Source organism: Dermacentor albipictus, chromosome 1, assembly GCF_038994185.2.
Source record: "Dermacentor albipictus isolate Rhodes 1998 colony chromosome 1, USDA_Dalb.pri_finalv2, whole genome shotgun sequence".
NCBI lineage: Eukaryota > Metazoa > Arthropoda > Arachnida > Ixodida > Ixodidae > Dermacentor > Dermacentor albipictus.
In genome coordinates this window covers 256,139,342-256,283,520 of record NC_091821.1, presented here as the reverse complement: position 1 = coordinate 256,283,520, position 144,179 = coordinate 256,139,342, and the positions used below count along the sequence as shown (strand labels likewise).

General features: G+C 45.5%; 1 long non-coding RNA gene across 1 annotated transcript; it reads right to left on the bottom strand.

Annotated features, from left to right (window-relative positions):
• Nucleotides 1-62,258: 62,258 nt before the first annotated feature.
• On the bottom strand, nucleotides 62,259-142,275 carry LOC135900244 (uncharacterized). The gene is made up of 4 exons (XR_010563836.2): nucleotides 142,114-142,275; nucleotides 96,069-96,150; nucleotides 65,106-65,154; nucleotides 62,259-63,094 (listed from the first exon to the last, which is right to left on the bottom strand). It is a non-coding gene; the product is annotated as an uncharacterized lncRNA (long non-coding RNA).
• Between the last annotated feature and the right edge of the window lie 1,904 nt (nucleotides 142,276-144,179).

Below are 144,179 nucleotides of genomic sequence, written 5' to 3'. Positions count from 1 at the left end.
AGGTCCATTGTTTCACACCATTGACTGATTTCACAATAAAGTAACTGTTGACGACTTTTGTTGCCGGTTTTCGCAATATTTGTAATTGTCGTTTCGTATACGCCATCGTTTTATGCCATTGTTTGTTGCTGTTTGGATGTACACTCGTGTGGAAATTGAACCAATTGTTTTGTGGCCCCCACTATACATTGCTAACCTATTGAAGCGTTCATATGGGTGTGTACAAAGCGTAATTATCGCACCCGGAGCATAATCTCTCCAGCTAACTCGAGGACATTGCGGGGCCCATTCCCAGAGTTAGGTTTCTTATTGCGTTATCAATGCGAACGACCACAGTGCAGAGACATGCTTCCAAGCACGAGTAAATGCTGTCCCAGGGCCAGGGAGACAGGGGGCTCCTGTTCGACGATAATAAATTATATTGTTGGGACTCTTGATGGAGTATGACGAGCAGTACGAATAGGACAAAATCGTCGCGTGGAATTGTCTGCGGATGGCCGCTGTATGCGCCATAGGCAGGACAGACAATTGCCAGGAGGCTGACGGCGTTCTAGTTTTCACACGCACGTCCAGAAAATCCATTCTGTACCTTTGAATATACTGACTGCAAAGACGTCGCAATAATCTACGTTTAAGTGCAACTAGTGCGATTACAGACAACGCTTCCTTTCTGTGCGCAACGCTGGTTGCCACTGCAAAAAAAAAAGTAAAAAGTCTCTAAAGAGAAACGTGTAACCAGTTGGGCTGATAATACATACAAGATACGTAGTTTCGTTAATGTTCTGGTCATATCTGATTATAAGTTTTTTTTAAATATCACGCCGAAAGCACTGCGCTGGTGCGTCAGTGTGACGTCACAGATTTCAAACTGCTTTTTGTAATTGGGCTCCTGTGGCAGAATAAAAGAAAATTGGAAACTCGCTAAGTTCAACCTCTGGCTTTTTAGAATACAATGTAGCTCCTCTTTGGCGATAACAAATGAACTAGGCCCAGGCAGACACCACCGAAATTTATGATGGCACGCCGAGCTGGTGTGGGAACTTGAAGGCAGCGTCGCCACCCCTTTTTTTCCTTTTATATTCTTTTTGGAGGAGAGATCTTGGCAGGATTCATGGAAAGAAATCTATCCCGGATAATGAATACGTTGTTCAGGAGGAGTATCGACAGGAAGTGGATCTCGAACAGTTCTATTTGGGAAGCAAGCAATGAAATAGATTTCATACTGTGCTATAACCCAGCACAGAGCACGATGTAGACGTCCTAGGTAGGCTAAAGGGCATTGATCATAGGTAAGTGAGGTCTAGGATTTCTCTCAATTTGAAGAGAGCAAGAGCAAAATTGGTCAAGAAAAAACAGGTCAACCTAGACGCAGTCAGAGTAAAAGTAGACGAATTCAGGCTGGTGCTCGCAAACAAATGAGTAGCTTTTGAACATGAAGATGATGGTAACACAAATGTAATGAATGAAACTGTAACTAGGCTGATTTCAGAAGCAGCAATCGAGATGGGAGGTAAGGCAACAAGGCCGTAAGTAGGTAAGCTCTCCCAAGACATACAGGAACGAGAAAGCATGACAGTGTCTAACTCAAGAGATCGGACAGAATTCGCTGAACTGTCAACGATGATGAACAAGAAAAAAGAAAGTTATATTCGACTTTATCGCACCGGAAAGATTGAGCAAGCAATAAAAAATGGGCGTAGCGAGAAAGCTGGGACAATAAAACTTGGCGTAGGACAGGACAATATGTATGCAGTAAAAGTTAAGCAAGGTAAGGCCATGAGCAATTTGGATGATACAGTAAAGGGAACATAAGACTTCTATACTGAGCTGTACAGTACCAAGAACAGCTACGCTACCTCCATTCGAAGTAGTAATGAACAAGATACAGAGGCTTCTTCTATAATTAGCGACGAAGTCAGAAGTGTTTTGCAAGACATGTCGCGGAAAAGAGCGGCAGGAGAAGATGGAATAACCGTTGATTTAATCAAATATTGGGGGTACATTATGCTTGAAAAGCTTGCGGCGCTTTATACGCAATGCCTCACGACTTCAACCGTACCAGAGCGGTGAGAATACCAACATTATGCTAATCCATAAGAAGGGAGGCGTTAAATAATTACATAATTATGGGCCCATTAGCTTTCTTTCAGTATTTTATAAAATATCCACCAAGGTAACTTACAGTAGAATGAGGGTAGCAATTGACTTTAATCAGCCAAGCGAACAGACTGGCGTCAGGAAGAAATATTCTACAGTGCGTCACATCCATGTCATCAATACGGTAATCGAGAAATCTGCAGAGTACAATCAACCTCTCTACATGGCTTCCATAGATTGTGAATATGAATTTGATTCAGTAGAGGTATCATCAGTCATGGAGGCATTGCTTAATAAGGGGTACAGGAAGACTACATCAATGTCATGGCAAATGTCTACAAAGACAATACATCTACATCAATACTCCACAAGTGAAAAAATACTACTTGGGCCTTTTGGTATGCCATAAGTATGTATAGTGTTGCGCATGAAGGATACGGACACAAGAAAGAACGATGGTACACACAAGGTGCCTTATGTGTCCCATCCTTTCCTGTGTCCATGTCCTCCTTGCGCATCACTATACATACTTAACTGCGAAAAATGTGTCAGTCAAGGAGACAATCTCTCTAATGATATTAATATCAATACTTGGAAGAAGTATTCAAATTATCAGACTTCAGACTAGGAAATAATAGGAGTGAGGACTAATGTCGTATTTCTCAACAACCTTCGGTTTACAAATGACATTGTTCTGCACATTGTACAGTACACTGCTCTTCGTAAAGGAGGTCCCATTGCAGTCTTTGACTTCGGGACCTCCTTCTGTATATTAACATTTTGTAATCTTTCTAATCATCTCAATAAAAACTGATTCTGATTCTGTTCAGCCACGCTGGGGACGAATTGCAACAAATGGTTGAACACCGCATGAGCTCCAACCTATTTTATTCTTCTGTATGTTTCGTTCTCATGACCATGTTTTCGTGTAATTATTTGACTTAAAAAATTATGGGGTTTTACGTGCCAAAACCACTTTCTGATTATGAGGCCCGCCGTAGTGGAGGACTCCGGAAGTTTCGACCACCTGGGGTTCTTCAACGTGCGCCTAAATCTAAGTACACGGGTGTTTTCGCACTTCACCCCCATCGAAATGAATTAATTGACTTCGATAAACATACTACTGCATATATTTTAGAGGCTGACTGTCGATCATCAATTCTTGTTTCTTTGCTAGGCTGCCAACCCTACTAAGCCTTTGTCTTCAGCATATTATATTTCAATCCCTATTGCTAGTAGGGTTGAAGTATAATATGCTGAAGACAGAAGCAGTGTTCAAAAGCCTGGCAAAAAAACAAGAGTTGATGATCGAGAGTCAGCCTCTAAAATTTGCGCAGTAGTATGTTTATCGAAGTCAATAAATTAGACGAAACCATGGTCATGAGAACGAAACATACAGAAGAATAAAATAGATTGGAGCTCATGCGGCAGGCATTGCCAAATCATGACCGGCAGTTTGCGGCTGTCGTTATAAAGAAAAAATTAACATGTTTGCATTATGCCGTGTTGTGCCACACTGCATGCCTATCATTGAGGCAACGGGCGCTGCCCCCTCCCCACCTCGTTTTTCGGAAATGGTTGCCGTTTCGCTGAGCTTCAAACATCCACTGACAACCTTGACATTGTCGTGTAACGCCAACTTGCCCAACTATGTGTACGAGCCTCCAAAGTTTCACGAAACTGCCGACACCTTTATGTGGGTCGAACTGAGGAATATGGTGGCGCGCTGCACCAAGACTGCTGCCGCGACCAAAGAGGAATGTGACGCGGGTGACGTCAGCACCCGCCCAGCCTCGTTCCTGCCGACGATGGATCGCCAAAGAGAGTTAAGCCAGGATTGTGAAGGAACAATCGCTACCAGCCGCCCCACCAATCTGGTGCGCTCTTACTGCTACTTGTATGCTATCACCTGCTATATCTGTGCATACTGTGTAAAGCTTTTCGTCTCCTCTTCGGCTGCTCCAAAAATGTTTCTCGTCCTTGACCCCGAGTCGCAATTACCGGTACTAACATATGGGGCAGAAACTTGGAGGTTAACAAAAAAGCTTGAGAACAAGTTAATTACCGCGCAAAGAGCAATGTAATGGAAAATGTTAGACGCAACGTTAAAAGACAGGAAGAAAGCTTTGTGAATAAGAGAGCGAACGGGGTTAGCCTATATTTTAGCCGATATCAAGAGCAAAAAATGGAACTGGGCAAGCCATGTAACGGCGTAGGCCATACAACCGCTGGACCATTCGAGTTACAGAATGGGTGCCAAGGGAACTGAAGCAGAGTAAAGGATGGCGTAAAGTTAGGTGGGGGGGGGGGGGTTAAATGAGGAAATTCGCCTCACAGCTCGGAAACCCCTAGCGCCAGGAAGGGGTAAATGGCGATTGCTGGGTCTAAGCCTTCATGCTGCAGTGGCCATAAGAATACAGTGATGATGATGCTGATGATTCTTTATAGCATTACAAGCATCCTTTCATGGTAAGAGTGGCGTTTTCAGTATTGCCGAAGGGGAATTTAATAATGCATCTCCACCTTTTTTTTTGTTTAGTGTCCTCTCTCGCAACTTGAGCCAAACTCCAAATGCGTTGTCGCAGAATTATAGTTTGGGGTAACAAAAGCTCGTCTTCTGTTGTACCTCAACGCACGCAATAGACGCGCAAATGCGGCTTGCCATGGCACGTCGCGCTCCTTTCTGCCTTCGTCAGAGCCGCTTCTCCAGCTGGAATGGCCAGACTTCGGTTTTGGCGGCATGTCAAGCACCCACGATGAATAATTCATTTCCTGCATGCAGCCGGCAGTCGTGCTTTAATTTGGGATCATGTCTCTCGTTCCAGAGAGAAGCAGTGACTAGCACACGTAGGACAGCCGATTCTCGCACGTTTTATTTATTTACGGTTATTAACTGTGCGGAATTTACCAGGTCGGTTTTGCGTTCTCCTATAACTTAATCTCAATTCAAAAGACACAATAAATCACAAGTTTCCGCGAACGTGTTCTCGCCTGACGCTGCGCCTGTTCAATTTCCGTGGAAGGGCTATTCAGAAGCTCGCAGGTGGACGACGAGTTGAGCAGATTCTAATAACGCCGGTTTATAACATCGCAGATCCCGCGTGTGTTTATATTTCGGAACGGTAACAGCAGGCATAGCGGCCGCCATGAACTTCGAAAGTGCTCCTAACGCTGCAATCAGAAACGGCCTTAAGCTCGCCCTGGTTCTCGTCTATAGTTTCGCAAGCGGAATTTTGTGAGTGCAATATGGATCGCCTCGTCTTATTGTTTTCCGACAAATGCTTGGAAGTCTGAATGTTAGCCTCGGGAGTCAATATCCACCGCAGTGGTTGGAGTGAGCACGTGCGCTCCTCTAAATTACGCTTAACTTGACCGATATTGCCATCCAGTCGTCTAAACTCGCCCAAGAAATATTTATTCGGCGAAACCGCGCGACGAACACAAGCTAGTCTTCCCTGACATTTATACCCCCCCCACTTGTCCTGCGTATTCGGCCTTCAGGAAAGGATCCGAACTGCCAGCCGCCATGGCCACACGAATGCGCGGAATGCTGCTGCGAAACGGCTCGCACAAGCGTGAATCGAAACCTGCCAAGGGGAAGGGAAACTCAGTTTAAGCGCTCATAAATGGTGTCCTGAAGCCAGTTGAATTTCTTCAGGTTGCTGGCCCAAAACACGATAGCCTTAGAACACGACCGCCTTTCTAAGCGACGACCGTCTCTGCTCAACCAAATGCACTCCCACGGTATTGGTCTGCTTGGTGTGGAATGCTGCCCGGATGGCTTTAAAGCGTAAATCCAGATTTCACAAAGGAGGAAGGATGCGCATTTGTTTTTGAATGTTAATTCTAGCCTTGGAACTTTAAAATCATCGGCACATCAACCGCTCAGAGCAGACTGACCCGCCACTTGTGCTACCCATGCGTACTTAAATTGCTATTGTCGAGGCAGTAGAGAGCAGCCTCCAAAGTCGAAACAACCCACGCTCGTGGAGGTAATAGTGGAAATATACAAATTGCAGGACTCGTTGGTAATTTGTTATTTGAGCCCCAGGTGTATTACAGCGAAGCTGTTAGCCTCTAGTTGGTCGGGATATTTCGTGTACGTCAGAAAAAGAATAATAAAAAATGAACAAAAAAAGTGCATATCTCTCTTGGAATCACACATACAACATAAGGCTCAGCATTCATTCCAATAAAGACAAGCTCAAAAGAAACGTCAAAACTGCATGATGGATGATAAGGCGCCTGTGAACAATACGAGGCACGTACCTTCTCCCAGCGCGTGTTTCCCCGTAAAGATAACAGTTGTAAAAGCTGCTCCAGTGGGAAAGGGGCGACAGCAGCATACGAATCAGCGAGTGACGTTACCAAACTTCATATATAAAAGGGAGACCTGCTTAGCAACTGATTCAGTTCATTGAAAGGCCGCTATGGGTAGACCACGCAAAGACTCCCGGAGAGCAGCGTGAATACGTTGAGCGTCGAAGAGTGAAAACTCGTAATGCTCAACAACGGTGTCGTGCTAAGACTAGGCAGGAACAATAAAACATGTCATCATATCTCCATCGACCGCTTTTGAGTGGTTTTCTAACAGCTTCGCTGGCCAACCACTTTAGCACGGTCGGATGGCGAGCCATTTCTTTTTCTTTTATCTTATAGAACCTTTTTTAAAAGAAATCACCTGTGGCACGTAGCACAATACTACTACTTGAGCTCCTCAAGCATGATCTCCTTAGTGAGAGATTTCTGGTGAATGTGCAAAGCTTCTTTGGCTTCTCAACATTCTGCTCGCCACACACTCACCTTTTGTGTTTCACACGTGCATCACAGCGGTCACTGTATAACGTGAAGCTCTGGCAATAACACTCACGCCTAAGATGTCCGCAGCAATTGAGTGTGCATGCCCGCACATAACGAGCACCTCAAGCGATAACGCTCATGCCTGCAGCAGCAGCAGGAGGCCGGAAGAGCGCTTCGAGGATCGTCCTAAACAGCTCCTGTCGCTATTTCCTTTATTTATCCTCGCTAACTCGTGCGGCTGCGTATCGCGGTTGCGTGTTAACGGGTGTTCGTTACTGCTCTCTTACACGATGTTTGTTCCTTGTTCGGCCTGCATGAGCCATGCACTGAAGCATACTCTCCCTTAACTCTTTGGAATACTTGCAAACTATCTTTCGATAAGCATGGGAAATTTGAGGCGAACAGAAGCATAATTCTTTCAAGCGGAAACTTTTCAACGTATTTTCTCGCCATTAGCTCGTCCTGCGTGACACACGTGTACTGCTCCGAACGTATTCAGCAAGCAGTCCACCATGAAATAAAGTTTGTAAGCTTTTTCACTTACTTTTTTTCATTCTTTTCTTTATTGCAGATGCGCGTGCTCTGTCTTATAACCCAAAAGAGAGTTAACTATAGTGGTGAGACTTCATATTTGAGATCGCAGCAGAGAAAACATGAGGCAACAAAAGTTTGGAAAGATAGTGAAGGATGCGAGCGGCGTAAGCGGATGCGAGGTCGTTTCAGAGAAGTCTTGCAGGAAAAATAAATTCACAGGGCCTCTCACGTTATCCCTAAGACGACTTGAAGGTGAAAGCCCAAGTTCCGATGCGTTAAAAACGGACACATGACGTACACGGCCCCTTTAATTCGCGTAGTCTATGCATCGCTTAGTCATCCACTTAATTCACTTACTCATCCTCTTAATTCGCCTAGTAACGACCCTTAATTCGCCTAGTCATTCGTGTTAATTCCGAAGGTCCAAGGTTCAACTCCCACCCAAGACCATGGATTAGAGTGCCTTAATTACCTCTATCTTAATTACCTGCTTCTTAACTTGCATCTTAATCTATTATGTCTTACACACCCATTGAATGGCATTGAGTAAGGGGATAACAGTTTGCCCAGAAAAGAAAAAAAATGTAGCGTAAAAAAATGTAGCATAAAAAAAGGGAAGCAACAAAACAAAGGTTACAAATAGTACACTGGAACATCATTATGCAGTGTTATCAAAGAGCGTATTCAGGTTATCACGAAAAGTTTCGCAGTCAGACGTGGATGCACAGTGGTGCGGAATACTGTTTCAATATGCAATAGCGCGAGGCAGTGATGATCAGGTGTAAGGTGGACGCCTAGATATTGGTACGATGGGGTATTACAAATTATGGTATTATTAATCGAATAGGGAAACACCGTGTTAGTGCGTTTGCGGCTAAACGAAATTACCTTCCATTTAGTGGCGTTACGGGACATGTGCCATGTTTTGCACCAGCTATAAATACGGTCAAGGTTATTTTTTGAAAGTGGAATGATAATCGAAACAACGGTAGATGATGCAGTTGTCAGCGAACAACCTAACTTGAAGATTATAGGTTGGAGGGCAAGTCATTAATGCATATTAAAACAAGTAACGGACCGAGGACACTACCTTAAGAGACACCGGACGTGACATTGCGAATCTTTGATGAAAAATTATTCACCTCTGCGAATTGCTGACGCATAGACAGGAAGTTACGTAGGCAAGATGGTGTTAATGAGTCCAAACAAGTTGCAGAAAACTTGAAAATGAAACGGGAATGAGGTACAGTATCGAAAGCTTTAGCGAAATCAAGAAAGAAGCAGTCAGTCTGCTCATTAGAGTTCATGTTAAAGTGAAAGTTAGTCTTGAATTCCAATAAGTGCGACTCACATGAGTAGCTTCGTCTGTAACCATGCTGATTAAAGAAGAAAAAGCTATTGGATTCAAGGTGAGAGTACACGTGAGAAGCAATAACACGTTCAAATAGTTTGGAGCACATTCATGTTGGTGAAACAGGTCGATAAAACCAGTTTATTGCCAGTCACCAGATTTAAAAGTGTAATGGCTTTAGCTATCTTCCAGTCCTTACGTATTTCACCAGATGATAACGATTGGTTAAGAATTAGGCATCGGATGCGAATTGAAATATCTGTAGTGATCTTAAGTATTTTTGAGTTTATGCTATCAATACCAGATGAAGCAGAAACTTTAAGATTGGTAATGATGTTAGCGGTTTCTTCGCGAGTGACGATGATTGGTGCCATGAAGGCGAATTTTCGCTCTGGAACTAACGGCACATTGGTGGAATCTTTCTTTGTAAAAATGGATGAGAAATGCGCATTGAAAGCAACTGGACACACTTTATCAGAAACAGGAGTTTGCTCCGCATCGGGTATTACAATGTGTTTAATAGAAATATTTGGGCAAATTAATTTCCAAAACATTTTAGGATTACTGCTAATAAGTGAGGGCAAGCATTAGGAGTAATATTTCTCTTTGCCTGCACCTAATTTTTTACAGTAGGCTTGTAGGCATTCATTATATTTCTCCCAATAACAAACCGTTATATCATGTCTCGCGGTATTGTACAAGTGTTTCTTTTTATTTCGTAGTGATCGAAGTTGTTCAGTAAACCAAGTATTAGTTTTATCTTTTCTTACAGAGAAGATTGGCACATACCTGTCAACTAACGGCAATATTTTGCGTTTAAAATGTGTCCAATTTTCATGCACGCACCGTGAAGCAAACAGTGGTAGAAGTTCATTGAAAAAAAAAACTTATAATTCGGTGTTTATTTCTTTGTAATTGGCTGGGATATAATGCCGGATAGTTTTAGTCGTTACACCAGAAAATATTAACGGTAGCTAAATTGCGAAGTTAAGAAGTTTATGGCATCTACAGCCTTCTATGTAAGAAAGTGGTCCAGCAGTGTCCGGTGCAGTCGTTAAAACTAAGTCCAATATGTTAGTACCACTAGGGCTTTAATCAACAACTTTTTCTAATCTGTCGTGATACAATAAATAGAAAAGTTTTAGAGCGCAGCTCTTAGGCGCCCGTTCATGCGTTGACCGTCGGCGTCCTTCGTCGTAACCGAACGAACGACCGCAGCAATGGATGACAGAGCGAACGTGGAGCCCAGCGGGGGATGAAAGATGCCGAGAGCGCGAAAAGGAAAGCGGAGAAGGAGAGTGTGGTGAAAGAGTGGGGCCGTGAAAGAGGGAGTGCCGCACGAGATGTGCTCCACGGCGGCGACCATCGCATGCGGCAAGCGCGTCAACCGATACCATATATGGAAAGAAAGCGCTGGCGTGGGCTTCGGACCCGCTGTGCATGTGATACTTCACCCGCGCCGCCGCCGCCGCCAGAGAATGCGCTCGGCGCGAGCCACGCTTTCCCGTGCTTACATTTTCGTTCTGAACAATGAGCGACGCAACCGGTGGAAATGCGTCTTCGGCCGCTGCTGCTAAACGAGCTGCCCGAGCAGAGGCTCAGCGCCGCCGCCGAGAGGACCATGTCGTCGTTGAGAATCAAATTATTTGCCACAGTATATCGTGAATTGAAAACACCTAAGCACCTGCGCTCAAAATTCGCATTAGAGAATATCGTAATCGTCGGTGAATTTCCTTTTGAATAGCGCGATGCCGCCGCCTTGTCTCCAAAATCTAAGTTGGCTGTCTCAAAAATGGCTGTAGGTGGCTCCAGCTATACGCGTTATAAATAAATCTGATTGATTTTCTCTGCACTTCCTCAAGTTTTTGCATATTGGCTTTTGTATGAGGGCTCCAAACTACTTCTCCCTATTCGAGGATGGGTCTTACATAAGCTTTATAGACCAAGTTTAATTTCTGTCGTTCATTTGCATACAGTTCAGCGTAAGCATCCTATCTGTTTCATAGTTTTCGTCTCTGTATATTAGGTGTTCATTCCGTCGAAGATCATGAGTAATTAGTACCCCAGGTACTTATAGCTCGATGCTTCAGAAAGGCTGTTACCACTAAACATGTAAGTGAACGTAAAAGGCTGAACCTTACGTTTTACTTGCATTGCCACTGTTTTATTGCTCGTAATCCTCATTTGTCGTGTCGAACACCAGGTGCGTACTTAATTTGATGAGTTGTTTAATAGTGCCTGATCCCCCGGACTACTGGTTTCTTAGTATATAACACAATCATCGGCCAAAAGCCGTGCTTTAACAGGAAAATCTTTAACCAATTAATCTACAAAAAAATACAAAAATTACAAAAGGCCCTAAAACAGAACCCTGTGGGATTCCCAATTCTACAGGGGCAGAGTTGAAATCTATACTGCCAACGACCGCTATTTGGCGCCTGCGTGACAAGTAGGTTGCAAAAAATTGAATTGGTGAATCCTCCTTAAGGATTGGTCTCAATTTAAGGAGCAGTTCGGAAAGCTTTCGTTAAATCTAAATATATGATGCCAATGTGACAGCGCTTATCATCTGCTTTATAAGAATGGGAGTAATCATATCTTGTTTCCAGTCATGGGGTAGTTCAGTGCTGTCAAGTGATTTATAAAATAGCAGGCATAGGCATTCTGAACACCATTCAGCGTTTCGGAAGAAAATATTGTTAGGAATAGCATCAACACGTGCCAAGCGACGTTCTTGTGTCTAAGTAAAAGCGAGCAGACTTCGCCCACGTGAACGCCGTCGATGGGTGGCTTGTCAAAACCAGGGAAGCAAGGAACGCTGTTGTCGTCACTGGTAAAACCCGACCAAAGGTAATCATTGAACGCATCAGCAATGTGCGCCGGGTCGCCCACTGCGGTTCCATTCAAAAGAAGACTGATGTCTTTCTCTTGTTTGGTGATAAATAACGCCAGAACTTGTGCGGCGGTGAAGAAAGAAATCCTTTTAGGAGAACAGTCTGGTAGTGGTCTTCCGCCTTTCTGATGGCGTCTTTCAAATTTGCATGTAACTGAGACAGCCTATCAGCGGCAGACGGCGAAGGGCGTAGCTGATGCTGTTTACGCACTTCCTTAACCCTATCCCCTAGACGAACAACTTCTTGTGTCATCCAGGTATTAGATTGACGTTTCAAGTAGCGTTTTATGAGAACCAAGTTAGTTCTGGCCTGACTTTTGAAGAGATTCCACGAGACGCGCATGGAAGCTTTATTAGTTTTATGCTTAGAAACAAACCGGCAGAAAGAACTGTCCAGGGCATCTAAAATACCAACATCACTGGCGCGTGCAAACAAAGGTACGAGCCTTTCCTCGCGATTTTTTTAAAAAAGCGGAATGCAGTTTCATGACGCAAGTGTCAGGTATTCTATGAGCGGAAAGTTACACACACACACACACACACACACACACACACACACACACACACACATATATATATATATATATATATATATATATATATATATATATATATATATATATGTGTGTGTGTGTGTGTGTGTGTGTGTGTGTGTGTGTCAACTATCATGAACCAAGGCTTAAGAAAAAGAGCGATGGCGCTATTCCAAGAAAACCTACCGCATGCTCTTTCAAGTGCAGTGGAGTAGCCGCCAGTAACTTTTTTGTTAGTGAGATTTAATTAGGTGATTATAATTATTTATCTTACTCCAGAAGTACTGTCGTAATTATCAGTAGTCGATTAGCCATTTGTAGGCACTCCAAAATGACATCTCACTGCGGTGTTTTCAGCGACGGACTAGGTGCGTACAATTTTTTCTGACTGGTAAAGAAACCCCACGAAAAATGAGAAATACCACGTGTCTGCGCTCCCACTCGCATCATAAAGCAGCGCCCTCAAATAAGCTGGTTGAAAGCAACTGCTTTGCATGTCGCAAACCCGAAGAGACAGCGCTTCACCTTGATAATAGTAAGGAAGGAGCACCAACAGCAGGTTTCAAGGCTTCGCAGCTATTCCTTCCTCTCATTTCTAAGTCACACTTATTACCCGCCTCTCAAGGCTAACTGATCACTTTCATAACAAAAGCCCCTTGACAACGCGACCGAAGCGCTGCTCTGACCACGCATGTAAACGCGAAAGGCAATGGAATAGGCATAGAATGTTTCAAAAATCCCGGCTTGGCTTGCACCGCATCGAAAGAGTACGCGCGCAGCTGTATCTCGTGGCAGAAACTTGTTTCGGACCAAAGCCAAACTAAAATGACGGTTTTATTTTTCATGAGAGTGTATACCTGCTGCAAGAACAGGTTCGTGGCAAAAAATAAAAGCAAAATAAACGGACCGGGAAGCGATTCGGGTGTAGACAAAAGGCAAAGCCGATGCGTTCAAGAAAGAAAATGTACCCTAGTAGGTGAGCTGAATTGGCAATTGGGACGGCGCATCTACACAAAAAAAAAGAAAGAAAAAAATCCACGCAGAATCTTCTTTGGGATTTATCTGAATGATGCGTAAACTTTTCGTAGCACTGACGTGGTGTTTTGTGGTAGTATGCTAGTATTGAAAGTTCGGCGGCAAACGGGACGTCAATAGGTTTCCCGCGCGACGTGTACAAACAATGTCTAACTGATCGCAGGCAGAAGCTTACGCGGTAGCTTAAGAGAGGCGTCGTATCAGCGCTTTCCAACCATAAAGCAGGGCCACTTCCAAGGTCGCCTATATTACGCGCTGTTACGACATCCAACCGGTGCCGCCACTGTTACGACATCCAACCGGTGCCGCCACTGTTACGACTTTGCACCGCTGCACCACGATTACGACTTTGTGGTCCCGTAGCGCTCGTCACCCGTTTCGTGACAGAGCGTTGGTAGCGAAGACTCCGAGCCGGGCGTCGATGAGAATAACGAAAGGAATTTTATACATTATATACAGGTCATTGTACAGGACAAGATCGGATCGGCACTGGGGCCGAGAGCTCACACAAACGCGACTGTTCCCGCACGACGACGTCCGGCGAAAACGCGTGACACATCTCACCCCAGTCGGGAGCGACACTGTCTCCCGGTGGGTCGGCGGATCCCTTTTTTTCAGGCAGCGCGTCGCTGCTTTTATAATCCCCGAGGAACCATTGTCACTCAAACGGCCCAATACAAAGTCAGCACACGACAGTCGTCCGAGGGGTCCAACCAGCGACCGCGCTGGCCACCCGGTTCAAAGTTCGCGCGCGCGGAGACCTCCATGCAAAAGGAGGTGCGGCGCCGGGCTGTCTGGCACACGCTGACACGTCTAAACACGTCGCCTGCCGATGCTTCTCCCGCAGGACACCGCTGCCTGACGGCTCAGCATCTTGACTTGTGAAGGGAGAATTAGGGCGCTCGCAGGATAGATTCTGCATCTTGCAGATTCGGAATCCGGGCTTGTGGTAATGGCACAACAGCATCCCCGCCCTCAGATAAGGCGCCGGGAAGACGAGCTGCCTCCACGTGGCTCGGATGCCGGGCGCGCACGTTCGTCAGGCTCGTCCAAGTTCACGTCCAGTGTCGGGACGCCAGGTAACTTCACGTGCCCAGGTCCGACTCGCCAGGACAGGAGCTCTGCTCACCGCGTCGTCGCCAAGGCACCTTGACCAGCTCCGCTCGGGTCGTTCCTAAGACCTTGCTTCTCGCCACTGGTCCCGCTTGGTCGTTCTGCAGCTTGCAAAACCGACCGGCAAAAGGCAACACCCAACACGAACAAGTGCCCTCTGTCTCCCGTCAAACACCAGACAAGGCCATAATCCAAATCAACCTAACTAAATCGCTATCCCCTTTTGCTCCCGCTGCAACAAGAGGCAGGTGTACGATCTAGCACACAAGGCTCAAACAACCAGTTTTCAAATTAACAACGCAACAAAATAGAAACAATTATTAATCAGCAATAATAATTACAAATAGAATGGTCCCCTTGAAATCACTTGGACCGAAAACATACTTCTGAGGAAGCAAATGAGGTCATTCATTTTTCCCGGCGATATTTTCGCGGAATCCGAAGCTGCTTATATTTGCGACCCTGCTTATCCGTGTAGCGGCGGTACAATAAGCCAGATTCCTTGCCAAATGAAACCCTCCTTTTTTTCACTCCCCGTTTGACGCTCTTCCTCAGATCGGCTAGTGAACAATCTTCCTGTTGCTCGCGAATCCGAGTTTCCCTTTCAACTGCAGCCTGCTCCTGCCAGCTGGCGGAAACCGGAGCGAGTGTGGAGCCCGCGTCGCCTAATTGCGGCGTCGCGTCTATATCGCGGCTAGCACTGCACGCGTCACTCCCACTTACCTCCAGGACCCGCTCGCCTAGGCCAGCCTCCGAACTCTGCCTCTCCCGTGACTGCTCGCCACTCAAGTTACCCTGATCGGTCCCTATACCGCACAGCTGTTCGCTCACCGACGCTAAGTCAAGTTCCCTCGACAGCGGGCGCGCTTTGGATCGCGTGGGGGCCATGTACGCCACGTCGGCAAAGAATGATTTGCCGTGATCCCTCAGCAGCTGCTCCGAGTTATTTGAGAAGAGGTAGGAAAATTGCTCCGGGAGGGCGGCTGACACAGCGGCTTCGGTGTTAAGTTTCCCAAATTCTCCTTCAATGATAACCGTTGCGATCGGTAAACAGACACTCTCCTTCTCGGCCACTTGCCGTATCCTAACGCACTCTCCCGTAAAATCACTCGAGGAGACGAAAGACGGGTGAACAACGTCCATAGTTGCTGCAGAGTCCCGCAGTGCTCGGCACTTCTTGCCGTTTACCTTAATTTCCTGCACATAGGGCTCCAATAGACGTATGTTTTTGTGAGTTTCCTGTATCGTTGCAAAAGCAATTCTCTCTGGGCAGCTTGCAGCGATGTGCCCTTGCTTTTTGCAATTGTAGCAGGTTAACGGTTTCCGTTTTTCAAAAGAACGCGTCATTTCGTTTCGCTGTTTCGGACCATCGTCATCATTCTGAGATGCATTCTGTCCTTCCCTTACAGTTTCTTTGGTAAGGGATTCGTCGTCCCGAAACTCGCGACGCGTGATTTGCTTCCGTTCGTCGGGCTTCCCGGAAAACCAATCTCTCCTATCAGCTTTTTCTACGCGCACTGCCTTGCTGTGCAAGCTGCGGCGTGTGTAATACTCTTCCGCTAACTCTGCTGCCTTGTTTAGCTTAACATCCTTTAGCCTATCTTGCAGCCAGAGCCGGACATCCTCATCAATGCAACGGTAGAACTGCTCCAACGCGATGCATTCGACAATTTTGTCGCGGTCGTCGTAAACCTCTTCGCCCTTCAGCCATTCCACCAGGTCGGCTTTTAGACGAAACGCGAAGTCAACATTCGACTCCTTACCCTTTTTTGCATACCGGAACCTCTGCCGGAAAGCTTCGGGCGACAATTTGTACTTCCGCAGTAGCGCTTCCTTCACATCACTGTAGCTCTCAAACGCCTCTTTCGATAAGCAAGTTATTACGTCTGATGCCTCCCCAGGAAGCAACGCTAACAGATTCTGTGCCCAAAGGGATCGCTCAATGCTATTCCGTTCGCACACGTGCTCAAATTTCACGAGGTATTTGGCCATATCCTCTCCGACGACAAAGGGTGGAAGTTGATCGCGTATTCTTGGAACATTAGAAGTGAGACTAGGCGCCGGCGAGTTATTTCGGATCTCCAACTCTTTCATTTTAAGCTCGTGCTCACGTCGCTCCCTCTCTCTCCTTTCCTCCTTTTCCTCCTCGCGAAGTTCCTTTTCTCTCCTTTCCTGCTCGCAACGTTCCTTCTCCTCCCTTTCCCGACGTTCATTGATATCCGCCCAGGCCTCAGCGGCTTCCTCAGCCGTTACGTCCCCAGTCCTCATGACCTCAAGGATCGCATTCTTTCTTTTGGTTGAGCCCAACTCAATGCCCAACTCCTCACAAATTTCGAGAAGTTCCTTCACCTTGTACTTCTCCATCGTTCACACTGTCCTCCTGCTGTTTACTCTTTTTGAATATACCTGCCGTACGCTACTATAACACTACTAGTAAGACATATGCAAGTATTTCACACACTGCCCTGTTTACCCCCTCAGCATCCCCTGGTTTTCAAAACACTCTTACTAGGCTTGAAACACACAAGGTTATCACAATGCAACACCAAATCCTTCCCTAAGCTACTATAACCTGTGTCAGAGAAAGTCTGGTGTTTGAGGTAAACTTCAGGCACTCACCCCGCCGAGGTAGCTGATGCCGGTCAATCCCGTAGCTGCCATCCAGTGTTACGACATCCAACCGGTGCCGCCACTGTTACGACATCCAACCGGTGCCGCCACTGTTACGACTTTGCACCGCTGCACCACGATTACGACTTTGTGGTCCCGTAGCGCTCGTCACCCGTTTCGTGACAGAGCGTTGGTAGCGAAGACTCCGAGCCGGGCGTCGATGAGAATAACGAAAGGGATTTTATACATTATATACAGGTCATTGTACAGGACAAGATCGGATCGGCACTGGGGCCGAGAGCTCACACAAACGCGACTGTTCCCGCACGACGACGTCCGGCGAAAACGCGTGACACATTTCACCCCAGTCGGGAGCGACACTGTCTCCCGGTGGGTCGGCGGATCCCTTTTTTTCAGGCAGCGCGTCGCTGCTTTTATAATCCCCGAGGAACCATTGTCACTCAAACGGCCCAATACAAAGTCAGCACACGACGGTCGTCCGAGGGGTCCAACCAGCGACCGCGCTGGCCACCCGGTTCAAAGTTCGCGCGCGCGGAGACCTCCATGCAAAAGGAGGTGCGGCGCCGGGCTGTCTGGCACACGCTGACACGTCTAAACACGTCGCCTGCCGATGCTTCTCCCGCAGGACACCGCTGCCTGACGGCTCAGCATCTTGACTTGTGAAGGGAGAATTAAGGCGCTCGCAGGATAGATTCTGCATCTTGCAGATTCGGAATCCGGGCTTGTGGTAATGGCACAACAGCGCGGCTCAGAACTATTGTTTGGCGGCCCGTCTCGCCGCTCAGGATTTGCCTTTGAGCGAAAGTCTCTGTGAATGCAGCCGCCTCACATCCTACGTCTCAGCCCTGCGCGGCGCATCGGTACCAGTTCCATCTCGTTCGGAAAGATTTATCCGATGCATGAGACATACAGCCGAGACCGTGAACTGTTTGATATACCTCCCTCCAGGCGCGACTAGTGAATTTGCGCTATAAGCGCTGAAAGTTTTTTCATTTTTTTCTTTTTTTTGTCACACTACTGTTAAGTGCTGTTCAATTCCGCCGAAAATATATCGAGCCGCATTCATGGCCGCTTGCGTAAGGGAAACTCCGAAACCACGATGTTAGAACCATTGCGAAATAATATGGCGTGCCACCTGCCGCGATCATAAAAACCCGTACACCGCGGATAATACAAGCATGTTTTCAGGCATTTCCGATATACTGACTATACCGACATGCCTCGCGCTGACTTTCTAATGAGAGCCTCCCCCCCTCCCAAAAACGAAAAAAAAAGCAGCGCTAAAGGAAGAGACAAAGTGATGAGAAGGTTTGCAGTAGCACGCAAACAATAAGAAATAAATAACGTAACGTCAACAGTTGCAAAGTTCATATACAAATTTTCATCAAAAAAAAGTCGTAGTTTGCGTCCAGTTATTTCTTCTACACTGGCCTTTCCGTTTGTACTCCTGTATGTCACGAGTATGTATTCGCAACTGTGAATGGTCATCGGTACGCCTGTAGGGTTTGCCTAGCCGAGTTCACGGCCGTCTGCGCACGTGAGATTCCGAAACTATGAGGCCAGAACCGTTTAAAAATCATTTTATATTTAGTTACCCATCTATCGCGGATAAATCAGAGGAGTTTTCAGGCATGTAGGGCCCTCTGGGCCGTACTTACCGGCAATAAGGTAGCCTCGCCGCCTATGGCATTGTCTAACGGAGCTATGTCGAATGCTCCGTTGCCGTAGTCGGAAGTTTGAATCCCTCTATAAGTTCTTTTCTTTTACGATGGTGAGTTGGAAATTCACCTCCTCCAGTGCACAACATCTGCGGGCTTGGAGTGACGCCTATCACCGGCAAAAGATGCCGAGAGCGAGTGGGGCTTATTAGATTCGTCGGACGATCCTACCGCTGTCAAGCAGATATAGGACTCGTCGGACTACCTCGCCGCTGCCACCATTTGAAGGAGTCGAAGGTCGTAGAGATGAATTCGGTGAAAAAGGATTTATTTACAGGTTAACATATTTTAAAACAAGACATACATCGGCAGTCTAGCGCGACTCCCATATGGAGCCCACAAGATTAACATTCAGCAAACAGCATTCGAGCACACAGCTCATTACTACATATTCAGCATAACAACGAGCACTCAGCTCCCAACGACGAGCACGACACGAGCACGCTCTAGCAGCCGGAAAACGCTGCTTATAAGCCTCCGCTTGACGTCATCGTTTGGCGTGGACGGAGCACGAGTGGTCGGGAATGTTCGTCCAATCATTGTAAACTTGCCAGCGCCCCGCCGTTTGGCCCACACACAAAGGCTCCGGAGTCGACGTCAGAGGGCTTTGTAGAACTCTCGGTACAGCATAGCCCGCGGTGTCGTCGACCGAGGGCCTCGTAGAACTGTACGCCGTCCCGGGTGGCACGGCGGCGCACCACATTCCAGAGCTGACCGCGCGCCACGTGGCCGGTCATCCGTAGTTCTCAGAAGGCGCCTCGTCTGGGGGGCTTGGAACACGCGCAGCGCGCTGAAAGCTGGCACGTTGCCACCCCGTACGGCCATTCCTAACAGGCTTTTCTAATCCAGGTACAACCAAATTAGGAAGGCCCTTTAAGCTTCAACAAGACACTCCCTCACCAGAACAGGATTTGGCCTCCCTGGTGCAGTATTCGGCCCCTCACTCCCAAATGAATCACTCAATTACCCAATGACCCTCCGTCCCCAGCAGCTGCGGAGCACCTGACCAAGGCGGCGGTCAGACCTGTAATGCAGCAGAGGGTGCTAAGAATCTCTGGGTCCGGACAGGCCGCCAGGGGAAACTGACCCTTGCAACGTTTAACACCCGAACCCTCTTGAGTGAGGCCAGCTTAGCAGGACTCTTTGATGAACTATCAGGGATTGTTTGGGATATCATCGGCATTAGTGAGATTAGAAGAACTGGTGAGGCTTATACAGTGCTGAATAACGGACGTGTCCTCTGCTATAGAGGTCTCCCAGATAAGAAGCAATACGGGGTAGGATTCCTAATCCTTAAGGACATAACAGGCAACATTGACGAATTACACAGCATTAATGAGAGGGTAGCTGTGGTCATAATCAAATTTAATAAGAGGTATAGATTAAAGGTTGTATAAGCCTACGCTCCAACATCCAGTCATGATGATGAGGAAGTAGATCAGTTTTATGAAGGTGTTGGATTAGCCATGACAAAAGTGCAAACGTGGTATACAGTAGTAATGGGGGACTTCAATGCAAAAGTGGGGAAAAAGCAGGCGGGTGAACAGGCAATTCGTAACTACGGTGTCGATTCTAGAAACGCTAGAGGAGAGATGCTGGTTGAATTCGCAGAAAGGAATAAGCTTCGAATAATGAACACCTTTTCCAGGAAACGCAGCAACAGTAAGTGGACCTGGAAAAGCCCTAATGGTAAACCAAGAATTGAAATTGACGTCATACTTTCTGCTGATTCAGCATAGTGCAGGATGTAGAAGTGCTTGGTAGGGTAAAGTGCAGCGATCATAGGTTAGTGAGGGCTCGGATTCATCTCCATTTGAAGAGAGAAAGAGCAAGATTGGTCAAGAAGAAACAGGTCAACGTAGAGGTAGTAACGGTAAAAGCAGACAAATTCAGGCTGGTACTTGCAGACAAATACGCAGCCTTGGAACAGAGAGATGATGATGACATAGAGTTAAGGAATAAAACCGTCACGAGCCTGGCTTCAGAGGCAGCAATTGAAGTGGGAGGCAAGGCACCAAGGTAACCAGTAGGTAAGCTCTCTTAAGTAATAAAGTACCTAATAAAGAAGTGACAAAGACTGAAAGTGTCTAACTCAAGAAATAATATAGAATTCGCAGAACTGTCAAAACTGATCAACAAGGCGAAAATAAGTGATATTCGAAACTATAACGTGAGAAAGACTGAAGAAGCAGAAAAAAATGTACGCAGCCTGAAAGCAGTGAGAAAGAAACTTGGCATAGGACAAACCAAGATATATGCACTGAAAGATACGCAGGGTAATATCATCAGCAATCTAATAGTAAAAGAAGCGGAATAATTCTATACTGACATGTACGATACCCAGAGGAGTCAGGATACCTCCATTGGAAACAGTAATGGAGAGGAAACAAACACCTTCTACAACTAGCGAGGAGGTCAGAAGGGCCTTGCAAGCCATGAAACGAGGAAGAGCGGCAGGAGAAGATGGAATAACAATCGATTTAATCAAAGATGGAGGAGACATAGTGCTTGGGAAACTGGCGGCTTTTTATACCAAGTGTCTATCGACTGTAAGGGTCCCAGAAGACTGGAAAAATGCAAACATTATACTAATCCACAAAAAGGGAGACGTTAAACAATTGAGAAATTAAAGTCCCATTAGCTTACTCCCAATATCATATAAAATATTTACCAAAATTTTCTCCAGTAGAATAAGAGCAACACTGGACTTTAGCAAACCAAGGGAACAGGCTGGCTTCAGGAAGGGATGCTCTACAATGGGTGACATCCATGTCATTAATCATGTCATCAAAATATCCCCAGAGTACAATGAGCCTCTGAATATGGCTTTCATAGATTACGCAAAAACGTTTGATTTAGTAGAGATACCAGCAGTCATAGGGGCATTACGTAATCAACGAGTAAAGAGTGCTTACGTAAATATCTTGGAAAATATCTACGGATATTTATATCTACGGAGCAAAATATCTACGGAGGTTCTACAGCTATCTTAATTCTAAACAAGAAAAGCCGGAACATACCTATAACGAAAGGGGTCAGACAGGGAGACACAATCTCTCCAATGCTATTCACAGCGTGCTTGGAAGAAGTATTCAAGCTATTAAACTGGGAAGGCTTAGGAGTAAGGATCGACGGCGCACATCTCAGCAACCTTCGGTTTGCCGATGACATTGTTCTATTCAGCAACACTGGAGACCAGTTACAACAAATGATTGAGGGCCTTAACAGAGAGAGTGTAAGAGTGGGGTTGAATATTAATATGCAGAAGACAAAGATAACGATGAATAGCCGGCAAAGGAACAATAGTTCAGGATCGCCAGTCAACCTCTACAATCTGTGAAGGAATACGTCTACCTAGGTTAAATAATCACAGGGAACCCTGATGATGAGAAGGAAATTCATAAAAGAATAAAAATGGGTTGGATCGCATACGGCACACATTATCAGCTCCTGACTGGAAGCTTACGATTATCATTGAAAAGGAAGGTGTGCAATCAGTGCATTTTACCAGTGCTGACATATGGGGCAGAGTCTTAGAGACTCACAAAGAAGGTTGAGAAGAAGTTAAGGACCACGCAAAGAGCGATGGAATGAAGATTGCTAGGCATAACGTGAAGAGACAGAAAGCGGTTTGGAATCGGAGAGCAAACGGCTATACAGACGATATTCTAATTGACATCAAGAGAAAAAAAATGGAGCTGGGCAAGTCATGTAATCCACCGCCTAGATAACCGTTGGACCATTAGGCTTATAGAATGGATACCAAGAGAAGGGAAACGCCGTCGAGGACGGCAGAAGACTAGGTGGAGCGATGAAATTAGGAAATTCGCGGGCGCTAGTTGGAATCGGTTGGCGCAGGACAGAGGTAATTGGAGATCGCAGGGAGAAGCCTCAGTCCTCCAGTGGACATAAAACAGGCTGACGATGATGGTGATGCTAGTGTGTTTCGCATAATTGCGAGAACGACTGCGAAAAAAAAAAAAACAGTGAAACGGAGAAGAGCGTTTGCAACACCGAACTGGTAATTGAAACCTGCGCGAGACGACGTAGAATAGGCGAGTAGAAGCAATGTTCACTGGCATTATAGATTGCCCTCAGCGGATGTGGACGTGGGATAAAAGTACCAGCAAATGAAGGAAATATATGCAACATTTATTAGGTACACTGAACCATTATGAACCGTCATCAGCTGTGCTCTGGCGGCGGCTGCGTATGGCTCGGCGGCGCGGCCCGTATCTTGAAAGCAATCTGCGAAAGCGGCAAAGTGTGGCATGTGCTGAGAGCTCCGCGAGCGCTGTGTGCTCGCCGCTTCGCTGGCGTTGAAGTGATAGGCAGCAGGCATGTGAATTCGCTTGCTGCTGCAGGCGCAATGTTCACAGCGATCGTCTTACGGGACGGATGGCAGGACGGTTTTTCCATTTGCTAAGGATTGAAATGCTTGCGTACTTAAAACCTTCAGATTTCAGTGTGTCCTTATTATCTATGAATTTGTAAGCTCCGTTGAACACCACCTCATGCCCAGAGGACGTGTTAGAATAGGTGTTTTTTGCAGCCACGCAGTACTGTGTCCGTTTGATCCCATCTTCAGTGGCTTTCTTGTTGATCGACACCGGAATTCTACGGCCGACATCCCTTATCCTTGCCTTGAACTAATCTGAAGTCAGTCTCGATTATGTAACCACGATCTTTCACATAATTCCAAAGAAAGAAATCGAGCGGAGAGAGGTCAGGTGACCTAGCCGGCCGATCTGTAGGCACCTCCCTCCAATCTATTGCGCATGAAAAGTCGCATCCCCCCAGTTTTGTGCTCGGCTGCTGCTGTGTGCGGGTGCCCCCTCTTGTTGATACCACAGAAGTGGAAGACGTGACATCAGGACTTCGCTGAGAAACTCATCCACCACTCCTTGAAGAATTTCGTCCACGTAACGCTGTCCTGTCAGTGTGAGATCGAAGAAGATTATAACACTGACGTAAATTTCGAACCACACATTGAACTGCCACTGGCACTGATGCCGAGTTCACTTTACCCGGTGTAGATTGGAGTCCCTCCAATAATGCGCATTATGCAAATTTAGCTGGATGTTTCTGCAAAAATTGGCTTCATCTCTGCACATGATGTTGCTTAAGAAGTCCGGTGACTCATCGGCTTTTGTGAGGACCCAATTCGAGAAATCTAGACGATTCTGCAGGTGCCTATCTTCCAAGCATTGGTGCAGGTTAAGGTAGTACGGGCGAAAGGCCGATTCATTCAGAATCCTACAAATTGGTGACTTGGAAATTGGTAGCTTTGCGGCCACGTCCCGCACGCTAGCATGAGGGTTTGAGGCCGTAAATGCTGGAATATCCGTGAGTAGGCTTGGACTCTCAGATGCAGTCGTCCGCTGTTTTTTGAAGTATCCGGTTTGTCTCAGGCTTTCATAATTTCTGATGATAGTCGATGCATTTGGTCTATCGCCACACTTCCATGACTAACATAGATTTGCGGCCATCCTCTTGTTGGCATTTGCAGCTCTCAAAGAAAGGATCATGTTAACCTTCTGCTCGTTGAAGAAAGACATGGCGACTGGGACAAAACAAAACGAACTTTTACGCATTTGCACTGACGTTGTCAATTCGCTTTTGGGTCAAAAAAACAAAGACAGAAAAAAAAAGATCCATGCACTCTATCTACGCTAAGACAACAGCTATCACATCTAGTTAGGCCAAATGCGACGCGTTACTTCAGCCAGGGCGTGGCATTTAAGGCACTATCTTGATCATGATGTTTTTCTTTATTTCCTTTATTTCGTTCTGGCTAACTCAGAGGGAGCTTGTTCGCGGGCGTTGCTTTATGATGCGTGTAGAAGCGCAGTCGCGTGGTATTTTTCATATCTCGCAGGGTATTTTATCAGTCGGAAAAAATTAGTACGCAATTAGTACGTCACTCAAAATACCGCATTTATATGTCCCTTGGCTCTGCCTACAAATTCCTCATTGACAATTTGATAATTAGGATAGTATGTCTCGAGTTAGACAATGAATTGCAATTACCCAATTACATCTCAGTAATGAAAAAATTAGTGGTAGCTACTACGTTGTACCGGAAACAATACGCACTAGGTTTTCTTCGAGTAACGCAATTGCTTTTTCTCTTTCTTTTTAAATCTGGGTGCATGAGAGTTAATTAGAACACCCAGTATTTATGTATGAACTATGCCATGTTTCCATCCTTAATAAGTATTGCAAATTATTAGAAGAGTTTTTGTTTCATGAGTCGTTAGCACTGCTTAGTGAAAAGAGAAGCAATACTGAGACACGTATCGTTAACGTGCATTTCACTTGCCGTTGATAAAAGACTCTGCCGAAGGTCTCACCGAAGTCTGCAGGTTTTTTTTCAGGGTCAGAAAAGCCCGCGAAGCAATTAGAAGTGAGGTGAACATACAGCAACATATTCATTCTCTAAGCATCTATTCATACCTTTAGAAATAATTGTTAATTGGCAACCTACTTCTTTTTCAAAAATATAATAAACTTTACCCTGTGTGTATATTTATATCGTGTGCGTGCATGATGTTTACTACGGAAATTTAAAAGAATGTTGAACTGAGGAAACACGGATGAGGCAGCCACCGTTGGTGCTTCTAATGCGCTTGTCCTCCTATTGTCAAGGCTTGCAGAAATATAAATTAAAAGCCGTGCACGTCAGCGCCAACAATAATGCAGTAAGGTCCTTTAATCCGCTGTTAAATAAAAATTTTGATTATGGGGTTTTAAGTGCCAAAACCACTTTCTGATTATGAGGCACGCCGTAGTGGAGGACTCCGGAAATTTTGACCACCTGGGGTTCTTTAACATGCACCTAAATCTAAGTACACTGGTGCTTTCGCATTTCGCCCCCATCGAAATGCGGCCGCCGTGGCCGGGATTCGATCCCGCGACCTCGTGCTCAGCAGCCTGACACCATAGCCACTGAGCAACCATGGCGGGTTTAATCCGCTGTTGCGCTGTATAATACTACACCATGGATTACCAACTAACCCCGGCCCAATCGCTTCGCGGCTGCTGGGCCGGGACTGCTGGCGCCCGCTGAATACTATGGCTTCAACTGGTGGGGTGAGTTGGGAGACATATAATCACGTGATCAAGATCATTATTAGTTAATTTACATATAGCAGACATTGTCGACTCGTAATTATGAAAGTAAGGTGGGAAGTCTGCGCACTCAGCGCTCTCCGGGTGTTTTCGAATGCTGTCGACGACCACAGCTGTCTTTTTGTGTTTAACATTTCTCTCTTGTTTATAGCCGGTAGCTGTTTACACAGAACTATTTGGTATTTTTTGAATGTGTAAACATTTCCATGCGTACCCAATGAGGAAGCGTGTCTGTCCGTCCGTCACATCAGACGAATCGCTATGAAGAAATTGATATATCAAACAAAATAAATTCGACAGGAGAAGCGTTGGCGGTGGCGACTTTCGAACTTACGACGACGCTTCCAGAGGGGGAATATATTTGAACAATATGAATGTGTTATACAGGCTGTACAAAGCAGATGCCAGAGGAGTACAGTTTCTACTAAGGCTTTCTTAAATTATTTGGTGATAGTGGAGCAAAATCCATCTATAGGGCTACATTTAGGGTTGGTTTGGAGCATTGTAGACATTGGGAGAATTCCTATCTTGCGAAAAGGAATTTTGGAGCCGCCAAACGCGCGACATCCCCGATGCGTTTCGGTGGCGGCGGGATGTACCTTCCGCTGGGGCGTTCCTTACCCGATCGAAATGCCACCGATCTGTGAGGGTTTATGCGCTTCAAGTCGCGCAACACAGACAGATAATCAGTCAATGAGCTAATAAGGAGTGATGTGGTGTTATATGGGTCTTATCACCACTGATAACAGTTCGGTGCAGAAGAATTAGGTACTAAATAGCGATAAGGGCTTATAATGGTCGGAGCTATATGTTAACGCTGACAAGTACCGATAAGGATCGGATCAAATCTGATAAGATTGATAAGTACCAATAAGAGTTGATAAGGGTTGGATCATATGTTATATGGTTGATAAGTACATATAAGGGTTTATAAGGCTCGGATCGAGTCCGGTAAGACTGAAAACAACCGATAAGAAATAATAATGGTCTGATCTACTCCAATAAGGTTGATAACGACCGATAAGGCTTGATAAGGGTTTATACTGGTCAGATCAAGTTTCAAGACATCGAGAATTATACCGGGCTACGTGGAGGTGAGCAAGTGGCACAATGCTTACGCATACTTAGACAACTCCCCGCAAAGTTGTTTGCATGAATTCCTTCTTTCTTTTTTTTTTGCAATGTGACTGAACGCATGATATCGGTCACACGTTGAAGAAAAATATCTCACGGCGCGCAGTACTCGGCGTTGGGTACGCCGCAAGGGGCAGGGGCATTTTACCGCTCGAAGTTAATCTAGCGTTTAGTAAGGAGCAAGGCGAATCGGTATATGTAAACAAATAAATCATTGAATAAGTGAATAAATAGTCCACTAAATAAATAAATAAATATGTAAACACATAACACAATCTGCGCAATCGAATGCAAAAGTGAGGGGAAGAGATGAATACGGGCTGTGGGTGTAAAAACAGATGTAACATCACGCACTCTAAATCGCTGCAAGCCTTCCTTCGGAAATGCGTCTCGCTGGTATTTGCTGGCTAATATTAGTATCTTGTATGCCGACACTGAATACATATTCTATGTAACCAAAAGGCTGCTGGTGTACTTGTGACCAAAAATTCAATTTACGATGTTTATGAGGCGCACCTCTTTTGAAACCGCAGCTAAACAACCGATCCAAAACCTATCGAGGTCAAAAAAGCACGACTGCTTGCTTGTCCGTTTTCACTCCTCTGCAGTGTGGAATAGTTACAATAAAGCTTTCGTGGTTGTATAACTATGAGGTGGCGTTTGTAAAATCCGACGTTAGCTGTGCAGGCGCCAGCGCTTTTCAGAAAGCTTCGCTTTGTCGCGAACGTCGGCGGTGTTAAGAAGGCAACAAACCCGAAAACGGTCTCGCCTAGCACACTGAGAAGCACTGGCGCCAGCGCATCGAACGCTGCCTTTTTCAGGTCTGGCGGCATTGAACCGAGCCGTCGGCTAAGATGGGATTCTAAGCTATACCAGAGTAACGGCAGATTGGCGGTGGGGGCGGGGGGGGGGGGGGAGGTGCGAGGCTGAGTAAACAAGTCTGGTGCTTTTTCAGACGACGGATTCCGTGTGGGTGAGCCTATGCCGCTCAGCCACCGGTCCTCCCTTCTGTTTACGTCTTGTGCGCGGGCCGATTTCCATGTTACGCTTTACGGTTATATCTGGCCTCTGTAGTCAGCTATTCATCATTGCCGAAAAAATGAACAGCTATAACATGGATCCTTCTTGCAAAACTTTTCACATGCTCAAAACACGCACAGACTTCGTGGGATGAACGCTGGACTAAGGACTCAGGCTGGTCCTTCATTCGTGTTGTACGGAGTTTTTTTATTGCGATAGATAGACATTCCAGGCGCATTTCTGTTGTCGCCGTCGCCGTGAGGTTACGTATAAAGTCCAAGGGCGATAAAATCATCAGCGCGGCCGTACGCTGTATGTGCGAGGGAAAACGCACGAGTGTAAGCCGGCGATCCGCTGCTCAATCTCACGCAGGCAAGCGAGAAAAGCGGGGAGGAAGCGCACAGTCTTCCGTCGCGTGCAAGATTACAAGGGGCGGGGAGAGGAGGGGGAGGGGGCGTTCTACTCTGGACGGCCCAGGCGGCCGCGCGCCCCGAACAGGCTGCTGCATATCGTGAAAGCGATCTGCGACAGGCACACAGTAGGCCGCGCGCTGTGTTTTCGCGGCTTAGTTCATGTTGATGCGAGAGGCAGCGCGAAGGTCAATTCGCTTGCTGCTGCTGCCGCGATTCCTCACTCCAGCGTTTTGACATCCGAGTTTCCGCGCTCATCAAGTGAGGTGTGTTGATGTTTGCTTCTGCGCGTGCGACACCATGCTTGTAAATTTAGTTACGATACCTATGTTTAAATGTGTACACAGCTGATAAGGCTCCCATGCTTACTTCATATAGCTCTCCACTAATTTGCGATTGCAATCGACGTTTGGCCTTTCGGGCGAAACTGGGACTTTCTTTACAGCGGAGATGTTATACGCTAGGTTCTGGCGGTTCGCGTGCGTAGGCAAAAAAAGATGGCGGCCACCTCAGAGCTAAAATAGCTAAAGCATAAAGCAAAAGCGTATCGCCGGGTACGCCCCAGCTGCGTTTAATCGCGAGAAGTGTCAAAACGTATTGTGGTAAAAAAAATGTAGTAATTAAAAAATTAAAACTGGAGTAGACACTTTCTAGTATGGATTGCGGATTGACATCATCACGGGCTCTGTAGGCAAACCGCGTAATATTATCTCAGTTCCCTTCCAGCCGTGCAATGGGTAGGCCGCGTGCGGCGAGGACTGCGGAAAAACAGCGCGCCTTAGAAGAACACCGTCAGGAACAGAAGCGGGCATATGCGCCGCGACGGCAGGCGGCACATAAGGACGAAGATCGTGCCGCAAACGCCAAGCGTATGCACGTTTGGTCGCATCTCCCGTTACGACTCCGCTCCCATTGTAATTGTGGGTAGTTTCAACATAGATGTGCCTCGGCCAGACAGAAATTGATTCGCGGTGTTTCTCTTGGAAAGGTTCGGCATTCAACGTTACACAAACATCAGTGTGTCCACGACGTGTCATCAGTCGTGTATATACCTCACATTGGCCAAGAACCTTTCCAGTGTCGCCACAGAGCCACTGGCCGTATATCAGAGCGATCACAAAGCGATAGACACCTTGTTGACCAAGTAATACATCTAAATAAGCAAACAAAAGAAGGTTTAACATAAAAAAAAAGCATTGAGTATGCAATTTAATAAATCAACCACAAAAATCGTGAGAAAACGAAATAAATTGTGGTATGTGTCTTTTGATTTTCAAGCAACATACTTACTCTCATCAAATTTATCACCTGGTATACAGCTCCGCTGGTCATCCGCCTTCACAGAGTGGAATAGCTTTGAATTCTTTTTTTTTCCTGCTCTACATCCTTCTGTTTTTACGATGTACCAAGAGGCAAAAGATTCCGCTTTCATGTAATGGCATTCGGCTTGAATTGTGATTTTTTTGATCGTTGAAAAGTTCATTAGAAATGACATATTACCGTTCTGGTAGGCAGAAAAAATCTCTTTGACGATTGATATTTTAAGTGATTGGTTACGGCTAGTTATATGTAAGTGGTTTCTCTTCTTTGTCAAGGCGGTATACGGCAAGGTCGTTGTCTATGAATACTGTACGAGGCACGCTGCGCAATAATTTCTGACTGTGTTGTATTGGCGCGAAGGCAGATGGTTTGTTTCAAAAGTATGGAAAAGATGGGGAAATACATTTTTGTGGCAAACAAGAATCCTGCGGGTCAGAACGCCGGCGTTTCGAGCTAACAGTCACATCATCAATGCAACTCGCGAAATAGATATCAAATATTTAATGATAAAGTTTCCGAGCAAATCCACCCGGAAAACGGCGCGAAGAACCTGTCCGTGCGTATTTGAGCGGCACGTTTATTTTCGTGGGCATGAAATTTTACCTTGCCGGAGGAAAATTCTTGTGTATAAAATAGCTGCAGGCTAAATCCCAAAACTGACGGCAGTGTATTCACCAATTTTAACGATTGTCAAAGCTGAGGAGGGGGTTAGATTAAGTTTAGATTTTATTTATGCTTGAGAATGAGGTAAGGAGGTTCAAAACATGTTACTTCCTGCTATTCCACTTCACTTCTATGTCGGATGACTCGCTCCTGTTGTATATTTTTTCTTAAGTTGATGCTTGTTATTTCATACATAGAGTTCATATATCTAATTAACGTGAAAAACGGTTTCCGCCCCCGCTTAAGGCCACCAGAATCTTTATTGTTATGTAATAAGGAAACCAACCTAAATGGAGCTATGAAAGATGAAGATACACGATAGCAGATACTGCTAGTAATGGGGGAAAATGAAAAAGAAAACAAATTGTGGAGGACGTAATGTCGAAGTTAAACGTTGTTGAATAAAGAGAATAAACTTCAAGTGCATGCTCACGGTCACCATGTTGAGGCTAGGTTGCATGAAACAAAAAAGATTGCAGAAGATCCAACGCACTTGTTAGAATGAACGTTAAGCAGAGATTGAAACATTGATTGAAACCTTATTTCAATTAAGTGCCATGCAGAAACACACATGATGTGGGTAATTTTTTGTTACTTCCAAGTACCTGCAAGGAACGGGGCCCGTATTCATCTAGTTCTTCATACGGAAGTGACCTTTTCTATTGGCCGGCCGCCTTCGCTTATCATCTGTATGATTGGCTGGAATACATGCACCTGGTATATATATGTACTTTCTTGCCGTCCCCCCCCCCCCCTAATATCCCTTACCAGAGGGTTGACAGAATAAATAAATAAATAAATAAATAAATAATTACATTTGCTCTTACGAACAGTTGTAGTGTTCGTGTTTTGCATCGCGTTTTGCAAACAGTTGTAGTGTATAGCGACTAGAAGAGTGTAAAGGGTGAACCTTAATGAAAGGGAACACGCAAGCCCGTGTCCTGTGCAATGTGGAGGCTGCTTGGAGCGCCAGTTCCAGAAAGTAGCAGCAAGGGGCCGCACGTCCGCTTGTGGCGTCTCTAGTGGCTGCCAGAATAACCAGACATGGCTGATAGGCAAGAGCCTGCTGAACTGCCTCCCACGCCAGATAGATGCGCAATGGTCGGGGCCTACAGCGCCGCGTCTGATGCTAACAAACCACGCTCGGTACGCTAGCGAACGGGAAACGTTGAAGTGTGTTACGACATCCAACCGGTGCCAGCAGTGTTACGAACTTTCACCGCTGCACCACGATTACGGCTTTGTGGTCCCGTAGCGCTCGTCACCCGTTTCGTGACAGAGCGTTGGTAGCGAAGACTCCGAGCCTGGCGTCGATGAGAATAACCAAAGGGACTTTATACATTATATACAGGTTATCATACAGGACATGAACGGGTCGGCACTGGGGCCGAGAGCTCACACAAACGCGACTGTTCTCGCACGACGACGTCCGGCGAAAACGCGTGACACATCTCCCCCCAGTCGGGAGCGACACTGTCTCCCGGTGGGTCGGCGGATCCTGTTTTCGAGGCGGCCTCCTCGCCGCTTTATAATCCCCGAGAACCATTGTCACTCAAACGGCCCAATACAAAGTCAGCACACGACGGTCGTCCGAGGGGTCCAACCAGCGACCGCGCTGGCCACCCGGTTCAAAGTTCGCGCGCGCGGTGACCTCCAGGCAAAGGGAGGTGCGGCGCCGGGCTGTCTGGCACACGCTGACACGTCCAAATATGCGGCTCGCCGAGGCTTCTCCCGCAGGACCCCGCTGCCTGACGGCTCAGCATCTTGACTTTTCAAGGGAGAATTTGGGCGCTCGCAGGGTAGATTCTGCATCTTGCAGATTCGGAATCCGGGCTTGTGGTAATGGCACAACAGCATCCCCGCCCTCAGATAAGGCGCCGGGAAGACGAGCTGCCTCCACGTGGCTCGGATGCCGGGCGCGCACGTTCGTCAGGCTCGTCCAAGTTCACGTCCAGTGTCGGGACGCCAGGTAACTTCACGTGCCCAGGTCCGACTCGCCAGGACAGGAGCTCTGCTCACCGCGTCGTCGCCAAGGCACCTTGACCAGCTCCGCTCGGGTCGTTCCTAAGACCTTGCTTCTCGCCACTGGTCCCGCTTGGTCGTTCTGCAGCTTGCAAAACCGACCGGCAAAAGGCAACACCCAACACGAACAAGTGCCCTCTGTCTCCCGTCAAACACCAGACAAGGCCATAATTCAAATCAACCTAACTAAATTGCTATCCCCCTTTTGCTCCCGCTGCAACAGGAGGCAGGTGTACGATCTAGTACACAAGGCTCAAACAACCAGTTTTCAAATTAACAACACAACAAAATAGAAACAATTATTAATCAGCAATAATAATTACAAATAGAATGGTCCCCTTGAAATCACTTGGACCGAAAACATACCACTGAGGAAGCAAATGAGGTCATTCATTTTTCCCGGCGATATTTTCGCGGAATCCGAAGCTGCTTATATTTGCGACCCTGCTTATCCGTGTAGCGGCGGTACAATAAGCCAGATTCCTTGCCAAATGAAACCCTCCTTTTTTCCACTCCCCGTTTGACGCTCTTCCTCAGATCGGCTAGTGAACAATCTTCCTGTTGCTCGCGAATCCGTGTTCCCCTTTCAACTGCAGCCTGCTCCTGCCAGCTGGCGGAAACCGGAGCGAGTGTGGAGCCCGCGTCGCCTAATTGCGGCGTCGCGTCTCTATCGCGGCTAGCACTGCACGCGTCACTCCCACTCACCTCCAGGACCCGCTCGCCTAGGCCAGCCTCCGAGCTCTGCCTCTCCCGTGACTGCTCGCCACTCAAGTTACCGTGATCGGTCCGTGTGCCGCACCGCCTTTCGCTCACCGACGCTAAGTCAAGTTCCCTCGACAGCGGGCGCGCTTTGGATCGCGTGGGGGCCATGTACGCCACGTCGGCAAAGAATGATTTGCCCTGATCCCTCAGCAGCTGCTCCGAGTTATTTGAGAAGAGGTAGGAAAATTGCTCCGGGAGGGCGGCTGACACAGCGGCTTCGGTGTTAAGTTTCCCAAACTCTCCTTCAATGATAACCGTTGCGATCGGTAAACAGACACTCTCCTTCTCGGCCACTTGCCGTATCCTAACGCACTCTCCAGTAAAATCACTCGAGGAGACGAAAGACGGGTGAACAACGTCCATAGTTGCTGCAGAGTCCCGCAGTGCTCGGCACTTCTTGCCGTTTACCTTAATTTCCTGCACATAGGGCTCCAATAGACGTATGTTTTTGTGAGTTTCCTGTATCGTTGCAAAAGCAATTCTCTCTGGGCAGCTTGCAGCGATGTGCCCTTGCTTTTTGCAATTGTAGCAGGTTAACGGTTTCCGTTTTTCAAAAGAACGCGTCATTTCGTTTCGCTGTTTCGGACCATCGTCATCATTCTGAGATGCATTCTGTCCTTCCCTTACAGTTTCTCTGGTAAGGGATTCGTCGTCCCGAAACTCGCGACGCGTGATTTGCTTCCGTTCGTCGGGCTTCCCGGAAAACCAATCTCTCCTATCAGCTTTTTCTACGCGCACTGCCTTGCTGTGCAAGCTGCGGCGTGTGTAATACTCTTCCGCTAACTCTGCTGCCTTGTTTAGCTTAACATCCTTTAGCCTATCTTGCAGCCAGAGCCGGACATCCTCATCAATGCAACGGTAGAACTGTTCCAACGCGATGCATTCGACAATTTTGTCGCGGTCGTCGTAAACCTCTTCGCCCTTCAGCCATTCCACCAAGTCGGCTTTTAGACGAAACGCGAAGTCAACATTCGACTCCTTACCCTTTTTTGCATACCGGAACCTCTGCCGGAAAGCTTCGGGCGACAATTTGTACTTCCGCAGTAGCGCTTCCTTCACATCACTGTAGCTCTCAAACGCCTCTTTCGATAAGCAAGTTATTACGTCTGATGCCTCCCCAGGAAGCAACGCTAACAGATTCTGTGCCCAAAGGGATCGCTCAATGCTATTCCGTTCGCACACGTGCTCAAATTTCACGAGGTATTTGGCCATATCCTCTCCGACGACAAAGGGTGGAAGTTGATCGCGTATTCTTGGAACATTAGAAGTGAGACTAGGCGCCGGCGAGTTATTTCGGATCTCCAACTCTTTCATTTTAAGCTCGTGCTCACGAATCTCTCTCCTTTCCTCCTTTTCCCCTTCGCGACGTTCCTTTTCTCTCCTTTCCTCCCTTTCCCGACGTTCATTTTCTTTCCTCTCCTGCTCGCAACGTTCCTTCTCCTTTTCCTCCCTTTCCCGACGTTCATTGATACCCGCCAAGGCCTCTGCGGCTTCCTCAGCCGTTACGTCCCCAGTCCTAATCACCTCAAGGATCGCATTCTTTCTTTTGGTTGAGCCCAACTCAATGCCCAACTCCTCACAAATTTCGAGAAGTTCCTTCACCTTGTACTTCTCCATCGTTCACACTGTCCTCCTGCTGTTTACCCTTTTTGAATATACCTGCCGTACGCTACTATAACACTACTAGTAAGACATATGCAAGTATATCACACACTGCCCTGTTTACCCGCTCAGCATCCCCTGGTTTTCAAAACACTCTTACTAGGCTTGAAACACACAAGGTTATCACAATGCAACACCAAATCCTTCCTTAAGCTACTATAACCTGTGTCAAAGAAAGTCTGGTGTTTGAGGTAAACTTCAGGCACTCACCGCGCCGAGGTAGCTGATGCCGGTCAATCCCGTAGCTGCCATCCAGTGTTACGACATCCAACCGGTGCCAGCAGTGTTACGAACTTTCACCGCTGCACCACGATTACGGCTTTGTGGTCCCGTAGCGCTCGTCACCCGTTTCGTGACAGAGCGTTGGTAGCGAAGACTCCGAGCCTGGCGTCGATGAGAATAACCAAAGGGACTTTATACATTATATACAGGTTATCATACAGGACATGAACGGGTCGGCACTGGGGCCGAGAGCTCACACAAACGCGACTGTTCTCGCACGACGACGTCCGGCGAAAACGCGTGACACATCTCCCCCCAGTCGGGAGCGACACTGTCTCCCGGTGGGTCGGCGGATCCTGTTTTCAAGGCGGCCTCCTCGCCGCTTTATAATCCCCGAGAACCATTGTCACTCAAACGGCCCAATACAAAGTCAGCACACGACGGTCGTCCGAGGGGTCCAACCAGCGACCGCGCTGGCCACCCGGTTCAAAGTTCGCGCGCGCGGTGACCTCCAGGCAAAGGGAGGTGCGGCGCCGGGCTGTCTGGCACACGCTGACACGTCCAAATATGCGGCTCGCCGAGGCTTCTCCCGCAGGACCCCGCTGCCTGACGGCTCAGCATCTTGACTTTTCAAGGGAGAATTTGGGCGCTCGCAGGATAGATTCTGCATCTTGCAGATTCGGAATCCGGGCTTGTGGTAATGGCACAACAAGTGCCGTTATATGCCCGCTAGTTTATAGGTACTACATGCGTACTTCAATGCGTAAGCAATCTTTGGCGAGTGCTGCAGCAAGATCCGATTTACGCGAAAAGTGTAATGCCTTGTATCGGCACAAAAGTGCGTAATTTGAGAAGTTACATTTAATCATTATAGTAATGCAACTGTAGACGATTGGTAGCTTTATAACCGATAAGGAACAAATAAAACAAAACAAAAATATATCAGAGAGAATACCAATAAGGGTACCTACGGCTCCATAGAAAGTGCATTGGCAAGGGGTGGGTCAACTGAAATTTGAGGATGTGCTTACTCGTATGCATACTTAGATAACTCCAGTGGATTGTTTCTGCATACGTTTTTGCAGTACGCTGCTCTGGCTCCCCACTTCCCCGCATAGCGTGAATAAACGTCACCTGATTCGGAACAATTTAGTAGAGAGCTATGCACTCAGCTCGAATTTGGCGTAGGTAATTAAACCTAATGAACTTGTTAAGCAAATAATTAGACTTGTTTATATTTATAATGACGACGTTTGCGTAATTAGTCACTTACTTTTGATTAATTAAATTTATGATGGAAATGTTTGTATGAGTAATCAATGTATCAGGAGTCGCCGAGAGAGATCGCGACAAGACCGCCTTCATCACGCAAGACGGCCTCTATGATTTCAAGGTTATGCCATTTGGACTGTGCTCGGTGCCTGCAACGTTCAAGCGCGTGATGGACACAATTTTAGCAGCGTTGAAGTGGCAGACCTGTCTTGTTTACTTGGATGACGTCGTCGTCTTCACCGGAAATTTCGATGATCACCTTAGGCTGCTTACGACAGTACTAGAGGCCATCAAGTCATCAGGGCCTACTCTCAAGCCGGAAAAGTGCCGTTTTGCTTACGATGAACGTCTGTTTCAGGGCCACGTCATCAGTATATCTGCAGTCCGCCCCGACCCGCAAAATACACTTGTCATAGTAAAGTACCCGCAGCCCACTGGCAATTGAAGGCAATGCGTAGATTCCTTGGCATGTGTGCCTACTACAGGCGCTTTGTCAAGGACTTTTCACGCATTGCTGCAACCAACGCCGACGAGGATTTAGCGAGAAGCTTTTACGCCGCTATTTCGGACCCTACAAGATCATCCGACGCATTGGCGCACTCGACTATCAGGCCGTACCAGACAGCATTTCGCTAGCACAGTGGCGCCACTCAAAACCTGAAATAATAATAATAATAATAATAATAATAATAATAATAATAATAATAATAATAATAATAATAATAATAATAATAATAATAATAATAATAATAATAATAATAATAATACCTTTAGCGACGTCAGATGTAGGGTACACGACACTGGAGGCCAGCAGTAAAAGCTGTCATAAGTGACAAAGCCGCAGGCTTCCATGTACTTGACAGCAGTACAGCGGCATTGCTTACATCAGAAAAAAGGAACGAACACAATACACAGTACAGTACACAATACACCTTCATAAATGAACTCCATTTTCCGGGAATGGATAGAAATAAAATTATCGGGATATAAGGCAGAAAGCCATGACAAAACAAATACCTTGAACCAATTAGGACGAATGTTTAGACGAAGTTGTAGACTACTAAGGTGAGAAAAAAGACGATTCACTACAATTCTAATTACAATTGAACATACAATACAATTCAAAAGTACAAGTCACAAAAACTAATTCACCCATCAGGTGGAAACAGCACCCATACATATACAATAAAAATGGGTAATGGAAACAAGGTCACTCGAAATAAGGAGAAATGACTTCATTGAAACAGAAGTAGGTTGAAAACAAGAATAACGGAATAAGGATAAAAAAAGGAGTAGCGTAATTTCAGATTGTCCACCTTGCAAAAAGTCCGTGTTGTGCCACTTGAGCCGTTCTACCAGTGCTAATGAACTTTGGGACTTTGCGTAGCTGACCTTTGGACTTTATTTTTTTGAACTGTGTTACTTTGGACTTTGTTTCTTTGCTAAGTTTCCTTTTATGTTTCGCTCCCCTGTTTGTAGCATCGGGACGGTGCTTTCTTGAGACGGGGAATTGACACGAGGACGGAGGAAATTATGGCAGGTCAAAAAAGAACCGACTGCTTCGTTTGAGGTGAAAAAAACAACTAAACTTCATTTCGATAGGAATGCCCGTTGCCGAGCGAGTCCGGAGGAGTACAGGGTTGCCCGTTGACAAAAAGAATGCAACTAAAGTTGGCAGTTTCTTCATAGGTTTCCCGGAATGAGCTTCAGGTTGTTCGTCCACGCATTCCATGGGGTACAACAGTTGAATCGGTCTTCTCAATATGGTGCCATCAGGCATGCGCACAATGCAAGCTCTGATTCTTCCATCTAGTCTGAGAGGAACTTCTGCCACTGGTCCAGTTTTCCGGAGTTGCCTCGGTAGATGGACTAAAACGAGAGTTCCCTTCTTCGGTGCACTTGACGAATTTGACACAAGCGAAATGTGCTGATCGAAGACTCGTCAGATGCTCCTGTTGCCAGCGACGCCAAAATTGATCGACCATCCTTTGTCGGTAGTTCCAGTGACGAGTGAGTTGACCAGGGGGCGGAGCCACCTCTGTAGCGGAACCACTGTCAGGAAGAGTGGTCAGTCGCTTTCGCACTTGAAAGTGCGATGGTGCCAGAGCTTCGGGTTCGCTTGCCTCTGTGTAGACGTAAGTCAAGGGTCTAGAGTTGATGACAGCTGCTATTTCAATTAGGATTGTCATGAGCTCTTCGAAGTTGCAGTAGCTGTTTCCCAAGACCTTCTTCAACGATGTCTTCATGGACCGAACCATTATTTCTCAGAATCCTCCCCACCAAGCAGCTTCTTCAACTATAAATTTCCAGCGGATCTAGTGGCTTGTGAAGAAGTTGTGAATTTCTTCTCTTTTTGTTGTCCATAGTCGCCTTAGGTCCTTAGAAGTGCGCTGGAAACCCGCCGTGGTTGCTCAGTGGCTATGGTGTTGGGCTGCTGAGCACGATGTTGCGGGATCGAATCCCGACCACGGCGTCCGCATTTCGATAGGAGCGAAATGCGAAAACACCCGTGTACTTAGATTTAGGTGCAGGTTAAAGAACCCCAGGTGGTCGAAATTTCCGGAGTCCTCCACTACGGCGTGCCTCATAATCAGAAAGCAGTTTCGGCACGTAAAACCCCCTAATTTAAATAAATAAAGCTCGCTGGAATGCGATGCAGTATTTCGACGCTGCTGTAGGCTAATCCCTAAGCCCGAGTTTGTAGACGCCGCGAATTTCTATACGAGGTGGAGGCGTGCTATTACGGGAACTTCAGCACGACCTCGCTGCCCTGCTGGGGTGCGTCCTGGCGTTGTCAGAAAAGATCACTCGACAATCTCCTCTTCTCGAGATAAAATTTCAGAACGCCATCAGGAAGTTTCAGGTGGACATGTTGGTCACCAATTCAAAGTGTATTGCGCGAGTCACTGCACACGTGAAAATAACGATGTAAGACTGCCAGTTATTTCCTTGGTCTTTTGTGATCAGTGGGCCAGCAAAATTACACCGGTAACATAAAAGGGTGGAGCTTGTGTCACCCTCTCACGAGGAAGAGGCGCGACTGGCTCAGTAGCAGCTCAGCTGTTGAAACAGCTGAGCTGCTGAGCTAAGCTGAACAGCTGAGCTGAGCAGCTGAGCCTTAAACAGTTGCAAGTCACACACTTCTTAAGCACCTTTTTCACCATTTGCCTTCCCCGCACGATCCATTACAGTTCCCTCAGTTCGGTAAGAGTCTCCATTGCGCCGGCATGCAGGAGACGGCGGTGGGCTGCGCTAATCGTTAGCTCTGTGAAGGGATTTCTCGACGGTGGGATGACAGGATGTTTCACGCTGTAGGACAACTCGGCTGCACAGAGCCTTCCTCCCACTCTCAGCACTCCATCGTCGTCGTAGATGACGCTGAGATCACGTATCGGGGAATCGCTTGGTATGCGTCTCGAGCGGCGAAGACACTCGAGTTCCTCTTGGAAGGCCTCGAATTGTACTTGAAGAATCAAACAAGTATGTGCCTTTTAAACTTCCTCTGTCGTAATAGGTCCCTCGTATTTCTGGCCGGGGTGCCTGGCGTTCTAGAAAAATCGTAAAACCCAGGCTTTCACTCGACCCAGGCTAGAGAGGTAGTTATATTTTTGCAGGGGCAGGGACATATTTGTTTGCAGTCACGCCGTGAACGCGAAGGGTTCTTATTTCCTCCTCTGCGATGATTATGTCAGCGATGCCTTCATGCCTTGGCCAGCAAGTAGATGGCTGCGAAAGCCAAGCAGGCCCATTCCACGGAAGTGAGGTCGATTTGAGTGCCTGAGGTGTGACTCCCCTTGTCAATAGGTCGGCGGGATTTTCGATCTCAGAACAGTGATGGCAGATGTCTGAATCCGTTCGCCTCTGAATTTCCAACACTCTGTTGGCGACAGAGGGTTTCCATTGTTGTGCGGGACCTTGAACATAATGCAGCGTGATAGATAAATCAGTCCACACATACCATTTGACTATAGGAAGGCTCAGTGACCGCTCCAAATATTCCCTCAGTCGAGCACCTATCACCATGCCCATCGATTCCAGTCTGGGAAGAGAAATTCTCTTAATTGGTGCTACCCGGGACTTTGATAGGACGAGAGTAACCTTTGCTTCATTGACCCCGCAGATGCGCAAATATACAACTGTGCCGTAAGCTTTGGGGCTGGAATTTGTGAAGACAAGTACTTCCATCCAGCTATCGGTGGGTAAGCTACCATATCGTCTTGGCACTGTTACGTCCGTTAAATGGTGTAGCTGGGTGTGCCACTGCGTCCAAGCTGCTTTGATTTCTTCAGGCCAGAGGGGTGTCCCACTCAATACCCAATTCCCATAGTCACAATGACAACCATCAACTTGGTTGTCATTGTGACCGGAGGAATGAGACCAAGTGGATCATATATATGCGAGCCGATGCCTGAAGGATGCATTATTTTGTGTTGCTGTTTCGGTCTAGGAAATTTAGGATGGCCTCCATGGAAAATGCTAGGTGATCTCTGCCCTGATCCCACACAAGTCCGAGGAGCCGTGAAACACTGGTTGTTGGACACTCCATGTAGCCAAGGGCGCATCCGGTTCCTTCGTCGTTGAACAGCTGTTGCAGCTTCTCGGAATTTGAGTTCCACTTGCGCAGTGTCATGCTTGCTCGATTCATGACATCTAGTGCTATCGGTAGAAACCTGTAGCCTCCTCCGCTGTGTTCGCTCCTGTTATGAGGTCGTCCATGTAAAGGTTCTCGCTGATGGTTTTTCTTATTTCTGGATAATCTGCTGTCGTGGACAGATGGTGGCGCACGGTGGCTACTAAGAGGAATGGACTACTTGTCACGCCAAAAGAGAAAGGTGTCATTCTCCAGACCTCAACATGAGGCTCTGGGCCTTCATTCGTTGGAAGATGTCCATACCAGAGAAATCGGAGGGCATCGCGATCCACCGGTTGCACTAAAATTTGCAGAACTGTCTTTTCAATGTCTGCACTTAATCCAATACGATGAATTCTGAAGTTCAGAAACACTTTAGGCAAATTTGGATCCAAGTTTAGTCCTAGGGCTTCGTTCAGAGATATACAACCCGCATCGTGAGCAGATGCGTCAAAGACGACTCTAATCTTGGTCGAAAGGCTGTCAGGTCTAAAAACTGCATGATGAGGCATGTAGTATAATCTGCTTACATCGTTGTTGGTTTCTTGCGATGGAAGTCGTTCTGCGAACCCTTGTTCAAGGTACTGACGGATAGCCTCATCATACTTGATCAGTATCGTCTCATCTTTCATTAAGTTCTTCGTGAGGCGAATCAAGCGTTTCTTTGCAACAATTTTGTCGTCGGCGAGTTGCATGTTCAGGGGTTTGCAGGGCTCATAGCGCTTGTCCATTTTCTCTACCAATGCCGAATGTGCTCCTGACTACTTTGCTTTCTTCGTTTGTTTGGGCCCAAGGGTCGATAATTTGAATTCTCTCAAGTTTCCAGAACGATTTAAGCTCCTTGGACAAGCTGGTTGTGTCGGCGAACACTCCGGCACGAAGCACTGTCACGGTTGGGCAGCAGGCAGCTCAGCTACTGCTGGGAATCGCTCCTTGCAGAGTCCAACCAAATTCAGTCTTTACCACAACTAGTGGGCCTTGCAGTTTCTTGACTTCACGACACACCAAAGTCCAGTAATAGTCAGCACCGATAACAATGTCGATTCCGCTTCCCATCAGATGGGCTGTTGCAACAGTCACATGTGCCAGTTCATCCATGTCCGCTTGCACCTTTTCTAGGATGTCCTCTGAAACATGAAGCCGATCAGAGCAGATCTCCGGTATTCGCAGAGCTGCGATAGAGTGCTATTTATGGCAGTATTGACTTCTTAGCCAAATTCTTACTCTTCTGCGCTTCTCTTTGTTAATGTTTCCTGCTCCTCCGAATGAGTAGATTGTGCTGCCCTCTTCACCTACGACCTCCAGTTGCAGTTCACGTGAAGGGTTTTCAGTGACAAAGCATCGTTGGCTACCTCCGTCAAAGAGGAGATGAGTGAGCGCTCTTCTTCGTCCCTCTGCCCATACTTGAGCGGTTTGGACCAGACCAGTTGGTACCTTTTCAAATTTCTTTTATGTCCAAGAGTGCAAATCTGGGGCTTTGTTCTCGGGTGGCTTCCATGTCGGGTCACAAATCTGAGTCAGATGTCTTCTGCCACATTCGTTGCATTTTATACTTTTGTTGCGGCATTCCTTTGAAGTGTGCCCTTTTATGCAGTATCGGAAGCACCGGCCAGCTGCAGTCAGCCTTTTCTTCTTTTCATCCAATGAGATCTTCGCCTGAAAATCGTGAGTCGCATGATATTTTGCAGCACAGAATGCACACGGATCAGTCTGCTTCGAAGCACCTGCAGAAAAAATAGAAGCTGCTGACCCTTTCTGAGGTTTGCTCTTTTCTTTGTCTCGATGTTTTGCTTCTCTGGCTTCGCAATTACCAGGTTGCAGTGCCTTTTCCTGGCTCTCTACTCCTGTTATTAGAAAAGCTTGCAAACTCTTGATGCTGATCCCGTCATCTTTGCTTGCAGCGGAAAGTCCTTTATGGTATCCGACAAGATGGGTTGGCAGCATTCGCAGGAGTGCGTAGGAGAGCAGGGCGCCATAACTCTCTGTTTTGACTCCGAGCACCGTGAGACCAGCGTTATTGCGTTTCAGGTGGTCATAGAGTCGACGTAGGCCGATGTGCTCCTTTTCGTTCTGTACTGGTAGCAAGTCGAGTAACTGAGTCAGGTGTTCTTGAGTCAGCATATCTCGTCAACCGAAGCGCTCATTTAGAAGTTCGCGATGACAGTGGTGTAATTTGCCCCAGTCACCTGAATGCCAGCAATGGCTGCTGCGGCTTTGCCTGAAAGCACCGATCGCAAGTACAGAAACTTCTCGGGGTTGAAGAGGCCGTCGTTTCCGTGCACCGCTTGCTCGAACTGGTCCCAGAAGGACTGCCACACCGTGGCGGCGCCGCTAAATCCTTGTAACTCGAGCTTCGGCAGTTTCACTCTGGACGTCGGTCTGCGCGCGCGTCGCCGCCATTTCTGCTTGTTTTGTTCGCAGGTCTTTTTCTGCTTTCTGGCGGAGTTTTGCCATGTGTGCGACGATACGGTCATTGTATTGTATGGTCCGTACATAATTTTGCCATGAGTTTTAGTCTTGCACTAAAGACTCTATGGCTGCGTCCGCCTCGTTTAGCTGTGTTTGGAGGGCGCTAAGCCTCGCAGACAATACATTAAGAGCTCCTTCGTCTGCATGACTCTCCAAGAATAAGTGAGCTTCAGAAATCAGTTTAGTCACTTGAGTTCTCAGTGCACGTCTTTTCAGTTTGAGCCGTTCCATCGTGGCTTCAACGTTTACAGTTCGCTTACCGCGATGGGGCTTCAGTCGTGGTGTCAGTGTCGATTGGGTGTGGCCTCCCTAGGCCTTGTTGAAGGCACCCCTCGTCGACCGTTTTCTGCCCGAGGATCGTCGCTGGTTTTCCTCGAGCTCGTTGTGCTGTCGACGTCTGCTGACTTCGTTGCCTCAATGGTAAGTTCGATCGTTTCTCCCGGGTTTCGGCACCAAGCATCGAGGAAATTATGGCAGGCCAAAAAGAGCCGACTGCTTCGTTTGAGGTGAACAAAATAACTTTATTTCGATAGTGATGCTCGTTTCTGAGCGAGTTCGGAGGAGTACAGGGTTAACCCGTTGACGAAAAGAAAGAGGCTAAAGTTGGCAGTTTCTTCAAGAACTTTTGCGGTGAGCGCTTTTCGCCGTCTAACAAATGTTATCGCTCAGTGCGGCACATGCCTGCATATATCGGAAATTTCTCGAATGTTATCGATGGTTCTATCCACTGTCTGTTTTTATTGAACCTTCTGTAATCTGATTGCATGTTTGCGCGACGCGAATGGTGTAGAACTTTCTGGAAGACACATGGGCACGAGCGATTACTCTGGAACATTCGATGGGCTTGTGTACAAAAGCCAACGCACTTGACCGCCAGATCAGATTTTCGACGATCACCGACTGTGTTGGCCGCTTTCGTTGAGCTTTGAGCGTAGCCTGTTTTCCTGGACACAGGTTCGTCCCATAAAGTTAGTTTCGCCATTCACAGTTTTGTTGCTGTGTCCTCGACCGTCACTACCTAGTGACAATATAGTATCGATTTACTTCCAAATCGATAGGAGACCGAAGGCTCTTTGGGACTTAGTCTTTCTTGTCTCTAATCTTGCCACAAATGATTACATTTGTGAAGTGGTAGAGGGCATTTGTGATTGTAAGGCTGTTTTTGTTTCCCTTCCGTGCACTGTTCCTAAACCATCCTTCATTCTCACATTTCGCGATTTCAATCGTGCTGAAGACACCTCTATTATAGATACATTGGCTGGAGCTTCGAAACTTTTGAACCACTCGGTATATCAAGTGATGTGAACGTTCTCGTGGCATATTTTGGAAGTATTATCACGTAGTGTAATGAAAACTTCATTCCAATCAAAGTAAAAAAGTAAATTACTTACATCCCTTGGATGAACAGAGATATATTACATGTTTCAGTCATGTTCGCAGGTTTAGACGATTGAAGGGCTCCCATAACCTCGTACGCATTGCTAGGGTTACTAAGGCGAAGGAGGAACTCCGTACAAAAAGCAAATCAGCTAAGGGCTTTTTTACAGCGTACAGCTGTCGCTTTTGTTCTGCGTAAGTCCTAAGATGCCACGTTGCCTCGTGGCAGCTCTTGTACGTATTTTTGTGCGAACACTGAACGACTAGTGATTCATTTGTAATCTTCAACACCTTCAACGCGTACTTTCAGTCAGTTTTTACTTGGGATAATCATATTGTTCCTTCTTTTTCAAATATTTATCCAACTTGCTCCATTAATGACCTCTTAGTTTGCACAGAAGGAGTCTTAAGCATCATGCTAAATCTTGATACAAAGTGAAGGGCCTGATGAAATCCCGAATATGTTTCTTGTTCGATATGCCTTATGGACATCACACTATCTTACTCTTATCTTCAATAAATCACTAACTTACGGCATAGTACCTTCATCATGGAAGATGGCTAAGGTGCTTCCGTTACATAAGTCACGTAGTAAGCAACATCTTTATAATGACCGGCCAATATGTCTAACTCTACATTCATGCAAAATACTACGGCATATAATATACAAACAGATTCTGGAATTTCTTGAATCAAATAACATTCAAGTGTACATAATGGATTCAGGCGCTGATTTATCACAATAGCACAACTTGTCGAGTTAACGCATGACATAGCTTCTAACCTGGGTAAGAGATTTCAGATTGACGCTATATTCATAGATTTTTCCAAACCATTGAATACCGTACTTTATTCAAAACTACTGTGCAATCTAAATGCCATTCTTAACAAACATCGTTTTGTGAACTGGATAGAGTGTTTTTTTGTCACACCGCTTTGAATTCGTAAGCTTTAACTCGATCAATTTCTCGACGGGCGATGTGTCATCAGGCGTCCCTCAAGAATCGGTCCTCTTCTTAATATACAGGGTGTTCCAGCTGAATATAGCCAGAGTTTAAAAATAGGTGAATACCACGTAGCTAGACAGAAACAAGGTAATGTTGTCTGTTGTCGCTTGGAGATACTCAGATCATTTTTTTTCGTTCAGCCTAATTAGATAATTAGTCATAATTAATTAACAAATTTCTCAAATATTACAATTAGACGAAAAACGTCAATCAGAAAATTGTAGAGCGACACGAAAAACTCCTGACAAGCTTTCTGTTACTCAATACATGCTAGATAAAAGTGTTTTTCCGAGTGTGAAAGAAGCCTGCGAATACAAGCAAAGTGCCTCGAGTAGCCAGTTGCGCGGCAGTTTTGCATGCATTTGCGGGCTTCTTTCACCCTAGGAAAATCATTTTTATGTAGCCCTCATTGAGCAACAGAGAGCTGTATCGGAAGTTTTTCCTGCCGCTCAACAATTTTCTCATTGACACTTCTAATCTAATTATTTGAGGAGTTGATTTAAAAATTAGGACTCGTTATTTAATTAGGTTAAATGCAAAAAATAATCTGAGTATCTCCAAGCCATGACACATGACATTACCTTGGTTCTGTCCAGTTACGTTGCATTCGCATATTTTTTAAACTCCGGCTAAAGTTAGCCGGGGCACCCTGTATATTAATGATTCACCGTGTGAGATATCATTTAAAATCCGAATGTATGCAGACGACAGCATGTTATATGACATGATTTCCCCTCCCCTTGATCATGTTCGCCTTTATGACTCATTCATCAGATTTTCCAAACGGTGTGAAACATGGCAAATGGATATTGACTTCCGTAAGATTGTCGTTATGCCCTTCTGTAATAAAGCTTGCCCGTTCTTTTTCAGCAACGAATTTAATGATAAGTCGATTCAACACGTTTCCGAATATAAACATCTTGGTCTTACTTTCACTACTGACCTGTCCTGGCCAAATCACATTGATTTCATTACGACTAAAGCTCTACAAAAACTCGACTATTTACGTCGTACGCTGTTTAATTCACAGCGCGACACTAAACCATTGTCCGCCCTATATTTAGGTATGGTAGGATCGGTCGAAATCCCTTCAAGCAATAAGAAATAGACAGAGTTGACGCCGTCCAAAGGAAAGCCATTACATTTATCTGCCATCGTTATGACCAGCAGGTCTGACCGTCGTTAGCCATGTCCTCACTTTAATCTAACATCTCTCGCCGAACAGCGATACATTAATTCATTAAAAATTTTCACGGCTTTATTCATTCGTCCTGTCATCTCTACAGTAACGAATAAGTCACCTTTGCTAAACTCTCTTCTAGTAGGAGACATCCTTCGCTTAACATCACGCCCTTTTATGCTCGCACTATAATACTTTCAAGTATAGCTTTTTCCCTCAAACAAGTGAAACTTGGAATTCACTACCAGGTACCGATAATTCTCTCCCATTAAATGAAGTCTTGTCTGTCCTTCCTTAACACTGCACTTTACTCTTGTTGCTATATTTCTTTGTTGCTTGCTGTAGGTATTTTTATTGTATTGTATTATCCACTCTTGCTAATTTTATGTATTTTCCACATTGCACTATCCACTCTTACCAGGGGCTGCAGTGCGTGAAAATAAAATAACAAAATAAATATAAAACGTAATAATTTGTGGAATGGTGTTGCTCTTTGCTGTTGGTATGACCCTGTACACCATGCAGGTTTTAGCCCCGATCAAAAAGAGGAAGCCTACCTGGTAATAAAGAGGTGGGAAAGAGAGGCAGGGATGCCAACCACTTGGAGGCTGCTACTCTACAGAGGCCTAGCTTAAGATACGGTACTTTTCCGATATATGCCGTTCTTTTTTTTGCTATTTGTGGATAAATTGTCGCTGATTCAGCTAGCTTGGCACGCCCACTGAGATGTTAACACAACAGTACTTGCTCTTTCGCTCAGCTAGGTAGGTGCATGTACTCCCAAAAGCACATTTTTCTCCGCCTTTATCGCCTGCTTTCACTAGCGGTATTATCTTAGAGTATACTTTATTTAAATCAGTTCGTTGAACTTTCATAGAACTGAACATTCCACAAGTTTTGAGCGAGAGCATATGGCTTGTAACATTTATTTATCGTTTAAGGCACCATCGACACACGGCGCTTTCCGCAGAACTTGGCACTCCGCTAGTCCCATTAAATTTTTTGCATTTGAATGAGCAGTTTAATGAATTCTCCCGATCTGATGCTGCAAGACAGGCTGGCAAAGAATTGTTTAGGGGTTTTGGATAGTCAGCCACTCAACTTTAGAAGGATACTACACTCATACATGGACGCAATCAAGTTACTGCCCCTAGAACATGGGGCACAGCGTGAACGTAAAGCGTGGGCCTGGACATATGAACCTAAAGTGTTTCACCGCTGTTCATATGGCCTATATTTCACAACATTCACTGATCACCAGCTATTGCTCGTCACTCCTGAACCAGCGTTATTAGCAGCACGCATGCAACGCTGGGCAATGACATGGGTAGCACACAGGTACGGTCTCAGGTACCACAAGGGAAAAACATGGATGTAGCGGACGCGCTGTTCCGATTGCCACAAGTACCTAGGGCAGAAGAACCGGCTGAATGTCTCTGGGTATTCCAATGTATTGGGCTGAAACCTAAGAAAATTGCCAAAGCGTCCATATGAAGACTGACGTCAAGTCGTGTAGCTGATTTTACTCTCAGCGGTAGGCCTAGTTAATTGCTGTTTAGAAAAATAGACGAAGTATTACGTGCACCGAGGTGAGTTGTCACTGGAGCAGGGCTGCGTGACGTGGGGAGTCCGGACTGTTATTACGTAAGTGCTCAGGGATCTCCTGCTTGATCTGTTGCACAATGCACACCCTGACGCTATGCTTTGCATGAAAATGCTAGCCAGCAGTCACGTGTGGACCACCTGGAATTGTGCTAGCCACAGCACTATATGCAAAAGTGTCAAAACATATGCCAGACGGTGCTTGCCACAGCCAAGCCACTTCGTCCATGGTGTTATCGGGCTAGATGGTGGTCACGCGTGCACGTAAATGTTTCGCAATATACAGGTTGATCATTTTTAAGTTTTATGAATTTTTAAAAGATCGCCTGTGGCAGATGGCATAATCCTTGTCTTTGAGCTGGATTTTTCGAAGAGGTGGACATTACTAACGCGAAAAATCGAAGCACATATTCAACTAATGAACAACATGGACGAATGAACTTCTTAATTACTACCTTTACGGCAAATATTGCAATTTACCAATTGTATCCACTGAGCTTGCACGACGTATCCAGTTGAAATTAATTTTCAGGATGACACCAGTTGCGAGATATTCTTTCCCAAAGTGTGGAACGAAATACATAAGCGTTCCAGTTACTTTTACGCTTCAATGCATAAAACAGCGTTTTGTTAAATAATAACTGAAACAACCGTGCATTTTTACGGTAAGTTATACGGCACATATCTCCAAACTGGCGTCAATGTGGACATTGATTCCAAGAGAATACGCCTTGCACACTCACTGGCTACAATTCTTAAATTACAGTACGTACCGTAAATAATTCATTCAAATGCTAATCGTAGATTTTTGTTAATTAGTTGAATATGTGTTTCGACTTCTTGATGAAGTAATGTCCGTCTCTCTGAATAATCCAGTTCAATTGCTAGAATTATTTTGTCTGCAACAAGCTGTTTTAAAGTTTTCATAAAGCTTAACGATATCACCCTGTAGTGTAAATACGTTTCTCGTATTTGACGCGTTTTCTAAGTTGATCGAGGTATGTCCACTTTCCTCCACTTCAACTGTAAAGACAATGGAGAGGGTCCTGATGTTCTGGCAGTTTAAGGCTTTCCGGTAACATTGGTAAGCGATAACGGGCCGCAATTTACTGCGGCCGAGTTTGCAAACTTCATGACTAGCAACGACGTGAAACACATTCGCATTCTCCCTTATCATGAAGCTTAAAGCGGCGTTTATGAACAAACCGCGCAGATTGTAAAACGTGCTTTGATTAAGCAAGTGCAAGGAAGCGAATTATCAGGTACGCTGTATTCCCTACAGCAATGCCTTGACCGCTACCATCACAACCAGCAGCACAACCACCCAGTAGAGTGACAAGAAAGACACCACCTGACCTTATTCTCAAGCGCCAAGCACGCACGGAACTTGCATTCTTTAAAGCAGACTTTTCGGATCAGTAGGTAATTAAGACACGTTGTCTACTTGCACTCGGCGAATTTATCTTGTTTTACAACGAATAATGGCAACACTCTCTAAATGCGTAAAGCTGAGCTTGTCGGGAACCTATTACTCTCACTTGAAGGAACTGGCCTATCCTTCGACGGCAGGTAAGTTCGGTATTGCCATTTGTGACCTCCTTATTTGTGTCATATTGGACCCCGCAAATTCCTAACTGTTCTGCTTAAATGCTGAACTCCGTTGAAGTACTCTCACCTTTTTCGTTAAGCCTTCGTTAACTTCAAACTCCTACTCCCCTTTCCCCTCTATCCTTATATATGGCAACAAATGGGAGAAAACTAGTCTCAACGGACAATGTTCATTGATAAGCAATGGTCATGTTTTTTCTTATCTTTCTTTTTGTTTTCTACGGGTGCCATTTTAGAGACAGCGTATCAAAATAACCGATAATGGAAAATTTTCCAAAGGAATATTCAAACGGCTTGCGGAAGCAGCCAGCGTCGTCTGCGCACTCAGCGTATGCTACCCTCCGCCCCTTTCTGGCTCCACATTCTGCTCAAGTCGCAATAGGGGGTGAGTGAAATATCCCGTTTGGAAACAGCTCAGATATGTTCGCTTCCTTTTCTCGCACTCAGCGCGTTCCTTCTCAATCTGGAAAAATACTTACGCCGTCCCCAACTTTTATTTTCTCTTATATTTTTGTCGCTGTGGTACATCGTGTGGCATTATTCCTCGAACAGACATGAACGTTCCATGGCAACCGTGAGCGAAAAAAATATTACGACTAGGTTTAAAGCGTTTGTCATTGTGGCCGATGACTTCACGGATTTTCTTGTAACCCTTCGTGCTTCGAATAACATGCTCCGGCCCGCACACTTTCGCAGTCGCTGGTTTTGACAGGCAAAAATTGACTCCGAAGTTCCGATGTTGAGTTCGCACAGGCCTCTCTCAAACCCTTCATTTTGACTGTCAAATAAACCTGACTCAGTTGCAGATAAGCATTGGCAATGGTTGTGTTGGTCTGATGTAACGTTAGTCATAAGCGGGTTACCTACTACCGTAGAGAAAACTTGGCAGAGACGTAAGAAAGACGCACTTTCCTCACAGAAGAACACCATCAACTTGGATTCATGATAGGTGCCTGTTTCGTTTCTTCTTAGTTCAAATGAAGCATATAACGCAATGACGCCTGTTCAGATGGAAAACCTGAACACTATTTGAGCGAAAAATCGTAATGTTCAGATAGCTAACTAATACATCCACTAAAAATTTTTTAGTTATTCACTTTCGGGCGAACGTGGCAAACGATATTGAAGCCGAGCGGTAGTGAAATGATGTCTGCTTAGCAGAAATCCTCAGGGTAGCATCTATTTTAACCTATTACACCCCAGAATCTGCTAAAAGATTAATCAGTTTTCCAGTTAAGGTCTTCCTTAGCTGCTAAAGGGGGCTTTGTATTTTATTCACTTATTTTGTTAATATATTCAATACATACAGCGGAGTACACGTCCAAGCCGGTTGGGCGTCATGTTGGAACAGATAAGACAATGTAAGTGAATAAAGGATAAACAGTAACTTTAGGGACACGTCAGCGGTAAGCAATTCCAGTCATTGCACGTAGGTGACATATAATGGGGTGAAATAAAGCTAAATCACGGGCATCCTACCGAGGTAACCTAGTAGCAACTACTGCCGGAGCAAAACATTAATAAGGAGAACATAAATAGTATTGAATCTGTTCAGGTTACAAACAGGCTTGCTAATGATGAACTCGGTAGTTGCATCAAATCACTTGAAGCAAAGCTGAAGCGAAGCTAAATAACGTTGATGAAATGAAATCGCCTGGCGCAGAATGCGTCAAGCAGTGCGAGAATCAAGTTCAGGGGCTGGAAGCTTGAATGTCAAAGGTTACCGCCCTTGCGAATCGCAGTAGAAGGAGCAATCTAGTTCTACATCGCACATCCGCTGCATGGGCTCCCGAGACAAATGCCGACTCTGAGAAAGACATTTTGGATGTTCCTCGAAGTTTGGGATTACTACTGTTATAATAGAAAGGGCTCACACGTTAGGACGCTTTCAACCTGGCAAAAATAGGCCTATAATTGCAAAATTTAAATTAATACGGGGCTCTTTTCATCAATTACAATTAATCAATTTCATTTTTCAATTATACGATGCAAGAAAACTGCAGGGTACCGCCAATGGTATTTCCGAAGGCTTTCTTGAAAGCAGTACGAAAAAAAGCAAGTTTTTATGGAAGTGTGCAAAGGAACAAAAGCAGGACAGAAATAAAGTTAACCTAAGCGGTCACTGCCTTCTTCTGAATGGGCAGAAGTTTGTTTACGATTACGAAACAATGCGAGTTGTTTTGCGCAAGTCACCATGAGAATCTAACTCTGTCAACCTTTCTGTTCGTCTACTAGACTGTAGGAGTATAAAAAAAAAACAAGAATTTTCTTTACTGATACCTACATTTACGCCTTGCTTACATCCGAACATCGATGATGAGGAGACAATTCCCACATTGCTACAGAAGGGGCAGAAATGCTCACGATGGAGGTGTTTTTGTTCTAGTATACCGCAATTTTGCATATTCTCCCATTCAGGTTGACATTGTCGTAAGTGAAGCCATGTTGTGCCGACTAGAACTTCAGAACCGTATGGTCAAAGCAATATGTAGCTTTTATTACCCCTAAGATGCTGAACTGGACGCTTTCACTCATTTTCGAAGTGTATTTTGAAGTGCACACAGATACCATAACTTGGGGGGACTTCAATTTGCCGGTTATAAAATGGGATAAATGAGATAATGTCCGAGTCACGGGATGCTGCAATACGGAAATTAGGAATATACTGAATATGTGTGCACTGCACCAAGTGGAATGGCATCATTGGAATCAGACATATGCTGGCGGGGTGTCCCGCGACTCTCCCCAACCTCGTTGAAGAATGGACACAGTGGGAGAAAAGGATTCAAAGCCCATTGTTTTAGGACCAACTAAGGGTAGTCCAGAGGGCCCATGATGTCGCTGAAAGGCTTGGCCTGACAGTGCCAACGTGGGAGCGGCCCGCCTTGGCTTGAGAAGTCGAGCCTCCGGACCTCATTACAACAAAAGTTTTCACACACACACACACCAAGTTGTCCTCACACGGACACGTCGAAAGAATATTTTAGACTAGCTCTTAAACGAATCGCCCTGACGCTCAACACTTGGGATTCCTGGCATAAGTGATCACCAAGTTGTCGTGCCGACGATGTCACGATACTCGCGGAGAACTTTCTGTGGCTATGAAGGGAAAGCTACGGGCGCGTGGCTGCTGCACATGTGTTACCGCGCCAAGTAGTCCGGCAGCGTTTGACTGTGCGGTTGGTGCTCAGAACAGACGCTGAGTCTACGCAGCTTCCACATGCGACGGTTTCGCTTTTCCCCAGACACGGAAAGGAAAAGCCGCAAAATAAGTAAACCTTTACCATCCGAAGAGTACGCATTTGGGCTGGTTGGTTCATGATTACCAGCCGTAAAACAGCGCTAAACAACAGGATAAGGAGAGGGACACAGACAACAGCGCTGTTCAACCAAGTGTCTTTATTCTTTCAGTCAGCATATATATACTCCGCCGCCATCTGAAAGCACAGAATCTACAGAATTCAGCATGCGCTGGGGAGAAAAATGCAATTAATGCGACAGGAAAGCAATCTCCTTCGGAAGGAAAGAAATAGAGGGAAGGCTTACACATGCTTCGCCGCTAACATGAATGTGGAAAGTGGCAACGATATCGTAGCCGAGCGGTAGTGAAATGATGTTTGCTTAGCAGAAATCCTCAGGCTAGCATCTATTTTGACCTATTATTCCCCGAAATCGAAATCTGCTAAAAGATTAATCAGTTTTCCAGTTAAGTCCTTCCTTATCTGCTCAAGGGCGGCTTTGTATTTTATTTAGTTATTTCGTTTATATATTCAATACATAAAGCGGAGTACAGGTCTGGTGTCTGTGTCCCTCTCGTCGTCCTGTAGTTTAGCGCTGTTTTACTGCCCTTTACACTCAGTGGTGTATTCTGTCTTATTTAACTATTGCTAATAAGATGTTTACATTTTGTCTTCCTAAGCCTAAACTGACCTGGATTACAACACGGGACTCTTTTCAGAAGCACTATCATTTGTGCGTGCATTGCGTCCGTAGCGTTCCCTTTATAGCCATAGAAAGTAGTGCGCGACGTAGCCTACGTTGAAACCGCAATCCATGTCAATAGAAGAATGCAAGACTACCAAATAGTCCTCCAGGTAAAATGAATGAAATGTTAGAGACGTACTTTGCCGTGTAAAGAGCGGAAGCAGAATGTAGGGAAGTACAAGAACTGTCATCGCCATCCTCCTCCTCATCATCATCATCACCATCATCATCATCATCATCATCATCATCATCAGCCTTTCTACACCCACTGCAGGGCAAAGGCCTCCCCCATACTTCTCCAACAACCTTGGTCATGTGCTAATTGTGGCCACGTTGTCCCTGCAAACTTCTTAATCTCATCCGCCCACCTTATTTTCTGCCGCCCCTTGCTACGCTTCCCTTCTCTTGGAATCCAGTCAGTAACCCTTAATGACCATCGGTTATCTTCCTTACTCATTACATGTTCTTCCTATGCCCATTTCTTTTTCTTGATTTCAACTAAGATGTCATTCAGTCGCGTTTGTTCCCTCACCCAATCTGCTCTCTTCTTATCGCCACCCCATTAACGTTACACCCATCATTCTTTCCATAGCTCGTTGCGTCGTCCTCAGTTTAAGTAGAACCCTTTTCGTAAGCCTCCAGGTTTCTGCCCCGTAGGGGAGTACTCGTAAGACACATATGTTATACACTTTTCTCTTGAGGGATAATGGCAACCTGTGGTTCATGATCTGAGATTGCCTGCCAAACGCACCGCAGCCCATTCTTATTCTTCTGATTATCTTAGTCTCGTGATCCGGATCCGCTGTCACTACCTGCCCTAAGTAAATGTATTCCCTTACCGCTTCCAGTGCCTCGCTACCTATCATAAACTGCTGTTCTCTTCCGAGACTGTCAAACATTTTAAAAAAAGTAAAAGAACTGTGGCTGTTGTTTAAACAATAAATATTCGGATTACGCGAGCGATTTGTCCCATCGTGTATGCTGACGGCATGACAAGGCAAAAGCAAACCCTGGTTTATGAGAAGCTTGCTCCAACTCGCGTCTTTTGCAACAAACCATCAAAGGAACGAGAGATAACACTAAGAAGGATAAGTCGAGAAGTTAGAAAAGCAACCCATAATGCCAAAGACAGCTATTCTGAAGCCATTCAGTCACGATCAAAAAGAAAACTGAAAGAGTTTTGGAAACAAGATATACCGGCATATCTGTAGTAAACATTCCCCCATTCATGTCCGGGGACGTCACTGTTCGTGATGATGGAAAGAAAGGAGACGGCTTTAATATCTACTTCTGTTTAGTTTTGACTCGATCCATATCGTCTTCTCCTGATGAACAGAAGCTATTCGAAGTTACCGGTGATATGGCGATACGTGATTACCGGCGAAAAGACTTGCCTTGGCTCCATTTGTCTGTTGGCTTTATGTGGTAATGGTGATAATAATGACATTTTAATCAGCGCGCGTGGCATGAAATCGTTGTTTAGAGGGCTCGACCCTTCTAAAACTTGCGGCCCGGATGACTTACCCACCTTTCTGTTCAACTCATGCACAGTATCGCTATCCGAGCACTAGAAATTCTTTTTGATAATTTGCTACTGTAGGTTTCCCCTTCGTGATTATTGGAAAGTAAGAATTGTTTCCCTATTCATAAGTCTGGCAGGCGAAGAGAAATTTCAAAATTTAGACCAGTTTATTTGACTCCTGTTGCATGCAAAATTCTTGAGTATATTCTGTTCACCAGCAATGTAGCAAACTTGAATTCGTAGTAAAGAGCTAGCGTTAGGATTGTCAAAGTGCAAAAAGTGTCTGCATGTGAAGCGTGGGAAGGTGGTCACGTGGTAAATGTATATATTATATACACAGAGTGTCCCACCTAACTAGCCAGAGTTTAAAAATACGCAAATGCCACGGAGCTGGACAGAATAAAGGTAATGTTGTTTGCTGTCACTTGGAGGTACTCAAACTATTTTTTCTCATACCGCTTAATTAGATAACAAGTATTAATTAATGAATCAACTTCTCAAATACTCTAATTAGATGAAAAGTGTCAAAGAGAAAATTGCAGAGCGACATGAAAAACTCCCGATACAGATTTCTGTTGCTCAATACGTGCTACATAAAAGTGTTTTTCCGAGCGTGAGAGAAGCCCGCGACTGCACGCTAAGTGGCTTTCGCGGCCTGTCGCGCGGCAATTTCGCGTGCATTTGCGGGCTTCTTCGCATTGAATTTGCGGGCTTCTGCCAAGCTCGTACTGTAAATATTTCTATCATTAAAATTTTAAATATAACCTTTCTTAAGTAACAAAGTACCCAATAAAGAAATGAGAGAGCATGAAAGTTTTCAACTCAAGAGATCAGATACAATTTGCTAAACTGTCAAACCTGATAAAAAAAAAATTATAACGTGGGAAAGATTGAGGAAGCAGTAAACAAGGGCCGCAGTACAAAATCAGTGCATAAAAATCTTGACACAGGACAGGGAATGATGTATGCAGCGAAATGTAAGCAGCGTAATGTCATCGATATCGGTTATATAGTAATAGCAGCAGAGAAAGACAGAGAGAGAGAGAGAGCACTTTATTTGCACCCGTCAGAGAGTATGAGTGATCGTGGTGAGACGCGGCTCCCCCTTTCACCGTCTACCTCCCCCCTAGACGTCGGCCAGAATCAGTTGGCTTCCAGCAGCGGCAGAATTATAGTATGCAGAGCTGTACTGTACTCAGAGCACTGACGCAATGTTAATTGCAAGCAGGCATTGTCAGGATACTGAGGCTCCTTGTACAATTAGCGATGAAATTAGATGGGCCTTGCAAGACATGTTCCGGAGAAAAACGACTCGTGAAGATGGAATAGGAATCGATTTAATCAAAGGTGCCCTCAAAAGGAGAGTGTATAACAGCTGTGTGTTACCAGTACTCACATATGGGGCAGAAACCTGGAGGCTTACGAAAAGGGTTCTGCTGAAATTGAGGACGACGCAACGAGCTATGGAAAGAAGAATGATGGGTGTAACGTTAAGGGATAAGAAAAGAGCAGATTGGGTGAGGCAACAAACGCGGGTAAACGACATCTTAGTTGAAATCAAGAAAAAGAAATGGGCATGGGCCGGACATGTAATGAGGAGGGAAGATAACCGATGGTCACTAAGGGTTACGGACTGGATTCCAAGGGAAGGGAAGCGTAGCAGGGGGCGGCAGAAAGTTAGGTGGGCGGATGGCATTAAGACGTTTGCAGGGACAACATGGCCACAATTAGTACATGACCGGGGTAGTTGGAGAAGTATGGGAGAGGCCTTTGCCCTGCAGTGGGCGTAACTAGGCTGATGATGATGATGATGAGAAGATATCTTGCTTGAATAGCTTGCGGCCCTTTATACGCGATGCCTCACGGCTTCAAGTCTACCAGCGAGCTGGAAAATACCAACATTATAGTAATACATAAGGGAGCCGTAAAAGAATTGAAAAAACATAGGCCCATCAGCTTGCTTTTCGTATTGTATAAAATATTCACCAATATAATTTCCGATAGAACCGGGGCAAGACTGGACTCCATTCAACCAAGAGAACAGACTGGCTTCAGGAAGGGATATTCTACCGTGGATCACGTCCATGTCAATAATTAGGTAATTGAGAATTATTAAGAGTGCAATCGACTTCTCGTTATGCTTTTCATAGAATATGAAAAGGTGTTTTATTCAGTAGAGATACCAGCATCCATGGAGGCATTGCGCAATGAAGGAGTACAGGAGGCATACGTGAACATCTTGGGAAATATCTACAAAGGTTCTGCAGATAACTTGATTCTCCACTTGAAAAGCAGAAAATCACCTGTCAATAAAGGGGCCTAGCAAGGAGAAACAATATATCCAATGCTATTCACCTTAAGCATAGAAGAAGTATTCATGCTATTAGACTGGGAAGACTAGTACTGAGACCAACGGCGAATATCTCAGCCAGCTGTAATTTGCAAATGACATTGTCCTGTTCAGAAACGCTGGGAATGAGTTGTAACAGGTCATTGACGACCTTAACCAAGAAAGTGCAAGAGTGGGGTTTAAGATTAATATGCAGCAGGACAGAGGTAATATTGAATAGCCTGTCAAGCGAACAAGAATTCATGATCAGCTGTCAGCCTCTGGAATCAGCGTAGGAGTATGTTTATCTAGGCCACTTACTAACAGGGGACCCTGATCATGAGAAGGGCATTACAGAACTTCATTTTCTTTGCCCTACGTACTGGAAAATGACAACAGATACCAAACGAATGCTGGTTGTGGAGAGGACGCGAAGTTGCACAGAGGGGCGCAATCACGCTCCCGCGTGCCACTTCATGTATCTTTCACAACCAGCTTTTGTTTCGTCCCTGTTAGTGTACTCTATAGGACAAAGAGCAAGGAAAATGAATGCGCACAAGTTAGCCCAAGTAATTGCTCCATTACACGTTACAGAATAATAAAAATGGGTTGAAGCGCACACGGCATGCATTACTGAATCAAGATCAGTCCCTTACCGCTCTCAGTGAAAAGTGTAAACTTAAGTACTGTCTGTGCACGTCTCTATGCCCTCTCTCTCTCCCTTCTATCTCCTCCCCTTCTCTCTTGCCACAGCGTAAATAGCCAATTCCAGACTCTTGAATGGATAACGTCTCTGCTTTCCTTATATCCCTTCCTCTCTCTCTCTCTCTTGGCCGTAGGACTGGCCTTCGTCAGAAATTCACTCCGACGGAGGCCGGCCCTCCGACCCAAACGTCAGTGAAAGCATATGCCGTAACGTTTTTCTTTTTTTTCTTTTTTGAATAGTATACTTCCGGGTCTGGCGTGAATCCTTTCAATGTGTGTGTGTGTTTGTGTGTTTGTTTGTGTGTGTGTGTGTTTGTGTGTGTGTGTTTGTGTGTTTGTGTGTGTGTGTGCGTGCGTGCGTGCGTGTGTGTGTGTGTGTGTGTGCGCGTGCGTGTGTGTGTGTGTGCGTGTGTGTGTGTGTGCGTGCGTGTGTGTGCGTGTGTGCGTGTGTGTGTGCGTGTGTGCGTGTGTGTGTGCGTGTGTGTGTGCGTGCGTGTGTGCGTGCGTGTGTGCGTGTGTGTGTGCGTGTGTACGCGCGCGGACGCTGCTCACCAAGAAGCAAAATGCACGAGCTGTTTTGATGTTTGTGTTTGCCTTCTACGCGATTATCGTAGGCTGATTTTATGTCCACTGCAAGACTCCCAGCAATCTCCATTACCCCATTCTTGCGTGAGCCGACGCCATTCATGCACGCTTGGTGGTTTTCCAATCATACTAACATATCATATGCTTCCACTGACTGTGTTTCTCCTCCTTTGCCAACCATTGTGTTGCAGTAATAAACCACCGGTAACCTACTCTGCGCATTACATGGCCTGTCTCGATAGATAGATTATGGCATTGCGCTGCTGAGCACGAGGTCACTGGTTTGATCCCGGCCGTGGTGGCCGCATTCCGATGAGAATAAACGTGGAATCAGATTACACGTTGGGTAAAAATGAAAATAACAAAAATACGCGCATCGCATTTTGTTATATACTACTTAACTGACCACTTCATGATAGCTACACTTAACATAGATTCCAACGTGTGCTTTGCATGCGCATTATTTCTTCCGTATATTGAGGCGCGACTTTATGCCTGAAAATAGTAGCGGCCTAGACGAGGCTTCCAAATTTAGACCTTGAGCATAGCAACTCGATTCTCTACCTCTACACCATGCCACCACCCAAAGGAAGGTATAAAGTAACGAAGCTCGGAATTAGGGAGCTAAATGGTATTCAGTTTTATCTTGGTTCAGTCATATTGTTTTTGAGATAGACGGTACTGTTCCTTTGCTTCTGACGTCGTCGTGACGGTTGATCTCCAGCATCATGTAGGAAAAATGAAGTTCCTTTTAAGAAGAGTGACACATTGTTAGAACGATAGCACCGGCAAGTCAGGCCATTACTACAGGAAGTTAACCAAGTTAACTAAATCCCGTCAATATACAGTATTGCATTTTTTTACGCGTACATGCTACAGTCAAAATATTTCGGTCATTGTGCATTACAATTACGTAAGAAATCGTAGTGCGACAAGATAAAAACAGAGGCAAACGCGCTTCTCTAAAGCAAAAGGCGAACTTGTACAAAACGTGCTTAGTGTGCATTTGTCATACTGGCAAAGTGCCAGTAAAATCACATCCGTCGTACGCTATCTCTCAGATCCTATACTGACGTAACTGAAAGGGAAGCAACTACCTTTGTATTTCTCGAAAAAAAAAAACTTGCACACCGTAAAAACCTGCGGGCGCTATGCGGTTCGATCACAAGTGTATATGGCGAAATCAAGGATGGTATACGAGCGTCCATCTCAAGCTGCAACAGAAAGGTTTCTGAATTTAAAGTGTTAAGGCAAACAAAAAGCAGAATGATGTATTAGGAGAGTTGAAGGAAAATTTAATCTGAAGGAGGTGGTGATTAATACAACAGAGAGACTGCCATGCGGAAACCAATATCTGGAGCCAGGCCTACCAGTTATACGCACGTTATATATGTCATACACATCGGTTGTGCCTGCTATTTTAATTTGAACTCAGCGAGAAATTGTGATACCTAAACACAGATAAAAAAAAGTACAGCACAAGGCTTGCAATCGATCACGCCAACATGACTGAACGCAGCATCCCTCCCAGAAATCTTCAATAAATGGCAAGTGGCTCCATGTGTCAGAAAAGTGAACTGCTGGGCTAGTTGGGTATCCGACATAATGAGCGAGTTTTGCGCCAAAAGCACACACATAAGAAAGGAGACAACACGGGTGCTTGTGTTGTCTCCTTTCTTGTGGGTGTCTGGTTTTGGCGCAAAACTCGTTAACTATGGCTCCATGGGGCTTCTCCAAATTTCTTCGCCTGGCACTTCCTTTCTTTCTGGATTATTTTGTTTTCTTTACTTTTCCGTAATATTCATTGAATTGTAAGGTAAAGTAGAAAGTAACTTATCCCAGTACGCAGGGTATGTAAAAAAACGAAATAAAGATAAAACAAGAAATTATAATGTGTTTCCTTTGATTATGCTAATCTTTTTAATACCGGCAATAGGATTGTCGCAGAGAAAATATCTTAAGGTTACACAATCAAAGATTACTTCGGTGCTTCGGTTAATGCAATCCTCTTCAATTTAAAACATTACTTCGGTTAATGCAATCCTTCTCAATTTTAGCCTCATACGTTCTCAGGCAGGTGCGCGTGCCCTAAATGTTTACAAAGGATGAAAGCAGGAACAGTGGATGAAATGAAACGTGCCGAGAAAGTGAATTAACTTGGTGAGAATTCACTCGGGGCCCCAGAAGCCAGGGGCGGTTTGCGCGAACATTTAATACCGAACATAATAACGAATTTAAGAACGCCTTCTAGCGCGGACTAGGAGTTCACTCAAGCCGCCCCAGATTGCTGCAGTTCCGTCCACGTGCCCCGGCCAACACGTGGCGCGCAATCAGCGAAAATATGAAACGTGTTCACCATGGCACCGGGCCACTTGCAAAGTACTCGTTACTCCGATGGAATTTTGGCACACAAACAGTCCCACAAAGAATTTTGGATATATTACATGGCAAAGCAGCCTAATTATGCTCATTAATACCGATGGCCCAGAAATCGCGCTTGTGCGAGGCGACCGGTTGATTGCTGTTCCGATCGCATAATATTTTCGACGCTCTGCGCATCGCTCAACTTTCAATAGCCACGACGCTGTGAATGTCGGAAAGTGTGGCCTAGCGAGGTAGTAGAAGTGCTGACAACCGCGTTTTTGCATGGCGCATTCCTTGCATGGCGCGTTTAATATGGTCGTTGGTAAATCACATATTGAACCATTCATAGCGCCGATATTGAATCGCTTGCCTTTGTCTTATTGAGCCGCTTATACGCGATACCGCAAATCGAATTGCTTCGTAAATTGCAGCGAAGATACTCGGACCGTGGCTACACCCGTCACTGTCAGAAAAAGCAATTCGTGTACGAGTAATGTACTTGAAGTGCACCGGTGTAAGAGACCGCTTATAGTGTTCCTTTGCAAGTGGGCGGTAAGCATGAACTAGATGGTATTTCAGAGCTCAACCAGGTCTTTGTTAAGGCAATGATGGTGAAACAAGATGAACTGACGTTGGAGAAAAATTCGTTCGCCTTTGTGTGTAATCCATGAACATTCTGATAGAAAAGTCTCACATCACTGATGCTTCTTTTCATCTCGCTGAACGTTTTTCAGTATGATGGTATTAAAGTTCACCTCTGAAGGGCTTGTAGAAGCAAAAGCGCGGCCACAGTGAAGGATTCCTTATACTCTGATAGCAGTTCTCATTAACAGACACATGAAATGACGCGTAGGAATCGTGCTTGATTTTTAGTCGAGTGTAGCACAGGGGTTTTGCGCAAACTGCTGATAGGCAAGCGATGGGTGTCAAGCGCAAGCTTTGTCACAAAGATAGCCCGAGGGCGCACAGAGCGAGAAGCACAAATAATACCAGCGGTGTCAGAGCAGCGAGCCCTCAGTGTTAATTTCACTTCAACGTTGGCTGAGTGGCAGGTGACAGGTCCACTGAAGCAGGTAGGCACAGCAACTGGTCAGCAGCGGGGGCCTTCGACGAAGCAGGCCGATCCAGTGCAGGAGGTATGCGCGGCAGTTGTCTTCGGCGAAGCCGTCCGCACAGCATTCGTTGTTGCCCTGGTTACGGGTGTGCCGACGGCCCAGCAGCAAAAGTGGGCGATGAGGGCTTGCGCTCTTTGGCACGCTTGTCTCGTAGAACGCGCACCTCGGCTCGAAGAGCACCCGTAGCTTCGGCTTGCTGCGCGGATGCCGGCGCGCTTTCTCTGTGCAACCGTGCGTTACCATTCCGCAGCTGCACCACCGCATCGCTGAGGTATATGATATTCCCTCAAGCGCCTGAAGGAGAAGGCCGCGAAGGGTAGTCAGGTCAACGACAGCATCGGAATTTGTCGCGACGCGAGACGCGGCCACCGATGGAGAGGCTAGCGTGTTGACGCCGCTAAGCCTAAACAGCAGAATTGGCGGCCTTCTGGCACAAGTTGAAAGTGAATGACTTACTCGACTTAATTATTATATTATTATTATTATTATTATTATCATTATTATTATTCACAGCTGATAACAAGCGATATGAAGAAAAAGAAGGCTTCGTTTGAATTTAGGCTTGGACAAAACTAAGAAAAGGAGCTGAATTTTCTATGACTTCTTTCTTTAAGACGTGATCTAATTGATGCGTGAAGTGAATTACTAAACTGCTTTCAAGTGCGTCTGTTAACCCTTTGTGATGAAACACTTGCTAGTACATGGGCAGTCTGCTACATTTAGTAGGAAATATTTCTGCAGAGAAAATCATTGGACCAATTCTAGAATGTATTTTATCATTTAACAATGTCATTAGAAGTCTACGAAAAAATAACTTCGACATTTACTAAACATATTGATTTTACCACCAAGCGTGGGAAAAATTGGGTCTAGACTTGACGGAAATCCGCAAATATGGTAATAGTGATGATAATGGGGCGCTGGTATTCAAGTGGCAGCATGGCGATAAATGTGTCTTCGAAAGCTTTCGCTACAAAAAAACAAAACAAAACAAAAAGAAATTTTTGTTAGAGCCAGATCAAGACCCTTCCAAAAGAAAAAGAAAGGAGAGAGGGAGAGACAACAACACAGGAACATGAAAGTGCGTGGTCGCTTTCTTCGCAAAGCTCCACAATAAGCGAACGCAACGCTATGCAGATGAAGTTTCCAAATGGTTAATACCTCACCAGAGACACTGTCAGCACAACGAGTTTTATGCAAAACATGACAAAGCAATGCGCCTTCTGAGGAGGCGTGCACGAGCGTGCACGCTATGGCTCATGCGTGGTCCCGCTAGGTCGGCGGTAACGAATTGCGAGACTTGGGCAGCAAACCGCACTTTCACATTCGTGGACAGGAACGGCAGAAGTCCAAAATAATGCGACTCGGTTTACGCGCGCAACTTGTCAGACTTCCTTGACAGTGCTTCGTACTGCTCGAGCGCACCACCATGCATTTACAACATCGGTGCTTCCCACAGCCAACGGACACTGCAGACTGCAAGGACAAATTGCTTACCATATTTTAACACCGCCAAGACCGGTCGCCACGAGAAAAGTTACACTTAAGGAATATTGCGAAAACAACGCAGCCACCGGTGGAAGGCCATAATTACGCTTCGCAGAGCGAGTGACGGTTTGGGAAGAGTGTCTTGTCAAGTGCAGTAACATGCATGTGCGTGTCAACTGTCCAGATAGCTTTCTTTTCGTGAAGGACAAATGTGTAAAAAAAGATGCCTGCCGTAGTTTGTAGGGATCTTTATTGCTTCAGGATTGAGCGTACCTTGTAAAAACAGTGCATCATGTAAGCATAAAATATAAGCCAGATTAGGTAGAGATTCGTCGCCTCGTTTTACAGGCCTTCCTCGACGCCGTAAGACTATTTAAAATCAATGGCATAAAAGCTAGCAAGGCCATTCTTCAGCTTTCGTGGGAGAATCATAAATGATGGGTATACATGAAGCACAATATTGCGTCTAGGGATGTATTAAGAAAAATGGGCCGCATTTAATATAACCCGGACCTAGACATCTACGCGTGCAGTATAAACACTTGTTCATGACGCATAAATACATAACATTAAAATACATAATAAGGAAAAGTGCCTGAACTGTACCTCAACTGCTCATTAATAATTATAACTACTGAAAACTCTGGATTAATGTTCAGACAATAAATATCGCAGCTCTAAAAATGTGTGAACATTGGCTAACAATGTTCGAACATTTCGATCCTCAGGAGATATAAGTGCGAAAAATTATTTTGGTATATCCACAGTTAAACAATATAAACACCGGGATGCATGCATCGACGCAGAAAAGACTTACTCAAATCTCCACCAAGAAAATTCGAAGATGACGGGGAAGCGGAATGCATCTATAATGAAACACAGAGCACGTTGAGACTACGATAAAAATGAGGTGGCGCGAGAAATTAGGAAAACAGTAATGGTGCCAGCGCTAATGCTCGAAGCGTTAACAGGTAAGCGGTCGAGATAAGCAAGATGTGTTCAGTTATTGGTGCAAAAAAAATTAAAATTAAAACTTGGGGGAAAGATGGAGCAGGAGTCGTTACTGGCGGCACTTTAGAATATAGAGGTAGATGTTTTAATGATAAAAAAAATATCCGATAGCGATAAAGAAAATGATAGACTGCAACAGATGTATTAAAACTTGATAAGCTCAAGCAAGATAGCTAGGTAGTTATTTGTCACCGCCCCGTTTCAAAGGAGATGCCATCAGCGTATGCCTCCCCTGTGTTTGCCGTGGCTGGGGTGGTGCTCACCCCGATGGCTTGGCACAAGTTGTAGCCCAATAAAAAGTTGCGCTTGTGATGTGGGTTTTCGAACCCAGGTCCACAGCACATAATGTTCTGCCCATTGGGCGCCAGGCTCATGCACACTTCTCTCGTGCCAATCACCTCGTGCCCACGATGCACACTTCCCTCCTGTTTTGAGAAGGTTAGCGCGTGTGTTACGCCGCACAGCAACGATTTGCTTAATAAACGGGCACGTGCGCGTGTGCCAGATGCCATTAGGTCACAAACGTAGGAATAGAACGTGCTACTAATTATCAGCCTTACAATTGACGCCCTCGCGGGCGTCAATTTACATAACAACATGTTAGTTATCAAAGCACCCACGTGAGAGGCGTCTACGCATCCGGGGTGATCGGCGTTTACGCGCGTGTTTGGCGTCTACGCGCGACAGGCAACTACGCGAGGTCGCGGCATTGAATCCCGGCCATGGCGGTCGCATTTCGATGGGGGCGAAATACGAAAACACCCATGTACTTAGATTTAGGTGCACATTAAAGAACCCCATGGTCGAAATTTCTGGAGTCCTCCACTACGGCGTGCCTCATAATCATAAGGTGGTTTAGCGTGTAAATCCCTATAATTTTTTTTTCGTTATCAAAGCCAGGGCGCGTTAGTTTCTCTCATCTATCTCTCGTGGTAGCTAGTGCTTTGAGACGCCAAGTGACACTGCACCGGCTTAGTGATCAGCTCCATGACATTCTTCCATCTTCAGGACCGGTCCAGTTTGTAATGCAACAGGATATAGCCTTTCTTCGCCGGAGGTATCCATTGTCGTCATACTGTCATCGTCTCCGTCGTGACCATCTCGCTGCTGTCGTCCCATATCGTTTTACACAGATATGTTGATCTATCTGATAACCCTTTACAAAACCCCAAACGATGCTGGATGGTCAACTCCCTGCCACATGCTTCTCATAACATCTATTTACTAATCGGCGCCCTGCAGCAGCTGCTTCCCGATCGAATACGCCTGAGGCGAGAACAGCTGTGGAAATCATGCGTGCCATTTACGGTCTCCTGGCTACACTGCAGTAGCCTCGGCTCATCTCCGCCTAGGTCGATATGCCGTGCAGTGTCCACGTGCGTGTTGCACGCACGCACGCACGCACGCACGCACATGCGCACGCACATGCGCACACACATGCGCACACACACGCACGCACATGTCGTCGGCGACTCGAGTTGTCTAATAATTAGCTTCGAATTAGCTTCGAAAATTAAAGCTTCGAATAATTAATCGACAATTGTGCTTAGAGCTGTCGATTAATAATTACTTCTCCCTCACGCTACGATCTGCTAGCCTCCTGCTTAGATAGTAGGGCGACCGCCCCAGAAAGGAGTTGGTCTCGAGCTCGAATCCTGGACCAGGACGAATTTTTAGTGAACTGCGAAGCTTTCTTTCGGAGAAACTCATACGGGTTTCTTTTGTATCTTGGCGCTGCATAACACCACAATTAGACCACAACACCATAATTAGCGACCTTCCTTCTTTGACAAGTCACAGCACCGTAACCACTTCCTACGGTCCAGCCTGCAAGATGGACGAGGCAGATTTGACTCTTGAGGAGCTGCGACACGCGCTGCGCCTCTCCAAACGCCACACTGCTCCAGGCGCAGATGGTGTGACGTACCAAGCATTGCGGAACGTCGATAAGAGTTTCCATGACCGTATATTGGACGAGTGTTATGAAGTATGGAGAACCGGTGTAATCCCTGCTGAGTGGAAATCGTCCGTGGTAATACCAATTTTAAAGCCCGGGCGTCCTGCAAGGCACCTCAAGTCCTACCGACCAATATCCCTAGCGTCAAACATCATCAAGTTAATGGAGCGAACGGTCTTGTTTCGCTTAGATGTCAGGCTAGAGGAGCTGAATTTTTTCCTGATGTCACGAGTCGCTTTCGTCGCCGCTGTTCAGCTCTGGACAGCATATCAGACCTTGTCTCAGCACTCAAATTTGCTAAAGAAAACAAGCACTCCGCCTACATGCACTTCCTAGACATACAGCAAGCTTTCGATTCAGTTCCGCATAAGGCGATGATTTTCGCTCTTGCAACCGCGGGAATTTCGTGTCGTCTGCTCCAATTTGTGCATAATTTTCTATCGTAGCGCCGGATGAAAGTGCGTGTCAGAGGAGTAACTAGTGAATACCGAAATGTGAAGTGCGGTGTTCCACAGGGCAGCGTATTATCGCCGCTTTTGTTTAACGCGATACTCGCCGCGCTTCCAAGTCGTTTGCCTCGAGACACTGACTTCCCTGTGAGCATAGCTGTCTACGCAGATGACATTGCTCTGTGGATAAGCGGCCCTTCGCACCTTGGTCCGCGGCTTCGTGCAAGCTTGCAAAGAGCTCTCAACGCTACTTCGGAGTACTTGGGTGAAGTTGGCCTGCTCATATCACCTCCTAAGTCGGCTGCAATAGCATATCACCCTAAACAACGCGCTCGTAGAACAATGAGCCGACTGTATCTTGACGAAACGCCTATAAACTGGGTGAGACAACACCGTTATTTGGGGTAATTGTGGATGATCGAATCTCTTGGCGTCCTGCCTTTAAATCTGTACGACGCAAATCACACTCCGTCCTTAAGTATGTGGCCGCCTTGAATGCTCGAGGTGCTGGTTGCGACCAAACGGCTCTTCAGGTGTACCAGTCATCTGTACTCTCACGCATGCTGTACGCATTACCAATTTTGAACATACCACCTAGTTTGATGGCCCAACTGGAGCGAGATCATCGCCTTGCACTTCGACTAATGCTTGGATTACCTCGTGAGGCGCAATCTATTGCATTACTTACTGAAGCGCATCAGTTACCCCTGAGGCTGCAAGCAGATCAGAGGCCTTTGTATCATATTGAGCGTCAGCACCGCGCATAGGATGGTCAATCGCTCCTTGATCGTCTGATTCACCGCCCGTTATCTCGCATTGGAAAAATGGCGGCATTATTTATGGATATAACTAGCATTTCTGAACATGCTGCTTCCGATACATCTCCGCCTCCGAAAGGTATCAAGAAACACGTATTCCCCATTTACCTCACAATCCCTGACATGCACAAAAAGTCTGATATGGCTGTTTCGGCAATATTCCAATTGACCCAGTCTCACTTGTTCGAAAAGTTTTCAGATTATCTTCAAGTTTTCACAGATGCATCTGTACACAACGATGGTCAAGGAGCCTCTGCAGCTTTTTACTGTCCTTCAACTCAAGTACGACGTATCTTTCAAATACCTCATCCAACTTCGTCAACAACTGCGGAACTAGCAGCGATTAATGTCGCACTGAAATACGTGCAAGAGGAATTAATTACATCGAAGGTTGTCACCTTTACGGACACCCGTGCTGCTTTTAGCAGGTTACAACGCAGTGAGCTTGATTGTCTACTTGTGCGCAGCATTACTGACTCTGCGAGCAAAATTACATCAAGTAGGGTATCTCTCGTTGCTAAGTGGATACCTTCACACGTAGGAATTGCCGGAAATGAATAGGCTGATCGGCTCGCTTCAAGTTGTGTTCAGAACAACTGTGACTGCCCAGAAATTTTGTGCAAGCTTGATGACGCTCGTCTGCTGATTCGTCGCCACCTACTCAAGCAGCATCCAGATCAGCTCGTCACAAATGGAATGTTCCCGCCCCATGTTCGTGGTCGAGGCTTGCCTCGTCGCGCTAGAGCACAACTGCTCAAGCTGAGGGTTGGTTGCGTGAACGTGCACGAACGTTTATACAGACAAGGGCATGTGCAAAGTCCATTGTGTACGTCTTGTGGCTGCTACGAGACACTTGAGCACATTATATTTGAGTGTCCCGCTTTCAGTGCGCAGCGCATGTCGCTAGTGAGAAACTATCATCTTGGCCTGCGGTGTGCGACACTCGAGGAATGTTTATACCCCAGTGGTTGTGCATCTAAACGTGATCAGGCCCATCGCGCCCTACTAACCTTTATAGAGTTAACTAACTTAGGTTCACGTTTGTAGCATGAGCATTCAACATTTTATAGTAGCGTGACCTTCAGTACCCGGCCCTACTGTGTGTGATAAGTACTGTGCCCTAACGCTCCTTCCTTCTAAGATGGGAGGTGGCCGGTTCAAATACTTTGTAGTGTATATTGTGAGCCGACTACCGGTGAAATGGTGATTACGTGCAGCTATACTTGGCGCCTCGTCGTGGAGAACCCAATTAGCCGCATAGCCAACTGGCCATGGATGTGGTTGATAATTGGGGAGGCTGTTCAGCGCGGCGTCACTTTAATTCCGGCTGCAAAGTTCTACTTTAGTCTTTAGATTTGTCCTGTGACAGCGTTCTACTTTTGTCTTCAGATCTGTCCTGTTGCTCTTCCTGTCCTCGACTCCTTCCTATCTTCCATTTCTGTGTTGCCGTCACCTCCCTTCAGAAGAGTAGGCAGGCGTTGCGCTCCTTCCGGTGGCAGTTCCAGCCTGCTCCTCACTTTCCCTTTTCTGTTAACTGTGTATATGTGTATATGTGTTCAAGACAAATAATAATAATAATAATTCAGGTGGATCACAATTTTACCCTTTCATGAACCTTTTCCATTTGTCGGGATTCCGCAGAACCGATTGGCACATGCAACGTCATACATCTTTGTGCACACACTTTTCATCACCATCCTTCAATCTATAAGGGAGAGAGAGAGTGTGGGTGTGTGAGGAGGGAAAGGCAGGGAGGTCACCCAGAATCGAGTTTCCGGCTTGCTACCCTGCACTGGCGTGGAGGATATATAGGCTGTAAAAACGACAAAGAGCGAGAGGAAAAAAAACGAACAACAACAACAACATCAAAAAGAAAAACAGGCACCAGAAAAGGGGTTCCAATCACAGGCGATCACACAGGCCGGTTGACCCTAAGAAGCGCGGTAGAGCTTGCACGGTCTTCTGATGCGATGTTAAGGTTGCGTCGATGTTTGAAAATTCTTTATTCCGACAGAGGCTGTCGTCCAACTGGTGCAGCACGACGGAAAGCGATAGTCTCTGCACACTTTACATCGCCTTCACCCTCCTTTCCTAGCTCCACGAACATGCAGAGCCTTGCTGTTTTTGCTCAATTAAGCAAAGAGTAAGTGAATATGTCTAAAATTGCTAAGCCAGCACCGAGGCATGTGACACTCTCTATATATGTTAACCTTGCTTACACTTGTTCGGAGTGAAATTGCGTTTATACAATGTATTTGCGTAAAAAAAATGACCACTTCTATGACCAACTTCGGCTGGGTTCAGGACTTAAGCTGTTAACCAATCAGTAGATGTTATAACGCACATTCCCGACAGGACAATAAGTGAAATCACTTGTTCTGTTTATTAATCATCCTTTGCATATTTAACTTTTCTTATAACGTCCCTTTTCCCCGAAGAAAAAAGGACCAAAATACTTTTTTTCTGCAGCAGGTGAAATTCCCCCCCCCCCCCCCCTCGGATATGTTGTAATGGGATAGAAAACAAATTTATTCAATTTGTTAACTCGTCGGCATCAGGTTGAATAAACGAAGTGCGCATTAGCAGAAATGCAGGTATTGCCGGGATGCACAATAATAATTTTTTTTTTAAACCTGCACGTCGAAACTGTTTTATAGTTCAGTGTAGCTATCGGTTTCAGTTGCATTCGATTTTTTATAGGAATGTTACAAAGAAACAGCACTATGCAGTAGACATGTAGAATATTTCTTTACATGTCGAAATGTAGACATTCGAATGCAACGGCCGGAATAATGCGGTAACTTCCAACCGGCATCTTAAACACATTTCTATCTTAAACATCTTAAACAAATCTTATCTTGCTTAAACAAATTTCTATCTTGCTACAAGTTGCATCTCTCGCGTTGATGCCGCTTTCGGATATATCGCCGATTCTACCTGCAACTACAGTGCTCAACGACCCTCAAGCCGTGATTCCGACGTTCCGAGGTCGTTGCTTATTCGCGTTGCGCGTAATTGCGCTTTTGAAGGAGAAGTTTCGGAATCGCACGTTGCGCTGACTTGTGACGACACGCATCCGCAGACGCCTGGAGAGCAAGGTCGTGCACTTTTGTTTGTATTGTGTCGCTTCACCGCTCCCCGGGCTGCTTGACATGATTCTATGCTCGAGACAGGCAAAAGAATTGAAAAAGACAACACAAAATCTCAAACGAAGCTAAAAATCTTTATTCCCATTTAAATGGCGCGCCGATCTCGCCGGCAAGAAACATCGGCGACGGCGGCGCAGCGAAAAGAGTCGGCGTTGGTGGGCCGATGTCCCGGCGCACACTTTTGCCCGAGCACTAAGGTTCAAGGGCGTTTTGATGGCGAGCTAGTGTTCCTGTACAGGGACACTGTGGTGAGCGGGCTCGTCGCGGCATCTAGCGGAGGCCGCGAGAAGCCGGAGTGCACGGATTTCAATTCCGAAACATTATCGGTGTAAAGTTCTCAAGCTATTGATGCGAAAGATACATAGACAATTCCAAAGTCGTGCTTTAGATTTTCATTTCCGGAACTTTGTGGGTTTAATGGTCTTATTAGAGCGTACTATAATACGCTTGAGGGGGACCATCGGCTGGGGCAGCGTATGCTTTGCAGTGAGACGCGCGACGACGAAAACTACTGTGGCGGCGCTGCGATTGAAGTGGATTGGGCCGCATCAAGGTCAGTCATTAGAAACTGCTGGCGATACTTCTCGGAAGGGCCATTCGTACTACTTCGCGCGCTGATGTATGTGTTCAGACCGTCAAACGGTGTTTATGATAGGATTTGACATGTATTTATGCCTTAGAAATGCATGCCTTTCTTTCTCTTCTTTAATTCATTTTTCCTGGCCCGTAAGCCGCGTGAAATTTTTTGTCTGGTCTGTGCTGCAAACAAGGTCGCCGAATTCTATGGGAATGAAATGGAAAAACACTCGTGTAATTCTATTTAGGTGCACGTTAATGAACCCCGGGTGGTGAGAACTGAACAGGGTGCTTTATAATCATATCGCCAGAAGTAAAACATCAGAATTTGTTTAATTAAGAAAAGCAAAAAAAAAAGAAGGTAGCATATCCAGCTTTTCTGGACACGTACCAACTAGCGCCCCAAGCAGCCCCGGCACGAAGCTAGCACGTTTTCAATGAACGAGCGGATTTTTCGCGAACAAGAGCTGCAGCTCGATTATTGAATAAGGCAGGTGACAGACATGTTCTGCAATGCAATACACACGAGCCAAATGCAGTGATCACGCTGTGGCAAGCAATAATTTTGTTCCCAGAGTGGTTAAAGATTCAGAAATGGAAGCCTATAGAAACGACGAAAATTTGTACTCGATTTTCGAGACGAAAACGGTAGCTGTGATAAAACTACGGCGTCTGCCGTTATAGCCGCTGCAGCGTGCGTAGTCCGGAGGCTCAGCTTTTGAGTGATGCCTACGTCAACTCTCTACACCATGGCGTAATACTGTTCCCAAAAGCGATCTTTGAAACACAGTCGTGAAAGTTCGCGTGGTATATATAAAACCCACGCGTATCCAGAGGATACGCGTGGGTTTGTAGGTGGATCCACGCGTATCCAGAGGATACGCGTGGGTTTGTGGATTTGTAGCCTTTCGCGTGAATCTGAGGTTATCCGGATACACGCGAAAGGCTACAAATCCAGAGGATCGATTAACATTGTGGTGGAGGGCCAATCAGTCCGAGAGGTACCCACGATGCGAGTCCTGGGTTTGTGGCTTCAGAGCGACGGGAGAGCACTACAGACACTCAAGACCCTCAAATCCACAGCCAACAACATAGCCCAAATGATACGTCGCGTGACGTATCGAAAAGCGGGAATGCGAGAAGACGACACCCTAAGGCTGGTACAGGCCTTAGTGGTTAGTCGAATAACGTATGGCTTACCGTACCAAATCCTGAACAGGAAGGAGGAAAAGCAGGCTGACACAATAATCCGAACCGCTTTCAAAGCTGCTCTGGGCCTGCCTAAATGTACTTCAACGGAGCGCATGTTAGCTTTGGGAGTGCACAATACTTTCGACGAACTAAGGCAAGCCACCCTGATGCGACAGAGGGAGCGCCTCAGCTTCACAAAAACTGGTAGGGCAATATTGGCTAGACTCAATATCCCAGCATACCCCATTTATCTCACAGAGCAGGCCGTACCTCTCCCTCCTTCTATGAGATCCAAAATTACAGTAGCCCCAATTCCAAAGAATATGCATCCAGAGTACAACAAAGAAAGGCGCAAAGCACGTGCACAACACATTCAATCAGCCTACTCTAATAACCATAGGTACAACACGTACTACACGGACGCAGCTCTGTATGCAGAGACGACCGGGCAGCGCTACCAAAGGAGGTACGCCCTCGCAGTCGTGAACGCTATCAGCCAACAGCATATTACCGCGTCGGCCACGGCGGGATCCCCAACCTCGGCCGAAATGTTAGCAGTGGCGATCGCACTCGCTCACGCGGAGCGTTCGCAAAGGGACTCGGTCGTGGTCACGGACTCCCAGGAGACATGTCGCATGTTTCTCAAGGGGCACGTGACTGCGGCTAGCCTCGCGATAATCCACAGATCCTTCAACCACCATCATCGCCTACTCTGGTGCCCGGGCCACGCGGGGGTACAGGGGAACGAAAAGGCTAACGCGTTAGCTCGAGAGTTGACTAACCGAGCGACGGCGTCCTCTTCTAACCCCACCCACCCGCACTACCCCTCACAAAATTCCACCAATTTAAATGCCAAAGACATCCTTGCTCATCAGCGTGGAGTCCGAAGAAAATACCCGCCGCCTCACCCACAACTTAACGGGGAAGAGGCCGCCGATTGGCGTAAAATACAGACCGGGGTGTTCCCCCATTTAAAATTGCTGAACGCCATGTATCCCACTCGTTATAGGGCCAACTGTCCTTGGTGCGGTGGCATACCTACCCTAATGCACATAACCTGGGAGTGCACTAAGCACCCTCATAGGCCAAACACCAGTAGGACAATGGAGCAGTGGGAGGCACAGCTCGCCCGCTCGGACCTGGCAGGACAAAAGTCCTTAATTAGCCAGGTCAGGCAGGCGGCAGAGGCCAGTGGGGCCCTGGACTGAGAGGCTCCGACCACCCCTCCTTCAAATCTTTATAATTACAATAAAGTTTCTCTCTCTCTCTCTCTCACGCGTATCACTTGCAGCAGCGTTTGAAGGCGTGGCCGAGTCGTTCAATCGCTCGCACCTATCGTTTCAGCGTCATGCTGGCAGCGATTCGATGCCGTGCTGCATCACGCCTTTTTTTTAACACCACGTAGGACTGAGTTCGACAGTCTTCCACCGGAAGCCGACACACAAAACTCAAGATTTGGTTTCAGTTTTGCTTTTTTCAAGAGGGCTAATGAAATGTAATATTTTATATTTTTGCTTCCTAAAACGTAGCAATGGGGTGCTTATTAAGTCATCGCTTTTAATATCAAATTTTATTGCTTGGAGAACATAGAAACAACCATGCGCATGCCTTTCTGTTACAATGAAAAAAAAAATACTATCGTGCCTTGTAGCATGGACAGACTTAGAAATTATGGACATTGCACCTTCTCCATCCTGTGGTACGTTACAGCAAAATTTACGGCAAAATTACGGCAAATGGGCGAAATTTCAAACTATTTTATTTCTATATAATAGCCGACTATCAACAAGTTTCAACTGTCTGCGCCGAAAGGGTAGTCCGCTGTAACAACATATGAATTTATAACACTTAGTCAGAACATTGGTGGTGCGTTAAGGCCGTGTTTTGGTCGGGGATGGCCGGTTATGTCACACGACAGCAGCAAATGGTTTTGCACCCTCTCGTCAGAGCGCGCATTAACTTGAAGATGCACAAAATTAAAACCCTAAAGTGATTTACTACAGCTGGAGTTTCGAATGGTAATTCCAGAGCGAGTGTCATTCAGTCTGTTTGCACGCGCATGTTTTTGTGAGGCAACAGGGAAGGAGAGGGAATATGTATGGGGGCGCATACCTTGTACGTGCCTGTATTCACCACCTCGGGCTTCCTGATCGGCCACTACTTCGCTTCCATCTCTACGACCCTCTACCTTTCTCCCTCCTACCCTCTCTCTCTCTTTTAACCCCACCCCCTCCACCCTGCTGGCGCTGAGCCGTGCTCCCGCATGGGTTCCAGAAAATCGCGCTAGCCTTTTCTCCTTCCCCTCAAGAACCACTTCTCTTTGCCTGTGTACTTGTTCTGCGCGTGCGACCGTGGTTGTGTCTCAGTATTTGAATATGCGTGCGCAGGAGTGCGTGTATGCGTGTGCAACCATGCGCGTGTTTCTGTGTGCTTGCAGTTATGTGTGCGCGTGTGCGTACATTTTTGTGCGTGTGTGCATGCGTGGGCGCGTGTAATTGTGAATGCGGGCGAGCATGTTTCGTATCTCTGTGTGTTTGCGTTGGTATGAGTGTGTAAGAGAGCGAACGAGCGAGCATTTCGCCGCTTACATCTACTCTTGAGGATGAATGGGATATATAATTTATTTAATCCCATATTTAAATCTACGAGACAAGAACGAATGACATTGCATTTATAGCATTACGTCTTTCTAAAAGCGAAATCAATGCAAAAATGGCTGTGGCTTAGCTAAGGTTAAGCCCAGGATGCGAAGCATACTAGCCTTTATTTTAACGCGACAGCGTTAAGGAGCTCGTGTCGCAGAAAAGCCGGTGTCGTCGGCGTCGGCTCAGGCGTGCGGCGCTTGCTCAGGCGCACATTTCGTTGTCGCGCCGACCGCTGCGTTGCTCGACGCTCACCGCGTCCGATGCGGGGCGCGTAGTCGCTGCGCCGTAGCAAAGCCACCTAGAAACAGTCTCTGTAGCACGCCGCAACCTTCGCTTCTCATTCCAACGAGCAGCTCTGTCTCCAGGAGGCATCTCACCTCGTGAGTGTCTAGCAGAGGCAAGCGCAGCTGCTTATATACCGCCGCGACGTCGCGAACGACGGCGCGAGTTGGAGCCCCGTTTCTCCGCTGTCGTGACGGCACGGTGTCACGTGGTATTGAAGGCGACACCGCCGCGCCTGAGGAGCTGGGTTGAGCTCAAGTAATATGCTTCGCATAAAAAAGAAAAAGAAAACGCAGTTCCCTTCCAATCTGTGAAGAAGTACGACCAGCGAAGCTGTGTATGCGGGCCCCTTAATGGCGAACTGCACCTCCGCCGCGGGTCGGCCGAGCATTACATTATCTGCGGGATCGGCTAACGTATGGGGAGTGCTTTTCGCCTGCTTCACCTCCGCCGTGGGTGGGCCTGGTATTGCGCTATTTTCGGGATCGGCCCACGTACGAGGAGTTCTTGACGTCTGCAGCACCTCCGCCGCGGGTCGGCCCGGCATTGCACTATCTTCGGGATTGTGTTCTACACGCGGACATGATAGTGGGGAAAATAGCTCTTAACGGCTTTACTGTAAAAACAAACAAAAAAAAAATCCCGCCTCAGCCGTCAATATTGCCGCTCCAGATTTCGTCACTGTGGCGCCGTCACCATCGGCACGGCTCCGTGAGCCGCTGCCAAGCTTTTCCCTTTCGTTATCTGCCTGCTCTCGGCGGCCGCGCATTGTCTTGGTGAAAGCGACGCGCTAAATATGCACCATCATTGCGTCATGCATCGCTTCTGCGACCAAGCAAGCTTTCGGCGGCACACGTTGATTGCTATATTGACACTAAAATTTTAAACTGATGGCCTTCGGAAAAACAGCGTGAATAAAAATGGAAAGGCGACTGACCACAAGGAACATGCGCACGGAGCCATACTATAGGTGACATCACAATAGGCTAGGTGAGGTCAGGTTGACATTACAGGTTTGCAAGGATTAACTGAGGGGCTAGTTGGTTCATTATCACAGAAAGCGCTTCAAGTTGTTCGCGCAGTGTGTGTGTGCGGTTCTTCCTTGTGTCCCGTCTTGAAACGCTGTTCTTTCTGTGACTTCACAGATGTTTTTTTTTTCTGCGTTAGTTAGGCTTTCCAACAGCGTTTAATTGAAAATTTTGTGTTCGCATAGCTCTTAGAGTAGCATGTTTAATCCAAATTTCTTCGCTACGCTAGATAATCTCGAGGACCGGTTCCTAACGGCTCATTTTCTTTAGCCACCTAAGACCGGTTACTGAAATTTCAACTAACGTAGCTTTGTTAATTACGTACGCAAGTTCTCAACTTACTCCACATCCAGAGGTTACCAGTCTGAACACTCGAATGATAAATTGATGTCACAATATAGGTTCAATAGTTTTGTTTGGTGCAGTTAAAAGCAACGCGCATATTGATGCTGCTGTAGGCTTCTTATAAAGCAAATGTGAAAGCTTGGACAAGTTTTCTTCACACAAATCAAGTTCATGAACTTAAGCACATGTGTGCAAAGGTGCACTTCTGCCTGTACAATGGACTGTTCTACATTATACAACAAGCACCTCAGCGCTACGGTACAGCATACAAGGGTCTGAGCGTTGGTGCCATCAGGCGCGGTTTCCTGGCATCATCAGGAATAAAAACAGCTGCCTGTGGCAAAGCATTGGATACATTTTCTGTACTTTGCAACATATGGATCAGCGCAAACATGCACGTTAGAACGAAAAGTACTGAAATAGTAAGATGAGGGTTTTGCTGCATATATTTTGGCTGTCTAATGTTAAGATATAAAGAAAAATACTGTGATTTTGTGACAGTTCATGCTGACATACGTACAGGCACGTGAAATATCAGCTCCGACACAGTACCTGTGGTGGAACTGGCCCCTGGAATACAGGGCTACATTGAACCACGAAATGCTGGTTTGATAAATAGCAGTAATCGGAAAGTGTTTAGCTCTAGAATTTTTGGTATGTCGGCGCCGCTGTGCAGTCTTGGGGGCCCTCTTTACCGAGAGCACTATGTTACAGCTAATATTCAAAGCTACTGTACACTATATATATATTTTTTTTTTTGAGGGGGGGGGGGGTGCTGAGCTTTCGTTAGCGTCTAACCACTGTTAGCTCAAGACACGCTTTCATGTGTTTCTAATATCCAGTATTGCTATGTTCAGACTACGTTCGTAAGGCGCCGATTTTTCGTAACATACGTAAGCGGAAGCGCAACACATATCCAGCTTTTCTGGACACGTACCAACTAGCGCCCCAAGCGGCCCCGGCACGAAGCTAGCGCGTTTTCAATGGAACGAGCGGGTTTTTCGCGAATAACAAAAGCTGCAGGTCGATTATTGAAAAACGCAGGCGACAGACGTGTTCTGGAAGACAATCCACACGAGCCAAATGCAGTGATCACGCTATGGCACGTAAGAATTTTGTTCCCACAGCGGTTAAAGGTTTAGCAATGGGAGCCTATGGAAACGACGAAAATTTGTACTCGATTTTCGAGGCACGAACGGTGCCTGTAATTAACCTACGACGTCTATCGTAATACGCAGTGCAGCGTATGTAGTCCGGAGACTCAGCTTTCGATTGATGCCTATCTCGACTCTCCACACATGGCGCAACATTGTTCCCAAAAGCGTTTTTTGAAACACTGTCGTGAAAATTCACGTGGTATCTATAAAAACATAAGCGTAACACAGGGCGAAGCCTCGGAAGCCGTGGCCGAGCGGTAGAATCGCGCGCACCTTTCGTCTCCCTTCGCGGTAGCCGCGGTTCGATTCCCGCTTCGCACTTTTTTTTTTAAGCCGCATAGGGCCTAGTTTTATAGTCTGTCACTAGATGGCAGAAACACAAAATCCAATATTTGCTTTCGGTTCTGGTTTTGCAGCGTTGCAGTTTCTTTTTTTTTTTTAGAAGCCGCATAGGACTTAGTTTTACAGTCTCCCAACAGATGGCAGAAACACAAAGCTCATGGTTTGCTTTCGGTTCTAGTTTTCCAGTGGTTCTCTTGAAATATTATGTTTTCTATTTTCCTTCCTAAAACATAGCAGTGTTGTGTTCATTAGTTAGGTCACCGCATTTATGAATATTTTATTCATTGGACATCATAACTAGAAGCTTGCGCATAGCTTTGTGTTATGCAAAAAAAAAAAAAAACACTTTAGTGCTTTGTAGCGTGGAACCTGGGAGAACAAAATGGCTATTCTTATTGCGTTCTTCTGGAAGGTCCGTTTTCACGACTTTCGCCTGTCCTTAATGGCACATACTCCGAGCGAATTAGGTCCACCTGGGCCACAATGCCACCCGGTGGCCAGTGCCATTCCTATGCAACATTCGTGCGGAACAAAGGGTCTGCTAAGCTGAGTCGCTGCCCGAACGTTAACTATTTCTAAAGATTCATTCAAATAAAAAATGCGCCAACTAGGAGAAGACGTGCAGCGTGTGGATTAATAGCTACTGTTAATGTGTTGCCTACAGCCAAGTGGTATGAATGTGTAGGTGTGCCCGTAAAAAATCCATTTGAATAAATGTCCCGTGTTGTGGCTGCCCCGGTCGCTCTACAGAGAAGCTAGCTTGGCTAGCCGTCAGTATTTAGGATCAACACATGGCGTCGCTCGTTCGGTGCAGTTGCTTTTAATGCGCAGCATTCGTTGTCGATTGCTTTTAATGCGCAGCATTCGTTGTCGAGTACCCCAGCAATTTGGTAGCAAAATCGTGCAAAATCGTGTCTGTAACGCCAAAAAACTTGACGCATTTCCCATATGAATACATAGGTCTTCATAAAAAGGGTTGGGGTGGCCAACTTGAAATTGGAAGTGCCATCAGCATCAATTTGGGCGTGATACAGGGATGGGCCAAGCTGAATTTGGTAGTGATATGGGAGTGGCCCAACCTAAATTTGGGGTGAAATGGTAATGAGTCAAACTGAATTTGAGCCTGATATGGGGGTGGCCCAACCTAAATTTGAGGTGATATATGGGTGGGTAAGCCTAAGTTTGGGGGAATATGGGGGGTGGGCCAGCCTGGATTTGGGGATGATACGGGGGTGGGAGAACCTAAATTTGGTGGGATATGGGTAGTGGGACACCTTAACCATGGGGGTGACATGGGGCTGGGCGAAGCTGAATCGGGGGTGTAATGGGGATGGGCTAACCTAAATGTGGGATTGATTTGCGGTGGGCCATCCTAAATTTGAGGTGATAGAGGGGTGGGCCAGGCTAAGTTTGGGGCTGATATGGGGGTGGGCCAACCTGGATTCGGGGATGATATGGGGGTGGGCCAACCTAAATTTGGGGTGACATTGGGACCGGCTAACCTGACCACGGCGGTGATGTGCGGCGGCGCCAAGCTGAATTGGGGGGTGATATATGGGTGGACTAACCTTAATTGGTGTGTGATTTGCAGTGGGCCATCATAAATTTGAGGTGATCGAGGGGTGGGCCAGCGCTAGTTTGGGGCGGATATGGGGGTGGGCCAACCTCGATTTGCAGGTGGTATTGGAGTGGGCCAACCTAAATTTGGTGGTGTTGTGGAGGCAGCACAATTTGTATTCGGGGGTGATATGGGGTTGGTCCTACCTAAATGTGGGGGCAATCTCGAGGTCGGCCAATCTGAATTTGGGGGCGATATGGGGGTGGACAAGCCTAAATTTTGGGGTGCGCCGACTCGAAATTTGGACGTCGATTTACGGAAATTCGTGCGTGCATGCACCAACTTGAAAATTAGAGGTGGCCCAATTGAAATTTGGGATTGCGATTTGAGTTTAAGAGGAAGCTTTAGCTCGGGCCCAACTCCGACGCGGCGTATTCAAATACATGTAAAACGCAAAAACGTTTTTATGAGATAACCCCTGGACCGATTTTGATGAAATTTGTTGCATTTGAAAGAGAAAGTTAAATTCTAGTGACTGTTGTAGCGGAATTTCTATTTAGGGCTTGAATTTTCTTGAAACGATTTTCAAATATTTTACCGTTTGAAAAAAATAGAAGCACGATGTTTACAAATTCATAGCTCTGCATAAAGAATTCACATCGCGGTTCTGTAAACGGCATCCATTAGATCATTCAAAGCGGACAAATTCAATATGTCATTTTACATCTTACATGAATTTGTTACGTTGGTTACGACGGTTTTGCAAAAGTTGTATTTCCCTATGATTAAAATTTTTTTATATTCATGTGTAACATATCAATTTTGTCCGCTTTGGATGTACTACTAGATGCAATTCACAGAATTGTATTATCATATTTAGTGGTTGAGTTATAGAGTTGTTAAGTTCATAGTTTCGTTTTTTGAAAATTTTCGATTTTCGGCAATTTTTAACGAAAAATTGACAACCTAACTCAAGAATTCGAAACCAACAGTCACTAGATTTTAAGTTTTTCTTTTAAATGCAACAAACCTCGTCAAATTTGGTGCAGTGGTTGCCGAAAAAAACGAATTCTCCTTATACATGTATTTAGATAGGAGCACTCGAGCTAAAGCTTCCTCTAAGGCTGGGCGAAAAGATAATCGGGCGTGGCCGAATTTAAATTTGAGGGTGGTGGGCCAATTTAAATTTGAGGGTGTGCCAACTTGAAATTCGGGGGTGAGCCTACTTAATGTTTGGGGTGGGCCAATTGAAATTTGGGGGCCTGTTTACGAATAGTCAGACAACACCAGTGGTGTTTCTGCATCTTTTTCATCATCGCAAAGTACGTACATTAATAATTGTTAGCCAATACCCCTCAAAGTGAGCTACCACTCGAGCCTTCCCAGCCCACTGAGCTAATAATGTCACAGGAGTGCTCTCATCGTGACGACTGCGACGTTCATTGTGGAGATCCACAAGAACAAATCGCAGATAGAGCTGACCATTTTCACACCAATGTCATTGTTAACACTACTCGCGCGTGCTAGACGTAACACAAGCCTAAAACGATCATAATTCAACTTTCCATTGCACGCTAGTCGACACGCTCTCAGTGCACTATTTCGCCAATCATTGGATAGAGCCTTGCTGGATGTTTTACTGTCGTGTTGCGTCGTTTTTCACGAAGGCCGTCTCCCGAAAAGAGAATACATTTTTGAGATTGACGAGGCAAGCTAGTATATAACTCATACGAAGCAAATGTATAAACGGTTATAGTGATTTTTCAAAAATCAATATAAATAAATAAGATTTCAGATGGTATTGTTTCGACCGGGCATGACAACGAGTTTTTCCCGCCTGTCACAGTGCTTTGACCGAAAACCTAATCATTTTGCTCAAACGTGTTGCCCCAATACTACATGTGCTAAATGTAGAAAAGTGCGGTGCGTGGTCACAGCTTCAAAGCCAGTCTATTTTGTGTACGGTTGTTGATATTGTAGTAATGTGGAGTTTTCTTCTTTATAAGAGCACAAAAAGAAGAATATAACAGATGGTAGCTAAGCGCGAAGTAAATTGGAAGATCTGAAACCAGCAATTATTTTTAATTTGTGGGTTGGTCTTCTCCACCGGTAGATCGCTGTCGGATAACTTCAAAGAATTTTGTTTGTGTGCAACTGCAGCAAAAACGAAAATAATACCATTTCATTGCCAGGACCTCTATGCCCTCCACACACACAAGAAGGACACCAGATAATTGGCAATATCAGTTTATAAACTGACATTGTTTTACTAGTTTCAGTGTAGCGTGGTGCCTGCGGACGGAGTATTTTCTTAGTATCAGTCCAGTGTTAGCAGTGAGCAGCAGTTCGGTCTACCATTCCCATGAGGGCATACTAGCCATTGTAGCGCTTTACTGTAGGACAAATTAAGTGCTAAAAACTTGGTGTGCCTTGTCCTTTCCGCAGGTCGTCCATCCATTCTGTTATGGTGACGATCAACGTTGTGTCCGTCAGGCCTCCTCCTCATTTTTAGCTTCACCATCGCGAGAGTGGACAGAGGAAGGAAGCTTTCTTCACAATCAGCCCCAGTGGGATTTCACCACTCGTAACTCGTAAGGATGCCACTCACATTTCACCACTCGTAAGGATGCTAAGCACATCCTTATTTTCACAATGACTAGAGTACGAAGAAAAAGTAGAGCGTTGGTCGCTATCACTACCATGAACCCATGTCAATGCAGATATAAGTACGTGCAGGGGCTGAGTATGCTAACCTCTCCGCTACCACCTGCTTCCACCACCTTAGATTTTCCAGGCATACCTGCTTCTTGTTTTCATCGCAGACGCATGCAGGGTAAACGCGGATAACTAAAAAATCTCAGTGCCCTTCCACTCTGTGGAGAAACATGATCTGCAAAGCTGTGTATGTGGGTCCCTTAATGGCGAACTGCACCTCCACCGTATGTCGGCCCCGCATTGCACTGTCTTCGGGATCGGCCCACGTATGGGGAGTGCTTAACGCCTGCTTCATCTCCGCCGCGGGTCTCCCCAGCATGGCGTTACATTCGGGATCAGCCCACATATGAGGAGCGCTGAACGCATGCTTCACCACCACTGCGGGTCGGGCCGGTATTACGCTATCTTCGGGATTTGGCTCTACACGCGGACGCGATAGTGGGGAAAGTAGCCTTTAAGAGGAAGCTTTAGCTCTGGTGGTCCTGTCTAAATAAATGTAAAAGGAGAATTCTTTTTTCTCGAAAGCCACTGCATCTAATTTGACAAGCTTTGTTGCATTTAAAACAAAACTTAAAATCTAGTGTCTGTTCGTTTCGAATTCTTGAATTAGGTCATCATTTGTTTATTCAAAATTGTCAAAAATTGCACATTTTCAGAAAACGAAACCATCAAGTTTACAACTCTCTTTCGGCAATGAAAACTGATATCAAAATTATGTACATTGGATCTAACAGCACATCTAAAGCAGACAAAATTGATATATTACGCATGAATCTCAAAAAATTTAGTAATATGGAAATACAGCTTTTCCACAACCCTTGTTCACAACGTAACGACTTCACGTAAGATATAACTCGGCATATTGGAATTGTCTAATGGATGCTGTTTACAGAACCGCGATATCAGTTCTTGATGTGGAGTTAATAATTTGTAAACTTCGTGCTTGTGTACTTTTCGCACTTTCGAATTGTTGAATATCTTTTACCAAAATTCAGGCCCTAAATAGAAATTCCGCTTCCAATAGTCACTAGAATTTACGTTTCTCTCCCGAATCCAACAAATTTCATTAAAATCGGTCCAGGGGTTATCTAAGAAAAGCGTTTCGGCGTTTTACATCTATTTGAATAGGCCGAGTCGGAGTAGGGCCCGTGTTAAAGCTTCCTCTTAACGACTTCGCTGTAAAAAAAGAGCATAAAAGAATAAAAGAAAACAAGACCGCTGCAGCCATCAATATCGCCGGCTCAGATTTCGTCATGATGGCACCGTCCCCATCGGCACGGCTCCGTGAGCAGCTACCAAGCTGTTCACTTTCGTTATCTTCCTTCCCTCGGCGGCAGCGCATTGTCTTGATGCCAGCGACGCGCTAAATCTGCACCATCATTGCGTCATGCATCACTCCTGCGACCAAGCAAGCTTTCTGCGGCACACGTACAATGCCGCATTGACACCAAAACTTTAAACTGCTTGCTTTCGAGAAAACAGCATGAATAAAAATGGAACGTGACTATAAGGCCACGGGGAATATGTTCGCGGGGCAATACTATTGATGACAGCATCCCGAAAGGCTAGATGTGGTCAGGTTGACTTTACAGGTTTGGAAGGAATGACTGACGGTCTAGTTGCTTCATTATCACATAAAGAACAGCGCTTAAGGTTAGCGCAGTTTGTGTGTGGTTCCCCTTTTGTATCCCGTCGTGAACTGCTGTTCTTTCTGTCGCTTTACAGATGTTCCTTTTATGTGTCAGTTACGCCTTCCAAGAGTGTTTACTTGGAAAATTTTTGTTCGCATGGCTCTTACAGAAGCATGTTTAGTCGAAAGTTTTTCGATTGGCTGCATAATCTCGTGGACGGGCTCCAAACTGCTCACTTTCTTTAGCCACGTAAGAACCATTACTGAAAATTTAATTAACGTAGCTTTGTTAATTACGCAAACAACTTCTCAACTTACTCCGCATCTAGAGATTACCAATCTGAACACTCGAATGATAAAATGATGTTAACATTGTTTGTATCATTTCAATAGTTTTGTTTCGTGCAGTTAAAAGCAGCCGGCATATTGATGGTGTTGTAGACTTCTTATAAAGTAAGTGTGAAAGCTTGGACAGGTTATCTTGACACAAATCAACTTCATGAGCTTAAGCGCATGTGTCAAACCTTGCACGACTGCCTTTACAGCCGATTCTCATATATTACACAAGACGCACCTCAGCGTTACGGTACATCCCACAAGGTGTGCGAGAACATTGTGCGCGCTCCCGATTAGGTTCCTGAGTGTTGGTGGCATCAGGCTCGGTTTCCTGGCATCATATGGAATAAAAACTGTTGCCTGGAGGAAAGCATAGGGTACATTTTCAGTACTTTGTAACATATGAATCAGCACGGATGTGTACGTTAGAACGAAAAGTACTGAAATATTAAGATGAGGATTTCGCTGGATGTATTTTAGCTGTGTAAAGATAAGATCTAAAGAAAAAATACTGTGATTTTGTGACAATTAATGCTGACATGAAATATGAGCTCCGACACAGTACCCGTGGTGGAACTGGCCCCTGAACTATTGGGATACATTGAACCACGATACGCTGGTTTGATAGTTCGCGCTTGAATTTCCTGTATGTCAGTGCCGCTGTGCAGTGTTGGAGGCCCTTTTTAAACGACAAGCACTATTTTTCAGCTAATATTGAAAGCAACTGTATTCTTTTTTTAGGGGGGAGGCTTTTTTTAGCGTCTAACCACAGTTCCAGAGTTATCAGTTAGCTCAAGATGCGCCTGCATGTGTTTCTAACATCCAGTATGTTGTCACGGATTCAATAGCGAAAGAGCGTTATCTTATCAGATTGCGCGCGTGAAGCGAATACGGGCCTACATTCGCCGTCACATTTGAGGACCCGAGATTGCGCTGTAATGTACGACCATTTCAGTCTGACGAATTGACGCCTTGATCCGTAGATCGGAATCAGAGCAAGCACTTTGCGCGCAGCCATCGTTGCGCTTTGAGCGTTTTCTTTTCCCGCGCAAGCTCACCTTATAATGACTTATATTCGTGACTCACTCTTTGGAAGTGTTTTGTTCTTGACATCCCTACAATGTGAGAGTATAGAGGCGCTCCTTCTTCATTGAGTGAATACTTGGAAACGGACACGGCCTTTTCTTGCGTCTGCGTTTACACACTTCCCGCATCAATTTATTTTTTATGCCCTAATTTAGGAGGCTGTAGAACACAGCAACCTTTTATTAACAGGACGTTTTAATAACACAGAAAATATGAATGCTTATTAGTCGGCTTTCACCTCATGGTAAGGAATTTCAATAAAGATATCTTTATGGTAATTAAAAGCCTATCCTCTTGACAACGTTTAATCTGAGTTCCTCTTTGCAAGCTGATACAGACTTGCAGGTGGTTCGTATCGGGGCCCTCAACATATGTCTAACCGTCAAACAAAGAGTTATTCCGAATGTTTAATTTCAGGAAGGCGTGTTACCCTCCTGTCTTTCATTCCCGTTCGCAAACACGCATAAGACGAAAGTGCTGCATGAAGAGTGTCGTTAGTCAAAACCAACGAGCTAGCGTAACTCACCTCGCTTATATCGCTGTCATTTAGGATTATATACGAAATATATATATTTTATATTGACGCATCACGAATCCAAAAAGAGCTGTCCGTGACCAGCCCAGCTAGGTTTCTTTCATTTCGTACTTCGTAGTAGCGGCTAATAGTAGCTCACGAAGCAGAGCACTGAGTGTGGATATTGCAGAGAAAGTGTTCTATATACTGTCTCGTCACCCACCGAAAATTGCCCGCCGTGCTACTGGCCATTCCTAGAAAATTGTATATGTGACGCCCAGTCATTTGCAACACCGCAACTTTGTTTCGCGATTGGAGAGTCCAGGTGAGAGGCAGGGTGGTTATGTAGATAAAGACACGCTATTTTTTGCAGTAACAGATGAAAGCATGAATGAATGCCTTCATTTATTGAGAAAAAATAAGACCAAGCATCAGTGGAAGCACGTCTCAGCAGATTGGGAAAGAAGCGGGGGACAAAGAGGAAAAGCTGGAGGCCGGGTGGCAGGCGAAGTCGCAGTTTAGGGGCGAGAGAATGTAAGCAAGAGTTGGTGAAACCAGCTGAATTCTAGTGTAGATCTGTGATGTGGCGAGTAAATGATTGGAGTCACCGCCAAGCATCCGTCATTTGCGGTAGTATAAGCACCCGCCGTTCTTGGTAACAAACGTTTACTGAAAACCAATCTTCGCAATTAATTATTCATCAGCCATACCTCGCCACGTATTTCTTAGTGGCAGGGTCAGTGGATTTCAACTACGCTGTCACGACAAGTTACGACTATAACGTGGCGCTTGCGGTTACGGTTGCCATACTCGTGACTCTTACTATTGCGCGAATACTATAAACATGGGTTTACTACACAAGTTAGTGAACAGACATTTTAGAACCGCGTTTCTCACCTTACATACGCGCAACGCAATCACCATTGCAGCATGTTACGGTGCGCGTCCCTTCAAGACAGAGACAAAAATAAAAGAACGCGTTAGAAGACAGGGTACCGACTTGGGCCTCGTGCCAAACATATCCAAGCCAACAATATTTATTTGATTTCAATACCCTAAAGGCCCAATGCGGGCGTTACGTAGGGGGGGATTCATCAAAGAAACTTAACAATATACAACACAGAATATAAATGGCTGAAGACAGGAATAAACAAGTTAATAAGCCAGGTACAAGTTGACAGGGGAAGAAGTGGTTAGGAACAGGTGCTGAAAAAATGCACATGTAGCAAATCCCACAAAACAAAACAAAAATCGCACCTTCAGAAGTTACAAAACATGCCATCTAACATTCCACGGAACGTTACGGCCCACACGCACACACTGCAAAAAAACGAAAAAAAAAACGCACATCATTGTACAGTGGAATGTTCTAAGTATGGGGGGGGGGGTACCAAAGAGCTGTTTGAAATGATGATGTTCCAGCGATAGCCGCAATGCTAGAAGGAAGCGAATCCCACTCTTCAATAGCCAGGACCAGAGGTGAGTATTTGTGTCGTTCTGTCCGAGCGAAAATGGGTTTAGTCTTCTTCATGTGATCTAGACGAGCCGGTGTGTGCGGCACCGGGAGAAGATGTGAACTTGCGAATGGTGTGTTGCTGTGGTAGAGAGTATGGAAAAAAGATAAACGGCTGAGTTTTCTGCGCATGACCAGAGGCGGGAGACGGAGCGATATTTTCAGTACCGTTACACTTTGATACCGAGAGTAACGGAAAAGGATGAATCGAGCAGCCTTGTTTTGTATAGATTTCACTATGTTAACAAGATAGATATAATGAGGGTTTCAGATCACGGGTGCGTATTCTATCACAGGCTTGATTAGCGCGTTGTATGCGTGTAGTTTTGTATCCTGGTTGGCTTGGCGTAGTCGGCGTTTAAGAAGACAAAGTTTTTTTAAGTCTTTGGTAGTAATCAGTTCAATATGAGTGCTCCAGGATAAATAAGAGCTAAAATTTACACCGAGGTATTTTACCGCCGCTGAAGTTTCAATGATAGTATTATTAACTGTGTGGGCATTAGGAATCGTCTTAGCAGCGGAAGTAAACTTGAGATGTATAGTTGTGTCTGCGTTAATTACCATCTGCCCTACCGCACCAATGAGTTAGCTCATCAAGATCAGTTTGGAGAGCAATGATGTTAACAATCATGCCGTCATTTCTATGCAAAGAGGTTATGTATTTAAACTTCTCGAGTGACAGTCCAATCGGCCACCTACGGGAGCGCTTGAAGCCGCCGGCGGCCATATTGTTAGAGGAAAAGGAATTTGGCTACAGTACGTGGCTGCAAGCACGCGCGACGCAACTGTGCTTGCAGTTCTGCGATGAAAAATCAAATGAGACCCTTTTAGGAAGTATATCAGTCCGGCATTGTGTGTCGCTGTTGTAAAAAAAAAAGAATGTCATGATGGTGGGTGCCTTGTGTTCTGTGTACAATGTGTTGCGAGAACTGAAAAACAGTCGTTTCCTGTTTTCTTCATTCAGTAACCTGCCGCGTGCATCGGCACTGTGATGCCCTTTCGTCGATACGTGGTGCCGGGCCGTATTGACAAAACATGACCTTGAAATACAGTATCCTTATGCCATTTCTTAAACAAATCACTATTTGTGTTAATGAGAATTTTTGCTTTAAACCTTGAAAACAAGAAAAATATTCAACGATAGGTCTCATTTTTGTCTGGCGTTTCAGTTCTAGCTGAAAAGAGTTCGTGAAAGCAAATTTACATTAAAGCTAAGGCGACCCACAATCTGCACGAAGCCGCAAGCCTACATGCGATCCAATGAAGGTAACCTGCCAAAGTTAAAGTCATGCGTCACTGGCGGCTCAAGCAATCTTTACTTCTTTTTTTCGTTTCTGCATCCGTTCTTCCTGCGTCTGTGGCAAAAACGAGAAGTGGGAAGGCAGATAAATGGAAATTGGTGGAGGCAGGTGGTAGCGTAATGGTTGCCCATCTCCCAAATGCAAGATGCTGCATTTGGGAGATGGGCTCGAATCCCGGTGGTTTGTTTGGGAAGACAGCTTTCTGTGCACTCTGGTGACTGCGACGCTCAGAATTAGGCGGCAGCCTGACGACAACGGTCGCCGTCAACGCAACAGAATAAGCGGGCGTGCAAGGTCCCACTTAAAGCGGCAGTACATTCAGAGTAGATACGCTATACTCTTGTCGGGAAAAAAAAAGTGATGAGTAACGAGCGGTGTTGTTGAGCGAAGCTGTAGACCGATAATGTCACCATAGACATGACCACGCCCCAATCCCGGTGCTCAGCGGAAATATACGTCGACAGCATGTCAACTAGCGTGTTATAGATACTTCATTAAGGTCGTTGCGTGTTTGTGTTGTGTCTAGCAGGAGCGAGTAGTGTAAGAGATGACACTGGAGGGAAGGCGGTGAGCGAAGTCCGCGAAAAGTAATTGAGGATAGCCGTATTGAACGTCGACGCCGTGTTGAAGAAAGCCTGCGACTTCAGTTGCTCAGCCGACAGAAAGGCTTGAGTGGTAGCATACCGCTGGGCGTATTTGGTAACCACAGCGATAGACACACACTTTGCGGAAGTAAACAGAGGAAAGGGACGTAGTGAGTTGGCCGCCCTTTTCAAGCTCTGCTTGAAAAATGCATGTGGCGAAGTATGACGCACCAAATAGTATATGCCAACCCAAATGAATCAGCGCGGTCATACTTGCGCGACATGCCATGGTGGCCTGCCACCAGGACATCATGAAGTTGCAGCGATTACAGTTTTCATTGGGTACTTGAGAATAAAAACGAGCACATCAGAGAGGTCCGAGGGATGTTTCTACGGTATAAGAACACATCGCTCTCGCACCTCCCCCCCCCCCCAAGTAACTAAATCACGAATATAAGCTTACGAATAGGGGCATCATAAGATCGAGCACTAGGGCGCTTGTTGATCTTGTTCAGGATGACGTCAGCGTTTCATTCAGCGTTTATTTCTGAGAAAATGAGTTGGAGTTACGTTTATTTGCATCACAATGGTGGGCGTAATCAGGCAAACATTGACAGCATTTCATTAGAGGGTGCCTGACTACTCTGTGGAGATTACGTTTAACAATGACAACAAACACAGAAAGCTTTGCTTACATCGATTCGCACATACGTGGGATCCGCATAATTTTGTGACTATCAATTTAGGTTCTTCAGAATGGCGCTCATTAGCGCAACATTTCCATCCACAGTGAGCATAAGCGGCTGTCGTATCCACAGTAGAATTGATTTAAATGGCTTTAATCCCATGGACATATCTTCGCCAACTTCCGTGGGAATGGAGTCGTCAAAATGGAATACAGGTGACAGTGAAATCAGGAGGTTGAGGAACGGCACGAAGGCGGAAGCTTGCGCATGACCTCAGGGATATAAAATGACTTTTTGAGCAGCTTGGCCAGGGGGCCATGCAATGGTTTCCACGTCTATTAAAAATCCTCCAAAATATTAAGAGGCCGACGAAAATGCGGGCATTTTGGGAAAGGTGAAACCGCTGGAAATTTCACGACAGCCTTAGCCTAAATATTGTCACGTGGTCGTGACGTTGAATAACACAGTAGCAGTACTGTGAACGACAAAACTAACTTTTATTGGGCGAACCTGTGCCCACAAAACAGGCTACACTTATAGCACAACGATAGCGGCGAACACGCTCGGCGATCGTCGAAAATATGATCAGCGGGTCAAGCGCGTCGGCTTCTTTAGAGCAGTCATCGAATGTTCCAGACTAATCGTTCGGACCCGCGTGCCTTCCACAAAGTTCTGCACCATTCGCGTCAGATGATGAAATCAGATAACATAACGTTCGGCGACAACAGACAGCGGATAGAAGCATCGATAACGTTCCAGAAACTTCGGATACATACAGGCGCGTCCCACGCTGTGCGATTACGTTTTTTAGGCTGCGAAACGTGGTTGCCCGATAAAGATAAGTATACGTGTCAATATAAAAGATGACTTAACATAAGAAACCATAACGTTGACAGGGTGGCCAAATTCTGGCACAAATAAATCGGCTGTTGAAGCAGTTAAGCTGAAACGCAAAAGTGCGAAATAAGGCGAGAATGTCGGCAAGTGTTAAAAAAAGGTCAAGTAAGTCCTGTGGCCGACGCCAGCGCTCGGCAGCTGTCAAACGACTGCGCGTGTTAGCGAGATGCCTGGTCGTCAGTAATTACAGTATGATTCAGGTCTGAAATATTGGACGCGGACTCCATCACATTGAATACAGTGCATTCTACGGTGTCATTCTTGGACAGATGGTACCCATTCTCCAGCAATGAGGATGGGAACAAATTGTCTCACGGGCCGGCCGTCACCTTCCTCCTACTGCCAACATTCCTTTCCCTCCATAGTTGCTTAGCTTTTATTGGGTTCGGCTGCTAATCACGAGGTCTCGGGATCGAATCCCATCCACGGCAGCCGTATTTCAATGGGTGTGAAATGCGAAAACCCGCGTACTTAGGGTTAGGCGCACGTTAAAAATCCCAAGTGGTCTAAATTATTCCCGAATCCTCCACTACGGCGTGCCTCATAATGAAATCGTGGTTTTGGCAAGTAAAACCGTATAATACGTTATGTAACATTCGTTGAGGATGTCCTGGGCAGTCGCACAACTCTTGAATTTGAATACAATTAAGTGTCAGGAGTTGCACGTGAGGTCCTTGAATATGTCATCATCATCATCATCATCATCATCAGCATCATCATCATCAGCCTGGTTACGCCCACTGCAGGGCAAAGACCTCTCCCATACTTCTCCAACAACCCCGGTCACCTACTAATTGTGGCCATGTCATCCCTGCAAACTTCTTAATCTCATCCGCCCACCTAACTTTCTGCCTCCCCCTGCTACAATTCCCTTCCCTTGGAATCCAGTCTGTGTATAATAGCTGTGTCTTACCAGTACTCACCTACGGGGCAGAAACTTGGAGGCTTACGAAAAGGATTCTACTTAAATTATGGACGAGGCAACGAGCTATTGAAAGAAGAATGATGGGTGTAACGTTAAGGGATAAGAAAAGAGCAAATTGGGTGAGGGAACAAACGCGAGTTAATGACATCTTAGTTGAAATCAAGAAAAAGAAATTGGCATGGGCAGGACATGTAATGAGGAGGGAAGATAACCGATGGTCATTAAGGGTTGAATATGTGGATAGCCTTTATGGCGTTCGATAGCTGCTAGTCTACATTGCGGCTATATAATAAAGGTGGAACGGCAACATGGTAGAAAATGTGGAGAACATACAAATCCCGCATATATTATTCCACAATAATTTTAAATAGCGTTCTTGCTTCACACACGTGGATAGCCGCCATAGGAGACTACTTTGGAAACTAACTGCAAGTACTGTATATGTCGTACCCAAGGGTGTACCTGGCCTGGTGGCCAGTAAATGTGACGTAATATTGCGAGCAGCTTCGGCCATAGCATGCTAACGGATGACGACACAGACTGAAGTGACTAGCGCAAGAGTGGACAATAGAGAGACGCTACAAGGACAAGCGCCCAGTTGGAAGTTTGCGCTTATCCTTGTCGCCTCTTTAGTGTCCCGTGTCCACTCTTGCGCTAGTCACTTTAGCATGGAATACCAACTAGCCCCCTCTCACACCCTGCGACGACACAGGGACAGTTTGCTCAACTCTTGTTTCGTGACTTTTGTGTCAAGGTGAAAAACCGACATATCCATGTATATGTCCCGATACTTAAGCACATCTAGATTTGCAGCTGCGTCGATAGCCCATGAGTGCGCATTGCCAAGTCGCTAGTGAAATAATTGTGTGCACCTTAACGAATTCGATAAGGGAAAATCAAAATCCATCCACGACGGCGTCTCTAGTTAGGCGCGGTGCGATGTTCGGACGTTAACAATGTATGCCGATTGAAGAAAGGCTGCCCCGATGTGCTTCTGACGGTTAGGCTATCTTCTTTACTCCGTAGAATGAAAAAAAAAGAAAAAGAAAAGGAAAAGAGAAAAAAAAAGAACCGAATCAAAAGCCCAGAATCAACAATTGCTCGTCGCGAGTAAACGCTGGATGACGAGCAATTTCCAGGCGACGAGCGAATACGCTTGATCAAGAACACTGATAACGCCGGCGGGACAAGCATTGTGGCGAAGTTCAATGCACAGGGATAGCTTTTACTTTTTTTTATTTTTGTTTGGTTGACGTCATCACGCGTCACCGCGGGAAGTTTGAAAAGTTTAAGGTGAGTACGCCACGTGGTGGCATTCACGCGAACTAAACCCTCGTGTCCAGAAAAGCTGGATACGAAGCGTATGCGTCTAGTTCAGACTGCGAACGTAAAGGTACCAACGTGCGCAATTCTCGCAAAAATCGTGGGTGAGAGTGTTAAAGGGTCGGCAACATTTACGACTGTTATGTTACGACCGTTGCGTCACAGCCAATGACCGATAAGCTTTCGGCTTTCAACAACCGGTGACGACACTTCCGTCCTCCCGTCTGCAGACAGCTCCGGGCGCGGGAAGTGCTATTCCGCCATTCCGTGCGCACGATTGGCTGTGTTCGTGAAAATTTTTGCAGTGCGCCTTGCGAGACTGTTTTCAGTTCATCTGGCTTATCCGCCGAGGAAATCGATGGCCGCAGATGCGTGCTCCGAACTTCGATGAGTGGTCTCATTAGGTTTTCAAGGAAGCGGAACTGCTGGGGCGACATGCGCATGATGTTATGAAACATCGCAGCGTCACCAACTCGGAGCTTGGCGAAAAGGTTGTGAAAATCGCCGTCCACGGCCCTGTCGAGAAATACTTGCCGCACCCAAACCCTTCTGCGTCGCCTTCGTCGTCTTTGGGCGATTGAATACATGACTATAAGTTTGTTTTAAACGTGAATTTCTTCGATCTCGGCCAGCGCTCGCATGTTGGCAATAGCCATATTGGACCGCTGGTGACGTCGATTCTGCAGCTCCACATTTGATTGGCCTGTTGTAAAAGCCGTAATTTAAGCAGCAGTAAATGTGAACAAAGGTGCCGGCTTAACTGCCGTAACGTTTTTTACAGCCTTTACGTTCGATACGCCAAAAGAGCTGTTACGCGCGTTACGACCGTAGTGTGAACATAGCATATGTTGTCACGGATTCAATAGCGAAAGAGCGTTATCAGATTGCGCGCGTGAAGCGAATACTGGCCTACATTCTCATCACATTTGAGGACTCGAGATTGCGCTGCAATGTACTACGAGCCTTCCAATCTGATGAACCGATGCCTTGATTCGTAGATCAGACTCAGAGGAGGCGCTAGTTGGCGCGCAGCCACCGTTGTGCTTTGAGTGTTTTTTTTTTTTCAGCGCAAGCTCACCTTTTAATGAGTTATATTCGTGACTCACTCTTTTTGAACTGTTTTGATCTTCACATCACTACAACGTGACAGTGTAGACGTGCTACATCTTCATTGAGTAAATACTGGGAAATGGACTAGGACTTTTGCTGGGGGTGTGCGGTTACACATTTAACGCAAACATTTATTTTTCATAACTAACTTTTTAATTTAGGAGGTTGTAAGAGACAGCAACCTTATATTAACAGGAGGTGTTAATGATACAGAAAATTTAAATGCTTAGTAGTCGGCTTTAACCTTATGGTAAGGAATTTCAATAAAGATATCCTTATGATAATTAAAAGCCTATTCGCTTGGCAACGTTTCATCTGAGTTCCCCATTTGCAAGTTGATACCAACGTGAAGGTGGTTCGTATCGTGGGCCCCCGACATATGTCCAAACGTCAAACAAAGGATTATTCCGAATATTTCATTTCAAGAAGGCGTGTTACCTTCCTGCCCTTCACTCCTGTTCGCAAACACCTATCAGACGAAAGCGCTGCGTGAAGAGCGTCGTTAGTCCAAGCGCACGAGCTACCGTAACTCATCTCGCCTATATCGCTCTCATTCAGGCTTAGATAAGATATGCACATTTTAAGCCGACTTATCGTGAATCCAAAAAGAGTTGCCCGCGAACAGTGCAGCTAGCTTTTTTTCATTTCGTACCTTGTCCTAGCGGTTACCGGTAGCTCACGGAGCAGAGCGCTGAGTGTGGATGTGGCCGAGAAGGCGCTCTTTACTGACTTTACTGAAACGAGAAAAAAAAAATACAACGATCGGTCTCATTTTTGTCCAGCGTTTCTGTTTCAACCGAAAAGAGTCAGTGAACGCAAATTGGCAATAAAGCTAAAAGGCGACCATCTGCACGAAGCCGCAAGCCTACATGCGCTCCAATGAGAGTAGCCTGCCAAAGTTAAGGTCATGTGTTAGCTAGCGGCTCAAGCAATCTTAACCTTTCTTTCCGTTCCTGCGTCCGATCTGCCTGCGTCTGCGACGAAAACGAGAAGCGGGAAGGCAGGTAAAGCCAAAGTGGTGGGCTCAGGCGGATCTACCGGGGGAGGGCAAGGGGGGCACTTGCCTCCTCCCCCCACTCTCATGACTAGGGAGGCAAAGTAGGTCATTTGCCCCCCTCCCCCCTTTTGAAACCCGGGAATATATGCAACTAGAGTTCCAACCAAGATCATGCGGGTCTACAGAAATGGCTTGAGGCACTGATAATGGGGTCTAGTCTCTCCACCGGCTGCACATGTAGTCTCGGCCACATTGGTTCTTCAGCGCACTCATCACTGGTATTTATATAGCACAATGAGTCTACTCGGTAACAGTTCATAAATTTCCCCACCTCTGCAAGTCTGCAGTAGTCTTTCAAGTCTTGATCTACACACGGATTCGGGCTACATGGTCTGTAACTAGTGCAATTGAACCTCAATAGTGCAATTGAGGTTCCCAGAACTTTCAAGACTGCTTTCCTTTATTTGGTCGTGAAGGCTGTTCTTGCGGTGAAACTGAGGCAGCACGAAGCGTTCGCCTTCTCGCTGCCGGCGGTTTTCATCACGTCAGTGTTGTGACAGCGAGTGCTCGTGGCCATCGAGTGAGATGTGTTTATATTTGCCTGTACGTGAGTGACAACATGCTTGTCATAGGGGCATTTACCGGTTCGGTGAGAGGTGTGTCCATCTCCCCACAGTCGGAATTGAAAAGGAAAAGTTGGCCATTTATTCGCCGCCTATACTCGCACACACTTGTTAAAGTGGGCTCTGTCGGCTGCACACTGCACATAAATACAACACAACAACTCCTGAGGCGAAGTTTTCTCTCAGAATTGGGCTCACATAGGTACGATTTATTTATTACGTATCCCCTGCTTTCGGGTCTCGCCTCCACGTGCTGTAGCAAATGACGCTGCACCGGCCGTGCTAAGCAGCCAAGGGTTAACCCGCACTTTGCGGTGCGAGACGCCTGCCGGACGTGCCTTGCAAGCCCGCATTGCCGAGAAAGCTATCGCTAGGCTGTCCAAAACAAGTTTAATCTGCCATCACTTGCTCCATTCGGTGTCTGTTGGGGCCGTCCAACCTAACCATCCTTGAAAACACAAAATCAAATCTGCTTTATTGATTTACCGGTATTTTACCAGTGTTGCGATTTTAGCAATTTTTACGTTAGATTTTGTTACTTCTTTCTCTGTTTACGGCAAAGTTTGCTATCAAGTAAACAGTGACATTTTTAGGGGCTTCAATGAACAGTTGGCGGTACTTTATCGACTTATAAGTTAGAAAGATTGTTTGGAAAATGGCCTTCAAGAATGCGCTTTGATATTCAAAAGCCACATGAAAGTGGCCGAAACTCGCTGTACGATGCCTAGGCTCCTTGACCATGATGAACCAATGGTTCCCTTCACATTGGTAGCCTTCACATTGTGAAAGTGCTTCGCCGCACAATGGTCACCACAACCTTGAGGTTGTGGTCATAAAGTTGAAGTTTATTTATTTACAAAACCTATTGAATGTACATATATCAGAATGTGGCTTTGGCACGTAATACCCCATAATTAAATTTTTTTAATGTACATTTAACTGAATATTACAAAACCTACGCGATCCCGCCGCGTATAAACGCTGCGGGTCCAGCGGTGTCACTAAATCCATTCGGTTGATAGACGCTTGGCAAGCGTGTCAGAGAACTAATTTACCAAAACCAAGTGGAATAAATTTTCTGTTCAGATTTAGAACAGAGCATATGAATAAGACATATCGACTGTGTAAAAGCGTAAATATTAGAGCGGCTTAGCTCGTTCACGCGCGCCAGAACAAATCACTTTCTTTTCTCGCGCCTTTAGGACCAATCAGTACTTCACGGCAGCTTTCAACTATATCAAGGGCGAAAATATGTCATCTAACCAGTACAAAGCTCGGGTAATTGTCATTGCCATGTTAACAACATGCGGCCAAGCGCGTTCCACAGAATCTAGTTCTGCTGCCCCAAATGTAGACAAGCACTAAAATTTAGGGATAATATGCAGACTAAATGTACTTTCACGCTAAGAAATCTACGTTTCCTGAGTTCTTTTGAATGATGCTGTATTTGTAACCTTCGAATCTGAAGATAATGAAAAACTTAAGCTGTCATAATCCAGTATGTAAATATTAGAGGTAGACGATCGAATATCGACTTTTCCAAATACGAATCGAATGCGAATAATAAGTATCGAATATCGAATCGACAAACGCAGACGCACATATTTACAGCAGGAATATTTGTTTCAGTATAATTAGGAACATGCTTGAACTGAATAGACAGTCAGCAATCAAGCACAATTAAGATCGCTTTAAACACAAGGTCACAACAGTCATAAAAAGAATACACGAATAGCCGCTTGACACCTTTGAGCATGGTGGCAAACAAGCTTTCCAAGAATGACAGACATATGGAGCTGACCAACTTTTCAAAAACGCATAACGAATAGTTGTTGAAAAAATATCAGAAGCTATGGAAAATAAAATAAAACGCTAAGCAGGTATTTGTGTGCTCTAGAAAGAATACAGAGTCTTTTACAAGAAAAAACATCACTGGTTGTAACGAAAGAGATAAAACTCCTACATGTCTAGGATGAAAGAAATACTAATTAGTAGGCCATAAGCACAATATAGCCAGGTGTCAAGTATTGGACGAAAAGAAAGGTAACCGAGGAGCCCGGTTTTGTAACAACACTCTCACGTATTTTTAGAACCATAAGAAAACTACAGATAATGAAGAAACGGAAATCATAGGATAAATCATGTGTAGCTCCTAATTAAAGCGCAAAAAAAGATAATGAGAAATGGAGGAAAACACAAATTTGGGGGGTGGGGCTGACGGTTAGAGCTGAATCCACAACCTCTGCATTGCAGTGCAACGCGCACGTAATGCGCGCGTTGCACTACAAATTGTGCTTCGGCGACGACGGCAGTTCCTAGGTCCATGCAGTCTTGGGGAATTTATGTATGCAAGCAAGATCTAACCCAAGGAGTGTTAACCACGCAAAACGTCCACCGCAAAACCGAAAAAAAATAAATTGTGGGGTTTTACGTGCCAAAACCACGATCTGATTATAAAGCACGCCGCTCCTTCCCACCCGGAAGGAGCCGGGTGAGAGGGAGGTTAGGGACGCCGCTAACCCGACCTTCGCTCCCCTTGGAAGGAACCCTCTGTGTCGGGCTTTGTGGTAAAGCATGCGAAAAACGAATATGTGCTGCAGAAATCAAAGGAAACATTATATGCTGGGTAGTACAGCTGCCGTTGTTGGCGTGGGGCGTCAATGCGGACAGAGTAGCGGCGGCACGAACTGCGAAGACCACTTACCAATATATATATATATATATATATATATATATATATATATATATATATATATATATATATATATATATATATATATATATATATATATATATAGAGAGAGAGAGAGAGAGAGAGAGAGAGAGAGAGGGAGAGTTGATTTGCCTCCCCCCCACTCGAAAAATAGTTGGTACGACACTGGTGATCGGGGGATCCCGATGCTTTGTTTGTGAAGACAGCTTTCTGTGCTTTCTTGTGACGGCGAAGCTCAGTATGAGGCGGCGGCCTGACGACAACGGTGGCCGTCTGCGTAACAGAATAAGCGGGCGTGCAAGGTCACACCTACAGCCGAAAGTATATTCAGAGGAAATATAGGGCGCTATAACTTAAAACTACTCCAAACTTTTCTATTCTATTTCTGCAATCATGCGTCTGCGATTAGTCAAAAACACATTTGGACCACCCCCATTTCACCTGTCTGTCACGCGACGCATGATATGACCAAACAAAAGAAAAAATGGTTATTTCTGATTCGACGCCTCTTCGCCATTAGCCCTCGGCTATTGGTCAAACGTTTTCGGGCTGCGCCCACTTTACCTACCTCTCACGCGACGTCACAAAACCGCGAAAACTAACCGCGTCAAGGTGACGTGTACGCGTAAACATACATTAGCATGCCGAACAAAATTGAATTTTCTTCCGAACAGCCACAGGCTGCCCCATTTCGAAAGAAATAAAAAATGGCTTTGGCGATCGCTCAGACACTGGCTACTCGCAGCTGTCGGAGAGCATGGGTTTATTTGCTTCTAATAAAACTTTTTGCGTGACCGTACAACGTTTTGGAGCACTTTATGAACTTTTACGACCTCGATCTGCCAACTCTTCTTTGCTGAGGATCTGTTTTAGCATCATTCTTAACCTCCCGTTGCGTGCCACCGGGATTGTCGACGAGCCACCGCAAGCAAAGTAAGGGAAAGCGGACCAATCGCAGACGCCGGCACCACCCTCTTCATCCGGTTATCGGTTTTCAGTGCAGTGGCTCGGCCCTATCGAATCTCTCTCCACTTGAGCGTGCTCCTCGCCTCTTGTGAACCAATTAGATAAGACAAGCCGCTCAGTGTAGGCAGCGTTATTCGTTTTTGAAGCAAACAAAGGTTACCTCCTATGAACGAAGAGATAGTTTGATTGGTCTGTTCAGACAACCCTGCGGGTGACCGCCCGATACTTGCGCTGGCGGTTACGCAAATTCGACGTCAGGAGATTGGAATGAAAACATATTGGAACAGTTTTACGTTAAAGGGCCTATAGTATGCTTTTGTCGACAAAGAAAAAAAGTGATGAATAACGAGCGATGTTGTAGAGTGAGGCTGTAGACCAATAATGTCGCCAAAAACAGGACCACGCTCATATCCAGCTTATTAGTGGAAATGTACATCGACAGCATGTGAACTAGCGTGTAATTGATACTTCATTATGGTAGTGGCGTGTTTGTGTTGTGTCTAGCATGAGCTAGCAGTGTAAGAGATGACACTGGAGAGAAAGCGGTGAGCGAAGTTCGCGAAAAGTACTTGAGGATAGCCACGTTGAACGTCAACGCCGTGTTGAAAAAAAACCTGCAACTTCAGTTGCTCAGGCCGCCGGAAAGGCTTGAGTGGTAGCATAACGTTGGGCATGTTTGGTAACCACAGCGATAGACACACACTTTGCGGGAATAAACAGAGGAAAGGGGCCCAGTGAGTTGGACGGCCCTTTCGAGCTCTGGCATTGTTCGAAAAGTGAATGTGGCGGGGGCGCAAGAAACTCGTTTGGACCTTTCCATCGCATCACGTGTGCACAGTGCCCTTTGGAGCTCCCTGCGCGTCGTCACATTAGCCTCTCGACAGCTGTAATTATCTGTGATCCCTCGCAAAAAGCATTACGGAAACTGCAGCGCTTACCCTTATCCTAACATGCAAGTCCTGAAGAGAGGTAGATAGAATGGTAGAGAGGGGACAGGGCGAAGAGGCGGAGAATGGGCAGAACCGGGCCATTCGCGAAACGAGTGAATAACAGCCTTGCCATTCTTCGCTCGCCATTCTCATACAGAGGGAAAGATGGAACAGGGAAAAGGCGATAGGAGAAGATAACGAAACTCTACAACTATAGATTCGACAGCGGTTGCGGTCAAACTTAAGGCACGGTACTGTACGTTTCTGCTATTTCGAAAAAGTAAACACCATGCTAATTTGTGAAGTAGCAACTGACGCAGGGCGCGCAGACGCAAAGCCGCAAAAAATTACCGTAGGGTATTGGTGGCAATACTGAAATGGCCGCACGTCAAATCAACACTTCTTTGCCTGCCGCAGTAGCTTGACGGCTAAGGCACTGCTCGAGGTCGCGGGTTCAATCCCCGCCACGGGAGCCGGATTTTGACGGGAGCGAAATACAAAAACGGTCGGGCACTTTGATTTAGGAGCACGTCAATGAACACCAAGGTATCAAAGTTAATCCGCAGTACACCACTACGGCGTGCCTCATAATCCGATAGTGGTTTTGCACGTATAGCACCATAATTGTGCCAACACATCTGCCGCGATGCGATGTACCATGTGAAGCAATGACAATGCTCAACCCTCTCACAGGTTACAAACAATGGCGCACAACAACGCCTCAAACAAACACAGCTCGCTGTATGTTGTATGCTACGCAGACAAAGAGCAGTAGTGCACACAAGGTAACATTTGCCATCAATTCACTACTCTTGTATTGCACTATACTATGGAGAAATCATACATTCGCAGTCAGCATTACCGCTAATTAACGTCAATCAAATCAAACAACACAGAAAGCTTCGCTTACATCGATTTGTACACTGCGTAGGATCCACATAATTTTCAGACTGAATTTACATGCTTAAGAATGGCTCTCATTAATGCAATATTTTCATTCGCAGTGAGTAAAAGCGGCTGCCGTGTCCACGGTGGAATTGATTTAAACGGCTTCAATCCCACGGCTATTACATCATTTCCAGCTTCCGTGGGATCGTAGTAATCAAAATGGGATACAAGTGACATTGAAATCAGGAGGTTGATGAACGGTAAGGCAGAAGCTTTCACAAAACCTCAGGAAAATGAAATGAATTTTTGAGCAGCGTGGTCAGGGGGCCTGCTATGGTTTCAACGTCTATTAAAATTCGTCCAAATTATGAACAGAGGCCGACAAAAATGCGGACATTTTGGGAAAGGTGAAACCGCTGAAAATCTCAGGACAAGATTAGCTTAAATATAAAAGTTGACCTAGAAATAAAAAAGCATAACGTTGACAGGGTGGCCAAATTATGGCACAAATAAATTAGCTGTTGAAGCAGTTCAGCTGAAACCCGATGATGCTAAATTAGGCCAGAATGTCGGCAAGTGTTGAAAAGAGGTCAAGTAGGTCCTGCGGCCGACGCCAGCGCTCGGCAGCTGTCAGCCAACTGCCCGTATAAGCGAGATGCCTTGCTGTCAGTCGTTACAGGGTGATATGGGTCTGAAATTTTGGACCCGGAATGCATCACATTAAATACAGGGCACTCTACGGTGTCATTCTTCGACGGCTGGTACCGATTCTCTAGCAGTGAGGATGGGAACAAATTATCTAACGTGCCGACTGTCACCTTCCTTGAACTGCCAACATTCCTTACCCGCCGTAGTTGCTTAGTGGCTATGGGGTTCGGCTGCTAAGCACGAGGTCGCGGGATCAAATCTTAGCCACGGCCACCCTATTTCGATGGGTGTGAAATGCGAAAACACCCGTGTACTTAGGTTCAGCCACACGTTAAAGAGCCGCAACTGGCCCAAGTTATTCCGGAATCCCCCACTACGGCGTGCCTCATAATGATATCGTGGTTCTGGCACGTAAAACCACATAACTTATGTAACATTCGTTAAGGATGTCCTTGGCAATCGCACAACTCTTGAATACAAGTTAGTGTCAGGAGCTGTGCGCGAGGTCTTTCAGTATGTGAGTATAGCCTTTATGGCGTTCGATACTTGCTAGTCTACATTGTGGCTATATTATAAAGGCGGAATGGCAACATGGTAGACAATATGAATAACATACAAATCCCGCATATACTACTGCATAATAATTCTAAATAGCGGTCTTCCTTCCCGCACGTGGATAATCGTGACAGCACACTACTTTGGGAACTAACTGCAAGTACTATATATGTCATACCCAAAGGCGTACCTGGCCGGGTGGCCAGTAAATGTGACGTTATATTGCGAGCAGCTTCGGCCATAGTATGCTAACGGACGACGACACAGACATGGTTTGCTGAATTCTTGTGTCGTGCTTTTTGCATCAAGGTGCAAAACGAACATATCCATGTATATATCTTAATGCTTAAGCGCATCTCGATTTGCAGCTGCTACGGTATCCCATGAGGGCGGATAGCAAAGCCGCTAGGGAAATGACTAGGGGGCACCGTAACAAAATCGATAGGTGAAAGTCAAAAGCTATCCACGACGGCGTCTCTCGTAGACGCTGTGCGATATTCGGACGTTAAAATGTGTGCCGACTGAAGAAAGGCTGCCACGAAGTGCTTCTGACGGTTAGCCTAGCTTGTTTAGTCCGTAGCATCAAAATTAAAAAAAGAAGGGAAAAAAATTGAAATAAAGAAACGTATCAAATGCGCAGAATCAATCATCACTCGTCGCGACTAAACGCTTCTTAAGGTAAGTCATTTCCAGGCGACGACTGGCTACGCTTTATCAAGAACTGTGATAACGCTGGCGGGACACGCATTGTGGCGAAGTTGAATGCGCAGCGAGAGCTTTTAATTATTGTATTTTTGTTTTGTTGGCGTCATCACCGCGTCACCGCGGGAAGTTTGAAAAGATTAAGGCCAGTACGCCACGTGGTGGCACTCACGCGAACTAAACCCTCGTGTGCAGAAAAGCTGGATACGCTTAGTCTTTCGTTTTTTTTTTTCTAGGGGTGTAAACGAAAGAAATTATTCTTGAGTCTGATTTCTGAGAAAAACATGTTATGCTTATCTTATATTTCATACCTAAATGTAATGCCTTTCCCGACTCTACGTCCGCTCAACTAAGCAGCTTCTGTATTATAAACGGCTGCTTTTATTTATCCGGCGCACTATCAAGGACAATAATGAAGCAATTAAAGAAGAGGCATACCTCACATACACCTAGAGATATTTGTAGGGCTGCTGTGTTCGTTGAAGATAAGTGTGGTACCACATTAGGCACCCAATTTTAATGGGTTGCAGACATGGTGCGAGTGTCAAAAAACATCGGTTCGTTGCCTGAATCAAGTTAGTAGAGTTACAGGCTGCCAGAAAATGGGGCGTATATGTTGAATGACAGCTAGGAACTTGTTCAGCAGAGCCGATTAGCACCCGTGCGGTAATACTCTCAGGAAATGGTGCGCCTCCACGCAACAGCTACGACTCTCCAGCAGCACAATAATGTGGAATAAGAGCCCTCACTTGCATATGCCCCTCACCTTCGAGACGTCAAAAATGCTGTCGTGCGCTACGTTCGAGCGGAAACGCCTATTCGATAATTTTTAATAGTGAATTCTGCAGTCGAATACGATCTGAAAAGCAAATACCGTTAGATGAGGCTATATGTTTCTGCTTCATTTTACCTGCTGGCACGTTGAAGGAATTCGCCAGATAAGCCATGGAGATCGCATTGGTAAAGACTTCCCGGTCTCCCCGATTCAGTCTGCGTACATAGGCAATATCTTTTCCCTAACACGTCCAATAATTGCCTTGATTCCATTTATCGGAAAGGCGATTGGTCCACTTGGGGCTTGAGCAGCTTTTAAAAGAAACACACTTACTCTGGTAGGGAGTTTTTACTTTTTCAACCAGTTTGAAATATTTCATAATTTTTCTCTTACATATATGTCGTGAATATATACGTCTACGAACACTGAGATTTACCTAGAAGTGAATTGGTGATCTGCATCTTTTCATGCCACGCAGTTAATAATCCTGGTTTATTTCGCTATAATATTGTTACCTTTGATCATTGTCCCTGATCACTATTCCACCAACAAGAAACGCGCGTCAAATGACACGACAGCAATAAATTTTCTTACGTAGCTTTATGCTGCAGATAGGCGGCTTCTGTCGCAAAAACGGCGTGGTACTTTTAGAGAACAGTGTTAAAAGTAGCAGTTCACTTTTTTTTCCCTTTATTTACCCTAAAGGCCCAGCTTGGGCATTACATAGGGGGGGGGGGGGGGGAGAGAACAGTTGATATACAAAGGTATAAGGCAACGTGCATGTAAGTCGAATATCCTTACACGAAGTCGTACATGCTATGCAATCTTTACATCACTTCTCATTCGACAACATCATATGCCGGTAATTCTTACATTATACAAACAATAATCTTGACATCTGAAAAAATACCAGAAAAAAATGTTGATGTTTCTAATTTCCTAATGGTTCATTAAGTGCTTGTTTGAATATAATATGGTCAGTTATTTAGGCTATATTACTTGGGAGATGATTCCATTCCGAAATGGCTAAGTGCAGACATGAAAGCTGCAATAGTTTAGTACGTGCAAATGGTTGTTCGACCTTAAATTTGTGATCAATTTGTGGGAATTTTCTTTTGGCTGGTAAGATGTGTGCCTGAGAGAATATATTTGGGTGAACAAAAAGCTGATGGGCGAAAGTTAACCGAGAAATCTTTCTTCTAGTCTGCAATGAGATGAGTCTTAGGTCATATATTATTTTGGGGATGCTTGAATGCTGTGAATAGTTGCCTGTAATAAATCGCGCTGCCTTGTTCTGAAAAGATTCTAATTTGTTAATAAGATGCGTTTGGTGCGGGTTCCCTATAAATGAGGCATACTCAAGCTTTGAACGAAGTACGGTGGTATATGCAAGAAGCTTGGAATCACTATTAGCCTGGCGAAGCGTTCGACGAATGAAGCCAATATATTTGCATGCAGCGGAAACAATACAACCCACATGAATATGCCAAGACAAAGTCGGAGAAAGATGAACACCTAGATATTGAAATGATTCTGCAGTGTCTAGAGCCTCACCATTACGCAAGTATGTGTGTTCCGTAATTTCACAGCAAGTAGTAAATCTCATAAGTTTAGTTTTTGAGGTATTTACACTCATTTGCCAGTCTGAGCACTATCTTCCAATCCTGTTCAAGTCATTTTGTAATTTATCACAGTCAGCCTTACATTTTAATGGCCGATACAGAACGCAGTCGTCGGCATATAACCGGATTTCCGAGTCTATACCCTGATGAATATAATTTATATAAATTAAATATAGAGTGGGTCCCAAAACGGAACCTTCAGGCACACCAGACTGAACAGGTTGAAATGACGAACGGACATAATTAATTACGACAGCTTGTCGTCTGTTACTTAAATATTCTTTAACCCTGTTTATTACTTTTCCGTCAAATTTACAGCTTCATTTCAAATATGAGGCGGTTATGAGCCACACGGTCAAAGGCTTTAGCAAAATCTATAAATATGGCGTCAGTTTGTGTAAGTTCGTGAAGGTTAAGGTGAATGTCTGTAGTTAGTTCAAGAAGCTGGGATTCACATGACCGGCCTCGTTGAAAACCATGCTGGTTTGCAAATAGAATGTTGTTGCTAGCTATGTATTGCATGATTTGAGAAGATAACACGTGTTCAAAAAGTTTGCATACAGCAGACGTAAGGGATGTAGGCCTATACTTGTTTAGCTTGTTTTTGTCGCCGGTTTTATATATTGGTATCACATGGGCCAATTTCCAGTCGTCTGGAATTTCGGCGTATCGAGAGACTGCTGAAACAATAGTGTAAGTATAAGAGCAGAATTGTGCTTTGTCATTTTTAGTAGCTCAGTACAAATACCGTCAGGACCAGGACTAGAAAACGATGGAAAACGCTGAATAGCTTTCACAATACCGTCACTTGTCACAGTAATACATCCATAAATGGAGAACTATCAGAAAACTGTGTTGACATATCTAGGGGCTTTTCGTCATTAAATACACTACAAAAGAATAAATTAAGCCGATCAGCAGCATCCATGACAGCAACTGCAGCACCAGACTCAGTGTCAAAAACAGATAACTCTTTTTTAGGCTAAAACTACAATTGGTACCGGATGACACGAGTCAAGGGTGCACCAAAGCAAGTAAAAGCATAAAAAAATTTACTGCACAGGCTTTCTGCGAGAAAAACTGGGCGTCCGCCAGCGTGCGCGCAACGAACCCGCGCTCGCTAGCAGACGACGCACTTGACTACGACAGCAAAATTGAAGACGTCATGTTGTATAACCCATGCCTCAAATATATGTACGTAGCAAAAATGTGTCAAAATAAATTCGCAGGTAGAATAAACCACCATTATCAGAGCGCACGCGCGCAATCGCTCTCGGCACGCGCAGCGAAATTATGTTGAATATGTCGCGAAGCGCGTCTCCGCCCCAATCCAGTTTGCTCGCGACGCAGTCGTACAATTTTTCCACAAGCGGCGCCTCAGCGGGAGAGCGACGGTCGGCACGCTCGACCATTGTCTAGTACACTCTAGTATTACGAAACTTTGACGTCAAAGATGCAGTGACTTTTCTAAAGTCATACATCGCACCATAAAACGAGAAAACCCAAATCAACACACTATCAGATAAGTTGACAGAGCGCGCAGCGAATTCCGATGAGACGAAGTGTTGTGGTGGTTCATTTGTGCCGTCAGGTCTTAGAAAAGAATAACAACATTTTTTTTTCACCTGCGCCAAATCATCCATGTCGAGACACCGAAGCCAGCAAAGATTACTACGTTCTTATTTATTTTTTTAATTTGACTTTTATTCTTGAGGGCACATAGAGCCTCTTGAATTTTCTTGTTCTCGCTACCCGCGGGCTGCCAGAGCCAGCCAGAGTGCATGCGTTTTTCTCGTGTTGCACCGACCACCGCGCGGCGCATTTCGGTGCGCGTTCGTTTTTCTCGGGTTGAGTGGGTTTTGGCCCGGCAGAGCTTTGGACGCTTTCTGGCTAGCAGACGAGAAAAGGAAACAATGGTCGCTCGCCACCATCACTGTGGGGACTCGACGGATTGCAACGCGTTCGCTTGAGGGCATCACCTTCACTTCAATATTATCACAACCTCTCTGGAAAGTCTTTTGTCTTGCCGGTGTAGGATACCAAGCAGTACGCGTATGATTCTGTGTGGACCAAGTGCCTCACGTGTTCTTAGATATTCCTTCAGTAGCCGCATTAGATGCTCAAAGCAGGCAGCCTATTGTGGCCAACATGCTTTACTTTGCGTTGTTTTCTTTCATTTCGGTGCCCCCGCCCCACACACACAAAAAAGACATTGTTGCGGCGCAGCGAATTGTCGACAGCAGGGTGAAAGTTCGATTTTGTTATTCCTTCTTTTGCGGAAAGTAATGGGCCCCACGCATCTCTTCAGTTGCCTGATACTCTTATTATATTATTGCGATAGCAATTATATGGACACTCCAAGCGCACTCCTGCCGTCGCCGTCACCGTCATGTTCCGCATAAAGTCCAAGGGCCATAACATTGTCACAGTGCACCGCATGTTGTATGTGCGAGTGAAAGCGTACGGGAGGAAGGGATAGTGACTCAGCCTTGTGTGCGCAACGGAGAAAAGCGGGGAGGAAGCGCGCCGCCTTCCGATTCGCGCAATGCACTCGAGGGAATGGAGGAAGGGGAGTGGCGGGCCTTAGGATGCTGTGATCTGTGAATCAGTGTTCTGGGGTTGCGCCACATGTTTATTTGCCTTGTTTGACGCAGTATATACAGTGACTTTTGCTTAGATACGTAGCTTTATTGGAGACTTATGCGTACATTTAAATACGTTGTTGCGAGGTTTTGTTTATACATGCAGTGAGCTTTGTTTCCAGTGACACTTTTTTGCCCTTTATCAAGCTGTATCTTTGCCTTTGTATATTCCGTTGTATCTTCGCCTTTATAATGTTTATTTCGCAGAATTGCTGCTTTTTATATATGCTCTTTGTTGCGACTATAGTTTCGGTGAACTCGCTCACAATATACGACCGGTGACAGCTGCTGCTGCGCAATACATCGGAACGAAGGACAGCGACATTGAGATTCTTCCCTGGCCGTTGCATATGTACATAAATGTAAATAATGTTCTTGAATGACAAAATTTTCATTAAAATATTTGTCCTCAACTTGTTCATTTCATGGCCTTTACGTTTTTTCATATCAGCGGCATGCACTGCGTTGCTGGTTTCGAACTGATGTAGTTCTAAAGTTCGTGTGATATTTTGTTTACCTTTAAATAGACAAAAAAACACGGAAGCATTGATATCAGTTATTTTTCGCACAATTTCTGGAACATACGAATATTTAAAAATTTAATTATGGGGCTTTACGTGCCAAAACCACTTTCTGATTACGAGGCACGCCGTAGGAAAGGACTCCGGAACTTTCGACCACCTGAGGTTCTTTAACGTGCACCTAAATCTAAGTACAGAGGTGTTTTCGCATTTCGCCCCCTTCAAAAAGCGGCCGCCGTGGCCGGGATTCGATCCCGCAAACTCGTGCTCAGCAGCTCAACACCATAGCCACTGAGCAACTGCGGCGGACATACGAATATATTCTTTTATGAGAAATACATATTTTACTTGTCTTGACAGTGTGTAGCGTTCAAGAATTCGTGTGCAGCATCTTTGGCAATGGCAATTCAGTAATTATTCTTGTATTTAATATCTTGTGAAATTTTATAAGGAGGAGGCCGAGCTGCAACGTGAGCACCCCCGAACGAAATTTCTGGCTATACGCCACTGCTGTATACACAACTGTACACATCAAATTTACTTGTATAACATTCGGATAACCGCTTCACTGAAGCATAGCTTCACATTGATGTTAACATGCGCGTTGAATCTGCGTAATATGTTTAGTCTCCGTACCTTCACTCCGTACTCACTCGTGCACGGCCAATACGTTGCACGTATGTATGGCCTTCATCGAAAGTACACATGCTGCACCGCTAGTCACTGTAGCTGACTCCGGGTGCTGCTGAAAGCGAAAGTGCTGCTGAAAGCGAAAGAAGCACCACGTGGCTGCCAACACACTCCCTGCGCTTAATGTAATTCAAACGATTCCAGCTTCAGACCAAGAGAGACAAATCACAAGCCCGGTGCCATCAGCCGACATCACCCATTGATAGTGTACGGCCTGTCGTTTGATGTACACCTGCGTCAAAGGTTACGGGAATAAACTTAGTGAACGAGACTGAAGCGTACAACGGTTCTTTCCCTTTTGCGCGTGCGCATGCGAGCAGCACTCTTCAGTTTCCCATTGACCTACCTGTTTTTCACCGAGCGCGTAAGGCGACCACAGCTCGGGTAAGGAGGGTACCGTGCGTGCCGCTCAGACCGCAGCCATCCTCTCTTACTGGTCGAGTTTCCAGCTCCTAAGCGGAATTCTCAATGAGGCATGTCGTTTCGTAGGCAGAGGCACGTGTGCTCCGTCGAAACGGCGTGAAAGTCGAAACGGCGCTTTTTACTTGTCTTTATCAGCCACAATGGTAGCCTGAAGATATTTGTGCTTTCTTTTTCTCCAAGTCTTGCCGAGCGTTTATGGGTTTGCTCTATTTATACTCCCCTATCCATTTCCCTGCGAGACGTTCCGCAACAACGATCGTTTTGCTTTCACTGGTAGCCCCCTTATACAGAACACACTTCCACTATCAAATGCGACGGTTTCTGTTTCAAATCACTCAGCTGAGGACATTATTACGAACTGTCTTCTCCCGAACTTAGTATCTGAGCCTCCCACATGATAACACACGCATCGGCTCTATGTGCCATACGCGTGGTTTCTCGGCGGAGTATGTGCTGCGAATAACGAAAGGTCTGTGCTTTTCAGTTAGATGTTGCGGCATCATTTGTCACCGTTTACAAAGAACAAGAAAGAGAGAGAAGATATCAATGTTAGACAAGGTTCGAGCAGATAATTAGTAGAATTTTTAGTCTTGCTACGGTTCTAGTGGCAAGGCTCAGGCAATTGAGAATCTAGCTTATAACATTGGTACAATAAGAGTATTTCGTCTGCGTCTCCAGCTCTCCTGTCAGCCTGGCGTCCCACGAATTTATTGAATTGCTAGATGATTTGTTTGTAGCTTTGCATGTGCTATTGTCATTTTTATGGCCTCTCTGATTGGAGTTGCTGACAGTCATTTAGGCGTCTATCATTGCAAAGATCTTACGTGACTCCTCCGCTGTTGGCTTCGCCTCGGTGCGCACACAAAAACCTCTCCATCCCTTCAGAAAGGCAAGCATCTGTGGCGTTTGTTCGAACCACCACTCCCACACATTACACATTGTACAACGTGTTTAAACATCTCTTCTGCAGTTTTGAGGGCAATGAATATTTCGTGGCTGCCTGCCAAGGCGATTGCTCGCTTCTTCAGGTTTAGGCGCACACCCTTTCTCTTTTCGGCTTACATCCTACTTGCATCGCATGGTGACTTTCTGCCTTTACGGAGCTACCGTTGCGAGGTTGGTTTTACAAGAAATAGTACGATTTCCCTCTGTTATTGCGTGATGGATGCAACGAAGCTGCTGCCTTCTTCAAACATGCTAGGATGTTTAGATTTCTGAATCCCTCTAGCTGACCGCAGCCGGTGAGCGCTGTAGGAACAATGAAAGTCATAACCAAGATGCGCGCGTGTAGGACGTGGCTGGCAGCGCTCCCAATCGGCGCCACTAGCGTGGCTACGGTGTTTCTTGCTCGTTACGAAGGCGTTTGCTCTTGGCTGTCACTTCCTCTTGCAGTGTTACCTAACTCGGCCCGTTAAACTATTTGCCATTGATGCAGGCGTCGTCCTAAAACGAGTAACCACATGAATGAAATATTTACCACTGCATATCACCTCTGAGGAAGTTGAAAAGCCTCTTAGCGACATGATATAGTGTTGGAACGACAGAAAGCTGAGCTAGTTGGTAAGGATTCATTATGCAAAATAGAAGTGAGGTGTGCAAACAGAACACTTCTCTACTCTTGCGTCCTGTCTGCACGCCTCACTTCTATTTTGCATATAATGTTGTTTCAAACGCATAATCAATCCCTCTGATAGCTGTTGTTAAGTTTAACTCATCTGCGGTAAAATGACATCTTTCATATGCCATCGAAAATATAGCTAGCCTTGCTTTATATTTTCTACAGGAAGTTTTCGCAATACCAGGGACTTTTCCACATGAGATAACCATTCTCCCAATATGGCTACAACAAATTATTGAACGAAAACAGTGCCACGTTCAGGCCGAGGACGTAGTTTTATTTTCTGTTCTGTCTTGAAGGATCTGCAAAGACACACTCTACCATTCGGCCCGATCGCCACCACTCGTTCAGTTCGCACAAGCTGTTACATTCAGCAACGTCTGCCAAACCGATCAGCCAGGATTCCATTGATTGAGTAATTCATTCACAGTATCCACCGATGCCGATGAGAGCGTGCGTCCCGGCCAAAATGAAGATCTATGCAAGTGTTGTGCGAGCTGACCGGTTATTGGCGAAGCGGCTAGATCGATCGATGGAAACGTGAGCGTGCTGCGGTGTTCGAAAAGCCGTGCACGAAAGCTGAGCTAGATTAATACGCTCTCGTGGCGCGGGGAAGCCTCGGAGAAGTTCTTTCGAAAGGCGAGCTCTCAAGGATCTCGCGCCGCCAGGAAAGGTTCGCGCTTAACGAAGCCATTTAGGCGGAGCGCTCTCACATCCCCCTGTAATATAACGGATAATTTTAGTGCGACGCCTTCCCGTAACATCCTGTCCCGGTGTTCCTGATGTGGCTTTCCGGGGCCGCACACGCGCCCTAATCGAAAATAGGGTTCGCGCATCGCTGGAACGGTTGTTGAACCGGAGCCTGACCGCTAGAACGCGCAATGAAAGGCGCGTGCCTATAGCGCCGCTTACGCCACTCTTTTCCACCGGATATATCGCTTTCACCTCCCAAGGACAAGGCGGTACAGAATCTGAACAAAACTATTTTAGTCGCTCCATGTATTCTTATCCATGGCAGGATGTGGGTGTGCGAATCGCTAGACCATTCGCCGAATGACTGCCATTATTTAGTTGCCGCATATTATTGTCAGTGCTGCTCCTTGCATGTAAACCAGTGACCAACTGCGCACAGCTTGGCCTTTCGTCAAAATATGTCTGTCATTGGCATGGCGGCCTCCGCTAGTGGGATTCTACTCGCTATATCGAGATTGGCCGGTGCCTGTTCTTGCTAACCGGTCTAGTGCACAAGCAGCTTTGTAAATATGGATAGAGATTTACAAAGCTTTCTGGTAGTAATGACTGGCCCTTAATCATATATAAAGAGCTTTTAGGCTAGAATGTTAGCAAGTGCACATTCCCGCCAATCCCGATGCTGACATATATTAGCTAAGGCAGCCGGCCACTTGCAAAGATCACTTACGAACGAAAAGCCTTGCGAACTTTGCGAACTTGGCCCCGGTTTCCCATTAGTCTGGCCGTGAAATGCGGACTGTGCTTTAGTTCCGTGAGCGTCTATTCTTCGTTGTTAACCTACTCCATAGGGCAGAAGAACTATCGAGTAGCACTTTATTCACTGCCACATCTTTTACTATCACCATTGGTTGACGCTCTCTGTGGCCCACCATTTCTGTTGCGAAAGCTTTTGAGAACTTGGGCATCGTATCTGTTATTTTGTATTGTCTTACGTGAATTGGACATGTAAACACCACGTTTTCTTCCCGCAGACCTTTAAAGATAACGTCAACCTACCCAGGTATATGAGACTAGCTTGTTGGAGATGATAAAAGCTGTTTGCTTTCGGCTTCATTTGTGCGAGTAAAGAAAAATTAAGTACGGAGCATTCAAACTATACGCGTTGGGGAAAGGGGGAGGGACGGAAAAATCTGCTGCCAGAAAAAGCAAAATAAACACACACAGAAGACACAAGGTATACTGAATCATAATAATAATAATAATAAGCTGAACATACTTCGCCGCCGTATGTGAACGTACAGTCAACGTCGAAAGTTTACGAGGCACAGAATTTGCGAAAGAGCTCATTCTCACGAAGCCTTACAAGTCTCGAACACAGTGCTAAAGTCTGCGCCGCAGTAGAGTGTGTGACCTGCATCGTGATTTATTCAGTCAGAAACGGCATGCTCTAATAGAGTAGAAATTCATGCTTTTACTGAAACCTGCGCGCCATAAACTTTGGAAGCTTGCTGTACAGTAAATGTGGACTCACTTCGAATTTTTTCACGGTTACGAAGAGGATCCCGCATCGCGCACAACGCTATTTATTCAAGTCCTTAAGCATATTCCATTGCACACATTGTTTCATACTTTTTTCACTACTCTATGTAATGATGAAATCTAGTGTCCAGTGTTTCTTTAGCGCAAACAGGATAGTGTAACAACGGACGTCATCATATGGACCCGTATTTATTAAGCAGTTCATACGGGGCGAACGGTTTGCAGCAACAGGCGCCGGCGAATCGCGGCAGCAAAGCGCTGACAGCGTGCCACTGACGGAAGAGTTGCTATGTACCGTGTTAGTCTCTCCCTCCACATGAGTTACACTTATGCAAGTAAGCGAGGGAAGCATTTTTGCAAGTATACTGCATTTAGTTGGTGGAACTTACGCGAAACGATGTTAAGGTGTTCCACTCAGTGAAACTTATGTGAAACCTTATTAGGAGTGACACACAGCATAGCATTAGCAAGAAGCTAGACCAATGGAAAAGCCAACCCTCAAGGATACAGGTTCCAGCTAGTAAAGGTTGTTTTTTTTTTCAGGTAGGTTCTAGTTCGCAAGTGAAACCTATGTACAGCGGGGTTAAGAGTGTAGTGGTTGCAGTGACATAGTTAATAGCACGAACAAGACAAACGGAAAAAAGGCTGGGACAGGATAGAGCGCTAGAATTCAACTGACAAGCTTTATTCAGAAAAACATGCAAAGAAGCCACCCTATTGTCAAATAAATGCGGAGACAGCCGCATAAACGAATGTGCCACACGTTGGAGACAATGAAATGTGCAGCAAAGCCGATAAGCGTCCACAACAAGCTTGCCATTACATAGCGTTCACCAGGTTCTTGTCAAGCTACAGCACTTCTTTATCAGTGAGCGCCAGTGATGGAGCGCTTACACATTCATCAGGAGCTTTTGAAATGCAATACGCCTCAAATATTTCCCTATCTAAACCGCCCAAAAAAGGTGGCGAGTAAGAGTGGTGTGGGTGTTCTTTCTTCAGCGCCACTAAAGCTCGCAAGAATGTGTAGACTGGAGTCAAGATAAATGCATAGATACAGGATACAACGCCCGGAGCCAGGATACATGCACTAAGGAGCATTGCACCTGATTTTTTAACTTCAATGTGGGGCTGGTTCGCAAGATTTTACTTTACTGTGGAAAGTAATCTATTGGACAAACAGGCAGGTGCTTGAATGACCGGCTTATGGAGCACCGGAACGCTATAAACGCTCTAGCAGGCGCTGACCACTTGGCTTACCAGTGCCATAAATGCTCCCCATGTTTTTATAACACGCATGTGCTTAGACGGTTCGCAAGGCAGTTAGATAGGGAAATATTTGAGGCGTATTGCATTTCAAAAGCTGCTGATGAATGTGTAAGCGCTCCATCACTGATACTCACTGATAAAGAAGTGTTGTACCTTGAGAAGAACCTGGTGAATGCTTTGCAATGGTTTACTGCGGGCGCTTATCGGGTTCGTTGCGCATTTGGTTGTCTCCTACGTGGCGCAGTCATTTAGGCATGTGTCTGCACATTTATTTGAGCATACGTTGGCCTCTTTGCATGTTTTTCTGAATAAAGCTTGTAAGTTGAAGTCTAGCAGTTTGCCCGGTCCCACCCTCTTTCCCATTTGTCTCGTTCGCGCTATTAACTCTGTCACAGCAACTGTACCAACACCAACCAGTGCAACTTCCTGCGTTAAGATTGTAGCGAGAGTTTAGCAATTCGACCTCCTCGTTAATCGCTAGCAAAGCGACGGATACTTCCCGTGCCGATATAAACATATTTGGTGAGGGTTCGTATAGCTTGCTACCTAGTTATAGTCAATGAATCAGAGGCCTCACGCTGCAGGGTAAATTCAAGCATAAATTAGGGCCCCGATTTATAAAGCTCTTTTCCTATTAATTTTTTTCCTAAGTGCTCTTAGCCAAAAGCCGGCCGCCTTCACAAATGGATGTCTAACATATCATGATTGCCTCGCATCTGCTTTTACGAGCTGTTCAAGCGAATGAACAGTTCGTAAGAGCGTATGCGAGCTATGCATGACGTCATACATACTATTAGTGAAGGCGACCGCCCAATGGCAAAAAGCACTTACGAGGGAAGAAAAAATCATTTCGGCGGTGTGCCATTTATTGGCTGCCTTCGCTAATATATTACGTTCAACATCCCGTTTTCGTGGCACCTCTTTTTTGTTTCTACTAAATGTGTATGTGTGTAGGAAGGCTGGCATGGTGAGTCATGATCGATATCCTCTTTTAGGCAACTATTACATAGCAAAGGTTGGCCGTCTCAAACATATTGGACACTCGAAAATGAGCAGGAGTACACGGTGCGCTTGGTGAAAGTGCCACCATCTGGGATGCCTCTGACCTGCATTCATTTGAGGTAGGCGACGCATGCTCTCGCTAAATCGAATACTTCTTGATAACTCAACTCCTTAACTAAATGCTAAGAAGCTAACTAAAACTAATCAGTTAAGTAACATAACTTCTTAGCTAAAGGTTGAAGTTAACTCTCACTAAGAGTTGCTGTCTTTAAATGCACTTTAACGTTGTAACAAGGAAAGGTACGTTTGCGGGCCATCCGAAGTGTACAATGTGTAGAATAACGTGTGGTTTACACTTACTTCAGCAGTAGGAGTCACATATAGGCAGATACTGAAAAAGCAGTATCGAGTAAAAAGTGAGAAATGTAAGTAATTGGCCGGGTCTAGTTTGATCTAATTAGTAAATTTAGCAGTTTTGTAAATGAACACATAGCAGTCCGAGACTAGGTGTCCATTTCATTCCAACTTCATTCCGGAATTTCGGGCTTTCATTCCATTCCCATTCCATATGTCAGACTGGCGCCATCGTTCCATTATCATTCCATTCCAGCTGTTGGAAAATGTGGAACGATTTCGGAATCATTCCAACTCCGGAATTGCCACTCCGCATGCCTGGCTAGAGCTTTGTTACCTTAATTCCATGGAGTTAAACCCACTTACCTACCTTACCTACACTTTTTCAATCTTGTCATGCACACTTGAATTAAACGCGCTTTTTCCACTCACCCAGCGCAGGGTAGCTAACCTGCACGAGTCATAGATAACATGCATGCGATTCTTTGACATCTTGGTCTTTCTGTATTCTTATTCGACAAATACAAAGTAGTACATACAAGCGCATACAAAAAACTGTATACGGTTTCTTAACCCTTTGCAGCAGTTTGTGTATTTGTTATTTTTGCTATATTTTTTTTCATTTCTCTTAATGCCGCTGCAGCATTACCGAGAGGCAGGCACGTACCCAGGATTTTTTTCGGGGGGGGGGGGGGGCACCACCTCCATTATCATCATCATCAGCATCATCATCCGCCTGTTTTATGTCCACTGCAGGACGAAGGCCTCTCCCTGCGATCTCCAATTACCCCTGTCCTGCGCCAACCGATTCCAACTAGCGCCCGCGAATTTCCTAATTTCATCGCTCCACCTAGTGTTTTGTCGTCCTCGATTGCGTTTCCCTTCGCTTGGTACCCATTCCGTAACCCTAATGGTCCAACGGTTATCTAACCGGCGCATTACATGACCTGCCCAGCTACATTTTTTCCTCTTGATGTCAATTAGAATATCGTCTATACCCGTTCGCTCTTTGATCCAAACCACTCTCTTTCTCTCTTAACGTTATGCCTAGCAATCTTCGTTCGATCGCTCTTTGCGTGGTCCTTCACTTGCTGTCAAGTCTCTGCCCCATATGCACTGGCAACATGCACTGGGAAATGCACTGGAAAATGCATTGGCACTGGACATATCGCACTGGCAAAATGCACTGATTGCACACTTTACTTTTCAATAAGAATGATAAGCTTCTAGTCAGGAGCTGGCAATGTCTGCCGTATGCGATCCAACCTATTTTTATTCTTCTGTGAATTTCCTTCTCATGATCAGGGTTCCCTCTGATTAATTGCCCTAGGTAAACGTACTCCTTCACAGTCTCTAGTGGCCGACTGGCCATCCTGATCTCTTGTTCCTTTGCCCGGCTATTTATCATTATCTTCATCTTCTGCATAACAATATTCATCCCCACTCTTACACTCTCTCTGTTAAGGTCTCCAATCATTTGTTCTAACTCGTATGCATTGTTGTTGAATAGAACAATGTCATCGGCAAACCGAAGGTTGCTGAGATAATTGCCGTCGATCTTTACTCCTAAGCCTTCCAAGTTTAATAGCTTGAATTCTTCTAAGCACGCAGAAAATAGCTTTGAAGAAATTGTTCCTCCCTGTCTGACCCCTTTCTCTATAGGTATCTCCCTGCTTTTCTTGTGTAGAATTAAGGTAGCTGTAGAACCTCGTAGATATTCTAACGCGAAAGACGAGTCAGTAAGGCGAGAAACTATTTACAGATTATATTTACAACAGCGGTTGCAGCGCTGACCGGATAAATTCACAGCTCGAGCCCAGTTCGTTCTTCCTCCTCTTTTCTGGAGTGATGGCACCTACGCGCCTCGTTCAAACAAACAAATACCTCACGCATGTAGCAATATTTTAGAAGCTTTTTACTTAAGCGTTCTGTACTCCTTGATTACGTAGTGCCTCTACGATTGCTGGTATCTCTACTGAATCAAACGCCTTTTCGTAATCTATATAAGCCACATAGAGAGGCTTATTGTACTCTGCAGATTTCGCGATAACCTGGTTGACATGGATGTGATCCATTGTAAAGTATCTCTTCCTGAAGCCAGCCTGTTGTTCCCTTGGTTGACAAAATCCAGTGTTAACCTTATTCTATTGGAGATTATTTTGGTAAATATTTTATATAATACTGGGAGCAAGCTAATGGTCCCATAATTGTTCAATTCTTTAACGTCTCCTTTTTTTGTGGATTAGTATAATGTCTGCATTCGTCCAGTTTCCTGGGACCCTTGCAGTCGATAGACACTTCGTATAAAGATCGGCCAGTTTTCAAGCATTATGTCTCCTCCATCGTTGATTAAATCGACTGTTATTCCACCTTATCCTCCCGCTTTTCATCGTTTCATGTCTTGCAGGGCCCTTCTGACCTCATCGCTAGTTATAGGAGGGTTTCTGTATCCTGTTCATTACTGTTTCTAAGTGAACTATCGTGACTCCTCTGGGTGCTGTATACAGGTCAGCTTAGAATTTTTCCGCTGCTTTTACTATATCTTCGAGATTGCTGATGATATTATCCTTCTTATCTTTTAGTGCATACATCATGGTTTGTCCTACGCCAGGTTTCTTTTCTACTGATTTGAGGCTGCGTTCATTTTTTACGGCTTCTTCAGTCTTTTTCATGTTATAGCTTCGAATATCAGTTATTTTCGCCTTGTTGATCAGTTTGGAGAGTTCCGCGAATTGCGTAACGCTGTGCGGCCGCCAGTCCCATACAACCGCGTAGAGCGCAGGACTCTGCGATTCTAGACGTACTGGGCTCACTGCGAAAGGTTAGAAAAACACCCACATGAGCACAGCAGAGAAGTGGCTACGTGAGGCGGTTCGACCGATAACTGTAGAAGCGTCATTCAAAACAAGTAATTGTTCTCCACTTCCGGCGGCGATTTCTCTACTTCCTTTTTAAATAAAAAGATGCTGATCCATAAATATTCTCATAAACAACGGTTAACTTTTTTTATTATTCGCTTTTGCTTGCAGTTTGGTTGTTGCCTTGGCTCTCTCCTTTAGTAGATCGCCTAATATCACAACTCCTTGCGATTTTTGTTTCTAGTTGCCAATTATGCACGAAAAGTGCTATACAGTTAGGGAAAAACAGACGAGGTAACGGGCGACAGTCATCTTGCTTATGCGTTTAAGGGTTATTGCAGGGTTTCATGATGGACGCTCTTTCACATTATTTTATTTCCCACCTTATCTAACCCATATCACGAGTATATGGTTCCGGGCATCTGTCAGCGTCGCGGCGAGCCGTAACTCAAGGAAACAATGAAGCAAAGGGATAAGTTAAACGCAATTGGCGTTTTCTCCGGCCGCAACTCGTTCCATGAGAGTACAGACCAGCTGAGTAACAGCCGCATCCCTCTCCTGGTCCCAGGATCAGCCTGAACAAAGAAGGTTGAACTAACAAAAGCAACAGCTATGCGCGTGACGGTTGAATAGATGGTGACAACTGAATACATCTCGAGTTAATCGCGCGGGTGCGGAATCTACGAGAAAACTGTCCTTCACATTACAAGAGATGCCGATAACTACCGCCATCTAAAAGGAGTGAAAAAGGCAGCATAATGCTGACCGATGAACAGCTGCGAAGTCTCAACATTGATCTGGCGGTGCTTTAGGAATGTTTGAGGAGCGGTGGCGTGGGTGGGGAGGGGTGGGGGGGGTGGTGGTATGCCACTTCATTTCGGGGGGGGGGGGGGTCGGGCCCCCCCCGGCCTCCCCCCCCCCCCCTGGGTACGTGCCTGCCGAGAGGCACAATTACGAATTTATGCCTTTCTAAAGGTGGAAATGAGGTGTATCAGACCGCGCCTTGGCAGTTAAGGGCGTCGCTGTCGACCAAGTTATTCGTAGAGAAGTGATGCATATTCAGTGCATCGGTCAAGTCTATTCCGCAACGTAGTAAAGTTGTGTCATACTGCGAATTGTAAAGGTTGCGGTGGCCGATATTACACAATCTTCTTTCGTTTCGGCGGGGCTGTTTACTGGAGTATACATGCCATGCATACAGAATGCTCATTCATAAATCAAGCTTGAATTCCTTACCACATCTTCGCGCATGTGCGTGTACGTTTGCATAACAAGCAAGATATATTGTCATGGCCTAGTAGGACACGGGAAAGTCGGTGTAGAGGACCTATAAAAGCACTTTATAAGAGCAGTCAACGCGACGTCGTCGTTGTCGTCTCTGTTTTCCTACCCGCGGGCTACTTCAGCGTCATTTTCATGGCCTGGCACATACCCGCGGCAACCATTTAGGATGCGGCATTTGGCCCTCAATCGAAAATGCATCGCTGTGGAATGAAAGCGATGAGTCCAAGGGTATCAGTTGATTTTGACGATCATGACCTATGCCGCCATTCACAAAACTGTTCTTACCTTGCAGCTGTTCATAACAGCAGGTGCTGACAATTTGTGATGACCAACATACTATTCGCTCTGAAAGCAGAGGTTGAAAAGGGTTTAGGTGTTGTAGCATCCGCGATGGGCACTGACAAACGCGCCTTACGATCTAAGAACTTTGCGATGTCGATACTTGTCACGTAAGTACTCTCTGCGACTGGCCAACGCTGCGGTTATGATCCAATTATGACACCAATCGCTCTCACTACAGGCTGGCATCCGAACGACGGCCACTGAAGAAACGCTCTAACACAAGAAAAGTTATGCGAATTGAGGCTGTGTGCCGCATAGACGAAAAATTTCGCTTACTATAACTTGTTCGTAAGAGCAGGGGCAGGTTTATCGCGATAGACAGCATATTGTTAGCGAAGGCTGTCAGCCATTGGCAGAAACCACTAACAAAATAAAGGCTTTTGATTCGTTAAAGAGGTTATCAGAAAGCTTTATATCTGTAATTCTCTTTGCCATTCATCAACCAGCTTCGCGTATAACATGTGCGATATCACTATTGGCGGGCCTACGCTCTTAACAATAGTTCCGGTGTAAGAACGTTTTGTGAATAAGGGCACCGGATGTTCAACAAACTGGTTATTCACTGGAAGTTAATAATAAAACCTCATTCATTCATTCAGAGAAAGAATTAGGATGGCCGCAGGTGCGAGCTGGCGTGTGACAGACGGCTTTGTGGTGACTGATGCGTTGAGAAAGACGGTTCGCACAAATTATATTTTTAATGGCTCAAGAGAGAGAGAGAGAGAGAGAGCTAGCAAAGAGAGGGAAGGCAGAGAGGTCGACCACACGAGCGTCCAGTTTGGTATCCTACACTAGGGGGGAAAGTAAAAGGGGTATAGAAATAAGAAAAGAGGAAGGAAGTGATCGCTGTGGTGTCTACTGAAGCGCCGTGACACCAAAGTCAAAAGACGTGTTATAAAACTTACGATATCGATTGAGTCAGAAAATCTTACGCCGTAAAGCAAATGATGTTACGTATATTATCCCTGAATTTAAGAGGCACAGAAGGCACTTGACAAATAATTATGGTAAGAGTAAATAAACCTAACTGTACGATTATGAGTGGCCTCGAGCATCTGAATATGGTTATAATTACATAGTTCTGTGTGCTCCAGTTTATGGTGAAGTAGAGTTGAATAAGTGAAAAAAAATTAACTCAGGGAGGGGCGGGTTTAAGGTTCCAGGGTTAATAGCCAAAAAGCTTCATTCGCAACGTGTTCTATATGAAATAACCAAAGCAAATGATAGGTGAGGTTAATGCCGAGGTATTTGAAAGCTTCGACAGAATGTACTACGTGACAGCCATTGATGGTGTGCGTGTGCCATTGGTGAGGCTGCTTTGCAATGGAATAAGACATGTCGGGCTTTTTTCACGTTCGAGCACAATAACCAGTTTTCACTTTATGTTTGAGTACGGTTTCAGTCAGACAAACATTAGAAAATTTGAACTGTCCTGTATATGACGATAGAGAACACACTTGTCTGCAAATAGGTGGATGTTAGATTGCATAGGAGGCAAGTCACTTATCTAAACCAAGAAAGGAAGAGGGGAGGCGACCATTCTCTGTTCTACACCTGAAAGAGCTTGAGATAAAAAAGATTAGTAATTATTAGCAAAGAGAAATTCTTGGCGACTGGTTAGAAAATTTTTTATGCAGTGCACGACTGTGCTCTGTGATTCTAGGACGGCAGTGAAAAATTACGCCAGAGCAAGGGTGTGTGGGGAAGACGCGCGTGTGTTGCGTGTGGTCGATCTCGCGAGTGAAAGTCGGTGTGTGGTGATAAAGTGGTTTCCGGCCCACATGGGCAGTGATGTGTCGGATCGCGGCAACGCTAACCACAACGAGACGGCGAACGCGGCGGCGCGAGGACTAACCAACCGTGCCGCTGCTACTACAGCCGACCCGTCGTGGTGGTGGGAAACCAAGGACAAAATGACTTCCTACAATGAAATTGTGAAATGGTACCGACTAGAGCGAAGGACTATGCCGCCACCTCATCCGGGCTTGACCCGTAAGGAGGCGGTTTTATACCGACAACTTCAAACGGGGTCGTTATTCACCCCGGTGCTGATGAGGCACGTGTGTCCAAGTGTTTATGAAAGTGATCTGTGTTGTGTGTGCCGAAAGGAAAGAGCCACTGCAGCTCACATCCTTTGGGACTGTGCTAGGAATCCGCATGAAGCTGCAACACTAACAACGATCCCGCCGCGGCTCGAGGCCGCAACGAGATGCTATGACCAAGATGTTCAAACCCAGGCCGTCCAGCAGATCTCGGCGGCCCTCGAAAGGCAACGACCGAGCGAAACCGGAGGGAGGCTGCCACCCCAAAGGAGGGGCAGGCGCGGTCGACCAAAGGGAATAGTGCGGCCGCGGCCGAAGTAGAGGCGCCACACGCCGCGAAGACGTCATGGCCGCGTCACGGTAACGCCTCCCTAACAGGGGAAGGCTAACCGTTCTGTAGGCGTTCAGAACAAAGTTTCGTCACTCACTCACTCATGCAGTCAAGAACAAGTGGCTTTAAGTTAAGATGGGAAAGTATGAAGTAGAGACTTTTGTGAGGCACGTCATCACACGTTTTTTTCAGAATCAAGGTACAAGACATCCACTGAAGCGTTAGTTTTTATAGAATGGATATAATGCCAACAAGAAGCGCTGACGGAGTTTCGCAAGAGACGCTCTGATGAAAACCACGCTGGTTTAGGGAGAAAAAATTCTGAAGCTGTCAAGAATTTTACAATGTGGGGATAAATTTGACGCTCCAGTGTTTTTGAGCAAATGCAAGTTAACGATGGGGGGTGTTAAGATCACGGGCCTTTTTTGAAAACCTAGATGCTTTTACTTGCCTTCCGGTCAAACGATAGCACTTTTGATTAAAGAGACTGCTTGAAAAGGTCTCATAGAAAGATACTCGTTAAAGTCTTGGTGTTAATTAATACTTCTGCGTTAATGTCATATCTATCATTTCATGTGTATATGCGTATTATCTTTCACTTTCTCTGTACGAAGCTTTTGCTAATAGTTATCGGCATGAAATAGATTGGAAAAGCCCCTCTTTTATTTTCCACCGTGTCTAATAGCTCAGATTTGTGCATATTTGCTCAGAAAGCAAAAATATGAAGCAACTAAAAGCACCGCCTTGTAAGAGCAATTTGATTGCAATGCTCGTGCTTCTACAGCAGCGCAATGTCTGATCTGAAATGTGTATGGAGCAATGCTTAAGTAAAATAGAGAGAGTGAAATCGCATTTTCTCGCAATGTTTATTTTCTAATGATGCTAGTAGGTACTTTCGACATTATTTCACGATGCTATTGTACTCACGTGAGAAGTACGGTTCAGTCCTTCATATGCGTCAATTATTTTGTGTTGTGACTATATAGTATTCGTGACTATACTATCCGACGGAAAGGTGCCGCTTCGAAGGATGCTGCTGTCGACTTTAGATAAGGACACGTCAACGGCGCAAATTTAGAGAAAACTGCAAATAGGAAAAAAGGAAAGGCTGCTGAAAACGTGAAAAAATAAAAGTAGAAGTTGGTAATAAGCTATGTTTAAAGTTTACGTTGCACACAGGTCACAACTTTATTCTCTTGCAGAATGTTTTTGCGCTACGCCGTTCACAAGCTAGGCTGTGATGCCAACGCCAAATCGTATGGATGTACGGTGCGTGACGTTAATGCAGTCACACGATGAGGGTGAAGGCGATGTATGACGCTTGTCGAGCAAATAATGGCTATGGGAAATGTGTGCACAGGAATGTACGGCACTTATATAAGTGCATTTAGGATTCCATGCCCCTTAAGCAACGGAATGGATAAGTGGGCTAGTTGGTTTAATTGCATCTTGAAACAGTAAAAACCCACGCAGACGAGAACGAAGAGAGCGGACAGAACGAGATGCTTACTCACAACTGAAAAATTTTATTGAAAAGAAACAAATATATGCGCACAAAAACGTAGTAAAAAATTGGAGGACGCTTAAGCTTCGCCTTCAAGAGTGGGACGCGACAGCGTTCCCGTCGACCCGCCAAGGGGTATAAGAGAATGCGCTACGGCACAGCGATCACTTACGATGCGCCCCGCATCGGACTTAGCGCCCACCTATCACGCGGTGAGCGTCGAGCAACGCAGCGTTCGGCGCGGCAACGAAACGTGCGCCTGAGCGAACGGAACGAACCAAAGAACTCGGTGTCTCGGAGGGGAAACGATCTACGCCAGCTAAACGTCGTGATCGGCACGGGCAGAGAGATAGATAGTGATCTAAACCGGGAGCACGGCGAAGCGTCGTCAGGGGAGAGGGAGTCCCGCGACGCGCCTGGCAGCGGTCCCAATGCGCGCGCGGCGCGCCTCCTGTCGGGGCAGCGCCGTACATTGAGAGGAGGGGGTCTTCTGTGTTTGCCGCAAGATGGCTCTGCGTGTGCGGAAAGCGCAGAAGAAATGCAGAGGAAACGCACTTCGCAACTCGTGTAATTGTGACTTCTGTACGTTACATGTTCATAATTACCGATATACACCGCAGTATAACTTTCCACGGCTCGTTTCGAAGGCAACACCGCATTCACTAGAGGCGCGTTTGCACCGCTTGGAAGCATCGAACTCGTGGCTGAGTGGTAGCGTCTCCGTCTCACACTCCGGAGACCCGGGTTCGATTCCCACCGGGCCAATCTTGGAAGTTGCTTTTTATTTATGAAGCGCCTGCCGTGATTTATCGCTCACGGTCAACGCCGCCGACGCCGACACCCGACGCCGACGACACCGGCTTTTCTGCGACACGAGCTCCTTAACGCTATCGCGTTAATAAAGAGACACGCAGGACGACTGTGCCTGTGTGTCCAGGCTGACGGGTTAAGAAACTTGAATTCCTCATCATGTTAGCAAGACTGAGGGATGGCTTCCCTTTTCTTTATGTGGAAGGCCTCTGCCATTTCACGGGTTAGCTTGTTAGTGCTTTTGAAGATAATCTGAGTATCTTCGGAAACAGGACAACAGCCGCAATCCCTACAGTTGGCGGCAAGATGCGTAGTTCCTGATGAATTATGTGCCGCCAAGTACTCTCTCAGCCTTACGTTGACGCAACGCCCAAGCTGGCGTTTAAGCCTACTTAAACCTTACCGCACTTAAACGGGACCATATACGATATGCCCATCGCACAACTTACAAATGCTTTGATCTGCTTAATATTGCACTGGGGTGGCTTCCTGCGAATACGCAGGAGGAATACGCTTATATACTTTGGTGCTTCAGTGAATAAAAGAGTGGTTCCTAAAAAGTAACTGGAACGCCAATGCATTTCGACGGACATTTTGAAAATTAGTATCTCAGAACTGGTGCTGTCCTCAGCATTCGTTCCAAGTGGATACGCCGTGCGCACTCAGCGGCTATAATTCGTAGATTGAAATGTGTGGCACAAAGTAATGAATTAGAAAGTTAATTAGCGTAGTTACGTTAATTACTCAATTGAAAATTTTGATTTCTCGTAGAAATAATGGCCACCTCATCGAGTGATTTATACCAAGGGTTAGAATTGTGCTCTCTGTCATAGGCAATGTTTAAAAAACGTGGTGCAACAGAAAAAAGAATAAGGCAAAAAAAAAGCACCCTGTATACGAAAATTAAGAAAATCAAAGACCCCGCTCAAGATCACGCCCCTTTTCCATGAAGAGGCTTATGTGATTTGCAGGTATTGAGAGGTAGACAAAGAAAGGTTCGCTTTAAAAAGAAAGAGAAAAGAAATAAAGAAAAGAAAAGCAGCGGAAACTAATTGGTTTATTGTCACATGAAAGTCGTTCCCTACGGGCTGTAATAGCGCACATCTCCAGTGGTATTACTGTCTGGCATGTGGGTTTCTGTTTTTGCGTAATTGATATTAAAAGTAAAGATGCAGATCCTTGAACCTCTGCAAATTCAGGTTTGAATTCGGGGCGCAAGACACGCACCACGTGTAAGCACCGCTGAACGCAAGAGAGTGAACACGTCTAGAATGACAGCTAAGTCTACCAACCCTGGTATGCAGAATTATGAGCATTCCTCCTGAATAAAATCAACGACGGCGAACGTGCTTACGAACTCTGCCTTGGGGATATGTTTTATCCAAGACGTTATTCGAAAAACAAGCGACACTCGGTGCTTCAAAACCTTCCTGTTTGTGTTAAAGAAATCGCAATGTGTTATTAGAAAGCCTTTAAAAGCGATCCACTTTCTTCACAAAGCCCGACACGCAATGTGAACGAAGCACTTCTGGCGCAGATCCGAGCGTGGGTTTGGCTTCTACGCCCACTCAACTGCGCGCTCGAAGGTGGTCTTCATACTGCCAGGGGCTTCAGCCAGATGGCTTCCACACCGAGAACATAAACACGGAAAGAGAGAGACCTTAGTTTCTGCCTAAGCGTTCCCTGGTAATTGGGCTTCTTCGCATTTGGGAGAATGAGCCGTAGCTTACGTTGCCGACAATCACAATTACGCACATTGCGGCCAGAACTGTGTGTTCTAATCAACATTGTTCTCAGCTGCATGGCGAGAGCCTGAAACTTGAAGAAGAAGAGAGAGAGCGCTCTTACTTTATTTGAAGCCTTAATTTTTGTGGGAATTTAACCCGCAACACAACCTAACAAGGAGGAGTAGCAACAAAAAAGATCTCCCTTGCTTGATTGAAACATAATAAATATTAGATAGGGAAGGGGGGTGGGGTGGTTACCAGCGTTCTGGCTAATTCCGTAAGGGGTTAAATCTAGCACTGCCTTCGATAGAGACTTAGGGAACCTATTCAACACAAATTTAATGCCACTTAAGAAAATGCAGTTGTAGCCATTTTAAACTATCATGCTCAAAAACATACTTCTGTAAATGAAAATTTTTATCAAGCAAATTGATGTCACAATGGCGTCTGTTCTACCTTCAAAACCCGAAGGCGTTGATTGCTTCAGCCTTCCCTTTCTTCCGCTTGTGCTCATCAGAAAGTAGGCACATCCGCTTGTGCTCAATGTGCCTACTTTCTGAAGCAATAATGTTACTTATTCTCCAGGTCTTTGACGGCGATAGTCAGATTGCATGACATTCAAAGCACCTTGTAATTGTATCGTACTTTCAGTTTTATGCTTACAGTTGAATGAAAAAAAAAAGGCGAAGGCATTCTAAATTGTGTCGTATATATAATTTCAGTGCATTCTCTGAAAGTTAAAGCTGGTGGGCAACGAGCTCATAAGTGAATTCTCTAACTGAAGCGTCATTAGCACTTTCATACTCACTCCCACTCGGAATCACATTGTATACATAACCTCTCCATCTCTCATCAACCCTATCACCTCTCTCAAAGTAAGACAACGTTGTTGAACTAAAAAGTTTACGTCAATATGAAGTATACAGGAAGATTGAGGCTTCAAATGAAGAGGCGTATTCGAACAAGGAATGTCACATTAAACAAACGTTTCAACAAGGAGATTTTCTTCGTCAGGGCAGCAACTGCTTTCCTTAGCCGAGTTTTTCAGTTAAACTGCTCTTTACACTGCTCACTATTGCGATAGCAATTATATGGAAACCCCCGACGAATTTACGCTGCAACCGTCGCCGTGATGCTCCGTATAAAGTCCAAGTGCGATAACATCGCGGCCGCGTGCCGTATGCTTTAGGTGCAAGCGAAACTTTGCGAGCGCGATCAGGGAAGGATGGTGGCTTGATGCGGCGGTGCCTTTGCAAGGGAGGAAGGCGGGGAGGGTGCGTGCCGGCCTCTCACACAAGCAAGGGGGAGGGGGAGCAGGGCGAGGTGCGCGCGCCAGAGGAGGTTGCGATGGCTGAGCGCAGGCGCGTCCTATCTTGGAGGAAATCTGCGCTGGGATCGAAAGCTAGCCGACCTGAGATAGCTGATGGCTTCGTGTTCACTGTGTTCTCGCGGACCTCGTTCACATCCAAAGCGAGAGGCAGCACGAAGGAGGATAGGCTCGCCGCTGCTGCCACTCTTCATCACACCACCATTCTGCCAGCGGGTTTCCGCGTTAATCGACTTAGATGTGTTCGTGTTCGTCTGTGCGCGCGTGACAAAGTGCTTGTTGATTGATTTAGTAAGCGAATGTTTATAGCAGTTTAGGTACCTGATAAAACGACTAGCCTTACTTCGTATAGTTGTCTAATAATTTGCTATCAGAATCAAAGCTTGGCCTTTCGGGCGAAACTGACTTTTGTCGTCCTCTTCTCTCATTGACTGTGGAGGAGAGTGAGCCACGCGATCACAATTGGACAGAAGTACTGCAACAGAAGCAGTTGCTGCCTTGACAAAGATAAGTCCCGTTGTCTAAACATTAATTGCCTCCTGAGACATTCCTTATACAACCACTGTTCATCATTTAGTACACTAAGAACTCGACAAGACTTGGCCTACGTAGCTCAATAGCACTTAGTAGTAGCCCTTAGAAAACCCTAAGTTTACACGGAAAACTGTGAAGTCTGTCTCTTGTTGAAAGCATGCACTGCTTTGCCGTCTCCTCTGAGCTTATTTGTGTTTATTGCCTATTTATGCAAAGTAAACATTTTTGCAATTACCCTCCAGGGCGCTGGTTTATCCCATGGCTAACGCCTTCAGGCTATAAAAATGTATACGACAATGCGCTCACACTGCACCTGTATGAGAAGCCGTAGTTGAAAACTCTGCTTTTATTCACGTCATGCAAGTGTGAACGCACCTTTCTCAGTGGATGAACTGCAGGAAGCTCTGCCAAGCTGCAAGCGACCATCTTCGCCTGGACCCGATGATACTGACACGTGTGCTTGTTTACCTTTCACCGGTGACCGCTTTTCACCGTCTAATAAATGTTATTGTTCAGCGCAAGACGCGCCTGCATGTATCGGAAGTTTCTCGAATGTTATCGATGGTTCTATCCGCTGTCTCTTCTCACTGAACCTTGTGAAATCTGATTGCTTGTATGGGCGACGCGAATTGTGCAGAACTTTCTGGAAGACACGCGGGCACCAGCGATTTCTCTGGAACCTTCGATCACCCATGCGTAAAAGCCAACGCGCTGGCCCCGCAGATCAGATTTTCGACGATCGGCGGCTGTGTTCGCCACTTCCGTTGAGCTTTGAGTGTAGCCTGTCTTTCTTGGCGCAGGGGCACTATAACCTAAAGCTATGCCAAACTTTTCTGTTCCAATTATTCAATCAGCCCTCTGCGATTGGTAAAAAACTTTTTTGGACCACCCCCACTTCGCCTGTCCGTCATGAGACGTCACGAAAACCGCGATACCTCCCAATCTGACATGACATGTACACACTGATTATGTGTGATTCGACCGAACAAAAAAAAATATTTACTTCTGATTCGACGCCTTTTCACCATTAGCCCTCTGCTATTGGTCAAAAGGTTTCAGGCTGCACCCACTTCACTGTCTGTCACTCGACGTCACAAAACCGTGAAAACTCTATGCGTCAAAGTGACGTGTACGCGTTAAAGATGCATCGATATGCCGAACAAAACTGTTTTTTTTTTCTGAATAGCCGGATACTGCCCCATGACAAAAGGAATAGAAGATGGCTGCCGTCGATCGCTCAGGCACTGGCTACTCGCATCTGCCAGAGAGGATAGGTTTATTTGTGCATAACAAAACTTTTTGCGTGGCCGTATAATGTTTTCACCCATTTCTGCAAATGTACGACATCGCTATGCCAACTCTTATTTGCTGAGAATCCGTTTTAGCGGTATACTGAACTTCCGTTGGACGCCACCGCAATTTTAGACAAGCCACCGCAAGTAAGGGAAAGCGGATGAATCGCAGGCGCCGGCACCACCCTCTTCATCCGGTTATCTATTTTCAGTGCGCTGGCTCTGCCCGATGAAAACCCTCTCCACTTGAGCGAGCTCCTCGCCTCTTGTCAGTCAATTAGATAAGAAAAAACACTCAATGTGGGCAACATCATTTGTTTCGGAAGCAAACAAAAGTGGCCTCCTATGAACAATGAGAGCTTTTGATTGGGCAGTTCAGGCAACGCTGCGGGTCACCTCCTGATGCTTGCGTCAGCGCTTACGTAAATTTGACGTCAGGAGATTGGAACAAAAACATATTGGAATAGTATTACGTTACAGGACCCAGGTTCGCCCAATAAATTTCGTTTCGCCATTAAGTTTTCTGTGTCCTTGATCGTCACTACCACGTGACAATTGTGGGGTCTTAGGGTCTCACAGGAGTACCGACCACCGCGGTTTCGAGCTTAGCGAGCCACAGGGCCGCGTCAGCCGTCACCCTCTAGCGCCGCTGCGCGCGAGCTCAGGCCACAAGGGGCTACCGAGCGACGCACGCAAGAAACACAATATTGCCCTAAGTTGACGGAAACCATTTATTGTCTCCAACGGCACCCAACACTGCACGAACGCCCGGTCCCGGGACGGCGGGGAACCAAAGGGACCCCGCACCAAGGGCGAAAAATACAGTTAGGGGCGCCTGTAGCACGTCGCTGCGAGAGCACAGACTCAAGCTGGGACGCGCCGCTAGGAAAAGTCCTGGCGGCTATGCTACTTGCTCTCGGGATAACCGATGGGCCAACTCGCGAGAGCTCGGGCAATCTCCTTCGGCTTGGGCCTCCGATGAGTGCGGCTCAGCGTGGTACGACCTCGCGCGAGCACTAGGCACCCGTTCTTCGGCTTAGCGTCGGGATAGGAACAACACGAGGTACGCGCTCCCCGCACGGGCAAAGGCACCGTGCGTGAGCTCAGTCCTAGTCACAAAGGTGTCGGCGGACGAGAGGAAGCATGTACGTACCGGGCGCCGTCCCAAGGAGCAAGAGCGTCACTACCGTCATGGCAGTAGCCACCAGGGGCCACTCCGTGACGTCACTAGCTCCGCCCTCACCGTGAACCACCGCGAGTGGAGCGCCACCGCTAAAACTGGTTCGGAGCGGGAACGAAGTGGCTTACGGATTGCAGACATGGGTGAAATGCGCCCGCGCAATGGCGCGTCGAATTCCCCAAATCCCCACACAATATAAGGTATGGTGCACAATTCCACCCCCGTCAAAAAGCATGGGGATGCGTGCTTCACATTTCAACATTTTGTTGTCAAGTGGCGCAGTTCTTTCAGAAGGAAAGTGAAGCTATCTGGTGCCAATAACAAAACAAGGAAAGTCCAATCATGAACGAACACCATATCGGCCTATTGCTCTCGCCAGCTATGTCGGGAAGGTCATCGATATGTGGCGGCAGCCGCATGACACGGGCCACCACAGGTGGTAGACGTCTGCCTCGAGCACTCAGCAGCCCAAGATTGGTGACCTTGTAAGCGGCAGTAAGTAAGCAGTGGCCACGCGCTCTGGCTCTGCTCTACTCGTCCGCATTGTGTCACGCATACGGTATACAGCCTGGTGACCGGCCTTCGCACGCAACCCCACAAGTAGGTGTAGCTATACGTATCGCTGACCCCGCACAGAACCAGCCACGACGAAAAATTATGTGGAACGCTGTATCATTGATTGCAAACAACATGACCAGCAGCGAGAGATTGGTCACAGACGTCTCAGCTCGTAATAGGTGCCTTCCTGCGTACGCCGAACGTGCTTGGACTTTGGTCCTTCTACAGCAAACGGAGTAAACAAAGATTGGCTATCTAAGCTCTACGTGATCTTCCCGGGGGCAATGAACTGGGCACTTCTGTTTAAAACGGTAAGTTCTGTTTCTTTTTCTCCGGTTCCTGTCAGTTTTTTTCATTCGTGGGTTGTTCTGGTACTTTTATGCCATTTTTTTATCACTTTTCTTCTTGATAGGTTGATCTGTGTCGATGAAATAGTTTATTTCGCTAACGCTTTTTTCTTTCTTGTCGAATATTTTGGTATATTCTGCCCTAACAGTGACCAAACATCTGTAATAGCAAAGGAGAATAAACCATTTCAGCAGGGCGACCCGGCTACCTGTTTTCTGCATGTGAAATGATAAAGTTTACGTGCATCACTTTGCATAATTCCAGATATCACAGGGTCGTCGCCACGCCAACGGCGAGTAAACCTAATGAGGTAGCAGATAACATTTCACTTTGTTTGCTGTGAGAGCCTGCTGCTGGCGCAGCAGATGAGTTCAGAGCAGAATGAATCGCTGAAGTCGGCTGGTTTTTGTTGTTGTTTTGTTTCCTTTCTCAAAACTTGTGTTCACCTGCCATTATAACAGAGTTACTGGAGCGAACTTGCACTACATGATCTGTGCGATTTAACAAAATTGAAACTAAAGCATAGTAATAAAAATTACCGTACCACACGCATTAATAATTAATTTTGTAGATCGATCATACAGAGGCAGTGGGAGGCATGGCTTGCGGACGAGGGTCGGGAGAGCCAGTTGGCTCTTCTGGACCAAGCCCAGCGAGCCGCTCGTGCCAGTGGGGCCCTGGAATAGGGGCTCCAACCATCGTGCCTTGTTTTATTTACATTTAATAAAGTTTTACTCTCTCTGTCATAACATTATGGCTAGTTTAATGATGCAGACAGGGAAACAGCACTTATCCTATCCAGTAATAGGAGGGAACGATATAATGTTTTTTTGTTGGGGACCTGTTAAGGCGCAAATGAAAATTGTGAGCATGGGAAATAAAACTTGAACCTATTCATTGAGGAGTTTTAACGTACCAAACTAAGTGACGACTTTTGGGACAGTCGAAGACTTTTTGACTATCTGGGAGATTTTAACCTGCAACCAAATTTAAGTACACCACAGTTCTAGAATCCCGCTCTTATTGGAGTGCAGTGGTCGCAGCCGGAACTTGAATCCGAAACTGCAAGTAAAGCTAGATTAATGTTGCATGGAAGGGAGTTGGTTCTGTTGTGTCATAGATCGGTCTCAATGGAGAGGTTACGGTTAAGGTTCCAGCAATTAGCGATGTTTCAGGACGCGAAACAAAGGGGTAAACACAACGACAGACGGAGGTAAGAGCGTTTTGCTCTTTCCTGTGCCTATTGGGGTTTTTTCTGCCTGTAGTTCACGTCCTAACGCATCGGTAAAAGTATAAACCAACTAACTAGCCCCGCAACAAGTAGGCATACCCCAGCTAGACAATTTCTCTCCGTTCTACAGCAAAAAAAATCAAATCAACTGGTGCTCACCACGTGTGTGTGTATATATATATATATATATATATATATATATATATATATATATATATATATATATATATATATATATATATATATATATATATATATATATATATATATATATATATATATGAGTGAAGTTACAGCAATTATATTATGTGTACAACCATGTGTGAAATTTATGTTTTTATATAAAACATTATAGATGGTGACCACAGCATAGACGAACACATATCTAAATTCCTTTTATAGACACAATTAAAAGTACTGTCACACGTCGGGAACAGTTGGTCGCGAATACACTGGATTACAGCGGTACCACTATCAACTGCAGCAGCTGAGAGAATCATTAATGGTTCTTTGAACTATTCTAATCTTGTATTTAGGCTTCAACATACTGGCTGCACGGGAAACCATACGTACGCTCGCAATAAAAAAATAAATAAAATGAAGACCAAGGGGTTTGCAAGCCCCTGTAAATACGTGCAAGCGCGCATTCTCTGCCCAACAATTGCAGATATGAGGCAACATTCTCGACAATATATCGCCACTGTGCCCTCCCCCTCCCCCTGAAAAAAGAAAGGACGCTCTGCCAAAGCGTTCACTCGATAAGGATTACTCCATTCTCAGCATGGCTAAAGCGTTTGGTTTAGGAGGAGAATAACAATGGGCACAGAAATCCGACACGAACCGACCATTAAACGTACGTTTATAACATAAATATTGACGCAAACGGCGGCTATAACTATTTGCAAACAGTTATGTTGCAAATAACAACGACCCGCCGTGGAGGCGTGTGGCTGTCGCGTACCACTTCCAAGCCCGAGCGGGCGGGATCACAGCCAGGCCGTGGCGGCCGCATTTTGATGGGCGGTTAGATGCCCAAAACGCCCGTATACCATGAATTCGGTGCACGTTAGAGAACCCCAAGTGGCCAAAATTAACCCCGAGTGCCTCGCAACAGCGTGCCTCATAGCCAAATCGTGGTTTTAACGCGGTAGCGTTAAGGGCCCTGTGTCGCAGAAAATACGGCTTCGGCGTCAGCTCAGTTGTCTGTGAGGGGAAATTTCCCTATATATTTAGGTATGCAAGGTGTTTCAGCTAACTTGAGCCAAGTATTATTAATAAAAAAAAAAAACATGGGCGCTACATGTGTCGAATTGGTGCATTATTGTTCTGAGGCATATGGAGCCCATCGTCATATTTGTTTTCCAATCCGTGAAGCTGGGTAATTAACAAAGATTACCTGATGAAATTTTTAAATGGTAACTCTAGCGAAAAATCTTCAATACAAAAGTTGTAGCGCTTGTTCACAAACATCGGGTTATTTCATTAATGCTAAGTTAACTGCCCTGTTTATTTTCTTTCCAGTCTTTCTTTAAAGTGCGCGAAATAAAAAAAAATACAACGTGATTGCCGGCTAATGCGCCGAGCTTTTAGTGCCCTTTAATGTAAGTTGAACGCATTATCAAAACCTGCTCCGTGCACAGAGATCGATTGAACGTGCTGTCGGTGACTGCGATGGGCGTTAAGTGACAAAAAGGCCGTACCGTTTTAAGGAAAAAATTCAACGAAAAAGCGGCCGCCACGTGCGTATCCGTAATGGGACCGGAGGCAGCATTTGAAGCAGCGCAGACGTTTTGTTTTCTTTCCGAACCAATGAAGAAACGCGATGCAGGGGCCAAGGCCGACAGTGGGATGAAGGACGGAGATAAAAACCATGCAGCCTCTGGTCCCACATCACATCCGCATGCGGCATCCGTATTTTCGTTGAAGAATTTTTTCGCTTAAAACGATACGTCCCTTTTGTCACTTAATGTCCATCGCGGTCGCCCACAGCTTATTCAATCAATTTCTATGCGCGGAACTGCTTTTGCAAGTTCTCTAAACTTACATTTGAGGGCACTAAAAGCGTGGCGCGTTAGCCGGCAGTCATGTGGTATTTTTTAAATTGTGCGCACTTTAAACAGAGGCTGGAAAAATTAAACAGGGTAGTTACCTTAGCATTAATGAAATAACCCGATGTTTCTGAACAAGCGCTACAACTTTCGTATTGAAGATTTTTCGCTAGAGTTACCATTTAAAAATTTCATCAACCAATGCTTACTATACCCAGCTTTGCGGATTGGAAAACATATATCACGATGTACTCCATATGCCTCAGAACAATAATGGATCAACTCCAGACGCGTATAGCACTTACGTTTTTTTTTTAATATTTGGCCCAAGTTAGCTGAAACACCCTGTATGTATATGCCACGCCTGGTCTATATGAGATGCGATATATGCGGGTTATATTGCTACACAATTTTATCACTAAAGTTGCTCATACCTTGTCTTACATTCTTGACAAAGTTATTCCTCGGAGTTTTGAGAATGACAGCCCACAAACAAAGTCATAACACAAAACACCGACAGCGCATGCCATTCATGTTAAATCTTCTCAGACTTAAATATTAAAAGTTCGAAACAATAACAGAAACCCGAAAATGAAGTAAATTTTTTGGCGCTGCTGTGCACTACCTCCGGCATCGGCCCACGCAAGAGGCCGCGCTTCTACGAGAAAGCTCTCCTTCGTGCATAGCGTTCAGCACCAGTGTTTCCCGGTAAACATTACGGTTACATAAGCTGCAGTTGCCGGGAGGCGTGAGAACCAGTCAGGAATCTTTGAATGCTATCGCGCTCCACTCTTAAAGGCAAAGCTTAAGCGTGCTCCAAGTTTTGGCACGTAAATCCAGGGAATTAAAAATATATATATACATATACCGACGACACTGCGCAGCCGACGAGTAGTCCACAGATGTACAGCGCCGAGCGATTGAAACGCGATACTCGCACAAAATGGCGGCCGGTACTTTCTTGCACCACCAATGGACGCTGGTGACACTGAGATGATGCATTTTTTGTGTTACGTGAAAGCAAGAATCTTTTTGGTGCATCGTGACTGCACTCGGCCTGCTCAGCGATCACTCAGCGATCACCGATGACGCAAAGAGCGCCAGCCGCCTTGCTGTGCAAGTAGCGCGTTTCAATCGCTGAGCATCGTACATGGGCCACATTAACATGCGGCTGATATTGTAATCCAAAAATTAATATCGCTTTTTCTTTTTAAAGTCAAGCCGAGTTTATTTCCAACAACACCGAGTCGGCGAAAAGATGTCACAGACATCTTGAGAGTGCCCAAGGACCCATTAAACAGCTACAGGCAGTTAGCAAAAGCAATCGCCTGAAACACTCTGCAAGCACGTGCCAAAATTTAGACATCAGATAGAATTCACGCAACGCAACTCTTTTAGTATACGAAATGAAAGCACATAATGCACGTGTCACACAATCCTTGCAAACACTTGCGCAAACAAAAATAATTTTATGCGTATAATGTTGTATCGAGACAACAAAAGAAAGACGTATATGTTTGAGCGGTTCCTATACGTTTAAAAGCGTAGTTCGCACATGTTTTTTGAATTTGCATTCAGGCTGTCCGAAACTGGTAAAAAGTTAAAAATGTGTTCAGTGTTCCTGGCATCTGGTATTGAAAAAAGACTTTCGCCATAACTTTTCTGGGAAGAAGTAACGGGTATGGATTGATTTCGGAGAGTTTTTCGCGGGGGAGCTATCAAATGAAAACCAATAAAGCTTGTTTTCTATGTATAAAGATGCAATTCATATGTATAAAATTCACTTGCTCTAATAATATTGTACTTTGTAAATAGGTGATGAGTACGTATACGTCTCGAAGGTGCACATGAAAATTTTCACATATTGTAAGAACCTTTTTTTGCAATACGTCGAGACTGTTCAGGTGTTGAGCAGGTGTTTTTGCCCATACTAGCGCGCAGTAAGGCAAGTGAGAGTAGTAGTGGGTGTAAAATATAGCCTTTCTTAGCCATAATGGTAGTAGATTTGATAACCTCTACAGGCAGTCTACAGTTTTGCGTAATTCAGAAGCAAGCTTTGACACATGGGTATCCCACGACATGTTTTCCTCAAACCATACAGCTAGAACTTTTTGCGTGGGAACGCGCTCTAACGTTGTGCATTGAAAGGAGAATTTGAGGTGAATACATGTTTTTTCATAGCCCTAGAAATAACGTATTTTGTGTTACTTGCGTTTAATGCAAGTTTGTTTTCATGGAGACAGAGTCCCAGGTGCTTTAAATAATTGGTTACAGTAACTTGGAGACTATTCATTGATTCAGCACTAAAATAGGCATTCCAGTCATCTGCATACATAACTAGTTTTTCTGTGTAAGGGATATTACATATATCATTAATATAATGTATAAATAATGCGGGTCCTAAGATCGGACCTTGTGGAACGCCTTGCTTAAGTTCAGTTTCTGCTGAGGTTAAGCTTCGGACATTAACATATTGTTTTCTTGCAGATAAGTAATTTTTAATAAGTTCAAGAGCAGCACCGCGTATTCCGTAGTCGAATAATTTTTGTGCTAGAATATCGCGTTTTGTGCTATCAAAAGCCTTTCTCGGATCAATAAACAATCCAACTGTATATAGCCTTTTTTCAATATTGCTTAGTATCTCTTCTTTTACGTTTAATAGGGCTAATTCAGCGGACTTGCCTCTCCGGAATCCGTATTGAGCATTGTTTATTATTTTATACTTGCTAAGAAACTTCGTTAGTCTACAATTTATGGCAGATTCAAACACCTTCGACAGTACATGCAAGACAGAGATTGGCCTATAGTTCGAAATGTCATTTAGAGCACCGCCTTTATGCACAGGGCATACACGCGCAACCTTGAGATCGGTAAGGAAAATACCAGAAACGAGTATACAATAATGATATGAGCCAGAGGCTTTGAGGTCCGCAACATACTTCATTGGCGCAGCGCTTAATTCATCCGCACCTGTTGCGACATTCTTACGTAGTCTACTTATCGAGCTTAATACCTCAAAAGGTGTCACTGGGGCTAAACTAATTGTGTTAGGCTGTCTGGCTCTACGGGAAATTCTTTCCTGCCTACTCTGTTCTGAAGGCCGCAAATGTCAGTGGAGTGGGCAAAATATTCGTTCAAAGCCGCGATAGCTGCATCATCGCTGATGTCTTGGGAGAAGGCTTTGACGTTGATTGAGGTTTCGTTTTCGGCAAATTGCCCCAGATTATTCAATGCATTCTACAGTTTCCGAGGATCATTATAAGTCTTGGCCAATAGGGATTCACAATAAATTTCCTTAACTTTTCGTGTGCCGGCATTATAGTTTATTGCGATACGTCTTGAATTCTTTTAGAGCCGCTAGGTCACGTGTTTGAACAAACTTACGATACATTTTGTTTTTCATTTTGATTCTTCTGTGGAAAATTGCTGTCATAACATGTTTTGAGATAGCGAAAGAAAACGCTATATGCGCTATCAGAAAGCTGTTCTGCCTAAACAAAAGACCAGTTCGTAAGCGTTATTTACGAGCGAAATTTTTCACTTGCGAGCTGGTTTATAACGCGATACGTTGTTCTTTCGGTGTAGTTAGGTTTACTAGGTGTAATAGAAAAAAGAGCGAAAACCGGTAAGTGGTCATATACGGCCAACAGAAAACAGGCCTTGTTGGTAAGTTTGTGATGCAAACGTCCAGCAGTGTAGTCCTCTGATCAGTGATTCGGCTGAGCAGCTTAATAGTGTTCGAACAGGAATAGGTGGACAGAATAGTCTCAAACGGCACACTGGCCACGTCATCGCTTATCATGTTGATATTTATGTCACCCATCAGAAAAAAAGGCACGTGCAATAAGTGTAACTTAAATATAAGGCTTTCAAACGTATCGAGAAATTCAGACTTTCTGCTCTCGAGTGGCCGATACACTGCAGTAACTGCAATATTTGGTAATCGGATTGTAATTCATTCGAGGCTAGTGGTCACGAAAGTCAGCTCATCGATAACATGGTAGTCCTGGTAACACCATTGCATGTGTAACAATCTAATTGTGAAGGACTGTCATTCGGAGTGAGACATGTTTTGGAAAGCAATATTAGATCAAATTTTATAGTTAAGGAATCAAGGAACGTGCTGAGATCAGAAATTTTGTTTTCATTACTACGCACATTTAAATGAAAAGAACCAAAATGCTTCCCAATGTGTTCGGCCACTTTGTTAAAACTGTCCGGATCGTAGTAGTGACAACTGTCAAATAAAGTCATTTCGTAGCAGACTGGACCATTCAAAAGTGTCGAATTTGATACTCGCTGACACATTTCGTCCCGATACTTGCGTTCAGCGATTTTCAGCACCTACTATGATTCTGTTTTCCTGACAAGAACGTTGCCATTGTATTCTCAGCACCTCCTATGATTCTGTTTTCCTGACAAGAACGTTGCCATTGTTTGTCCATACGTACTTCCATCCAACATCACGCCTCTTAGCTATAGCAGCACCCAGAAGTTGTTTCCCAAGCTGGCTTAGGCTTTCATTGACAAATATGAGATCGGTGGACTGGAAGCCAATTTGGTTAGCAGAAAGACGTGCTCTCTTGGCTTTATCCACAATAGCATTTCACTTTTCTAGGCAAACAAAGCGTACAATAACATTCTTCACATTGGGATGCTTAGTTCGTATTCTGTGACAAACATCAATATCTGTGGAAGTGATGGGTTCCCCAACTGCTGTGCAAATTTTCTGGACTACTTCGGAAGGATCCGCTTGATTGGGCACACCCTTGATTTAAAGATTATTTGCTTTGATACACGCCTCCAAGTCTTCAACTTTCATGCGTAATTTCTTTGTTTCCATCAGAAGGATATCCTTAGCCTTCCATACTTCAGCGAGTTCTTTTCGCAACAACTTTATCTCTTCCGTAAGTGGCTTATGTCACCACAGACTGCACTACAATAGTCCACACTTTTCTTAAAGTGGCGAAGTTCCTTCCGTATTTTTCCCTGAAAGACGTTTAGCTCCTTACTCATCTTTCAACAAGACAACAATAAAAAGACACAAAAATGGACAATGGTGTTTGGTAGCAGAGGTAGCTACGACGTAATTAAGATGAAGCAATGAATCCTCACCTGCGTACGGAGAATACTCGTTAGTGACGTGAATTCTGCGAGCACTGCCGCCACACTGCAGTCAAATCAGAATTATCCCGGCTTATATGTTGTCTGTGGCCTAGAGTGCCGTCATCTGCGCAGGCGCATCCGATTCTGCAGCACCAAGCCGCTTCTTGTCCACGGCGTAGGACTGCGCTGCGTGTCGACACGAGATGTGCCGCTTAAGCTGTTCGATCAGCGCTTCAGTCGGCAGTAATCCTTGCAACGTGTGGCGATAAATATCCCTGGAGTGTGATCAGCTGCGTACGGAGAATACTGGTTAGTGACGTGAATCCTGCGGAACACTGCTGCTAAACTGCCATAAACTGCCAGAAACGGAAAGTACAAACATAACGTTTCATCAGCATAACATTCAACATCGCTTAAATTATCACATGCACTGCGCCGTTCTCTAGGAAAGCGCCCCGTGTATTGCTTTCTACTTAAGATGCGTTCCAGATATTTTCGGTGTTACTAAGCTGCCCTGTCGCGACACAAGCTAGCTGTATCACACTTCTGATTTGTGAGGTTTAACGTCCCAGAGCAATACTGGGATTGGAAGGGACGCCATAGTGCAGGGTTCTGGATAAATTGCGACCACTTCTTTAACGTGCACCCAAAGCACGGTAAACCCATCGCAATGCGGCCACCTTGGCAAGGACCATATCTCTTGCGCCAAAGCGGCAGGTCTATCACACATGCATACCCTACAGTGGGTGATAAGGGAAGACAAAATAAAGTACTTATCTGCTGAAATATAATGTATACGTAACTGGAAGGCAGAACCCACATGTTTTTATTAGTAATTGTGTTTCGTTGCGTTAACATGCAGAGAGAGAGAGAGAGAGTAAATGATAAATGGAAGGTAGGGAGGTTAACCAGGACTGAGTCCGGTTGGCTGCCATACACTGGGGAAAAGGAAAAGGGGACGGAAAGATAAAGAAAGAGAAAGTCTACTGGGGATATCATTCGGTTACTGAGTCCGGATCACAGACGGTGACTCAATCCGGTAGCTTTCAAAAATCCCAGAAACGCTTTTGTGGCTTTCTGTAGCTGCGATATGCGAGGCCATGGTCCCAAGATCTTTTTCAAGGTGAACGGTGTTCTATCTAGCTCATTCAGAGCTGTGCAGAGGTCATGTCTTTTGTTTTCAAAAGATGGGCAGTAGTACAGTAGATGTTCTATAGTTTCCTCGACACCGCAGGCATTGCAGTTGGCGCTATCAGCCATTCCAATCAAAAACGTATATGCATTGGTGAATGCGACGCCCAAGCGTAAGCGACACAGTATTGTTTTCTAGATGCCATTATGCAAGTTAAAATAAAATACATTATTCACTGTACTCATCGCCTCCCCCCCCTCTTCCTTTCTTTATGGTATTTAATCACGCTCGCTTATCTTCATCTCACTAATGACTGGTTTTGGGCTTCTTTTGAGCACAAGCGACACGACCCATCTAAATCCACCTCGCTGCTTGCTTGAAGCTGACTGTACGTAAAGCACCTCCATCCACGCGCAACCACCGGTCGGCGAAAACATGTATGAAGGGGCTTTAACCTGACTTCTACTGGCCTACGTAGCAATATCGAGCAGCATTCCTGGAAAGAAAATTTACAACGTCTTATCATACACCGCATTCTTCTCTTGGAAAATTGGTACAAAGCACGTGAAGTGAACGCTGTGTCAAACAGTGAGGACAGACCAATTTGTGCTTAAAACATCTCCTGGCAATAATTTTGTCTTGTAGTCTTGTGCCCATAATGAAGAATACATTGGTTATTTCGACTGAATAAAAATACTAAAGGCTACTGCCGCGGAAAGCTGACACACAAATTCATAAACCATCACCCCAGCAAATATATCCTCAGGAAAAAAAAAGAGTGTGGGGAAATGCAGCGACCTAACACATGAACTATTATAGAAGGAGCGACGTTCCTTCTCAAATTTTATCAACTTTCAAGTGAGGCCTATTGATCGTATATTAGACCACGTTATGTAATAAGGACGTGCGGGTTATATTGCTTGAACGCTGTGCCCACCACAGT